At 33.6% G+C, this 108,774-nt stretch overlaps 10 protein-coding genes, 1 long non-coding RNA gene and 1 pseudogene across 11 annotated transcripts; 9 read left to right on the forward strand and 3 right to left on the reverse strand.

Annotated features, from left to right (window-relative positions):
• Positions 1-24,810: 24,810 nt before the first annotated feature.
• On the reverse strand, positions 24,811-25,395 carry LOC115966974. The gene has a single exon (XM_031086096.1). It carries the CDS (start codon positions 25,393-25,395, stop codon positions 24,811-24,813), a length of 585 nt encoding a protein of 194 aa, XP_030941956.1.
• Positions 25,396-25,869: 474 nt separating this feature from the next.
• On the reverse strand, positions 25,870-26,655 carry LOC115966975. Its single transcript, XM_031086097.1, has one exon. It carries the CDS (start codon positions 26,653-26,655, stop codon positions 25,870-25,872), a length of 786 nt encoding a protein of 261 aa, XP_030941957.1.
• Positions 26,656-31,700: 5,045 nt separating this feature from the next.
• Positions 31,701-33,237, forward strand: LOC115966976 (receptor-like protein EIX1). The gene is made up of 2 exons (XM_031086098.1): positions 31,701-33,077; positions 33,190-33,237. Exons 1-2 carry the CDS (start codon positions 31,701-31,703, stop codon positions 33,235-33,237), a joined length of 1,425 nt encoding a protein of 474 aa, XP_030941958.1.
• Positions 33,238-33,730: 493 nt separating this feature from the next.
• LOC115967781 (receptor-like protein EIX2) lies at positions 33,731-34,353 on the forward strand. The gene is made up of 2 exons (XM_031086926.1): positions 33,731-34,104; positions 34,180-34,353. Exons 1-2 carry the CDS (start codon positions 33,828-33,830, stop codon positions 34,335-34,337), a joined length of 435 nt encoding a protein of 144 aa, XP_030942786.1. The 5' UTR covers positions 33,731-33,827; the 3' UTR covers positions 34,338-34,353.
• Positions 34,354-35,359: 1,006 nt separating this feature from the next.
• On the reverse strand, positions 35,360-41,122 carry LOC115966977 (annotated as a pseudogene).
• Positions 41,123-47,985: 6,863 nt separating this feature from the next.
• On the forward strand, positions 47,986-48,966 carry LOC115966978. Its single transcript, XM_031086099.1, has one exon. The coding sequence runs from the start codon at positions 47,986-47,988 to the stop codon at positions 48,964-48,966; it is 981 nt and encodes a 326-aa protein (XP_030941959.1).
• A 2,325-nt stretch (positions 48,967-51,291) lies between these two features.
• Positions 51,292-51,987, forward strand: LOC115966980. Its single transcript, XM_031086100.1, has one exon. The coding sequence runs from the start codon at positions 51,292-51,294 to the stop codon at positions 51,985-51,987; it is 696 nt and encodes a 231-aa protein (XP_030941960.1).
• Positions 51,988-68,599: 16,612 nt separating this feature from the next.
• Positions 68,600-69,136, forward strand: LOC115966981 (TMV resistance protein N-like). The gene has a single exon (XM_031086101.1). The coding sequence runs from the start codon at positions 68,600-68,602 to the stop codon at positions 69,134-69,136; it is 537 nt and encodes a 178-aa protein (XP_030941961.1).
• A 1,003-nt stretch (positions 69,137-70,139) lies between these two features.
• Positions 70,140-70,740, forward strand: LOC115966982 (TMV resistance protein N-like). The gene has a single exon (XM_031086103.1). The coding sequence runs from the start codon at positions 70,150-70,152 to the stop codon at positions 70,738-70,740; it is 591 nt and encodes a 196-aa protein (XP_030941963.1). The 5' UTR covers positions 70,140-70,149.
• Positions 70,741-76,569: 5,829 nt separating this feature from the next.
• On the forward strand, positions 76,570-77,961 carry LOC115969104 (heterogeneous nuclear ribonucleoprotein A1-like). Its single transcript, XM_031088673.1, has 2 exons — positions 76,570-76,745; positions 77,300-77,961. Exons 1-2 carry the CDS (start codon positions 76,572-76,574, stop codon positions 77,426-77,428), a joined length of 303 nt encoding a protein of 100 aa, XP_030944533.1. The 5' UTR covers positions 76,570-76,571; the 3' UTR covers positions 77,429-77,961.
• Positions 77,962-83,985: 6,024 nt separating this feature from the next.
• LOC115966983 (TMV resistance protein N-like) lies at positions 83,986-88,572 on the forward strand. Its single transcript, XM_031086104.1, has 5 exons — positions 83,986-84,607; positions 85,015-86,113; positions 86,215-86,535; positions 86,621-87,700; positions 87,787-88,572. Exons 1-5 carry the CDS (start codon positions 84,120-84,122, stop codon positions 88,570-88,572), a joined length of 3,774 nt encoding a protein of 1,257 aa, XP_030941964.1. The 5' UTR covers positions 83,986-84,119.
• A 6,708-nt stretch (positions 88,573-95,280) lies between these two features.
• On the forward strand, positions 95,281-96,549 carry LOC115968899. The gene is made up of 2 exons (XR_004086820.1): positions 95,281-95,549; positions 96,247-96,549. It is a non-coding gene; the product is annotated as an uncharacterized LOC115968899 (long non-coding RNA).
• Positions 96,550-108,774: the final 12,225 nt, after the last annotated feature.

A 108,774-nucleotide genomic window follows, 5' to 3' on the forward strand; every position in this document is an offset into this window, starting at 1 on the left:
AAATCTCATAATACACCTTATACATATATTATGGCATAAGAAGCTTAAGCATATTGTAGACCTATGTGCTTGTAAAGCAACCATAATAATCATAATTTAGTCTAGTGGCAATTCAAGACCCCATCGCATAATAAAAAGAGCTAAAATTGTAGAGTGATATTAGGGATATCACAAATTTTACAATATCGAGCTTTAAAAAGTGATGTGTTATCAATCATTAAAAAAATAAAAATAAAAATAATCATTCATTTATTATTTGGTTGAAACCCACCAATTACATTTGTTGTCATATTAGGTTGTATGATTTGTGTAGTGAAATTTGTAGTACTTTTAGCAATTTCCAAATTTGTATTAAGTGGTTTTATATATATATATATATATATATAAATGCCGTACAGTGTTTTTCTCACCTTCAAAAAAGGTCTCCAAAATATTAGACTAATAGAAACTTAACCTAATCGAAAACTATAAAGTTTTTGGGGAAAGTTTTTTTTTTTTTTTTTTAGCCACATTTACAAAAAATCTATCTCATTCTTTAACACCAAAATCAAAATTTATAACGATGCATCACCTTGTCTAAGATAAATTCCTTTATGAAAGAATTTTAAATTTTCATATCTTTTTGTTAAATTTTATGCTTGAACCATGATATTTGATCGTTATTTGAAATTAACTTTAGCCGGTTAGTATTAATTCATCAAATTAATCTTGGTTATATTAATTTTAAATAAATTTATTTAATTGATATTTCAATATAAAAAACTCCACTTAATTTATCACCTTAAGCTTCCAAATATATTTAGTTGGCCCAAGGTTCGTCTAGGATTAACTTAGGATTCTCTACCATATAAAACTACATTGGGTTTAATTATAATCATATAGTGAAAATGTGGCAATCAAGAGCTTTCTGCTGCGGTAAAAAATCTTGCTTCCATTTCACTCTTTTGTCGCTTTCAAACAATCAATCACTTAACAACTTTAACAATTTAAAATTATTTGGTCCAAAAAAACTATTTTGAACAGTAATTGAATTAATGAATATAAACCAATTAAAACCCATTGTACAAACTTTAATTTGAATATACTTTGTATAATATATATCCACTCAATTGTGACTTTCAATTGGTGTTCGAGTGAAAGCCCAATGGTACTTGTACTTATACTTAGATATAGTACCTTATCTTGTACCCTATTGGGTTCCCTCTTAAAATTAAACTATGGGACTATTTAATGAAATTAGTAAACGGCATTAAAACACTTCCCGTTAGAAACCCATGTCCTTTCTCTCTCACTTGAGTAGAACCCAACAGCCCCACACATTTCCTCTTTCAATAGTCCTCTTCTCTTTTTGCAGTCAAGCATCCATGCCCTCTCGTCCCTTGAAAAGAAGTCAAAAGCACTTTTGGTAGGTTACTCTAATAGAAGTGGTTTGGTCAAAGGATTCTTTTTAAATTTTGAAATTTCGGTTAGTGTTATTAACAAAAAGATTGCTAATTTTCTCAAACCTCAAGGAAAACTAGTGTTATTTCAATTAAAGTTTGGGATGAAGTTTCATTTCTCAAAACGTTAGGAGAGGTTTGTATAATTTACCCTTTAAATATGGTCAAATGATGAAAAAATAAAAAACATTGTGATTGAGCCATAAAAAAAAAAAAAAAAAAAAAAAAAAAAAAAAAAAAAAAAAAAAAAAAAAAAAAAACCTTCTAGGTTGACTTGTCATTTTTATGTTTTATTATTATTATTTTTTTTTATTAGTAACATAGAATACACAGGGGATAGGGAAGGAGGCGAGAAGGGGACACAAGACATACAACACTAGCACTTACAAAAGAGCTGCTAACCTTTGAAAGTCTCCAAATTATTTGATAAAATATTACCATGCACAAACAAAATGAGATTACAACTTCTCATTTAGGTTTTATTGCACTATAAATAATTTAATGAAATTTGATACTGGCCGAGAGCCTGTATATGGGCTAAAAGCCATATATTAGTATATTCCATATGCTTGGAGCAAATTTCTCCAAATGGATGTACCATCAATGGTTTATTTAAATTTGAAGTTATTTGTTAGTTTTCTAAATTTTAAAATATAATTTGTTGTTATTATTCTATTTGTCTTTGCTCAGTAGAAAAAAAACAAAAGAGATTAATTGTTCAACCCAAAACCATCCAAATGGCCACAAGTTTCAGATTAAACCGTCTTCGGGTTCCTGGCGTGTGGCGTTATTATAAGGAACTAGCCCAAGATGCAATACAAATAGTATCAAGTTGTCCTCATATACATAAGCTAAGCCTATGCATGATAATAAATAAGCTCCCAGAAGTTCACCAATTCTCTCCAAATCTTGCCAAGTTGACCTTGCGTAACACTCGACTTAACGTTGACCCAATGGCAACATTTGAGAATTTTCCCAACTTAAAAATCCTCCGCCTTTTAGATAAGACCTTCTCAGGGGACACTATGGTTTGTTCTAAAGGAGGATTTCCTCTGCTTCAATCTCTTGTCATTTGTTGTTTAGATAAATTAAAGGAGTGGAGGGTGGAGAAAGGAGACATGCCCAGTCTCTGCCGTTTGGAAATTGTAGCATGCATGTGTTTAAATACGATTCCAAATGCACTAAGATTCATCAAAAACCTCCGGGAATATAAGATCATATGGATGCCAAAGTCATTCAAAGATAGGCTTATCAAAGGAGGAACCGATTTTTACAAAGTCCAACACGTGCCTTTCATAGTATTTCAATGGTGTATCTTATAACCAACATTAGCTAACAAGGTATAGCCGTGAATACTTGAACTTGCATTTTTGGCAACTTGAACACTTCTTTTCTTTCAAATCTCTTTCTCTTCAATCAAATCAAAAAAAAAAAAAAAAAAAAAATTTCCTGTAATGATCTTTACCAAATTTAATTGCTTTCTTCTTGTGTTTGTTAATTTAAGAGTACTTTTGTTTTAAATGTTTTGGCCTAAATCATTTTAGTTGCTTGTCTCCCTCTTCATTCTTTGCAGGTGAAAATCATCCATGGTGTAGAAGTTTCTACTTGCTTTGAAAAAAAAATCAACAAAATATTTTCATTGGTTTGCAACTTGTATGGGTTGGTGTTAGTTATATAATTTAAAGAATGTGATTCCAGAAACTCATTAAACATATTATTTGATGCCTATGTGTAGTAGTATTAAAAGTTGCTTATTTGGTGATGGTACTCTGCAGTGTACTCTTTTGTTGCATTGTTTGTTTTAGTGCTGCTTTTTTGTTCCTCTTTGATGGATTACTATGATTCCACTCTTTGTTCATGTATTCTTTTGAAAAAAAAGAAACCGATGTATTATTTAAGGAGAAAAGTAATTCTTCATTTAATGTGGGATTTTCATATTTCTTTAAGTTATGTTTATCTCACATCACTTTAGATGTATATAGTTTATGGTGAAGCTAGTTCAGTCAGTCTGTGTGCTAAGCAGTTGCAGTTGATCTTATTGAATTGGGAATATCGTCACTAACATCAATATATATATATATATATATATATATATATATATATATATATCATATTATATTATATATATAATAAAAGTTGGGCTTAGACGCCGTGGTTGCGCCAAGTGGCTTCACCAAATTGCAGAAATTTTAATAAATTTTTAGATTTTAAGAATAGATATATACATATTTTTTGGATAAATATGACAAATCAAGTAATGAAAGAAAGTAATATTTGATTTACAACTATAACAGTTGTGTTTATCTAGAATGTTATCAACAAATTCTAAAATCAATAGACTCTTCATCTAATCCTTTTTTTTTTTAATTTAAATTATATTATCACGTGTAACAAAAAAACAATATAGTACACGTAAAAACAAAATACGTACATAGTACACATTAAAGTTGAAAAAATAATCTTAATTAAAAAAAAAAAAAAAAACCAACAACATAGTACATGTTTCTATGATGAAAAAAAAAACAGATATAACTACACTTAAAAAGATAATAGCAAAAAAAAAAAAAAATATAATAATACTACATGTAAAAAGAACCTTATTTTTTATAAAAAAAAAACCAACAACATAGTACACATTTATATGATTTTAACTTCTCCTATAATTTCTAAGTTGATAAAAATCATAATTTGATTACAATCCAAATTCTATCATAATTTGATTACAATCCAAATTCTATCTTAATTTGATTACAATCCAAATTACTAATCCAAAATTCTTAATTAAAAAAAAGGTAAAATCTAAGTTGATAAAAATCATAATTTAATTACAATCAAAATTTTATCTTTATTTGATTTCAATCTAAATTCTTTATCTAATCCTTTATAAAAATAAAAATAAAAATTTACTTAAAAAAACCTGCAACATAGCACACGTTTGAGTTGAAAAAAAAAATCTTATCAAAAAAAAAAAAAAAAAAAGTTGAAAAACAAATCTTAATTAAAAAAAAAAAAAAAAGCAACATAGAGCACGTTTTTATGATTTTAAAAAAAAATCGATATAGCTACACTTAAAAAGAAAACAGCCAATAAAAAAACATATAATAATACACGTAAAAAGAAAATAGCTCTACCAATTAAGTTTGAATCCAAGAGAAATTGAGTTGAAATAAAACTCTACTAAACCTACTCCACTCTACTATTTAAGAATGCTAAAATCAATACATAAAAAACCAAAATTAATTAAGTGAAGAACTACTAAATGAAGGATTTGGCTTCTTCAATGAGGATAGTTATCTTCTTTTTACTTTTTACTTTTTACTTTTTGCATTTTTCTATTAATGTATTTCAATTATTGCTTAAATTCTATGCTTTTTTAAAAATATTTTACATAATGCAATTCATCTTAATTATTGATGTATTTTTTTTGATTTAGTGTTCTTAATTAATTGTGCAAATTATCTCCTCACTTATAGCAATATCAAGATGGCTAGATACAAATGACAACATCAAAATAGTTAGACACGGGTAATTTATATGTAAACTTTTACACATTTACATTGCAATACAATTTTTCTTTTTTCTTTATGTACTTTCATTTATCTATTTTTTACATTATTTTGATTGTGATACTCTAGAAGGTCTAGATACTTATATTTTTTTTTGGTAATTTATGGAATATTTGTTTCGGTCAAAATATTATCACTGAATCTATTTGGGATGGAGCTCATCTACAATATGAAATTATGAGATTTATGTGAGAAGAGCTATCTTCATTTTTTTTTTTAGTTTCTATTTTTCTATTAAAGTAGTTCAATTATTACTTAAATTATATGATTTAAAAAAAAAATTAGATAATGCAATTTATCTTAATTATTGATACTGTTTTTTTATTTGGTGTTCTTAATTGATTATACAGATTATCTCCTCCCTTATGGAAACATTAAAGTGGTTATGATTGGTAATTTATAGATAAAATTTTACATTTATATTGTAGTCTAAATACTTAAATTTTTTGTAATTTATGGATTTTTTTTTTTTTTGGTAGTTTATGGAATTTTTTTTGGCCATATATGCAAGAAATTTATCTATAATTAGAATGGAAAGATTTTTAAGTGCCACACACACACACATAATCAAATTACAATTTTAATACTAAGATCTTTTAGAAATTTAAAACTTGCCATAATTTTTTTAAAATATTTTATAATATCTTTTTTTGCAAAAAAAAAAAAAAATACTTACATAATATACATTTTCCATGTACTTAATTTTAAAAATATTTTTACCATTTTATTTGTTATTAAATTTGATTATATTATAAAAAAAAAATTATATATAAGTTTTTTTACTAAGCCGTGCATCGCACGGGCATAATACTAGTATATATATAAAAGCAGAGACCTCATACGGAAGTGTATGAGGTCTTGCCAAGTGGCGCTCAAATTTTGTATTTAGCATTTTTTTACCTCTTGCATTTAGCACTCATAAGAATCTATATCTATATATTACTAAAAGCTAAAGCGTAGTGTTTGATGCTGCTGCTCTCATGTTGCACCACATCAACTGCCACGTCATTCTTTTTTTTCTTTTCTTTTTTAAAATATAATTTGTCCTACAATTTTAAAATGGTTTTTACAATTTTTCAGCCCTATAAATGCAGCCCACTACTTATTTATCTACTTCCACTATCACCTTATAATAAATCTGTATAATTAATCCAACCCACCTCTTATTTATTTAGTTCCACTATCAAGCCCAACCCAAAGCCTTTTTAGTTCAGTTTTAGGATTTTGTGTGAGCCTTTTCAGCTTAAAGGAAAAAAAATAAAAAATAAAAATGTTTTGCACCATATCAGCTAAAGCGTAGCGTTTAATGTTGCTGCTCTTATGTTACACCACATCAGCTGCCACGTCATTCTTTTTTTTCTTTTCTTTTTTAAAATATAATTTGTCCTACAATTGTAAAATGATTTTTACAATTTTTCAGCCCTATAAATGCAGCCCACTACTTATTTATTTACTTCCACTATCACCCTATAATAAATCTGTATAATTAATCTAACCCACCTCTTATTTATTTAGTTCAACTATCAAGCCCAACCCAAAGCTTTTTCAGTTCAGCTTTAAGATTTTGTGTGAGCTTTTTTAGCAGAAAAAAAAAAAAAAAAAAAAAAAAAAAAAAAAAAAAAAAAAAAAAACGTTTTTTTTTTTTTTTTCCTTATAATTGTTTTTAACATTTATTTTTTTAATATTTACACTTTTCCAACCTTTCTCTTTCCCTTACCTTTTCATCTCCCCACTACTTCTTCAATCTTTCTCCCTCCCTTACCTTTTCATCTCCCCACTACCCTATACATTAATATCATTCTTCCTCTTTCCCTTCATCTTCCTTTATTTTTGTCTCTTCTTATTCACATCCTCTTACTATAAATTTGTCATTATCTCTTCTATTCTATGCAAAGTTTTCCCTCACAAAAAAAAAGGTTCCCTCTCTCTCTCTTTCTCTCTCTCTCTCTAAATTTTTTAGTGGATTTTTTTTTTCTTACATCTCTACTTTAAGTTGATAATTTTTTATATTCTTTAAAACTCTATTTTGGGTTAATGCGATTTAGTTTTGTTTTTTAAATTGTTGTTGTTTTTTATTTATTTTTTATTCTCTTTGATTGTTAAATGTTATCCTATTACATTCTAAAGAATTAAATATAGCATATGAAAATATAATATTATTTTATTACATAGCATGATTTGGATAATTTGGTATTTATTCTGTTACATAGCATGATTTTTTATAATGCTCAATTTAGATGATAAATTATGAGACTTTACTCATTTTTGTTTATTTTCTAATCCTTTGTGGTGGACAAAGTACTCTTAGTAGTTGTATTAGAAGTACTCTATAATGCCATTTATTTAAAGAAAAACAAAGGTTAGCCAAACAGAAAGTAATTGGATAGGTGACAAATTTTAACTTTTGCAATTTTATTTTTATTATTATTATTTTATAACAATGCATGTATAGAAATTTAATTCTTAGATTTTGCTAATAATTGTTTATTTGATAATATGTTTTGGACGGCCGAAATTATAATTTCTACAAAGAAAATATCCTTAATAGATTATCAAAAACAAAATTTTATCCTAATATTGGTTCAATTAATCATTGTTAAGTTTTATTAGTTTTTTTAGTTTACGTTTTTTTGGTGTTTTGGACTGTTCCTATATTACATTTATGATTGTCCCTATAATAAATAAAAATATAATTACGAAATACATTACTCATTATTAGATTAGTTTAAATTGTAAAAAAAATAATAATAAAACCACCATAAAAATAATTATCACGCGCAACGCGCGTGTTCGCGGCTAGTTTAAATCAAAATCAAACCACAAAAATCATATAAAAATCACCAAATTAGAGTTTAAATTATAATTAAATTTTTAAAAGAAATCTAGGCACAATTGCACAAAAAATCCATGTAACTAAGTCATACTCAAGAGTATTGGACATTTTTTCCTTTGTATAAATAGGGGGGGGTCCCAATAGGATGGGGGGCTAACAATTTTCTCTCCAAAACATTTATTGTAGGAACATAAAAGTTTTCTATTGTAGACTTTTCATACTTAAAGAACATGACTTACGAACTAATCAAACTAGAGTTTTTAATACCTATAGCAATTTCACAACATCAAGAACAAACCCTAGTGTATACAGTGTCAAATTCCATAGTCTCCTATTACATCAAATGAGTATTTAATTTTTCTCGCAAAGTATTGAATAGTAAAGCTTCTGGGCCATAGTCTCAACTACAACTCTCAATCATGTTGGACTTGGATGATACCTTTACACAATGTATCATTATGAGATGTAGAAAAAATTTGGAGTGTACACAACGTTTAGTGTGGATGGGAAGAAATTTCATCCTATTCCAATTGGTTAGGTCAGTAAGGGACCTATTCCATTTTAATGATCCTGGAATTTTGTATACAAGTAATAATCAAGGAAACTTCCGCCTAAAATAAGTCGAACTTTTGGCAAGAGAGAAAATTGATGTCTAGACAAATCAAGCTAAGGCCGACCAAAATGGATCATATTCTTAATTTCTTATCTCAATTTGTTCCATGTACAAGACTTACAATCAATACTTGGCGTATAAAAGTTTAAACATCTTATCTAAAGTCCATCCTTTGACAGCTTGAGAAAAAATTCATTTAAACCAACACAATATATAAATTATAAAGGAATCAAAGAAAAATTGTCAAAAATAATGAAAATTTAATATGTGTTTAAATTCTTATAAGGATGAACACAATAGCAATATCATTTTAAAAAATAACAATAAAGATAAAAAAAATCTATGCTTATTTTGTACATATGATAAAGTCCTATCACAAAGTTTTTTGAGACTCATGTTGATTAGTGATTAGGAGTTATAAAGGAATAATCATCAATATATAATATATATATATATATATATATATATATATATATATAAAAGCAGAGATCTCATGCGGGAGTAAATGAGGTCTTGCCAAGTGACTCTCTAATTTTTCAATTAGCATTTTTTTACCTCTTTCGTTAAGTTTTTTTTTTTTTTTTTTTTTTTTTTTAATACTGTTACTCAAAAGTTTACATTAACTTATTTTACTGTTATCTCATTAATCTCTCATTTATTGCCTAAGCTTACATCACACTTTTCTTTCTTTTTCATGTCTTTTAGCATACCCACCTTTTTAATTTTTTTTTTAAAAAGCAAAAAAATAATAATTAAGGACTAATAGTAATAACTAACCAAATAAGGCTTTGGAGTGAGATAGAGAGACATAAAAATGTTGTGGAATGTTAAATAAAACACATTGTTTCACTACATATTACCAAAATAAAAGACCTGAGACCAATAAAACATTTAAAAGAGAGAGAAAGAGAAATCTAAGAGGCTGCCGCCTCCATCATATTGGCCTCCCACCACCATCAAGACGCCGAAACCCCTATGAGTATTTTTTTTTCTTTTTAAATTAGGGGGTTAAATATGATTTAGGTTTGGGTCATTTGGTTGGATAATTTTTGTGTTGGGTATATAAGTAGAGAGAATACTTGGTATGCAATGTAAAGCCATATTCTACCATGGTTTTAAATCATCTATAAGACACATGTATACACACTTGCCCACATCATGTTTTAATGTCACACTATTGATGAGTGGAAGACAATGAGAGAGTTGGACATACTTTTATTTCATAGTATTAAATATGTGAACACAACACAAATTAGTTGATTTTCATGGTGCCGTTACTCTTTTGCATTTATTTTTGGTTTCATGATTTAAAAATAAAATAAAAAATTTCCTTGAAAAGACTATAAATATACAGTGAAACTACTAAATTAATTTTTAATATCTTAAAATGTATATGTTTCTTTACTCTAATTTAGTTTACTTTTTTTATAATATATGTACAACACTATCCAAAACCGTCTTATATAAAATATTACAAAATTATCTGTGCATTGCACGGGCAACTTACTAGCAAGGTTATCGATTCCATACCGTACCGGCCGGTACGGCCGGAATATACTGTACTGGCCAGCAATCCGGTACGCTCGACCCCCTTGTTTCATACCGGAAAAAATACCGGCCGTACTGGCCTCGTACCGGCCAATTTCGAGCAATACCGGTCGGTACAGAAAAAAGTTTTTATTTTTTATTTTTTTTATTTTAAGTTTTGTAATTTTTGAATTTTTGTTAGGACAGAATGGTAACTTATTTGTATTAACTTATTAGTATTATTTGTTTTCTTAGTATGCAATGGTAACTTTTAAGCTTTCTATTTTATTTTTTTTTCCCTTTTAATTGATACTAAAGTCTAAAACCATGAATAATTAGTTCTGAATTGAGGAAATGTTTTATGGTAAACTTTATATTTATTATAACATATATATACACAGACACATACATACATACATACATACATACATACATATATATATATATATATATATATATATATAAATATAAAAAATAGCAGTAAACCCGAAATGGTACACCGGTATTGACCAGTATCCAAAATATATCGTACCGGTGGCCAAACCGATATGGCCTCCGGTACGGTATTGACATTCTTGCTTACTAGTAACTAATAACAATTAGAACAAAGGATGATGAAATATGGTCTTATTGAATTTTTCACTTAATATTAATATCTAAATGTGTGCTGCTTTCTCCATCATACTGAGTATCCATTGAAATGGTTCTTTTCTCACCTATGAGTGCAAGCAGAGTATATCCTTGGATGGAATATCAATTAGCATGGATAGTATCGTTGCTTTTCCATATCAATACAATTACTAAAACACGAGTTATGTGATTTTGAGAAATAAACAATCCTGTAGACAAATTTTGTTTGATGAAACTTTTATTCCATTTGGATCTCATGCCATAATTGGAATTCTTTAAATTTCAAAAGCATACTTAATTAAAGTAATCATTAAGATGGAATATGGATGTTCTTAATATTAATTAAAATAGTTATAGTTGAATATAATGTTAGGTGAATATGAACGGTAAAATGCAACTTGTAAGCTAGAAGCCCAAAGTTGAGGGTCATCTGGGCGATAATACTGAGCTTGGTATTAGTTAGTATGGAAACAGTATGTAAAAAGCATATTATAGTGTGCAACTTTCCAAATATCAAATTTATTTGCTTCTACTTTCATCAATCTTGTTCTCTCTTTCTTCACTCAAGAACCACACTGTCCAACACTACTGCATGACATATACTATTTTAAGCACTGTGCATATGTTTACCTTGTTTTATTCCCTTCAGGCTTTTCATTTCTCTGAATACCCATTATTGATGTTTTAGATAATTGTTTAGTTGATAATCATATGGTAGTTTAATTTCACATTTGTGTGTTTATAACTTGGACAGCTCTGCAGTAGTTGTACTACAATCTTGGTGCATCATCACTTCCAACAAAGTATTGTACAACTTGCTATGCCTCCCTTGGCAATGAGAGAATTGAATGTAGATGTCCAACAAGCTAATTATAACTGCCAAATCCCAGGCAAGCAGCTCTAATTATAAAACTGCCCAAGCCAATAAGAAATTCCAAATCCCCAATCCATTTTCTTTACCTCTTTTAAGAAAATATGAGATGGCAAAATGGCTAACATTCAACTTATACTGCATTCATATAAGTAAAAAAGAGATTACTGTGACTATTTTAACATTCATGTACACTATGGACCAAATATCTTCCTCAATGCTCATGAACTATTGAACACGAGACTATATCAACAGAAAACACCTGTGTACTTTAACCCCAAGGGGTTGGTTTAGTGGTTCCTGAGACATCATGATATAAATGAGATCTTGGGTTCGAAACCTCTTACCAGCATCAAGAGGCCACCCCCATGGGATTCCTTCCTGTAATAACCCAGTGTGTGTAGGACGAGAGGACTGCACGTGCCTAAGGTAATAGTCAGATACTCGAAAAGGTCTAGATACCCTTGTTTATCAAAAAAAAAAAAAAAAAAATGTTCATATCCTTATCACAATAATTGAACATGAACATAAGTTATATATTTAAGAAATTATAACCTACAAAGAGGAATTATAATACAACGGTAGATGGTTCATCTAGAATTCCTAGATATTGAAGGTTCATTTATGATTCTCTTCTAAAATAAATAATAAATTTCTATAGTTCAAAATCTATGCTGTTGCTATTGAGTAATGCTAGAGACACATAAAAATGCACAATTTTGTGCCACAACTCGCCAAGTGTTGAGTTGTGAGTGGTGGAAGTGTGTCCCTAGATGGCCTACCATCACACATCCACCAATCACAACTCGTCATGTTAGGAGTTGTGGCACAAAGTTGTGCATTTTTATGTGTGCATAGCATTTCTCGTTGTATTAAATATACTAGCTGATATCCCACGCATTGCGCAGTGCATTTTGATAAATTTTGTAAGAAATTATTTATGACCCATTGATTTCATGAATTCTATTATTGTTAGTTATAATTAATTTGTGAAATTTTCTAGTAAAACTAAATTCAAACTATATACATGGGGGAAAAATTCCTCTAATTCATGCAACCAACAAATGTCACTATATCAAAGTTCACATTGTCACCTACAAACCTAGTGGTTCTTATGTGTATTTCTTGTATGATTTATGCTTCATATATGGATTCTATAGTGTTAATTTCTACCATTCTTATACTACTAAAATCTCTATCTCCACTGTATCAACACCTACAATTTTTATGTCAATGAAAGCAGCTTTTTTCTTTAGTTTAAGAATTGATGTGAGAGATAAAGTTATGGCCCATTAACTTTTTAACCGAAAAAAACTTTGATTTTCTAAGATTGTAATTATAATAGGGTGAAAAGTGAAAGAAGGATATCTTAATCAATTAGATATAAAAATTGCTAGAATTTCATGATACAACAATGAAAACAATAATGCCATAGTGACGCAATAATATCAAAATTTAACCTCCAAATTTTAATTGAACTAAAAGCAGCCAAAACACCAAAAATACTACAAATCCTTACCAAGTATATACATCATAAGGAAAACCAAAAATATAAATTGACACATAATATGAAAAAACCCGCCTAATCACATTACAATGCTACATTAGTAAAAATGTATACATAAAATAAAAATAAATAAATAAAAAAGTATTTAAGAAGAACATAATATTTTGGAAATTAACATATCTCTCAAAAAGGGAACCAAAGATATTGTAAGAGAAATTATGGAAGTTTAATATTTAAGTTCAAAGGAAATGAGGATTTATATTGGACAAATATGGAGACAAATAATCATATTACCAAATTCATTGAATCTGACTCTTGCAATTCAGCATTGAAGTTAGTCTTGTGCAAAAAATTGAAAAATTTTCTTAATTCCTACATTTCCCATGACTTTTTAGATTCATCCATATCTATCCAAAGCATTTAAAGTTATAAATTTATAGTTTCTAAAAAAAAGTTATAAATGTATACAATTTTTTTGAATTTTATTAATACATTAAAATAAATGCATTTATCATTACTTAATAATTTGACATAAATGCTAAATTTAGATGAGTTGAAAGCTCAAATGAAAAGAATGTCATACAATGCATCACTTGGCAAAACCTTATACTTTCCTGCATCTGCTTATATATATATATATATATATATATATATTGATCGTTGGATCATTTACTTCAATTTTATCAACAGTTGAGATAAATGTAGAACATATGCTTTTAATTATTTGTTGCAGCTTGGGATGTCTTGAATTTGCTATGCGTCTGCCAGATAGCTTCCCTAGAAATGGTTTTTTGCTGTGAGAAATTTGCATTTCCATTTACTGAAAAATGATTCTAGTTCAATTGGCATTTCAACTTCATTTGCTGTTGATTGATTGCTGGCTTCAGCTTCAGATTGACCAAAAATCTGTATTTGTTTACCCTTCTCATGTTGCTGTGACAAAGATGAACTGCAAGAGTTTGTGAATACATTTGGGTTGTAAGTAAGAAAATTTCAAGTGGGTTAAAGAAAATGAGGTCCTTATACTATTGTAATTAGTATGGGTATGTTAGGCATTGCATATGAGTGATAGAAGTTCACAAATTTACTACTGACAATTATATCAAATGATAATTCATCATTTCTAGTAGTGGTTATGATTAATGAGTGTTACTAAAGCTAAAGATCTTTCATGCCCACCAGAACAGTGAGGGAGCTTAATTTCATTCCAAAAATTTGTCATACAGGACACACTATTCAACACTAGCCCTGTAGTAGTTGTACTAAGGATACAATTTCTCCCCTACCCCCATTGCCATCCCTAGTTGTACTTAACCTCAATGTGCTTTTTCATCCAAAGTTGTAACTTATGCCATTCATGTTAATGGGAGGAATGCTAATTTTCACTTCCATGGCAGTAGTACTGAATATAATTCCCTTTTACGCTTCCAATAATTTCTCATAGTTCTGCGTAGTCTTGGTATTGATTTCTATATTCTCAGATTAACATCATTATCTGGCTTTCTTAAATATCACATTTCTTCTGCAGTATAACCTTACATTCTTAAATTCTTGGTATTGCAAGACTAGTCATGTATACTGTTAATGTCTTGTGAACTTATTGGGATCTGCCATATTCATTGCTTCCCTCTTATTGAGTGAACAAAACCCCATTAGAACTCCTTGCTCCTTCTCTTGATAGCCTTTTACCTTTTTATATTACTCTGACAATTTTTAAGTGTTGCTCATGCCTCTTTTCAGAATGCTGTAAACTTAGTCTTGAAATCCAATTAAGTAGTTAGTTCTTCATGTATATTACTTAACACTGAACAGTGGGACTCCATAGAAAATGAATTATATATGGAGGCATCAAGGAAGCACCTAGGAACAATTATCACCACCAGACCTAAATATCCAAGTCATTCCTTATCTCGTGAAGATGTTGCTTTTTTCTCCCTGTATGCCAAATAGCAAAATATTTTTGTATACAAGGCTCTGATTCACCCAAACTATTGGAAGCCAATTGTATTCAAGGCTCTGACAGTCACCCACACATTCAGAAGCCATGTATCGGAACATGAGAGCTCTTACAAAATATTTAAGTCCTAGGAACTAGTTAACTTACCCGCAAAAGATCTCTGGTCAAAAGTGGGACATCAGAAATTTATGGTGAAATTATCTAAACCTCACAACCTAATATTGTGCGTATAGTTAACACAGAGTCAGCTTACACATTCGTTGAAAAAAGTTATACAGTTAAAACTAGATTGAAATCCATTTTAAATGCAATGACTCTTGTCACCGTCCAGCCGTTTTAAAAAATTGCACAATGCGCAGTTTGTGGCATGTGTTGAGCTATGTGGAGCCTGGTTATGTGTTCGTTCCAATTTGTGACCCAACCTGACTTGGAAGCATTATGATTTTAAATGAGAGATCTTGTGAGGCTTAGCTCATGAAGCAGAGGTCTGGGCTGAAATTTTTTATCTATTTTCGGAGCCATTTTTGGCCTGTTTGATTGGGATATATATATATATATATATATTCAAAATTATGCTTTGAACTATTAACAATTAAACTGCCGCCTCTGTATTTTTTTGCTGACATAGTGAAAACAGCTACAACTATGTGTATGTAAGCACATTGCCAAACCATGGAAATCTTTGTGATGTGTGATTTTTTCTTTGCATAATTTTTCTCTATTTTTTGCATCTCCTAGATTCTAAGAATCAGGTTAAATTCCTAACAACAGGAAGGTGTAGTGCAGAAGCAACACCTAAGATGAATGCCAAGAGGACTTTGTGAACTTGATGCAATTTTCAACAGTTAAGATGAGAGGCTAAAGTGGGTTTCATTTAACTTAACTATTAAAGTCTATTGTTCTTGAATAAGATATCTAGGGTTCAAACCCTACCTACACCAAAAATCAATTGGTGTCTTAAACTAATTTTAAGTCCATTTTAGTTGTATTCTTGGGTACTAGCACAAGATAAACCAATACTAGCCAAGACAGAAGTTGCTCAATCTTTGGCATATTCTTGTCCTCAATTTTAAAATACTCATAAGCCAGATAAGTATAGAAAAAACCAGCCTGCAAATACAAATTAGAATTTTTAACTTTCCCGTATAACAAACAAGCAATTGACTAGTGAGACAGAATCACCAGATTCATTTTTTTTTTAACACAAGTTTTCTTGAAAGAAAACTAGAAAAGACTACATTTTAAATCCCAATGACAATTGATGCATTTATTTTGTTAGCTTTTGATAGATATGACAAAATTTCAACATATAATGTCCGCTTCATGATGATTGCTCTTTATCATTAGGGCAAGACTCCATAACCTAGTTATGAGCCAACATCAAAGTTAGATCAGTTCCTCGTACAAGCAAAATTCAACATTTGGTCAATACATGAAGTTATTAAATAATAGAAAGAAGAAGTAGCACATAGTGTAAGTGTCACTAAATAAAATACCAGGTCATGCATTATATCACATAGACATGGCAAATGGTTTGGGTCAAGTAAATTAGATTTAGGTTAAAAAGGGTCATGAGTCAGAAACAAGCTGAGTCAATTGAATTCAAGTTTAGGTTTGGGTTGACCCGTATTTTTCACATGAAAAAAAAAATGAATTAGAAAAAATTAGAAAAAATGAATTTACCACTTGGTAACATATTTAGATTATAATTATACTAGTATTAATGTAGTGATCATAAACTTTTCATTTCCCAAAGAAGCCAATTTTGGCCTCATATACCCCAAATTTATGTCTGCTATCACGTATATAGTCGCAATTTATGACAGCATAACACATTGCAAGCCTCCTATGTTTTCTAACCACAATCTTACCCTTCCATTACTGAACAAAATATGATCAACATTCTTTGTAAGGACTGAAATTGGATTGGTCCCAAACAAGATTGGGCTCAAACCTAAGCGGCCCAAACAATAAATTTGTAGAGCGTGGATGGAAAAACTAGATCTATCCCAAAAGAAAAATGATTAGATTTAGTGGTTTCAGACTGTAAAACACAATTCAAATTGGAAAATCTATCCTCGAAATAGTCCAAGTAGTTCGTATCATATGGTTTTGTTGAATAAAAATTGTACAAGAGTTACAATCCTGATCCTCTATTTTTTCCTCCCTTTCTTTAGTACATCTTTCCATGTTATATATTCCAGCCTTGGTGTTGTCCCTACCACACACGTGTAGGTTAGATTCAGAAAACTCATTCCTGTCCCATCTAGCACTTCCCAGAACTATCAACTAGTAGCTGTAAGGCTGCTTGATCACTGTTCAGGCATCACTTCCACATTAATGCGGTCAGAGAGTTGGTTGGGAGTCATTTAATGCGGAGGCAGCAGCTTTTTGAAGATATTTGTTGTCCTTCTCCTTTCTTATCCTTTGTTCGACATCTAACCCTTAGTGATGATGTAACTCCGAAATAAGTCCGTGATAATATGGCACTCAAATCGACCTCGGACACATGTTGCCGAGAGGGCTTTTGTCCTCGGACGCCTGTTGGACCTATCTCATATTGTCTCTACTCCTCTCTTCTTATAATCTTATCTGGACCCCCTCGGATGGTCTAATGTCCTCGGATCAGGCCATAGGCCCAGTTAACACTGTCTTAACAGTACTCCCTAATTAACTGGCCCCCACAATAGCCCCTCAAAATCTTGCTTTTCAACTCCTTAGGAGGAAAGGATGATTTTGACATCCTTAGCCCATCTTGTTTTTGGTCCTATTCTGTATTCCTGACCTCAAATATGTCTTTTCGCCTGCTCAAGGCACGCTCCTAATGCTTCGGCGTCTAGAGCGTGCCAGCATTAAATTTTGGCGATGCCCCTGTCCCCCATGTTCAACGGTAAGATGTAAATCTAACGGTGGAAGGTTTTTCTTGTTTTACGAGCGGGAACTTTCCCGCTTGTAACTTCTGCGCCATTATAAATAGATTTTCAAATCAATTCTCTCTCTTACTTTCAACAATCACACAATCCCAGAGTTCATACATTGAACCTCTCTTTCTCTCTTTCATCTCCCCGTGCGTCTACAAATACTAGAACTTTGTCCGAGGACCCTCTTTCAAACCTGTAAGTCTTCTTAAAACCTTTTTAGCTTTCATCTTAAACTTGTTAATTTTCTTCGTAACCTCTTAGAAAAATGGGTAAGTTCCAATGTTTGGTTGAGTCCAAGGAGGGTATGAGAAGTTTTAGGGCTAAGTATAGGATCCCACCAACAGTGGGCATGAGGTACGTTGCCCAGGGGGAGTGGGTTGGGGCTAGGAAAACAGGGAAGGTGGTCATTCCCATGATTGCCTTCATAGAGGGTGGGATGACCATTCCCATGGGTACTATTACTAGGAATTACCTTAGGTTTTTTAGGTTATCTCCCACACAATGTGCCCCAAACATGTTTAGGATCTTGGGAAGTATAGAAGCTTTAAACAAGAGAATGAACCTAAACCTGACCCACCATGATGTGAATTGGGTGTACAATCTGCACAATTTGAAGGGGTGAGGATATTACCTCAAATCGAGGTATCTCACAGTAAGGCTAATCCAATGCCTTCCCACTTCAAATAAGAATTTAAAGGAGGATTTCCTTATCTTCTCCGAGGAATGACACGATGGCCTACCCTGTCCAACAGAGGAGGGAGAACCAGGTGGGGGTATAGCTGTAAATTCATGAATTTTGATTTATGTTTCCTTTCTGTGTCTCAATGTCCTTGTTTCTAACAAAGCCCCATTCTAATTCAATGATTTTGCAGACAAGCGTACTACCAAGCCCAAACTCAGCTTAGTTAACAAGGCAAGCTTGGATAGGATCTTGCAAGCCGAGGTGTACGTGAATGAAGCTAATGGTCAACTCCGAGCAGCTCATCTGATCCTTGGATACACACCCCTTCCGTTCACCTTCCAAGCCCCCAAATACGTGATCAAAGCTCGTGACCCCCAACTCCACCGCATTGGCGTTGCTTACCAAGGGTTTGTCGTTCCAGAAGGTGTTCCACTCCCTAGAGATACTTCCCGCACCCAACCACTTTTCATTGCCACTCCTGAAGAAGAAGAAGAAGAAGAAGAAGAAAGAAATCCAAAGGAAGTTGTAGATTTATCAAATTCCTCTGAAGAATTTGAGGTTTTTAACCAGAATCTACCTCCCGAGGACGTTTTTGACGAAATGGGTATCCAAAGGAAGCCTCAAAGGAGTTTAATGGAGCTAATAGAAAATCAGCCTGGAAAAGGTGTACCAGGGAAATCCACCCAGCCTCAGATTCCCCTTCCTCTTCCTAAATCTCCTCCTCCTGCTCCTCACCCACCTCAGTCCATCAGACCTGATACTGCTGATCCAAAAAGGAGAAGGGAGCAAAAAGGGAAGGATGTGGTTGAGACAGGAAGGTCCTGCTCGACCCGGGAAGAGGAGGCTCAACGAGCTGCAAAGCAGCAAAAGGTCAGCCACCCATCACAGCGAGGCTAGGAGAGGTCGGACACTCAGCCTCTTGAGCCACAAGCTTGGCTCCCAGCACCCATGCACAGTGGGGAGCCCCTGAGGGATGATGCATCACTCAGGGACTTCAACGGTGGCATTGGGTGCCACGTTACCTCGGCCGTGAAGGAGGCTTTGCTGCTCCCCAAAGACATGGCCGACCTGAGGAGCATGAGGAAGAATGAGGTTTTCCTCAACTACAAAAGATACCTGGGAATGGTATTATATTAACCTTTTTTTTTATATAATTATTATTTGTAAACATATATATTTTTTATTGGCTACAGTATTAACCCCTTTCTTTTTTTTTTTTTTTTTTTCTTAAGATTGTCTAAGCCACTTTCAGGTTGGAAGAGATCACCAATAACTGCTATCAGCAGTTGGAAGATGAAAGGAAAAAACGGACGGCAGCTATACAAACACTGACCATATCTGAACATAATATTGCCGAGCTGAAGAAAAAATTGACCAGTGAGGAGTAGGCTCGCCGTAGCACTGACTCGGCCTTGGAGGGCGCAGAGTGGCAAGCGGAGGACTAGAGGAGGCGTCTGTGCGAGGCAACTGATGAATTGACTGCTGCCAGGGAGCAAATGGCAGCCCTTAAAAAACAACTAGAGGAAACCCAAAGGCTAAAGGATCAAGCTGAGAAGGCAAGGATTGAGGCCGAGAAGGCAAGGGACGAGGCCAAGCAGAAGGGTTATGACCTTGGAGTAGCTGAGATAGAGGAAACCCTTAGGGCAAAGGTCCCAACAGTGTGCCACATTTACTACGCCCAAACTTGGGATGAAGCTCTTAACCAAGCTGGGGTTGAGGCTTCATCTGAGTTGAGGAAAGCAGAGAATGTGTTTTACCCTTCTAAAATTCGAGCCTCGGATCCACCTTCCACTCAAGATGATGTGGCTTCTACAACTGTTGATCCAAATCCAGAAGCATTGCCTCAAGATCCTCCTACTTCCAGCCAACAAGGGCCAACAAAAGAAACCGGTGCTTCCCAATTAGTATCCTCGGATAAGGCTGCAGTTGTTTCGAAGGTAGGGGCAGCTTCCTAGGGCTTTCAACAAGACTTGGCTTCTACAGTTATGCCCGCTGAGGGAGCTTCTAAAGACAAGGAGGGAACAACTACCTCGGAAGCAGATAACCCGGCCAACAAAACTTCCAAGCTTCAAATTAAGCTAAAAAAATGAGCTTCCTTTTGTAATGTAATTAAAACTTTTGTAAGGGATTCTGAATCTGTTTTTTTTTTTTTTTTTTAAGACATATTTTAATGAAGTGGGCACTTTTACTTTTTCGAATTCGTTTGAGTTATTGTTTATTTCATTTTTGTTTTATTCGTTTTGTTACTTTGGTTTGAGTAGTTTTCATCTTGACTGCCCTTTGTTTATACAAGAGAAAAACATAACTTACACACACTTTTAATTGGCAGTTAAAATGGATAATAACCATTGAGTCTATAACATCACATAGATATATTTTGGATACATATATATCCATTCTAACAAGTTCAAACTTAAGAAAATGTCCAAAAGTTGGATAAAGTTAAGTCTAGAGCACCACAGTATGCTTTAAATGATGCTCACAAGCTTATTGGGATTTATACCTGTACTAGGTAATTAGAAACTCCGTAATCCGAGAATGGGACTTGAAGGTTTACTCCCTTTAAATGCCCAAGTTTGTGTTGCACTAGCATTTTAATAATAAGAGGTTGTATTAGTTTCTATGGAACCTATTTAATGCTCCAATAGACATCATAGGGTATTAATTTCCACTAAGTTTGTGATCTGAGGAACCTGACATAACTTAGTTTTTGTTTAATACTTCAATAGATGTCATAGGGTATTAATTTCCACTAAGTTTGTGGTCCGAGGAACCTGACATAACTTAGTTTCTGTTTAATACTTCAATAGATGTCATAGGGTATTAATTTCCACTAAGTTTGTGGTCCGAGGAACCTGACATAACTTAGTTTCTATTTAATACTTCAATAGATGTGGAACACATGATGTGTGATTGGCATAAATTAAAGGAAGACTAAACAAGATTACTTTTATTAATAATAATACCTCTTCAGATTGTTTACATTCCAAGGATGGAGTACAGCTTTTTCATCTAAGTCTTCCAAATAATAGGCTCCTATTCCGGCCACTGAAGTAATTCGATACGGTCCTTCCCAATTAGGTCCCAATTTTCCCTAGGCTAGATTCTTGGTGGTTCCCAGAACTTTCCTCAGCACCAAATCTCCTACAGCTAACGGCCTCAGCTTTACATTGGTGTCGTAACCTTGCTTGAGTTTATGTTGGTAGTAAGCCAGTTGGACCATTGCATACTCCCTTCGCTCTTCAATCAAGTCCAGACTTTTTTCCAACAACCCATCATTACTATCTGAGGTAAATGCACTAGTTCTTAATGTTGGGAAACCAATTTCCAGAGGGATTACAGCCTCAGCTCCATATGTCATTGAAAAAGGGGTCTATCCTGTTGACCGTCGAGGCATTGTTCGATACGTCCAAAGGACATGTGGCAATTCCTCCACCCATTTTCCCTTTGCATCATCCAGCCTCTTCTTAAGTCCATTCACGATAACCTTGTTGACAGTTTCAGCTTGCCCATTCCCTTGAGGATAGGCCAAAGTGGAATATCTATTCTTTATCCCTAAGTCAGAACAGTATTGCCTGAAGGCTTTACTATCAAATTAAAGGCCATTATCCGAGATAAGGGTGTGGGGAGTTTCGAATTGAGTAACGATATTCTTCCAGATAAACCTTTTAACATCAATGTCTCTGATGTTAGCCAAAGGTTTAGCTTCGACCCACTTAGTGAAATAATCCATGCAGACCAGCAGATACTTTTTGTTTCCTAATGCTTTAGGAAAAGGACCTACAATATCTAAATCCCACTGAGCAAAAGGCCAAGGGCTAGAAAAAGGATTAAGAATTCCTCCAGGCTGGTGGATGTTTGGAGCAAAACTCTGACATTGGTCACATTTTCTAACATACTCTTGCGCTTCCTTCTGCATATTTGGCCACCAATATCCTTGAGTAATGGCTCGATGAGATAGGGACCTTCCCCCCGTGTGACTTCCGCAAATTCCTTCATGCAGTTCCTCTAGGAGTGACTCTGACATCTCGGGATGTACACAAAGCAGATACGGCCCAAAAAAAGAACGTTTATACAACTTTTTATCCTCGGACAACCAAAACCGAGGAGCTTTCCTTCGTATTTTCTCAGATTCTGTTTTCTCCTCAGGCAATATATCGCTTTCGAGGAATAGGAGTATGGGGTCCATCCAGCTCGACCCTAAGTTGACTTGATGAATCAGGAGCAAGTCCTTCCTTGTTGGGGTAGGGATGATAAATCTTCAACAATTATCACCCAAGGCAAATTCCTTGCCGAGGAGGTGGCAAGCATTGCCAAGGAATCTGCATGGGTGTTCTCACCTCTGGGAACATGTGACAAGTCAAAAGATTCAAACTTTGTTTGTACACGCCTGACTTGACCCAAATACTCTTGCATTCTTGTATCTCGAGCTTCCAGCTCCCCTTTTACTTGGCCGATGATCAGTCTTGAATATGAAAACATTTCCACTGCCTTTCCACCCATTTTCTAGACCATAGTCATTCCCATCAGCAAAGCTTCATATTTCGCTTCGTTGTTCGTAGCTGAGAATCCCAGCCTCTAGGACTTCTCAATGATGATCTTTTCAAGGGATACCAGAACTAGCCCCACCCCTGCTCCCCACCGGTTCACTGGTCCATCAATATATACTTTCCAGGATGGGGAGTCTTGTGTGGAGATTAGGCCAACTGACTTTTTGTGCATGCCATGTTGCTTCATCTCAGCTTCTTCTAGAAGCTCAGGAAACTCAGCTACTAGGTCGGAGAGGACCTGGCCTTTCACAGAAGTGCGAGGCATATACTTGATGTCGAAAGCCCCTAGGATCGTGCCCTACTTAGCGATCCTCCCAGTATAATCTGCGCTCCTAAGTATGGACCTGAGCGGTAACTGAGTTAGAACTATGTAGTGTGTGCCTGGAAATAATGTGGGAGTTTCCGTGTAGCATGCACTACTGCCAAGATGGCCTTTTCCAGTGATAAGTACCGCACCTCAGCTTCATGAAGTGACTTACTTACGTAATAAACCGGTCTTTGGATGCCACTGTCTTCTCGTATCAAGACAACTTACTACATGAGAGGCCACTGCCAGATAGGCAAACAGGACCTCGTCCACCTCAAGACTGGACATGATAGGTGACCGAGATAGGTATTCTTTCAGCTGATGAAATGCTATAGCACATTCCTCAGTCCATTCAAATCCTTTCCATTTATGCAATAAAAGGAAAAAGGGTCTGCACCTATCAGCTGACCTAGAGATAAATCGGTTCAAGGCAGCAGTCATTCCTATCAGTTTCTGCACTTCTTTCGGATTCCAAGGTGCTTGTAAGCCGTTAATGGCCTTAATCTGATCTGGGTTCACCTCAATTCCCCTGTGAGTCACCATGTACCCCAAAAGCTTTCCGGAACCTACACCAAAGGAACACTTTGAAGCATTCAGTCGTAGCTTGTGCTTTCTCAGAATTCCAAAAATGCTAGTAAGATCCCCCACATGCTTGAACACCACTTTACTCTTCACAACCATATCATCGATATAGATCTCAATGTTCCTGTCCAATTGTGGTTTGAACATTTTAGTCATCATCCGTTGATAAGTAGACCCTGCATTTTTCAAACCAAAGGGCATCACTTTATAATAATAGTTTCCAATGGGAGTGACAAAAGCTGTCTTCTCTTGATCCTCCAATGCTAATGGTATTTGGTGATATCCTTGGAAAGCATCTAAAAAGCTCATCCGAGGATGCCCTACTGTTGCATCCACCAACTGGTCTATTCGAGGCATAGGAAAAGGGTCCTTAGGACAGGCCTTATTGAGGTCTGTGACGTCCACACACACTCGCCATTTCCCAGTCTTCTTTTTCACCACCACTATGATGGCCAACCATTGGGGATAAAAAACTTCCTTGATAGCCCCTACATGCTTGAGCTTGGTCACTTCATTTCTGACAGTCTCGGCGTGCTCTTTCGACGGACGCCAAGGTGGTTGTCTCTTCGGGGTGACAGAAGGATTAACATTTAGATGATGACAGATGAAACTTGGGTCTATACCCGGAGCTTCGTATGCGCTCCATGCGAACACATCAATATTTTCTCTAAGGAATCCAACCAATTGCTCTATTTCTCATAAAGGCAGTTTAGCTCCAATCTGAAAGAACTTCTTCGGATCATCTCCAATAGTTACCCTTTCCAAATCTTCGCATCTTGCCTCGTCGGCTGGTCCGCTGAAGGGTAACGTCGAGGTTTCTGACTGCTATAAACCATTATCAGCAGTGGTCGAGGTCTCTGCCTCAGACCAATGTTGAATAGCCGCTACCAGACATTGTCGGGCTGCAGCTTGACTTCCTACTATCTCCAGAACCCGATCTCCGGATGGATACTTCATCTTCTGGTGTAGAGTAGAAGAGACAGCCCCCAGGGTATGAAGCCAAGGTCTGCCCATGATGGCCGTGTATGGAGAGTAAACGTCTATAACGATGAAGTCCACCTCCACCACATCTGTACCAGTCTGCACAGGTAATCTGATCTGACCTTTTGGGACGACCATTCTTCCTTCAAAACTCACCAGAGGAGAACTGTAGGCCGCCAAGTTCTCAGACTTCAAACCTAGCCCCTTATACAAGTCAGGGTATATTATATCAGCAGCACTGCCTTGGTCAATCATCACCCTTTTCATGTCGTACCTGCCAATTCTCAATGTGACCACAAGAGCATCATCATAGGGCTGTATGGTTCCAACCTTATCCTCATCTGAAAAACCCAAAACCAACGAGATGTCCATCTTGGCTCTCTTAGGCATTGAGCTATACTCCTCGGTTGGAGATTGGGATACCGACATTACCCTGGAAGGACAAGATCTAGTCCTCCCTGGGGTAGCAAATATAATGTTTATTGTGCCAAGGGGGAGTCTCGAAGAAGCATCTTCCCGCATCTCCGAGCCTGCTTAGCTTATCCGACCACTGGAATGATGGAAGAGTTGCTTCAACTTCCCTTCTCGGACTAGCTGGTCCAAATGGTCCCATAAATTCTTGCAATTCTTAGTTGTGTGTCCATGATCCTAATGATAGTGGCAATAAAGATTCTGGTTGCATCTCATAGGCTCTTCTGCCATCTTGTTTGGCCACTTGAAAAATGGCTCATTCTTGATCTTCTCCAGTACTTGTTGCACTGGCTCTCGAAACACAGCATTAACCGCCTGGGTGTTGGTAGAACCTGATTGCCCAACAAAGTCTTTCCGAGATCGGTTATTATTGTACCAGTCCGACCTGAAATCCCTTCTCTCCTGAGGGATCACCTTAGCCTTTCCTTTTCCCTACAGTTGATCTTCTTCTACTCTTATGTGCTTGTCAATCCGATCCATCAATTGGCATACACTAGTAATAGGTTTACCAGTTAGAGATTTCCTCAAATCATGCTCGGCTAGAAGACCATCCTTGAAAGTGCTTATGGCCACATCATCGTGCTCTCCCTCTATCTCATTAAACATCTCCCAGTATCTATCCGAATAAGTCTTCAGAGTCTCACCCTTCCACATGAACATAGACAATAAGGACCCCAAAGGCCGAGGAACCCTGCTGCAAGTAATAAAGTGAGCGCCAAAAGCCCGGGTGAGTTTTTTGAAGGAATCAATAAAGTTAGCCCTTAAACCGTTGAACCACCTCATCGCCACTAGGCCCAAGCTAGATGGAAAGACCTTACATATCAAGGCCTCATCCTTGGAGTGAATAGTCATCCTTTGATTGAAATGGCTAACGTGTTCTACCGGGTCTGTCCGACCATTATAAATGGTGAATGTGGGTTGATGAAATCGCCGAGGAAGGCTCGCATCCTCTATGTTCCGTGTGAAGGGTGATTTAGAAACTTGACTCAGTGCCTTGTACATGGCATCGTTCCCCAAGCCTTTATGAGGCGGGCTTTTGTACCTACGTCGACGGTGTTGCTCCTCTTCATAGGAAAAGGTCTCGCTAGGCAGAGTTCTGGATCTTCGTCTATAACTAGCACCATTTGTCTCTTCAGAGGACGGTTCGAAGCTGGGCGGGGAACGTCTTCGCCGAGTGTGACGCAACTCTCTTTTCAACTCGTCGATTTCACGTTGCATGTCTCTGTCATTCTTTGCATGGGAAACATGACTATTCCCTTGAGACTGACTTTTGCTGGTATGAGTTGTGTGCACACTTCCCTCACTGCCCCCTCTCTATTCAATGCTCCTGCGCAGGTTGCCATGCTGGGAACCCCTTGACTCTACTTGATGTAGATCAGCATCTATCTGGTGCGGTCCTGCTGCTGCCTGGTGTGAACCTACCTCCTCTATCGTGAACATTGTAACCGAATTTCCTTTAGACTAGATCAAGTAATCCCCACAGACGGCACCAATTGTAAGGACTGAAATTGGATTGGTCCCAAACAGGATTGGGCTAAAACCCAAGCGGCCCAAACAATAAATTTGTAGAGCGTGGATGGAAGAACTAGATCTATTCCAGAAGAAAAACGATTAGATTTAGTGGTTTCAGACTGTAAAACACAATTCAGATTAGAAAATCTATCCTCGGAATAGTCCAAGTAGTTCATATCATATGGTTTTGTTGAATAAAAATTGTACAAGAGTTACAGTCCTGATCCTTTATTTTTTCCTCCCTTTCTTTGGTACATCTTTCCATATTATATATTCCAGCCTTGGTGTCGTCCCTACCACACATGTGTAGGTTAGATTTCGAGAACTCATTCCTGTCCCATCTAGCACTTCCTAGAACCATCAACTAGTAGCTGTAAGGCTGCTTGATCACTGTTCAGGCATCACTTCCACATTAATGCAGCCAGAGAGTTGGTTGGGAGTCATTTAATGCGAAGGCAGCAGCTTTTTGAAGATATTTGTTGTCCTTCTCCTTTCTTATCCTTTGTTCGACGTCTAACCCTTAGTGATGATGTAACTCCAAAGTAAGTCCGTGATGATATGGCACTCAGATTGACCTCAGACACATGTTGCCGAGAGGGCTTTTGTCCTCGGACGCCTGTTGGACCTATCTCATATTGTCTCTACTCCTTTCTTCATTCCGTTCTCCTTATAATCTTATCTAGACCTCCTCGGATCGGGCCATAGGCCCAGTTAACACTGTCTTAACAGTACTCCCTAATTAATTGGCCCCCACCCTCTTAAATCCTAAAACCCACCTATTTATTTTAGAAGTATCATTTTCATTCCTATGAATAAATGCTCCCATCATAGGGGGAAAAGGACAAGTAGGACAAAATTCTAAAGAAAAAGAAAAGATTTTACTATAAACAATTTAACATCGTTGAAAGCTAAATGATGTTATAGGAGAATGAAAATAGATAGATGTTGGAATACAAAGGATAGAGGATAGTCCTTAAGGTAGAGGGCAATAAAAACAGATAAATATTCTAATCCTCTTGCAGCTACTATATTGTTAAAAGGATAGAGGATAGTCCTAATTGTGTTGATGAGATTTTTTTTTTAAGGAATCATTGTAATGACTTTTTCAAGTTGAATTTAATAGGAAGTCTTTTTTTCAAAAAAAAAAAAAAAAGGAATAGCTTTGGTCAAGCTCCACATTAATATTTCTACAATCATTATAGACTAGTAGTGAATTAGATGACAAAAGAATTCAAATGCTCTCTCTTCAGAGTGAATCAGATGATAATAGGTTCATATAAGGAACTTGGCTAAGTCCAAAATCAATAATCCTCCAACCATGCGCCTTCATTTTTAAGGAAACTAGTCGCAAACTCATGCAATGTGTGGGAATAAATAATTATTTTGTAATTGTAATTGTAATATAATGTATAATTTGTTCTCCCTAAAAATTAAACAGTTGCTATTCGGTCCAATTAGGTCTACTTCAGTCCACTTTGGTCCCATTCAGTCCAATTTGGTCCATTCGGTCAATTCGGTCCATTTTGGACAAATTGAGACTTAAATTGATTCTTTTGTAGGTTGCCTTTTCAAGTTTAGCTCAAGAATTCATTGTTTTTTCTTAATTTTTGTGTCAGAAAGTATGAGATTTTATTATATCTGGGCTAAACTCTTTAGTTTTGAATTTAAAAATACAAAAAAATAAACATTAAAAATTAGAAATATGAGCCCTAAAAATGCAATAAAAATGATAAATATTCAAAAGTATTATATGGTTCACATCGGTCCTATTTGGTCTATGTTGGTCCATTCTGCACACTTTGGTTCTATTCGATTCACATTGGCCCTATTTGGTCCATATTGTCCTATTTGGTCCAATTTTTCCACTTGGTCCTATTCCGTCTTATTTGTTCCTACTCAGATCACATTGGTTCACTCTGTCCTATTCAATTCACTTTGGTCTTATTCGGTCCTCCTTATTCCCATTTGATCCTATTTTGTCCATTCGGTCCACTTTGTTCCATTTGGTCCATTTGTGTTCACTTCAATCCATTTTTGTACACTTGCATACAGGGAAAAGAAATGTTTAAGTTGAGAGTACCGATTCTAAATCCAAATTTATTTTATATATATATATATATATATTAAATTCGTAATATCTAAAATTTTAGTCATAGCATTTATTGTTGCTACACTTTTGTTGAGCCACATTAACATAGTATTTCAGTCCCCTTTGATCCGGCTAAATTTAAGTGAAAGTCTTTCTAAACATTAAGCCTATGAATATACAAATCTAATATTTATGGCTCATTTATTTTAACATCATTATTTTTAAATGAATTGAGGTTGATTATACATTCAAGCAAAAAAATAAAAATAAATAAATAAACGAGTGTGTGTGTGTGTGTGTGTGTGTGTGTGTAACTGCATTGAATTGACCACATTGGACCGAATAGATCGAAGTGGACTAAATGTACCGGATTGGACCGAATAGACTGAAGAGGATTGAATTTACCAAAGTAGACTGAATGGACCAAATTAGACTGAATGGACCGAATAGACCTAACTGGACCGAATTGGCCAAGTGGACCGTATGGACCAAATTGGACCAAATAGACCTAACTGGACCGAATAGACCTAAGTGGACCATAGGGACCAAAGTAGACCGAATAGACCTAATTGGACTGTAGGGACCAAATTGGACTGAATAGACCTAATTGGACTGAATTGGCCAAATTGGACCGAATAGACCTAGGTGGACCGTATGGACCAAATTGGACCAAATAGATCAAAGTGGACAGAATGGACCGGATTGGACCGAATGGACCAAACAGGACCGCATTGACCAAAGTAGACCGAACTGGACCGAATTGGCCAGTTGGACCTTACGGACCAAATTGGATGGAATAGACGTAACTGAACCAAATCGGCCAAATTGGACCAAATAGACCTAGGTGGACTGAATGGACCATATTGAACCAAATAGACCTAAATAGACTGAATGAACCAAATTGGACCAAATAAACCTAAGTGGACTATATGGACCTAATAGACCTAACTGGACCGAATTGGCCAAATTGGACCGAATAGACCTAAGTGGACTGTATGGACCTAATAGACCTAACTGGACCGAATTGGCCAAATTGGACCGAATAGACCTAGGTTGACCGTATGGACCAAATTGGACTGAATAGATCAAAGTGGACCGAACAGACCGGAATGGACCAAAGAGGACCGGACTGACCAAAGTAGACTAAATGGGTTTGAATGGACCGAACCAGCTCCGAATTGGATTGAATTGACTGAAGTAGACCAAATTGAATTGAAGTGGACTAAAGTAGACTGAATTGAACTAAAATTGACCAAAGTGGACTGAAGTAGACCGAATCGGACCAAATTGATGAAGTGGACCAAATGCCAATCTGTTATTAGTATATAGCCAAGATTGTGTTTTGATATAAATTCAAATTCTTACTTTCAAAATAATCAACTATTAACCCAACTAAAATCAAACCAAAACTAAAAGAGAGAAAAATATGCTACTTGGAATGGGAAACTAAAAACTAAAACACCAAAACGTATGAACCCAAAATAGAGTTTTAAAAATCACAATAATTCATCAATATAAAGAAGATTTGTAAGAAAGAATTTTAAAAAAAAAAAATGAAGAGAGAGAGAGAGAGAATAGCCACGTTTTAAGAGAGAATAATAAGAAATTTATGGAAAATAATATGAGAAGAAAAAAAGTAAAATTAAAAATTATTGCAATAAACACCAAATTATCGAAGTCATGTTATGTTATGTAATAAAATAGCATTCTATTCTTATATACTATCTTTATATATAGAGCAATAGGATAATATCTATGAAATCAAAGAGAAGAAAAATGATAACAACTTAAAAACATAAGGTCCGAATTTTATTATTATGCTTGATAGCCCTTTGTTGCAGTGCATGCAAAAAAGCAAAATGTACAATTTTGAATAAGTTAGGTTATGAACTTGGGAGGTTATTAGACGCTCAAGTCGACCTAGTTGCATGGATGACCTTCACTCGTGTTATTGTAATAAATTTAAGAAAAAATTTCTAAAGAATCTTAACCTGATCACGAGCAAAAGCTCCCATTGGAAGTATTCCACTTTACCTTAGAATATGCCAAGGACAAAACAAAAGAGTGGCGTTAGTGTTTTCATGAACATCGATAGGTTACTGCTGCTCCTCCTGATAATGAGCCACAATAATATTAATTAGTTCCAATCCTTTTGTTGGAGGTGGAAATGCATATGAAATTTTCACGACCCATTATAAACGATATGCAATGTAGATAGCTGTCTATGGGGGAAAAAGAAAAAAGCAATGTTAGAAAGTTTGGACACGATCATTTGACTCGAGTCAAGTCCTTAAATTTAAAAAGTAAAACGCGTTAAATTTGTCATAATTATAAATGGAACGAGTTTCTTGGAAAACATGGACAGATGGACTTTAAAAGATTGGCTTTTTGGTAAGTCCATGGGTACCAAAGGGAAGTTTCTACACACCTGCGTGATAGAAATTTTGCCATAATTGTTGATAAAAATAATACAAAAATTCTACTGCAAAAAGAGTTGGTCATATATTCTCTATTCACAGGCTTGAGACTTAATTTTGCAAACCTTACTTTACTTTTGTACCGATAGTTTGCAATCTCAAACACAACCATGATCATGTTGATCAGAGGAAGTAAGTTTATTCAAATACTTGTATTTTATCTCATTGGGCTTCACTGCATGGAAATGGCGTTGACTGGTGTGGTACCGTGCATGGATAGCGAGCAAGAGGCTCTTCTCAAGATCAAAGAAGGCTTTAAGGATGTTTCAGAACCCTTCTCTTCGTGGACTGCAGAAGAAGATTGTTGCAATTGGAGAGGAGTTGGATGTGACAACACAACTGGTCATGTGACCATGCTTGATCTCCACAGTCGAGACCCATCCAGCAAATTGCTAGGTGAGGTAAGTCCTTCTCTGCTTGACTTACCATATTTGAGATCTCTAAACTTGAGCCTCAACCATTTCCAGCAGACTCTAATTCCAGAGTTTATATGTTCTCTTAAATATATCGAACATCTCAACCTATCTAATGCCAATTTTCGAGGAACCATTCCCAGTAGTCTTGGAAACCTCTCACACTTAAAGTCTCTGGATTTGAGTGGAAATGGCCTTTTTTATTTAAAAGCCGAAAACCTCAGTTGGGTTTATGGTCTTTCTTCTTTGGAAGTTCTTGCTCTAGGTGGTGTTGAGATTAGCAATGCAGAGGATTGGCTTGATGCAGTAAATATGCTACCTTCTCTGGTAGAATTGCGTTTAATCTTTTGTAAACTTCACAAGCTTCCTCAAAATTTGCATCATGTGAATTTTACTTCTCTTAAAATCCTTGATCTCTCGTTGAATAATTTCAGTTCTACAATACCAGATTGGTTGTTTGACATTGGTCATAGTCTTGTTTACCTTAATCTTTCAAGATGCCAGTTATATGGTGTGATCCCAGATGCTTTCGGTAACTTGACTTCTCTCATATCTCTTGATCTCTCGATTAATTATCTCGAAGGTCCAATACCATTAACTTTTGGCCTATTTCAAGAACAAGTAGAGCTCAACAGATCTTCATCACTGAGAGAATTGTATCTTTCCAGCAATAAATTGAATGGATCCTTCGAACGAAGTCTTGCACAGTTTTCGCAACTGGTTGTCCTGGATGTGGCTATGAATGGCATGGAGGGTAACATCACAGAATCTCAATTACTAAAATTCAGTAGCTTGCGAGTGTTAGATCTTTCTTCAAACCGGTTTGCATTGAATGTGAGTTCAAGCTGGATTCCACCCTTTCAACTTGAAAACATAGGTTTGAGGTCTTGCCTACTAGGCCCGAAATTTCCCCTGTGGCTTCGATCACAAAAGAATTTTTCTACCATTGATGTATCTAATGCTGGAATTGTAGATGTCGTGCCAGATTGGTTTTGGAACCTTTCTTCCAGGATCATGTTAATGAATCTGTCTTTCAACGAGCTCAAAGGACATGTGCCTGATTTTTCCTCCCAACTCCAACTTTCAGAACTAGATTTGACTAGCAATCACTTTTGGAGTCCCCTGCCTCGCTTCTCTGCCAACTCAAGGGTATTGTTTCTAGCTAGAAATTCATTTTATGGACATATTTCACACTTATGTGGAATAATGTCTATAAATAACTCCCTGAGTTATTTGGATCTATCTTCAAATAATTTATCAGGTGAGATTCCAGACTGTTGGAAATATGGACATAATATTATGGCTTTAAACTTACGTAGTAACAGTCTTTCTGGACACATTCCCAACTCAATGGGCCAATTAGTACGTCTTAAGACTTTGCGATTGGGGAACAACAGTCTGTCGGGAGAAGTGCCTTTATCGTTGAAGAATTGCATTGATTTGACATTTCTGGATCTTGGGAAAAACAGGCTCTGGGGTAACATACTAGCATGGATTGAAAATTTACAAAACTTGAAAGTTCTTTTATTGAGATTTAATTTATTAAGTGGAAATATTCCATTGCAATTGTGCCAACTGAAATATTTGAAGATTTTGGATCTTTCATCAAATTATTTATCTGGAACTATTCCACCATGTAACTTTCTTGGCATGACTTCCTTAGAAGACACTCTTTCCTATATTAGCTATCCTTATATGGCCTATTCTGATAGTGTCAAACTCACATTCAACTCTAGGGAGTTTATGAACCACGGTTTTCCTTTTTTTAATGTTATTGACCTTTCATCCAATCATCTATCGGGACAGATTCCTAATGAATTTATAAGCCTTCTTGGATTGCAATATTTGAATTTGTCCGGAAATCATCTGGTAGGACCCATCCCACCAAACATCGGTGAAATGGCAAATTTAGAGGCTCTTGATTTATCAAGGAATTCCCTTTCATGCACCATGCCATCTAGCATGACAAATATGACCTTCCTCGAGATTTTCGATGTGTCATTTAACCACTTGTCAGGGGAAATTTTACAAGGTGGGCAGTTTAACACATTCGACAACTTGTCCTATATAGGGAATCCTCAACTTTGTGGGTTTCCGCTTTCAAAGATATGCTCGAGTAATGAATCATTGGGAGATCCACATTGTAACACTGAAGAAGGAGATGAAGAAAAGCAAGGTATTCAAAAAGAAGAGCAGCATGGCTTCAAAATACCTTCATTTTATTTAAGCATGGGACTTGGATTTATTGTAGGGTATTGCGGATTTTGGGGCTCTTTACTGCTGAATAAATCTTGGAGGTATGCTTATTTCCGCTTCTTGGGCAACATGAATGACAAATTTTATGTGATGGTAGCAGTTGGAGCAGCCAAATTGAAAAGGAAGTTTCAACACCAACAAGCTCCCAAGTAAAGGGTCCTCAATAATTATGTTCAATAATCACCTTTGCGAGTACCTGCTTTATGTCTTTCAGTATTAAAAGTGTTGAATAAATTGTACTATGTTGGAATATGCTTCCCGTGCTTGCATTGTCATAACTTCTTCTGTCAAATGAAGGATGTTTTAAAATTTAAATCAAAGTAATTTGCAGCAAACTAGAATGGCAATGGCATTAACTCCATTTCAAGAATCAAGGTAAAAGCAAATCACGAGGATATTTGTCGCACCCTAATTCAGATAACATTCCTTCTCCACATGTGATTTTGTATCAAGCTTAGATAAATTTACATGATCTCTGCTCTTATATATGAGAAACAAAGCCAAAAGAGAGATTAGCTAACAAACTAGCTAAATTCTAGCAGAAATCCAACGGCTAATACACATGTAAAAACAGAAAAACTGACTCACTAACCTAACTAAACCAATAACATATTTACACGTGGAACTATAGTAAACAACTAAACTAATATGTTACAATACGGCTTGTAGTTTGTTGTAAGTAATAAACCAACTAATGTAGCTTATGCAGAAACTACCAGTTATGTAAAATGAACTTCATTCCAAATATTGGGAAAGAGAAAACAAAATTAAAAAACTGGAAACAAACAAAGAAACTATTTTACCAGAATCCCTACTTCCCGTTGTATTAAATACTCAAATTTTCTTCAATGTCAAGGTTGTAGACGAACTTTTTGAATATGATAAAATGTTCTAGAATAAACATTATTAGTAGTTCTCCATTCATTTTGATGACCACTGCCCTAGGAATCCATATAAATAAAGGCTCTTGGAACTTCTCCATGTCAATGGGCTCGTTAGCACGAAGTAGGAAGCACGGACACACACTAACATGCATACTACTTGACCATTTCCTGTTAGTTATACTTAACATAAATAAGATGGAGGGGTCAATTTAGATAACTCTTAAACCTCAAGGATTGATAATACAAAATTGGTAGTACAGTCAGTTTGCAACTAATCCAAATCCCAAATAATCTTTTTGCACTTTGACCTTTAATTCGAGGTGGAAAAAAAAAACAAACAAAACAAAACAAACAAAAACCTTTTACAGATTAATATTTCTTCTCTGCTCGTAGAAGTTTCCCTCTCAAAAGTGGGAAATAGCTTTTACAGTTTTGGAGCAAGAGAGAAAAAATAAGAGTAAAGATGAGTTTGCGACAAACATGATATATACTTTATCATTGACAAGAAGAAAAATGTCTTGCAAGAGCTCTCCTTTTCTCTCTAGAGAGGAAGAGGCTGAACTAGCTAGGAGTAACAAAAAAGTTAAAGATGTCCATCATACCAGCTTCAATGCAGACCCAAGGCCATTCCTTGGGATCCACCTTCATGGGTAATGGGCAGGTTCCCCTCAAGGTTTCCTTCAAGGAGAAGCTTTTGGGTGATATCCCAGGGGCTTATGACCAGGAGGAAGCTGAACCTAAGATAGAACAGGAAACCTCAGTGCTCAAAGAAGGCTTCACAGTGGAACAATCTTACTTATAGAACTACAAACCATTCTACAGATAACAACATAAAGCTCTTGAAGAACAATCTTACTTACAGAACTACAAACATAAAAAAGGAAATTATTAATAAGTGAAATTTTGCACTGACCTAACCTTCTTGCATATACGACTTTTTATATTGGATATCACTTCCGTTATTGTCTATTTGCTAGCCAACATGACTTGGGTGACTCTTTGCTAGCCAACATTAGTTGGGTGAAAATTGACTGCAGAACAAACCTTACTTTTCCCTCACCATCCTTCTCATCAATATGCAATATTTGGTTTGCAACTGCACTACAAACCAGTTCTACAATCACAGGAACATTATAAAGCCCTTAAGCATCTAGGAAGACAATAGCAAGTTGATCCAAGTAAATGATAGAGTTTAAAAATCATCAATATGTGTGCATGCACAGAATATAAGCAAGCTTTAGCTCTGCTACTAGGATTACCAAATCTTGTACTACTCTGGCCATCTTGTACACTTCATATATCCACAATAGAAACATCCCGTGAGCCTCAAAATGGTCTGGTCAAAGGGAGAAATTGTGTGGACCAAAGTAGAGGGAGAGAGAGAGAGGATCCTGATTAATTAATTTTCCATATTTTCACCTCCTTTCTTGTTTGTCATATAACCTCCTTGGAGAAAATTATCATCTACAAATTCAGTCATTAAAATTGGTTCTCAAGGTTCCACTGATATGTTTCTTCTTCTGCCTCTCATAGCCATTCTCAGCCCATACGTCTCAAATATATCTGCCAAATCAACCGACCCTACTTCTCTCAATTTCTTTGCCACCTCCCCAAACATAACAACACCCTCCTCACTTGAATAATAATGCAAAAACTTGTTATAAGGCACCTCAAGCCCTTTCCTCAAACTCCTCTTTACATACTCTGTGGCTTTTAAAGACTTTCCCACCGTAACCAAACCACCAACAAAAATAGTTTCAAAATTCACAAGTGGGTAAGTTCCCTTCCTACCTCTCTTCCCTAAATGCCCTTGCAATAACATTATATAGGTATGCATTGTAGGCTCACACCCTCTCTTTATCATCTCTCTAAACACTTGTGTTGCTTCACTTGCCCTTCTTAACTTCAAAAGTCCTTTTATCAACCCATGGTACACACTGACATCCGGTTTCTCAATCTCTTCCACAATCCTATAAGCCTCTCTAACTCTCCCTCTCACCAAAAGCCCATAAATAAGTGATGCCAACATTAGATTATCGACCTGAATACCTCTCTCATGCATTTCTTCAAACATCATGCATGCTTGCGCATTCTTACTGCTTTTGCACATCCACTCAATCACAAGCCTATAAGTTGAAAGACCCAAATTGTCTATCCTCATCATTCTCATCATCTGAAATAACTTTAATGCCTCATCATACCTATTAATCTTGAAATGGGTTTCCATCATTTTCTCAACCGCATCAATATATCTGGCTGAAACCCTTCATCCACCACCAAATTCCAAACCTTTAAAGCCTCAACTAAATCACCCACATCACAAAAAACCCTTTATCAAACACTTATATGTAACCCCACTTGGTTTTATCCATTCTCTCAACTTGGACACAACAAACTTGGCCTCCTCAACAAGTCCATTCCCACACAAAGTCTCAACCACCTTATTCAAAGTCTCCAAGCTATACTCATACCCACATGCATTCATAGAGTGGAAAAACTCCACACACTTCTTCAACTCCCTTGCTGCCGCCAGGGTATTAAGCGCAATCCTAAACGTCTTATCATTGACAAGATGACGTTGTCCCATCTCATGGAGAAGCTCCCAGAAAAGCTCAATGTTGCGTGATTTGCCAATCACGTCGAGCAACTTGTTGAATGAGACAGAGGTGTGAGTGAAATGTGAAGTTGTGTTGACTTCAGTGTATTGAAAGAAGCGGTAGACAGGTTGCCATGAGTAAGGGAACTTGTTGCAGACTTGGGAGGAAGAACTCGTGGGTGAGGTGGTTGTCTTGGTCAAATTGTGACTGGCAAGCATGGAGCTTGGAGTGGAGTCTTGGGTTTGGGGAGTCTTGTTGCTGGTAGAGGATGGTGCAAACTCGAAGTAGGTGATCCAGGTTGGGAGGTGATATGGTGGTAATGGGTTTGGAAGGTTGTGGTGTGTGAGTAGAGTTGGTGCTTCATGGATAAAGGTGGTGGTGTGGAGATGGTTTATGATTAGGGGTGGCAAATGGGCGGGTTGGGTCATAAATGGGTTGGGTTATAGATGGGTTGGGTGTATAATTACCCATTTATCCGTTTATGACCCGTTTATATATAAATTAATTATCCATTACCAACTCAACCCATTTAATTAGTAACCCACCCATTTAACCCAATATGACCCAAATACCTTTAAAACTACTTAAATACCCTCTTGACCTCCAAAATACCCATAAATACCTAAAATGATGCAAATACCCCTAATCTTCCAAAATTACCAACATACCCTTGGACATCCAAAATTATCCCAAAAATCTCTAAAATTATCCCAAAATACCCATGAAACCTCTAAAATGACCAAAATACCCCCTAAAATCCAAAAAATGACCAAAATACCCCCAAAACTCAGAAAATGACCAAAATACCCACGAAACCAAAAATTACCAAAATACCCCCCAAAACCTAAAAAATGACCAAAATACCTCCAAAACCTAAAAATGACCAAAATACCCCCAAAACCCAAAAAATGACCAAAATAACCTTAAAACCCAAAAAAATGACCAAAATACCATCAAAACCTAAAAATGACCAAAATACCTCCAAAACCCAAAAAATGACCAAAATACCCCCAAAACCTAAAAATTACCAAAATATCCCTGAAACCCAAAAAATTACCAAAATACCCCGAAACCTAAAAATGACCAAAAATACTTCCAAAACCCAAAAAATGGCCAAAATACCCCCAAAACCCAAAAAATTACCAAAATACCCTGAAACCTAAAAAATTACCAAAATACCCCCGAAACCCAAAAATTGACCAAAATACCCCTAAAACCTAAAAATTACCAAAATACCCTCGAAACCCAAAAAATTACCAAAATACCCCTAAAACCTAAAAATGACCAAAATACCCCCCAAAACCTCAAAAAATACCAAAATACCCCCGAAACTCAAAAAATACCACGTACCCTTGAAACCCGAAAAATGACCGAAATACCCTCAAAACCTAAAAATGACCAAAATACCACCGAAACCTAAAAAATTACCGAAATACCCCAAAACCTAAAATTTACCAAAATACTTCTGAACCCTAGAAATTTACCGAAATAACCCTAAAACTAAAAGATGATAGAAATGCTCTCGTAACCTAAAAAATGGCTAAAATACCCTTAGAATCTAAAAGATTATCAAAATAACCCCGAAACCTAAAAAATTACCGAAATTCCCTCGAAACCTATAAAATGAATGAAAGACTCTTAGAACCTTTAATTTGTCAAAAATATCCTTGAAACATCCAAAATACCCTGAAACCTCTATTTCGGTAATTTTAGATGTTTCAGGTGTATTTTGGTCATCTTACATGTTTAGGGGCATTTTGGTCATAATTTGGGTTTCATGGGTTTTTATCGATCATTTTTTTAGGTTTTGGGGTTATTTTGGTCATTCTTTTTAGGTTTTTTGGGGTATTTCGATCATTTTTTAGGTTTCAGGGTATTTTGGTAATTTTTTTAGGTTTCTGGGGTATTTTAGTTATTTTTTAGGTTTTAGAGGTATTTCGGTCATTTTTTAGGTTTATGGAGTATTTTGGTAATTTTTTAGGTTTAAGGAGTATTTTGGTAATTTTTTAGGTTTAGGGCATATTTTGGTAATTGTTAGGTTTTGGGGGTATTTTGGTCATTTTTTAGGTTTTTGGGGAATTTTGGTCATTGTAATAGGTTTTGGGGTTATTTTAGTCATTTTTTAAGTCTTGGGGTATTTTAATCATTTTACAGGTTTCAGAGGTATTTTGGTCATTTTTTAGGTTTCGGGGGTATTTTTGGTAATTTTAAGGTTCCAAAGGAATTTCGGTCATTTTTAAGGTTTAGGGGGTATTTTGGTCATTTTTTAGGTTTATGAAGCATTTTGGTCATTTTTTGGGTTTTTAGGGTATTTTGGTAATTTTTGGGTTTTGGGGATATTTTGGACATTTTAGAGGTTTTGGGGGGTATCTTGCTCATTTTAGAGATTTTGGAGGTATTTTGGTCATTTTGTGGGTTTTGGGGGTATTTTGGTCATTTTTTGGGTTTTGGGGGAATTTTGGTCATTTTTTGGGTTTCGAGGGTATTTTTGTCATTTTTTGGGTTTTGGATGTATTTTGATCATTTTTAGGTTTTAGGGGGTATTTTGGTCATTTTTTGGGTTTCAGAGGTATTTTGGTAATTTTTTGGGTTTTGGGAGTATTTTGGTCATTTTTTTTTGGGTTTTAGGGGTATTTTGGTTATTTTTTGGGTTTTGGAGGTATTTTGGTCATTTTTTAGGTTTCAGGGGTATTTTGGTCAGTTTTTGGGTTTTGGTGGTATTTTAGTAATTTTTAGGTTTTAGGGGTATTTTGGTCATTTTGTGGGTTTCAGAGATATTTTGGTCATTTTTTGGATTTTGGAGGTATTTTGGTCATTTTGTGGGTTTTGGGGGTATTTTTGTCATTTTTTGGGTTTTGGAGGTGTAGGGTCACGATTCGTGGCGGACCGTAACAGTGTCGGGTTCGCACGTAAAACGGCCCTAACAATATCATTTGTAGAGCGTGGGTTTGAAAGGCTAGGCCTTGATCGATGGGCGATGGGTTTTTCATGGCGTTCATACAAGGCTAAACGATCGTCACCCCAAGAGTACTTCTCCTGGAGGTGGGCTGGGAGGCTCTCGTTTTTTGCCATTTTTCCCCAGCCCCCTTTTTGGTGCACCTTCCTTTTTATTATATAGTCCGGCCTGGTTGATCCTGACCCTCCACTTGTAGGTCAGGCGGGAGCTTATCTCTGTATCCGTCCCGTCAGCCGTCCCATCTGACTTTCTATTAGTTGCATGGATCAAGGTTCATACTGTCCAAACGTCTTTTCTTCTTAACCATCTCTGGGTATTGGCAGGTGCATTTACTGAAGAAAGGACGCGTTTTCTTTAGTCCAACTTTCACACCCTGCTTCCCTATGGGCCCCATTTCGTTCATATCCCCTGGAGGGGGCTGTTTGGGGGTTGCCCACACCGCAGTGTGGGCCTTTCTATTACAGCTCCGGAATGCCGAGGACAGGGTAAGTCCTCAGCCATTCCCTTCGCCACGTCGGCCACTGACCATTCGTCCTCGGCAAGATACCCCCTCGGTACGGGTTCTGGGCCCAGGTAGAGTTAGGGCTGGGTTGCAGACCTCTCGGGCCCACAGGAGGTATTTTGGTCATTTTTAGGTTTTAGGGGTATTTTGGTCATTTTTTGGGTTTCAGAGGTATTTTGGTCATTTTTAGGTTTTAGGGGGTATTTTGGTCATTTTTTGGGTTTTGGGAGTATTTTGGTCATTTTTTTTTGGGTTTCAGGGGTATTTTGGTTATTTTTTGGGTTTTGGAGGTATTTTGGTCATTTTTTAGGTTTTGGGGGTATTTTGGTCAGTTTTTGGGTTTTGATGGTATTTTAGTAATTTTTAGGTTTTATGGGTATTTTGGTCATTTTGTGGGTTTTGGGGGTATTTTGGTCATTTTTTGGGTTTTGGGGGAATTTTGGTCATTTTTTGGGTTTCGAGGGTATTTTTGTCATTTTTTGGGTTTTGAAGGTATTTTGGTCATTTTTAGGTTTTAGGGGTATTTTGGTCATTTTTTGGGTTTCAGAGGTATTTTGGTCATTTTTTGGGTTTTGGGAGTATTTTGGTCATTTTTTTGGGTTTCAGGGGTATTTTGGTTATTTTTTGGGTTTTGGAGGTATTTTGGTCATTTTTAGGTTTCAGAGGTATTTTGGTCAGTTTTTGGGTTTTGGTGGTATTTTAGTAATTTTTAGGTTTTAGGGGTATTTTGGTCATTTTTTGGATTTTGGTGGTATTTTGGTAATTTTTAGGTTTTGGGGGGTATTTTGGTCATTTGTTGGGTTTTGGGGGTATTTTGGTCATTTTTTGGGTTTCAAGGATATTTTGGTCATTTTTTTGGTTTTGGGGGTATTTTGGTAACTTTTAGGTTTTGGGGGTATTTTGGTCATTTTTTGGGTTTTGGTAGTATTTTGGTCATTTTTTTAAGTTTCAGGTGTATTTTAGTCATTTTCTAGAAATTTAGATTTTATGTTGTTTATTTAAATTTTAGATGGGTTTAGTAGGTATTAGTGGTATTATCCATTTAGACCCATCTAATTAAATAACCAAATGGGTCTTTACCCATTTAACCCAAATATTCAAATGGGTTAGATTAAGACTTATCCAAATAAGGTGAGTAATGGGTGGGTTCATGGATATGGATAAAAATTGCCACCCCTATTTATGATGGGTTTAATGGGCGCTATTCGTTTCACTATCATTGAGAGTGACTGATCTTGTTCACGATTCGCTTAAGCAAATTGCATTGAATTATATTTTGTCGTGTCAAATTGGAAACTTTATCAAACCAATTATAACATATAAATTGAAATTGACCAATTACACATAACATCAAGCTATAAAGTTCCTATAATGGGAAAAGTCGCCTTAATATATTTCAAGGTGAAAAACTCTTTTACAAACTAGCACTTCAGCTTGTAGAAGCTTCCCTTAAAAAAAAAGGGTCCCAATGGACAACACAGTGCAAATCATATTTTCTAGTGAGTTTTTAGAAATTGAACACTTGGAAGTTGGAATTGAAGAAAGCCAAAGATGGAATAAGATTGAAAACAAGCGTGAGAGATAGAGAAAGATTAGTACCTGGAAGATCAGCACAGACGCAAAGAGACAGAGCAGTAATAAAATGAATCAGGGGGTTGGGTTTTTTTCAGTAGAGTAACGCTTTACGAGAGAATTCACAAACTTCATTAAAAATAAAAAATAAAAATAAAAAAACAAAAAGTTTTATGGAGTAAAATTTATAATAAGTATAATTTTTTTGTTTTATATATAAAATAGAAATTTTATTCTAACATAATTTAAGTTAATATGTGTGTGAAGTACTCTCTTAAAGACTTAAACATACGCACCATTGGAACTATGGCCTTGTGAGAAACTCACTCGCTTGATCCAATCCGAAATGGGTTTTATTTTACCCATTAAAATTGTGGGTCAGTTTGACATGCGGGTTGATATTTTTTTTTTTGACCCATCAAGAATGAACTTGATCCATTTATCTATATAATTATATATGTAGGCATAAAAAAATATTACTTATATTAAAAAGCTTTTGTTATTCTTTTTAATTTGGGAGAAAATAAAGAATTGTTTGAAAGAAGATCCACAAAAAGTTCTATTTTTTGGCCTAATCAAAGGAATTCCAATATAAGTAAATGTATCTTGTTAACTCGCACAATCTGCCCAACTCACTGAATTGAAATTGCCTACATTTTCAATTGATCCGTTAGTTATAGATTTTGGTGGGTTGACTACGGTTTGAACTTTTTTCAGCTCGCTTATTGTGGCTTGTTTAAACATTTTGAATCCATAACTCTTGAAGTGGAAGCAAAGGCTATGGAAGAAGCAATTGCTTTTGCTTGGGACATGGGATCTAGGATGCTATATTTGAGGGTGACTCCCAGGTGGTTGTTAATGCCTTGATGGGCAATTAAGTTCCTCCCATTCAAATTGCTAATAACATTTCAGGCTCTCTGTCTTAGATTCACTAGTTTCGCTCTGTTTAGTTTCTACATGTTCCACGCATGGGGAATAAAGTATCTCATGCTTTAGCCTATCATGCTAGAGACATTCCTGAATTTATCACCTGGACAGGGGAAATTCCTTGTATTGTTGAGCACCTAGTGTATCAAGATGTACTTTTTTTATTCTCGTTTGAATGAAATTGCGATTTTTACATTAAAAAAAAAGAAAGGATATTCGATATTGTATCCCAATGTGCCCAAAAAAATGGATCATTTCAAAATACTAGTGCTTCTATACATTATACAGGATACAAGATCAGCATGTGTCATAGTCCACAGGAGCACTTACTGCGAGCTAAACTCCTAGAGAAAGGTGATAACATAGTCATTAAACCTGAACTAGACATGAACCTAATCTTAGAGTTGGGTTATTAGTTCTCTAGTTCAATCAATGGGTCACTGATTGAACCATAGGGTCAAATAAAAAGTACATAATTATATAGCTATAATAATAATTTTGATAAAACATAAAATAAAATAAATATAAGTTAAAAAATAGGCATATCCCAAAATAGCTAATTAAAATTAAGTTTAGAAGTTAGCCACCTAATCAAAATCATAATTTCACAAATGCAAATCAGTTTTGACTCCTTTTAAGTTAGTATTTCTAGCAAATTCACGAAATTGTCTCACTTTAAATAGCAAGGAAGTAGAAAAAGACACTATCATGGACCCTTGCATGTAATTTTTTTTCCTAACTACAAAATCTGCTTGACGAAAACAACCCATCTAGGTTGCAAAGGTTATAAAAACAATGTTGAAATTTAGTGGGTAAATCTGTTTGATGAAAACAGCCCATCTAGGATGCACAGGTTACAAAACCAATGTTGGGATTTAGTGGGTTTTACCAATTTAATTACATGAGTAGTCTAATTAATCAATCGAACCCGCTTACATATTGGTCACTTGGTTTATAGTCTGATCAATTAGGACGGTTTGGATTTTATAATTTATGCGTAACGACAGTTTTAGGAATTTTTTTAAGGATAATGACTAAAAACCTTAAATTATTCAAAATATCATAAAGAGAACTTGAATATATTAAGTTCACAAAAAAAAAAAATGCAAATAAATAAAGTATTACAATTTCTTTCTAGTAACAAAGAGAAAAAGAAAAAAGGGATTGATAAGAGATAAAATGGGACTCAAGAATGGAGAGAGAGAGAGAGAGAGAGAGAGAGAGACAGAGAGACAGAGAGATGTGATATTTGTTACAACTGCAAGTCGAATTGTTAATGAGAGCAAAATTATTATGATTGTAAAGCCAAAGAGACCATAACTGATAGTACTGCTAAGGAGAACTCATGACTACAGTATTACTCGATACATTTTTTAAGGAAAAATGAAATTAGAAATTATTTTTATGTAATAAGTTAAATGAATTACAAATTTGAATGATTAGAGATTTTTATTTTTTTTGAATAGTTTTTTGTTGGAAATTTGTTCACTTGATGTTCTTTTGTTTAGTCTCATTTTAGTGAAATTATTGTGAAAATGTTGTGAATATAGCATTATTTTTATTTTTGTTAAACTCAAATTCTTTGATAGGGTGATTAAAATATGTTAGCATTATGTGTGATACCCCTTTGTTGGTGCGTGCAAAAAAGTAAAAAGCAAAACTTTGAATGCAATCCTCTTGTTGGCGGTGGAAATGCATATGAAATTTTCATGACTCATGATAATTGTAAGGACCGGATTTAGACTCCTAGCCCAACGGGTTTATGGACTCAAGCCCAAAACAACCCAAAACAATAAATTTGTAGAGAATGGGTTGGAAAACTGGGCTTTCGTGAACTAGATAACAGAAAGACAGGATTTGATGCTAGAAAGAGAAAGATAACAGAAGTTTGTTAAGGAATAATGTTCGGATTGGTCTGAGGACAGTGATTCTTTAATATTTACTCTTAAAGCTTTATTACAGATTTTGTTTACAGATTTTTTCTCCCCCTCTTCATGGAGGGTCTTTCACGTTATATAGCCCTCTTTGGACCATCTTGATCTTACACTTGTTGACCATTTGAACCCTTACTTGAGTACCTGTTCCATCAAACACCTTCCTTGGCTTTCTGTGAGTTGCGGTTGCCAAGGCAATACTGTTCAGGGATCTTCTTCACATAAATGCGACCAGAAAAGTAGCTGCAGTGCATTCAATGTGGTGATAGCATCTTTCCTTTAGATATTTTTTTGGGGTTTTCTTCTCTCTTGCACGTTTCTGGGATACGTCCTTGTCATTGATGCATCCTGGGAGGTCACCTTGATCATTAGGTCCGGTGTTTGACCTATTCCTAGCCAGTCCGAGGAGACACTCCTCCTCGGACAACCTTCTCATTCCATGTTCTGTTCGTAAATTCTAACTCAAAACAATTTGTACTGCTTGCTTATCTTCGGATTACTTACCTCCTCAGATAGGGCCCAAGGCCCAGTATGTGATCCAGGCCCTTAACCCCACAATAACCACATGCAATGTAGATACCTATCTATAGGTAAAATAAATAAATAAATATTAAAAAAAAAAAAAAACACACACACACACACACACACACAATGTTGAAAGTTGGGACTCATCATTTGAGTATTTGACTTCTTGGCACTCTTTTGTTTTTTGAGAATCAACTTCTTGATACTTGGCTCTTCATCAAAGTGATGATTCTTTTTTAGAGCTTCCCACCGCTGCACCACAATTGCTAGTTGTTATTCAACGTATTATACTAACATATACTAGCCTCGTCATACGTGCTTTGCACGTGTGATGGGGTTCTTTTTCTATTTTGAGTTTAATATAATTTTCCAATTTGAATTTATTTACTATTAGTGAGGGTACACAAGAAGAGGTTTTTAAAGAACTAAAATTTAAGATTTGAAATGGAGTAAAATGCTAGATTTTATTAGTGTGTGCTAGTTTTTAGGGAAAAAAAAAATTGTATTTGATATGCTTAAGATATACTCCCTCCGTCTCACTTATTTTGTCATGTTTGAAAAGTCAAACTTTTTAAGGAAATATCATTTATTGTCTTGTCTACCTTTTAAAAATGTATAAGTTTCCAAAACTATCCTTAAAAAAATTTATCAAAAAATTGAATTAGTAAATTAATAGGGGTAAAATAGGAACATCAGTAAATTAATGACTTTTATTTTTAGAAAAAAGACAATATTTTGGGACATCTCAAAATGGAATAGAGGACAAAAAAAAGTGTTACAGAGGGAGTATTTAAATAGAGAGTGCTAATTTTTAGGAAAAAAGTTTCTCTGAATTTTTTTTTTGAATTTTGTTGAATTACAATTTTAACCTTATTTTTTATTTTTTAAAAATAAGAATTATCTAATTAAATTAGGTGTATTTTTGACATTTTTTGAAATCATAATTAACTTTCTGAATTTTCTTAATTTATAGAGATAACTTCTCAATCGGTGAACATGCATTAACGTCAAGTCCACATAACATTAAGAAGAAACTAGAGCTAAGTAGTTGTATGAGCCTTCCAAAATATGCATACATACATTTTGTAATATTTTAATAAGATAATGGGGGGAGTGGACTTATGGGGAAGACAGAGTCTTCAAAAATAACAGGTAAGAAAAGTTTAATTAGTAGCTTTCTCTCCTAAAATTTGTTTGGGAGAAAATATATAATCGCAACTCTTTTTAAGTCATTGATATGCCAGATACCTTTAATCATGAAAACAAGTGACACCATTATTAGAAGTCTTTAATCTTGTTAACGTCTCACTGAGTCTTTGGTCATTGTTCAAAACTTCCAATGTCTTTTGGTCATTGTTTGAAACTTTCAAAGACTTGGAAAGTTATAATCTTAAAATTTTGGACTATATAACAGTTGTTTGGTATAGATTGTATAATTGCAAGACTAAGTGTATGGAAATGATCAAATGTGTAGCAATCATAATATCCCGGTCAATTTTACGCCTTCCATTACTTTTTCATTAGAGGTGTAATTTGTAATTTACCTTTGTTTAATAAGTAGTACCTAGGCCCAAATCCACGTGGGTGAGACGTATAAGAATGGATTGTGGGCCTGGCGGGCCAAGTAGGGTGCCCGGCATTCAAACCTTGGGAAAAAGAGAATCAATGCAAGGTCCATATGAAGAAACTGATGGGCAGAGTACGAAGAGAGGGAAGGTAGAAGATACAGCAGCAAAATCTAATGTTTTATCGGCGGGGGTGGATAGGCACCCTTGCCGAGAGCAATGAAACTCCTAAGTTGGAACTGCTAAGGGCTTGGGAACCCTTGGACAAGTCGAAGCCTTCGCAAAATTGTGAGGGAACAAGCTCCCATGGTGTGTTTTTTGATGGAAACAAGATTAGATATGGAAGGGTTTGACAAGCTGTATGGGGATTTGCCGTATCGGAATCGTATAATTGTAAAACAGCCAGATACTGGGGGTGGACTAGCCATGTTATGGAAGACTGATGTGGATATTGATCTAGTAAACTTCACTGCTAATCATATTCTAGTAAAGGTAAAGGAGGAAGATGGCTTCTTGTGGTATTTGTTAGGCTTTTATGGTTGGCCGGATCAAGCCCAACGTGCAAAATCTTGGGCACTTCTTAACCATTTAAGGACATTGGTGGATGGCCCGTGGCTATGTATTGGGGACTTCAACGCTATCCTTCACTCTTCAGAGAAGCTGAGTAAGAGACCTTGTCAAATGAGCCAAGTAGATTCTTTTCGGGATGCACTGGATGATTGTAAGCTTGAAGATTTGGGTTACCATGGCTACCCTTATACCTGGAACAACAAAAGACCAGGTGAAGCTAATACAAAAGTACGATTAGACCGAGCTGTAGCAACAAAGGAGTGGAGAGATAGATTCCCTTTAAGCAAACTTTGCCATCTTTCCCCACATGCCTCGGATCATCTCCCTATTCTTCTTCAAACAAAGGGTTATTCAAAGCATAGAGCAAATGGGGGTGGAGGTTTTAAATTTGAGGAAGCTTGGCTTATGTGGGAAGAGTGTGATGCCGTGGTGGAGAATGCATGGACTATGCATGGGAATAAGGGGTTCGGGTTATCACAAGTAAAACAGAAAATTGATGCATGTGGGATGGAACTAAAGACGTGGGGTGCTGGAAAAACAAACCCGGACAAGGAAGCTATCAAACAGCTACAAAAAAGACTTGATATTTTGAATTCAGGGGAGACCACAAAAGCTTCTAGAGATGAGTACTTGGCTGTTTCAAAAACTTTGGATGATCTATTACTCAAACAGGAAATATTTTGGGCTCAAAGATCAAGAATATCATGGCTCAAGCATGGGGATAAAAACACAAAATTTTTTCATGCCTAGGCATCACAAAGGAAGCGAAGGAACCACATCCAAAAAATTACAAAATCTGATGGTGGATGGGTCGAGGAGGAGGAGGATATAGCTAGTGTGGCAATTGATTATTTTAACAATTTATTTGCTGCAGGTAACTGTGACCAAATGGAGGAGTGCCTAAGCAAGGTGACTAACAAAGTGACCCCCAGTATGATACAGACTCTGTCTAGTGACTTTAGTGCAGATGAAATAAAGGCGGTAGTGTTCCAGATGGCACCAACAAAGGCACCTGGACCTGATGGTATGAATGCCCTTTTCTACCAAAAGTTTTGGCATATTGTGGGTGATAATATTGTTAGTGCGGTGTTGGATTTCTTTAGCTCAGGCTGTATGGCATCTAGACTTAATCATACTAATATTGTGTTAATTCCTAAAGTGAAACAACCTGAGAAAATGTCTGATTTTCGCCCTATCAGCCTTTGCAATGTCATGTATAAAATTATTTCTAAAGTCTTGGCTAACCGTTTGAAGCAGATTCTTCCCCATGTTATTTCCCCTACCCAAAGTGCTTTTGTTCCAGGGAGGCTTATCACAGACAATGTTCTGTTAGCATATGAAACACTCAATGCCATGCACATTCGGAAAAAAGGGAAGAAGGGTTCATTGGCCTTGAAGCTAGACATCAGCAAGGCTTATGATAGGGTGGAGTGGCCATTCCTGAAAGGCATTATGGTGAAATTGGGATTTCCAGAAAGGTGGATCAGTTGGGTGATGGAATGTGTGACTTCCCCATCCTACTCTATTCTCATTAATGGGAAGCCATATGGTAACTTGCTACCCTCTAGAGGGCTCCGTCAAGGTGATCCTCTATCACCATATTTGTTTCTCTTGTGTGCTGAGGGCTTTACTGCTCTGTTGGAGAAAGCTGTACAGGAGAGACGAATTAATGGAGTTTCTATTTGTAGAAGGGCGCCTAAACTTACCAACCTGATGTTTGCAGATGACTCATTGCTTTTTTGCCAGGCCACTCTTTCTGAAGTTAGTGTGATAATGGAGATTCTCCAAGTTTATGCAGGTGCTTCAGGCCAGTCTATTAATTTGGAAAAATCCTTTGTGTATTTTAGTGGCAACACTCCGTTGGAACAAAAACAAGCAATTGGATCTACACTAGGAGTGAAGGAGGTGGTAAGATTTGAATCGTACTTAGGCTTGCCTACATTGATTGGTCGTGGAAAATACCAAACTTTCTCCTATATTAAGGATAGAGTTTGGAAAAAATTGCAAGGGTGGAAGGGGGCGATGTTGTCTAGGGCGGGAAAGGAAGTACTTATAAAGGCGGTAGCCCAATCTTTACCCACATACACGATGGGGGTCTTTCAATTGCCATTGAGAGTATGTGATGAACTCAATGCCTTGTGTGCAAAATTCTGGTGGGGCCAAAATGGAAGTGAGAGGAAAATCCATTGGAAGAGTTGGAGCTACTTATCTAGGCCTAAGAAAGAGGGTGGTATGGGATTTCGTGACTTGCGGAGCTTTAACCTTGCTATGCTTGCCAAGCAAGGTTGGAGATTATTACAGGACCAAGACTCATTATTGTTCCAATGTCTTAAAGCCCGTTACTTCCCACAGTGCAATTTTCTTGATGCCTTGGAATCACAAAACTGCTCTTATACTTGGAAAAGTATAATGGCAGCTATGCCGATCTTGAAGCAAGGATGCTGTTGGAGGGTGGGTAATGGCTCATCAATTAGAGTTAAATTGGATAAATGGATACCCAACGAACTTGCTAACAAAGTGCTATATCCTAGTCTCGTGGAGGAGGAGGATTGGATGGTAGAAGATCTTATTGACTCGGACCTTAATTGGTGGAACAAAGAGCTAATCATGTCAAGCTTCCATAAAGAAGATGCTGAGGCAATCTGCAGGATTCCATTGAGCCATAGACAGGTTCCGAACTCTTTATACTGGTTGCACACTAAGGATGGAGTGTATTCTTGTAAATCTGGGTATCAGGTGGCAAGACGGTTGTTGAGAGAGGATGGCTGGACAAAGTGTTCGTCTGGTCCAAGTGGTATGCGGGTTTGGTCGAAATTATGGCATCTTAGAGTCCCTAATAAGATCAAGGTGTTTGGGTGGCAAGCTTGTCAGGAAATCCTCCCAACCCGGGTGAATCTAGCCAAAAGAAGAATTATCCCTGATAACTTATGTCACTGCTGTAGAAGCTGTCCTGAAATAGGAGTGCATGCACTATGGGAGTGTGGTGCTGCCCAAAGCGTGTGGGCGGGGTGCTTGGCTAGAATTCAAAAAATTCCTAATGACCAACGTGACACCTTGTAGCTGTTTGAAGAGCTTATGGATAGACTTTCATGGCCGGAGTTTGAGCTATTTCTCGTACAGGCTTGGCTTATATGGAATCAAAGAAATACAGTGGTTCATGGTGGGGCTTTTAAGGAACCGAGTTGGCTTAACAAAAGAGCAACTGAGTTCTTGGACGAGTTTCATAACTCTCAAGTGCAGCTGTCTACTTCAACTCCCACGGTGTCAAGAAACAGTTGGCAACCTCCTCCAGTTTCTGTCTATAAAGTAAACTTTGATGCCGCCATTTTTTCAGAGTTGAACTATTCAGGTTTTGGTGCAATTATCCGGAACGATAAAGGGGAGGTGATGGCAGCTATGTCTATCAAAGGACCACCTGTTACCTGTAGCGAAGAGGCAGAAGTTCTTGCTTGCAGGAAGGCGCTGGAGTTCACAGTGGATGCAAGCTTCTCAAACGTGATGCTTGAAGGGGACAATGAAACTGTTATGCGGACTATTTCCTCTTCGTCTAAGAACCACTCCTGGCTGGGTAATATTTATGATGATATTAAATGGCTTATGCGTGGGTTGCAAGTGCTTTCTATTAACAGTGTAAAGAGGGGGGGTAATGAGGTAGCTAATATACTAGCTAGACATGCTAAGAATACTGTTGATGGGATGTTTTGGTTAGAAGACTCCCCTCCCCCAGCTGTAGCTGCTTTGTACTTTGACTCTATTCATATTAATGCATAATACATCACTGAGGTGACTTTCAAAAAAAAAAAAAAAAAAGTAGTAATGAATAAAAAGGTCAGATAGAGACCTCTTAGTGTAGAATATACATATTTATTAAAATCGGTTCAAGGAAATTTAATCAAACCTAAATTAAAATTTATTTACTATTAGGTTGCTTTATTTGAAAAGATAGTATATTCTAATTGGATATAACTATAAATGGAGACATCAAGGATTTCAATCCTCCCTCTTCTGTATAACCATCGAATTAAAAAAACAAAAAAACTTCAAAACATGTGGTACTATTAGAGAAGACTTTAATCCTGATAGCAAGAAGTCTTTGATTAGTGTTTGTAAAATAAATTTAGACGTTGATTAGTGGTCCCACTATCGACTAGCATGACTTTTGAGCTATATAATTGTTTGATGATATACAACTACTCTTTTCAAGTCATTGATTCTCTAAATTCATTCAAACTTGAAAACATGTGTTATGGGAGAATATACTTCAAAACTCGTGCCTAGATTTTTATAGCTCAATTAGTTGACACTTTCTAGTATCTTCATGATTCAAAGCCTTCTCCTTTGTTATAACTATGGAATTATCCAATAGACTTCAAAACATGTGAATCTGTTAGAAGACTTTAATCCTAATTATATTGAATGAGTCTTTGGTTAGTGTTTAGAAATTCAATTTAGACTTGGAAAGTAATGGCATCATGGTCCAACTATTAACTAGCATGACTTTTGGACTATATAACTATTTGCTAAAGATTCATGCTAGATTTTTTTTTTTTTCCCTTTCTTGGAGAGTTATAACCTATGGCGTCTGCTCCTGATGATAGCTCTTTATCATTAGACTAAGACACCAATTGATTTTTGGTGTAGATAGGGATTGAACCCCAGATCTCTTATTCAACCATCAAAGGTTTTACTAGTTGAACTAACTGGAACCCACGATTCATGCTAGATTGAACTAAGAGAAATTGCGTTAATTATCTTGGTAAGTTTCAAATTAGTGTTTTAATAAAATATCTATGCGGAGCCATACACAATACTTTCTTTGAAGGGAGGAAACTAACACTAATCTTTTTTCCTCTTTTTTTTTATTTTTATTTTTTTAATTTTTTTTTTTTTTTTTGAGAAAAGAAACTAACACTAATCTCATTCTTCTTCCAACGTTTTTTCGTAATGAATTAATTTCTAACCGATTCAACCCAGGGGGAGAACATAACCATGGTTATTAACCACAACACAATTCTAATCCTTAGTATTAGCGTATTTTATGGGTTGGGCTTTTCTTTAGCTTCTTGGCTCTCATTATCTTAGAAAAGACTTTAACCCAGTAAAATGTTTCAAAAAGTCTTTGGCCCATGACATGGAAAATTAAGGTCTTGTGGGTCACTCGAATAACTAGTGTGAATTGTGGTCTATGGAACTGTTGTCACTTGTCAAAGGCATGGAAAATTTAATCTCTTGTGGGTTACAACATTATTATTATTATTATTATTATTACTACTACTACTGGATGGGTTACTCTATTTTTTTAATTTAAAGAACTAGTTTTGAAAGTGAAAATAATCAGATTATCTGGCTCAGAATTTTAAAACTAAAAACTCCTTATAAACACAAGTATCATAATAATCCCATATACTTTAGATCTAGATTCATTCATATCTTCTTCTAAAAAAAAAAATTCACTCATATTGATACTTTATTTATTTATTTATTTATTTATTTTTTTTTTTGAGAAACTCATGTTGATACCTATAGTGGATATATTTGTCTCTGTCTATCTAGGACCATCAGCTTATAAAAATAATTAACCTATGACATTTACGCTATACATTTTTTTTTTGGGGGGGTAAAAAATTAATGCTAGACATTTAGCACATTGTAAAGGACCCACCCACCCAGCAAATAAGAAATAAGGCATCCTCTTGGCATAATTGTTGAATTTCTCAGTTCTCATTTGATATATGGTGCAGCTTGTGGAGGATGTTCAAAACCTCCTGGTTTCCCACAATTGTATTTTACTAAAATTTAGTTTGGCCTAGAAATACAAGCACTTCGGAAGACATCCTTAATTCGTTTAAGGTATGAATTTGATTTTTTTTTTTTTTTTTAAGTTGAATTAATAAAATTTCAATTCCAAGTGCAGTGACACCCATTGAAAAATCTTTTTTTTTTTTTTTTAGTTGGCGCCTTAACCATATTGTTGACAACAAAATTTAATAATATCAAGTATATCCAAATCTTAGTACTTGCATTTTTTTTTTTAAATAACCACATTTTAAATCTCTCATTTAAAAATACTAAACTCATTTAGTTATAATATATGTAAATCGTTTAAATAATCACACACAGTACTGACACACACATACATAATATATGTAAATCGTTTAAATAAACTCATTTGTTAATTGAAAATACTGAGATCGAACCCTGAAAATGCACTCACCATAAGGTTGGAGATTCCATTATAACAAAGGACATTGTTAATGACTATGAATGAATTTATCATTATACTTCAAGCACGAATGACAAGCTAGATGTCGCTTTAAAGTTAGACATTTTTTTCTTTTTTTCTTTTTTGAGGTGCTTAAAGTTAGACATTTCAATCAATTATTGCTAACTTTTTAATAACAAACCATTAATATTTGAGTAATGCTAATGAAATAAAGAATCAAATAAAGAAAGAGATGTTTGTATTTAAAAGAGGTTGGGTGCGTACGGATGTTGAAGATTAGTGGAATTATATTTCATATATAATAACAGGATTTTGTAAATTGATGCCTCAAGGAAATTAGTTTAGAAAATGATGAAGTTTAACTACAAAACTCATTGTAGCCTAAGGCTACAAAACTAATTGTAGTTTTGAAAATTTAACCGTTGAATTTCAAGTGCAGTGACACTCATTAGAAAATCTAACAGTTAAATTTCAAGTATAGTCATGATCAACAACAAGTAATAAAAGTTGAATTCCAAGTGCAGTGACACCCATTGGAATTTTTTTTTAGAAACACACCCATTGGAGAATCAAAACGCCATCTCTAATACTATCTTGCCAGACAGTCAAGTTAACGATTCTATCTAATGCCTTGTAAAATCTTGCTGTTTGTGTTTTAAATTTTAATAGTCTTTCAGTTCATCAAAAAAATGGGGAAGGTCCAATTTGGTGTTGCATTTTCAATTTCATGTATACAAGCCAACATCATACTCAATTTCCATTTGGTAGAAAAAAAAAAGGGGAGGGGGGATTACTTATGACTGACTATTTTTCAATGAAATATACTTTAAAAAAAAAAAGATAAACTAGAATAAATAAAAAATCATTTCATTGTTTGTTTTTTCCTCTTTCCTTTCGTAATGGAAAAAGTGCAAAATGATTTGGCTTTGCATAGCTGTGAACTTTTTATAGTGTTGAGAGTATACAAAAACAGAGAGTCAGATTCAATTTTGATGTTATTTTTCATTGGTTGTGCTAAGGAAATTGGTGAGACTTGTGTATTCCAAAACCAATATTGTTTTAATTTACTTATTGGAATGTGCTTAGTAAAAATCAATTATTTTCTTTAACAATGATTTTTTTTTTTTTTTAAGTCATGCTAGAAATATTACAAATTTTATTATAGTACATTTACAAACTGTATAACCAATCACTAAAAAATAATTTTGATATTCATTATTTGTTGACGTTTAACTTGCAAAGACTTGGGAAGCATATTTTTCTACAAGGTCCGTCTACTATTACTTACCCTGAATTTGGACTATAGAATTGTTTGTTCAGATTGTTGAGTCATTGCAAATTAAACGTGTAGCAAGCAATCATTAAACGTGTAGCAATCATATTTTTTGGGCGTCTAAATTAACCATGCTAGATTGAAAGTGTAAAAATGGTATTTATCAAGAACTGTTTAATGTTATCTATTTCTTTTTGCTCAAATCATTTTGTTAGGACATATGTGGTACTTGTTAGAACATATGTTATTGTAAATTGGCTAATCCTTTGACAAAACGCACTTTTCTTGTACTTGGGTAGATCTAGGATGGTTTAGTACTTCAAGGAACAAGAGTTCAAGCCTATTATTGAAGCCATGCAAATCTGTTCAAAAAACAAGTGAAGAAGTGTTGTTCATTAAAACTCGATAGATAGCTCGACAGATAATATCTATTGAGGTTTAATAAGAATTCTTGACAGCTCTCAATAGAAGTTGTATCTATCGAGAATTACGAAATTCAGATTTCCAAATTTTTTTTTTCATGCATATCCAAGTTATTTGTGCAGGGTTTCTTTTCTCACAATCCTAAACATATATAAGGATTATTTTAAGGGCCCTCAAAGGTGATGCAAGGTTATGCAACTTGATGCAAAGTCATTGTACATGCAAATTGTGACCGGAGACAATTGCCCTAGTTCATCATATTCATTGTAGAAGCTACTGTGTCTTTGCATCGACAGTTTTGTAACCAATGAGCTTCTTGATCTTCATCGTCTGGATGAACTGAAGAACTTTGTGGCTAACATCTTTCTCAAAGTCAGTGTGTTAGTCACATACTTGGATCTGTGTATCGATTGGTTAGTCACGTACTGGGAGCTGTGCATTGAAATGAGAGATTGTCACTACATTACAAGTCCAATTGTGTATTGGGGTAAGGGTTCAATTGTAGGTTGGTATTAGGTACTGGGATTTCTTTTACTTGTAACCATTTGTTTTGATAATAGTGGATTTTGAGTAGTGACCTTAAATTCACCCGATGAGGTTTTGCCTTGGTGGTTTTCTCCATTCGTAAACAAATCACCTATGTCAAATTTATTTTCCACTGCATTTAACTTATTTAGTGATTTGTTTGTGCTATCACACTTATTGCATGTAATAGAATCTAATTCATTCACTTGGCTAATTGATTTGATTAAGTTACCAAAGGGGTCAATACATTTTTGGCCTATCACATTTTTATTTTTAGCCAAAAAAATGATAATTACATGAAGAAAATTTAAATAGAAAAATTACATATGTTAAAAATTATATCCTCTAATATTATTTCATTTTGTTTCTTTAATTTTAATATTTTTTTTATTTCATTTTCATTTTTTATTTCAATTTAGTCATTTCATCAGTTCTATATCCAATTTTAACTTAATTTATTTATATTTTTCACTTTCCAAAACGATATTGTTTTAATGGGCTTGACTATGTGGATTGGATGCCAAGAGCCTTGTAGTTTTATTAGTTAACACCTCCTAGTATTTTTATGACATCTAAAGTTCAAATCCCCCTCATCTGAATGACTATATATCTTTTGTTTATGCTAAGTAGATATAGTAAATTTTAAAATAATATAATTTAAATGAAACTCTATTACCAAAATATTAAGTTGCTTATTAATTGTTAAGATGTTTATTCTCTGTATAACCCTATTACCTAAGCTTTAATAAATTTAATATTCTATTACACCTAAAGTTCATTTATTAAAAATTAAAAAATGAAATTTAATAATTATTTTTTTGATCATATCTATTATAGTTTTGTGTTTTAATGTAGCAAAACTACATGTTACATGTCTTGCTCAAGCCGAGTGACTCAAGATATATTGCACTTAAAATTAAAAAGTTTTTGTAATGTGACTAACTAATTATTAAAATTGTTAATTTACTCATGACTCACTAATTATTAAAACGGTTTCAATAGAATTAATAATTTTTTTTTCTTTTACATGAAATTTTAATTTATGGCACAACAATTAGTATACATTAAATTAATTAATAAAATTTGGACACAAAAATTTGCACTTTTTTTTTTATAACGATTGAAATGGTTTAGTATAATTAATACATAATATAAACTGTGTTAACAAATACCTATTATAAAATTGATACGGTTGTAATAACAATTTAACAAGATATGAAAATAATTATGCACCTCTTATTGGTCTTAAGGATATTTGGAATGGTGAAGTAAGGTCAAAGGTACGGTTGACACCATCTGACGGAACGTATATGGTTTTATTGCTGTCTAGGCTTTGTTTCATTGGACTGTCGGCCCCACCCTTTTTTTTTAAGCCAAAAAATTGAGTGACAGAAACATTTCAAACAAGATGTGGTCACATTGCAATGTAGGATATAAATTCCCTTAAGATATGATTTTACATTATATACCTTACTTATATGGTTTTTAGAATCTTGCAGCAATTTTGCAGGTTCTCTCCTTAGTGGATTTAGGTAATACTGATTATGGTACTTTCATTTTCCTCAAACAGGTTATAGTTTAGAGAATCTTTGATTTATGCTTGGAGATAGATTTGCTTTCTTAAGTCATCATATGTTGTGTTATTTAGGTTACTGTTGTGCATGTTATTTGTGAGGAATGTTCAACCAAAATCTGAATAATTAACTTGAGTAAAAACTTGGCTAATAAATTAGATTAAACACTGTGTTTTCCAGGGGTCTAAAACTTTGCAAGTGGTATCAAATCTAGGTGAAACCCTAATTGTTTAACGGCTATTGGGCTTTATTTAAATTCTACAAAATTATGACTCGATCGGTCAAAACTTCTTCTCAATTGATCGAGCTAGTCAGTTTTTGAATTTTTAACCTACAGCTTGTATGTCCTTAAATTTTGACTATGAAAGCATAAACAATGATAAAATAGATGATAAAGAAGAAAATAGCAAAATAGATATATTCAAAATAAGTTAAAATAGAGTATGGAATATGAAAACAGAAACTAGTAAAATCTTACTTGAATAAAACTTTTGTCTTTGATTAAACTTGAAAACAAACTGTCTTTGATACAAGTTTTGAAAATAAAACACTGTCTGAAGAGTTACAAGATTACAAAGTAAAATCTGTAAAGGGTTACAAGATTATATCTGTCTAGAAAGGAAGGGTTACAAGATTACAAAAGAGGAAGGATTACAAGAGTCTTTCTGAGGGAGAGGGAGAGGGAGAGCTATCTTGGACCTAAGCTTTAAAATTGTGATCTAAAAACTAAGACCTTCAAACTGGACCTGGAAACTTGGACCTATCTTCTGTCTTCGGAGTATATCCTTTTATAGATGAAATAAACCATGGTAAATCTTCAAAAGTAACCTGAGTTAAGTAAAATGGACCCAAGTTAATCTGTTGGTAGAACCTTGTAGAATTCTAAATAGTAAAAGTTTTGAACAGTAGTTTGCCTGTGAATCTGTCAGTTCACATGCTAATGTATAGTAGTTTTCTATCTGTGAGAATTTGCGTGCAAATAAAATTCTGTCAAAATATCTTTCTGGATCTTTCTGCATTCTGTCATTTTGTCTTTTGTCTTATCTGTCACATGTCATAGGGGTCATGAGAATCTTGGAATGCTTTTGGGTGAGTCTTGTAGTTTGGAGAGGAGGATTCCATTACTATATTATCTTCATCGTCTGATATTTGTGATGCAGCTTCAAGCAGCTGCTTTTTAAGCTGTCTTCTTTCTAAAACAAAGGCAAGGATACCAGTGGTTAGTAGTAGTTCCGCTAGTAATCATTAATTGCTTGGAAATAGAATAAATACGTTTATCAGTTCATCATCTGTTTGCTTGTTCACACTTAGGCTAGGCACACACTAATTAGAAACATGGACTATGATGATATAGATTATGATGAAGGCTATAGCATGAAAGATATAGATAATAATTGATCAAATAGTAATATAGATTATGAAACAAATTCTGATTCTAACAGTGAAATTGATGATTATAATTATAATAGTAACACAAATAATTGGAATACTTTAGCAGGAGATAAAATCAACCGACAGACTTATAAACACAATAATAGTTTTTTAGATAGAATTAATAAAAAAATTAGACTCTTTAGAAGCTGCTGAAAGATCCATTAAAGTAGAAAGGAAAAATGATAGTTTTTTGGACCTCTATGAAAGAATGAAAGCTTTAAATTCACCTTTAAAAAATGAAAGAGAATTTGAACCTCATCATAGATCATCTTCAACTAAAACTATGATAGATAGTTGGTATATAAATAATAATTCAAAAGAAGAAGAAGAAATAGATAAGAACTTACAGACATTAAAAGCAACCAACAGAAGAGTTGACGAAGAAACTAGCCCAATTAAGGAAAGAGTAACACGTATAGAAGATAAAAGAAAGGATCTCATAAAAAGTACTATAGAAAGTGTCAGAGATATAATAAATGAAGACAAAGAAAGAGGTATGATAAGGAAAGGCGCAGTAAAAGAAATGTTAGAAAAAATAGAAAAACAAAAGAGCCTAATAGAGACAAGTAATGAAGAAAGAGTGTTAAAGAAAGAAAATAGTAGTCTTAAAGAATCTCTATGTAGGAAACTTGATACAAAGGATGAGATAGGAAAAGTCAACAAAGGTAGGAAAAATAAAAATAATAATTTAAAAGAGGAAATTGAGGAAAGACTAAAATTAATTGAAAGATCTATAGTAGATACCCAAGATGATAGTCTGGCAGAATTAACTAAAAAGATAGAAATTTTAATGCATGCACCTTTAGAGATAGACAAAAAAAGATATATAATAGTTTTAAATGTTACTGAGTCATCAGATAATGAGAAAACTGACAGACATGTTAGTAATACTATTTGTCATAAATGCAAAAAATATGGACATCCAAAAAAAAAAATGTGATAGACATAATAAAAATGTAAAACGTATAAGTAAATTAGAATTTGAGCCAGATATAATAAATGAATTAATGGAAATATTTAATGTTAATAAAAAAGAAATAGATCAAGTAAAGAAAAAGAAAGAATTAAAATCAACCAATCCACTTAAGGTTAACAAAAGAATTAGGAAACAAAAAGACATAATAATAAAATTGATAGATAATTTACCTAATCAAGTAAAAGACAAAAAAGACTATTTAATAAAATTGAAAGATTCTATAGACATACCTATTGGGCCAAAATGGCCAAATACCACCAATTTCAGAACTTTTTAAAAAAAAACACTATTTCGGAACTATATAGGAAATTACCACTTTTTATGGTACTCAAGTTTCTTAAACTCGAGTTCCTAGAAGTTTTGCCACCTTGGCACTACTGAGGTGGAAATTGGGCAATTAAAAAAAATTATGTGGTACTCGAGCATGGTAAGCTCAAGTACCATGCAACACAATACTTGAGTATACCAGGCTCAAGTACCATTTTATAATAAAATGCTGTTTTTTTTTTTTTTTTTTTTTTGGGTTTATCGACAAATAAACATAAACACAAAATGGTGTTTATTTTATTTATAGGGTACTCGAGCTAACCAAGCTCGAGTACCTAGTATTTGTTTTTTCAGGATTATCGACAAATAAACATAAACATAAAAATAAGTAGCTTTTTTACATTTTTATTTATTTAAATAGAAGCATTGTAAAATATAGAGATTTTAATTTCAAAATATGAATTTAATTTCTACATTAAGTAAAATTGTTCACTATTTTTTCACAAAAATTGTTCACTGTTTTCTGCATAAACTATTTCTATCATTTTGCATAAAATTATTTTCTGTTCAACATTATTTAAAAAATTGTTCACTCTCTTTTCTGCGTAAATTATTTTATGTTCACTATTTAAAAAATCGTTCACTGTTTTCTCATAAAACACCTAGTGAAATTGTTTTTTCTAAATCTAAACGCTAAATCTGAATACTTTTTCATGTTTGAATTTCACAATAATCGAATCTATTTTTCTGCATTGTCCTTATGTAATCTATTATTACATAATCGAATCTATTTCACTCCGTTACTATTCTGCAACCTAGCTCCCTATCAAAATTTTAAAACTTATATACATTCACCAATAGTCTTGCCGTAGAATCTCTCTTGCACCCCACATTTTTGTTTATTGTTTTTTTTTTTTTTTTAGTTGCAGCTTACGCATATGCAAGTAACAATAATATGCAAGTATTATAAAAGATTTAATTGCTTGAGTTAAAATCATCTCCTTCATTAATAAATAAGGAGTTATAAAAAAAAATTTAGAAAGGTTTTTATTGATAATCTTAATTACAGATATTATATATAAGGACAAATATACAAAATTATGCATGTTATATTATACTAATCATTCATTTAGTTAGAAAATAATTCTAAAATTATGTAATAATAACTTATTTAGTTATAATCTATATATATATATATATATATATATATAAAACCGAAACCTTTGAAACTCCCACAATTTTCCACATCATCATTTTAATTTAAAAAAATTTTAAATTAAAAGAGAGTCCTAACAGGAGTCTCTTATCTATATATATATATATATATATATATTATATATATATAAGAGACAAAATCTTTGAAAACCCTAAAACAATCTCCTCTGTCAGTCTCCACTAAGAGAGAAAACCCTAAGTTTCAATTTCTTTGGTACGCTTGCTATTGCTTTTTCTCTTTTTTGTGAATAAGTTTTTTTTGCTTTTGTTTTGTGTCTGGTGGAGGTGATCTTGCGGCTGTCTGTTCTTCCAGGCCTCATGAAATTTTACATGACTTTCATTGGCGATGGAGTAGTACTTTACAATATATAGTATAACTACAAGTATTGTGGTAAGTTTGCTAACTTTTTGTGTGGTTCAAAAATGTTATATTCTATATTATTTTAGATTATATAACCTTAAACTTTACCCTATGGAGACGTATGTTAGGTTGTCTCACATCAGAAGTAGCTTATTGCATTTGTTGTACAAGTTTTCAATTCCTTTTGTGTGGATATTTTTTCACAGCTGTGGAGTAAGGTATATGCACTATATGTTATCTTATATTTTCTCTTATGGTGTCATGCTTCTTTGTTTATTAATTAAAGATTATGTTGGAAGCCTATATTATTTGCACCTTCAAAGTGTTTGACAATGTTTGAACCAAATTTTTCATCAATTAGGAAGAATTGGATAAAAAAAACTTAGAAAAGCTTTCCATCCTTACTGAAATTGTCTCGCAATAATGACTTTGTTTTTGTTTTGTTTTTATAATTTGTAGGTTCTGAATCTTTTGATTTTAAATTTTATTGTCTTTTGAAAGTTTGACCATATAAATTTTTGGGTTCAATTTTTTGCAATATTTGAAACAGTTTAGCAAATTTCAACTGTTATAACTATGGATTATTCTCTTGAAGGTAACCTATCTTTCTCTTATATTTTCTCTATTTGGTAGTCATATATATATATATATATATATATTTTCCTTTCAGACGTTTTAACATTAGAATTTTTTAGTTATTTTTTTTCAATATCTAAATTTGTTAGCTAGATTTTTTGCAACCCATTGCATGTTCAAGCAATGGCTTATTCATCAAATTGTAACTCAAAAAAATAGGAGCAATTCACACAATAGTATAATTTCATAATCAATTTAAAATTTTATAAAATTATTTTAGTCTATTATAAATAGGTAAGATCCCGTGCGTTGCACGGGTTTCCGACTAGTTTCTCAAAAATATATATAAAGAAAATTTATGATTAAAGCCATGCAACGCATGGAACTTTCACTAGTATTTTTTATAAATTTAAGCATTATAAAACATTTCATCCACACTTTAAGGGTATCATTTGATTCATTTCTTTCAATTTAAATTTTGAACAAATCCTTCTATATATATATAATCATTCTATTACATTCCTTCCAAAATGGCAAAATGATAGATAGTTTGATAGCCATCCAAACGCATCACAAAACAAATATCTTCTTTTTTTTTCTTTTTCTTTTTTTATGAAAAAAAAAATCTTTTAAATATCATAGGACATTTCACTTTTGTTGTGTTTTGAGTTGATACCACTTCTATTTCTTGCAAAGTGACATTGTCTCCAAGTTCTTGTTCCACGTGTAATAGACAGTTTATTTAATTCAGTGTTAACTGTAGCTATGTATCTTGTTAGACTTTGTTTCATAAAATTGCTAAAGAAACATGACTTTTTCTATACTTCTTGTTTCAAATTTAATTGACTTTCCTCTACTAATGGTTACGTTCTAATGCCAACTCGTACTTTTGATTGGAAGATTACTGCATAAATTAAGCCTATGTGAGTGGACTCTGATTGGACCAGATATTGTGTATTGTTCTCCATTCAGCAATCAGCTAGAAAATATTTAGGTTTCTAAAGCATGGAAGCAATAGGAAATAGAAATCTAAAAGAGACATTTAGCACTTGTGTTGCATTAAATTTTGTAGAAATACAATGTAGCTTAGTATGAAAATAATACACATGAAAAATACTTTAAAAAAATTATGAGAATGGCATAATAATGAAATTAAAAATATGCAATTCCTAGTGTTTGTACAATGCAGTTGTGCAATACTAAAGATTACATACCCAAGCCATGAGTATGAAAGAAGTGGCTGCACAAAATGCAAACTGGCCAGCTTTAAAAGACTACAATAGGAGGTGTATGCATCCCTATAAAAGTAAATTTGTTCCTTGCAAAGCTTGAAGGTAGGCAAATAGACAGACACAATCATTTAGCTACTTGATGCTCTAGAAAGGCAGATTGTATGGCTAAAAGTAGATTTTATCAATGCAGAAAAACAAATTCGTTCATTGTGAAATTTAAACATGAAAAAGCATTCAGATTTGACGTTCAAATTTTGAAAACACGATTTCACTAGGTGTTTTATGAGAAAACAGGGAACAATTTTTTAAATAGTGAACAAAAAATAATTTACGCAGAAAAGAGAGTGAACAATTTTTTAAATAATGCTGAATAGAAAATAATTTTATGCAGAATGCTAGAAATAGTTTATGCAGAAAAAAAGTGAACAATTTTTATGAGAAAACAGTGAATAGTTTTACTTAATGCAAAAAACAGATTTTATGAATGTAGTAAGCAGATTCGAATATATAGTAAACATGATGTGTAGAGTGCAAATTTTATTAATGTAGAAACATATTTTATCAATGCAAAAAAATAGATTCGATAATTGTGAAATTCAAACATGAAAAAGCATTCAGATTTGGCGTTTAGATTTAGAAAAAACAATTTGACTAGGTGTTTTATGAGAAAACAGTGAACAATTTTTTAAATAGTGAATAGAAAATAATTTACGCAGAAAAGAGAGTGAACAATTTTTTAAATAATGCTGAACAGAAAATAATTTTATGCAGAATGCTAGAAATAGTTTATACAGAAAACAGTGAACAATTTTTATGAGAAAACAGTGAACAGTTTTACTTAATGCAAAAAACAGATTTTATGAATGCAATAAGCAGATTCGAATATACAGTAAACATGATGGGCAGAGTGCAAATTTTATTAATGTAGAAATAGATTTTATCAATGCAGAAAAATAGATTCGATTATTGTGAAATTCAAACATGAAAAAGCATTCAGATTTGGGGTTTAGATTTAGACAAAACAATTTGACTAGGTGTTTTATGAGAAAACAGTGAACAACTTTTTAAATAGTGAACAGAAAATAATTTACGCAGAAAAGAGAGTGAACAATTTTTTAAATAATGCTGAATAGAAAATAATTTTATGCAAAATGCTAAAAATAGTTTATGCAGAAAACAGTGAACAATTTTTATGAGAAAACAGTGAACAGTTTTACTTAATGCAAAAAATAAATTTTATGAACGTAGTAAACAGATTCGAATATACATTGAACATGATGTACAAAGAGCAAATTTTATTAATGTAGAAATAGATTTTATCAATGAAGAAAAACAAATTCGTTCATTTTGAAATTTAAACATGAAAAAGCATTTAGATTTGGCTTTTAAAATTAGAAAACAAGATTTCACTAGGTGTTTTATGAGAAAACAGGGAAAAAAAATTTTAAATAGTGAACAGAAAATAATTTACGCAGAAAAGAGAGTGAACAATTTTTTAAATAATGCTGAATAAAAAATAATTTTATGCAGAATGCTAGAAATAGTTTATGCAGAAAAAAAGTGAACAATTTTTATGAAAAAACAGTGAATAGTTTTACTTAATGCAAAAAACAGATTTTATGAATGCAATAAGCAGATTCGAATATACAGTAAACATGATGGGCAGAGTGCAAATTTTATTAATGTAGAAATAGATTTTATCAATGCAGAAAAATAGATTCGATTATTGTGAAATTCAAACATGAAAAAGCATTCAAATTTGGGGTTTAGATTTAGACAAAACAATTTCACTAGGTGTTTTATGAGAAAACAGTGAACAACTTTTTAAATAGTGAACAGAAAATTTACGCAGAAAAGAGAGTGAACAATTTTTTAAATAATGCTGAATAGAAAATAATTTTATGCAAAATGCTAAAAATAGTTTATGCAGAAAACAGTGAACAATTTTTATGAGAAAACAGTGAACATTTTTACTTAATGCAAAAAATAGATTTTATGAACGTAGTAAGCAGATTTGAAGATACATTGAACATGATGTACAAAGAGCAAATTTTATTAATGTAGAAATAGATTTTATCAATGAAGAAAAACAAATTCGTTCATTTTGAAATTTAAACATGAAAAAGCATTTAGATTTGGCTTTTAAAATTAGAAAACAAGATTTCACTAGGTGTTTTATGAGAAAACAGGGAACAATTTTTTTTAAATAGTGAACAGAAAATAATTTACACAGAAAAGAGAATGAACAATTTTTTAAATAATGCTGAACAAAAAATAATTTTATGCAAAATGCTAGAAATAGTTTATGCAAAAAACAGTGAATAATTTTTATGAGAAAACAGTGAACAGATTTACTTAATGCAAAAAACAGATTTTATGAATGCAGTAAGCAGATTCAAATATACAGTAAACATGATAGGCAGAGTGCAAATTTTATTAATGTAAAAACAGATTTTATCAATGCAAAAAAACAAATTCGTTCATTTTGAAATTTAAACATGAAAAAACATTCAAATTTAGCTTTTAAAATTAGAAAACAAGATTTCGCTAGGTTTTTTATGAGAAAACAGGGAACAATTTTTTAAATAGTGAACAGAAAATAATTTACGCAAAAAAGAGAGTGAACAATTTTTTAAATAATGCTGAACAGAAAATAATTTTATGCAGAATGCTAGAAATAGTTTATGCAGAAAATAGTGAACAATTTTTATGAGAAAACAGTGAACAGTTCTACTTAATGCAAAAAACAAATTTTATGAATGCCGTAAGCAGATTCGAATATACAGTAAACATAATGGGTAGAGTGCAAATCTTATTAATGTAGAAACAAATTTTATCAATGCAGAAAAATAGATTCGATTATTGTGAAATTCAAACATGAAAAAGCATTCAAATTTGGCGTTTAGATTTAGAAAAAAAGATTTCACTAGGTGTTTTGTGAGAAAACAGTGAACGATTTTTTAAATAGTGAATAGAAAATAATTTATACAGAAAAGAGAGTGAACAATTTTTTAAATAATGCTGAACAAAAAATAATTTTATGCAAAAAGCTAGAAATAGTTTATGCAGAAAACAGTGAACAATTTTTGTGAGAAAACAGTGAACAATTTTACTTAATATAGAAATTAAATTCATATTTTGAAATTAAAATCTCTATATTTTACAATGCTTCTATTTAAATAAATAAAAATGTAAAAAAGCTACTTATTTTTATGTTTATGTTTATTTGTCGATAATCCAAAAAAAAAAAATTACTAGGTACTCGAGCTTGTTGAGCTCGAGTACTCTATAAATAAGATAAACACCATTTTATGTTTATGTTTATTTGTCGATAATCCCAAAAAAAAAAATAATAAATAAAAAATTTCCAGATACTTGAGTATTGTGTTGCATGGTACTTGAGTTTACCATGCTCAAGTACCACATAATTTTTTTTAATTGCCCAATTTCCACCTCAGCATTGCCACAGTGGCAAAACTTCTAGGAACTCGAGTTTAAGAAACTTGAGTACCATAAAAAGTGGTATTTCCCTATATAGTTCCGAAACAGTGTTTTTTTACTACAAATTTCTGAAAATGGTGGTATTTAGCCATTTTGGCCTGTTGCTCTTGCCTTACCATATGTCCGCATGGCCGTACGGGCTTAAACAACAACTAATAGCCAACTTGATATTTGATAAACAAAAAAGCCAGGCTTTACCTATTCCACTTTTTTTGGGTTAAAAGGACATAAATAAGACAAACTAGGAAGCCAAAATGGCTAAGTTCGCGGCTAATAGCCTACAATAGTTAACCCCATTAACATCAGAGCATAACAACTCCTTAACAAAGTTTGGGGCTGAATCAAAAATGCAAAATTCTTCCTCCATCGTGCTACCATTCCTTGCAAGCGCATCAACACTACCTCCTCCACTTTATACCCCACCAATAAAATCTTGACACATGTTTACTTAATTAATTAAATACTACCATTAATTAATAATAGTAGTATTAATAAGTCAATAATGGTAGTATTTAATTAATTAGGTAAGCATGTGGCAAGTTTTTATTAGTGGAGTATAGAGTAAAACAGGAAAAATAGGACAGAAGATTTGGACTCAACTTTATAGACTAAACGAAAGCAAGTGGGAAACTTCATAGCCGGTCTTCAACCATAAAAATGGCTCATAGCTGGTCACCTGGAAGTTCACTCAGCCTTGCTAAAGAAACTTAAAATCTCTTATATATTGTTGCTCCCATTCTCTAAGTCTGCAACACTCTTTGGTACATATCGCCTAACAAGCTAGTAAGTTACCAATTGCTTCCATGGCCACTCAAGCAACTTCCTCCTCCCCCTCTTCAACATCTTCATCTTCTTCTTCTTCTTCTTCTTCTTCTTCTTGCCCTCAATGGAAATGCCATGTGTTTCTCAATTTTTGTGGTGTTGACACTCGCAAGAATTTCACAGATCATCTTTATATTGCTTTGAAACAAAAGGGTATTATCACTTTTTGGGATGATGAGAAACTTGAGCGAGGAAAGTATATTTCCCAAGAGCTCTTGAAAGCAATAGAAGAGTCCAAGTATGCTATCATCGTTCTCTCAACAAACTATGCTTCTTCAAGGTGGTGCTTAACTGAACTAGCAAAAAATTTTGAATGCATGAAAAAGGCCAAATTGACAATTTTACCTGTCTTTTATCATGTGGATCCTTCTGACGTAAGGAACCAGAGAGGCACTCTTGCTAAAGCCTTTGCAAAACATGAGGAAGATACCAGAGTTAACACAGAAGATGTGCAAGTATGGAAAGCTGCTTTGAAAGACTTAGGTCATATATCTGGATGGCATTTGCATGATAGGTAACATTTGTCTTGAGTAATTTTGTTCATACTATTATCTTTTTGTTTTGCTGAATCATACTATTATCAATATCATAATTTTCTACACTAAAATTTTGCTGACTTTCCCATGGACTAACAGGAAATTTACTATTATTATTATTATTATTATTATTTTACTTTTTCTAGTCAATCAAACCAGAGTAAATTTATGTTTATCTCCTGCATGTATATTATGAACTTAGGACATTATATATAATATCAAATTGGACCCTGGTTGAATCTTTGGGTAGTTTGAAGCATGGTAGTATATTTATATTAGTGATTTACTCAATATATACAAATTAAGACACAAACTTAGCAATTAATCCGCATTCTTTAAAGTTATTTGTTTGGTATTTATAGTTGACCCTTTAATGCCTCAATTCAAATTCTTGCCTCCTTTTAGTTCAAAACTATTACTTATTTATCTCAAAAGGGTGACAAGACTCATTACAGGACAAATGTGTTTAGACATCTACTTAATCAGTAGTTATTTCCAAAGTCTATGATGCGTAGGTTCTAATCCCATATATACTTTGATTTTTTGGTAGATTTCTCATACGTTCATTATTATTACTTGACTTTTTCTTTTCTTTTTTATTTGGCCACATGATAAGAGAGTATTTAACTATTTATAGAATAACCTAGACTAACCCTATTCTAATCCTACTAGGACTAGATTCTAGACATGCAAGTATAAACTTTACACAGACCTTGCAACAAATTTGGCCCCTAATAGCTCTAAAATTGTCCTCATAATACATCTAGTAATGAATCTCTAATTATAATTAGGCACTCTCAATGTGGCTTAATGAAGCCAAGATTATGTTTATGATGAATGTTTTGTCTCTAAATGTAGCTAGCTTTGCGCCATAGAAATGATTGTTTTACTATTTTCTTTGCAGGCATGAATCAATAATTATACAAAAAATCATTAGAAGGATATTTAGTTAGTTGTATCACAAACTCCCATGTGTTTTCGAGGACCTTCTTGGAATGGACTTCTGTGTGGAGGAAATGTTGGATTCATACATAGGTGAAGGGTTGGGTGGTGTTCGCTTTGTTGGGATATGTGGGATGGGTGGAATGGGCAAAACAACCCTTGCACATGAAATTTATAGAAGAATTTCTGGTAACTTTGAAGCTAGAAGCTTTATTGCTAATATTAGAGAAGAAACTAAAAATCAAGGTCTAGTTTCTTTACAAAAACAACTTCTTTCTAAGATCCTCATGGAAAGTGAAATAAATATATGGGATGTTTGTGAGGGAATCAATGTTATAAAGAATACACTATGTAATAAAAATGTTTTTATTATTCTTGATGATGTGGATGGTGATGAGCAATTAGAAGCATTGGCAAGGAAGCATGATTGGTTTGGTCTTGGAAATAGAATCATTGTAACAAGCAAAGATAGCCATTTATTGATAAAATGTGGTGTGGATTACATATATACAGCCAAGGCATTGAATAATGATGTTGCTTTGCAGCTTTTTAGTTGGAAAGCTTTTCATAAACCTCATCCTGAAGAAAATTATGTGAATTTGTCTAAGGACTTTGTGAATTTTGCTAAAGGGGCCTTCCTTTAGCTCTTAAAGTTTTAGGTTCTTCATTGTTTGCTAAAAAATCGAAAGAATGGGAAAGTGCCCTATATAAACTAAAAAAAGAACCTAATAGAAACATTTTGGATATACTTCAAATAAGTTTTGATGGGCTAACAAATTCAGAGAAAGGATTGTTTCTAGATATTGCATGTTTTTTCAAAGGAAAGAACAAAGATTGCATAAGAGATATATTGGAAAGTTTGTGTTGTTATCTAGACTACAATATTGGTGTTCTTAAGGGCAAATCTCTCATAACCATTGATGACCATGGAACTTTGTGGATGCATGATTTGCTACAAGATATGGGTCAAGAAATCGTTCGTCATGAATCTCCTAAAGAGCCTGGTGGACGTAGTAGGTTGTGGATTTATGATGATGTCATTCATGTATTGAAGAATAATACTGTAAGTTGACTAGTACAAGCTTGAACTTAAAGAAGTATTTATGTTATTATAAATTTTTCTAAGAATTTACCAATTATTTTAATTTCATTGTTTTTGTTTATTTGGGAACAAAGGTAGTTGAAGGCATAATGCTAAACATACCTATTCAAAAAGTGGAACACCTGAGTGTTAAAGCATTCTCAAAGATGAAAATTTTGAGATTGCTTAAAATTAGTAGTGAGAAACTTCTAGAAGACTACATAAATTGTACTATGCAATTTCCAAAAGACCTCATTAGAGGTAAGGTGCAACTTCCACAAGGCCTCAATTATCTTTCTAATGAGTTACTTCTTCTCGAATGGCATGGATATCATTTAAAATGCTTACCAACCAATTTCCAACTAAACATACTTGTTGAATTGAGAATGCATTGTAGTGGCATCAAACAACTATGGAATGGAAATATGGTAAGATTTTTAGTTATGCAAATGTGCATTTTATTCGTTTTCATTAAGGCATGACTTTATCTAATAAAATTTTTTTTTTGTTGGTTTATAATAGAATTTAAATGAGTTAAGACTCATTGACCTAAGTGACTCTCAAAACTTGATTGAGATGCCAGACCTTAGTAGAGCCCCAAAACTTAAGCAATTGATTTTTCGACATTGTACAAGACTATATAAGACTCATGCATCTCTTGGAGATCTCAAATAGCTTATTCGATTAGATCTGAATGGTTGCAAATGTCTTGAAAGCCTTCCTCACAAGATCAGCTTGGAAGCACTTGAAATTTTCGATCTTGGTGGTTGTTCAAGACTGAAGAAGTTTCCAAAAATTGTAGGAAATATGTCACGTTTGTTGAAACTTTGTTTGAGTGGGACAGCTATAAAAGATCTACCATTATCAATGGAGCATTTAATTAGCCTTATTGAATTGGATCTAAGGGACTGTAAAAACCTTTCAAGTCTTTCGAATGCATGTTGTTGTTTGATGTCTCTAAAAATTCTCACTTTATCTGGCTACTCAAAACTTGATGAATTACCAAAGAATTTGGGTAATATCAAAGGCCTAGAAAAGCTAGACATGAGTGGAACTGCTATAACAGGGCTACCTTTGTCTGTTGTTCACTTAAAAAATCTCGAAGCACTATCTCTCCATGGATGTGTGGGGCTATCATCTAAATCTTTCAATAAGCTCCTAAGTTTTCCTTTAATGCAACGAAAAAGAAGTCCTAATCCCATGGGCATGTTAGAGTGTTGTTTACAAGGCTTATGGTCTTTGACAAAACTAGATTTAAGTTATTGCAATATTCGAACGATTTCTGATGTTCTTGGGTCCTTGTCATCTTTAAAAGTATTAAATCTAAAAGGAAACAATTTTGTTTGCCTTCCCAAAAGCATCATTCAGCTATCTAATTTGCAATACCTTTACTTGAGTGGTTGCTCTCAACTTCAAATGTTGCCCAAGCTTCCATTAAATATGTATTTTATCAATGCAGCAAGGTGTACCTCACTGGAAATATTATCATTAAGTCTAGGATATGATTTTGGGCCGAGTATAAATCTTCTCAATTGCGTCAAATTGATTTATAATCAAGGCAAAGGTGACCTGTTGTCAACATTTCTAAGACATTTTATCATTAAGGTCTATCTGTCTATCTGTCTCTCTCATATCTCACAATTCCTGGAAGTGAAATTCCAAATTGGTTTAGGCACCAAAATGTGGGGGCTTCAGTGAATCTACAAGTGCCTTCACATTTATTATTAAATAGCAAATTTATGGGAATCGCTATGTGCGCTGTTTATATATTCCGCCAGCATCATCCGCTTGACCAACGTGAGCTTTAGTGTTCCGTTAGAGGCAACGGATATGGATCTTGCGAACCGGGCGTTAGGTTTTCAACCGAATTTGGTAATATTGAATCGTATCATCTTTGGCTCAAATATTTTCCCCATGAAGACTTCAGAAGCAACTGGAAAGAAAAATTGAATCATGTGGATGCTAATGAATTCACCCAAATTGAGGTTACATTTAAAACCATTGGTCCAGGCTTGGAGGTTACGAAATGCAGAGCCCATTTGATATTTGAGCAAGACATTGAAGATCTCAATCAAACTAAGCCTGGGTCTAGCAGCTGCACTATCACTCCTTATTATGACGATGATGATTTAGGCGATTCAGAGAAAGATACCAAAATCAAGGAAAGCCATGATGATGAACCACCACACCCAAGACAGAGCACCCTAATCTAATTGAAAACTGGATTGGGAATTCATGCATACAAGGACAAGGTGACTCTGATTGTGAGTGAGGAAAGAGGAATCCTAGCGAAAGTGGCAACTTTGATGAATCTGCACAGTTGAGAAACTTTTTTTTTTCTCTTTGATTTATTTGTAAGTCACCTTTTTCTCTTTCTTATGGGTCTAGTTTGCAATTGATTGTGTGTTCATCATTTTTGTTCAATTATGCCAAGGGGTAAAATCAGCACTTTTGTTGTTCTATCTATAGTATTTGCTACAATATTTTCCATAGGAGAATACAATTGAACAGATGCATCCTTACTTCAGTGTTGTTGTGTAATCAAATGGAAAGTAGAATATTTGGACCCTTTTGAAAAAAAAAAAAAAAAAAAAGGCACGTGATTTTGTTTTTCTTCACCAAATTAACCCTTTTGAAATCTGAAAATGGAGTCAATGAATTTTTTTTTTTTTTCCCAGTTGTATGAAGCTTTGGAAATTTGCCTTTTGGTTTTCCGATTTTGTATTGAGTTTGCCCTAGAATTGGGCTTGTAATAGTTGCATTAGGCTCTTGTTGTTGTTGTTGTTGTTGTTGTTTTTTTGGATCCTAATATAAGAAACTTAATTATAATTTTTTTTTTCATTTAAACAATTTGATTTTAGAAATGAAGTTTTGTCTAGAACTCCTAGTGTGTTTGTGTGTGGATTATCTTTCCTTATAATATTGTAGTTGATGGATTATCTTCTATCAATTAAATATAATTATTTGTGTTATTGCTTATCAGAATAGTCTTAATTGTTGTGCTCTAAAGTCTAAACAAACTTTTATTTTATTTGTTTATTTAGTTAAATTTGTTTTCTTTTCTAGTGTACAAGCATCTAGATACGATTCTGGACAATTTGGAATTAGAAACTTCTCATCATCTTATTTGTCATTTAGAAACCAATAGTAGATAAAGAGGCTACGCAATGCCAAATGGCAGAGATGTTCATACTACCGCCAAAGCAAAGGGTTTGGTGCTTACTACAACGACCACTACACTGTCTTTGAGTGACTATGGGGTTGATGCTGATGATGATGGAGAGTTGAACTGGGTTTGGGGCTATTTCTGTTCGGCTACGAGGAAACTTGAGGTTAAATAATATGAAAAGGGTAAAAAGCTTTTGAATCATATGGGCTGAAATAGCAATTCCCATCCCCACTTATTTCTTGAGTTCTTAATTTTTTTGGTTTCCCTTCAAAACACACACACACACACATATATTTATTTATTTTTTCTAATCCTATCATTTTCTTAGAAACTTTTCAGAACATATAAGCACAACTCTAGCAAGCCAGTTGTGTTTGGCTTTATTGGCAATTTCTTTCCTTTAAATAAAATGTATTTTTCCAAGAAAATAGGACCTTATTGTGGTTTATGTTGTTTTGTATATATGTTTTCTGAAGGTACCAGTTGGAGCTATGCCAGAAAGCTTTGGAGGAGAATATTGTTGTTTATTTGGGGACAGGTTGTGGGACAACCACATTGTTGTACTGCTTATACATGAGCTGGGTCACTTGATAAGGAAGCCCCAGAAGAGCATATGCATCATCCTTGCCCCTACGGTGGCTCTGGTTCAGTAGGTAAGCTACTATCTATCATGTTGGCTTGTAGTTAAGTTTGAGACAGTATTTGTAGGTTATATGGCTGGTACATTGCACAATAATGAAGTGATGTGCTCTTTGGCTTGGCTGAAGTTGTAGGTATGTAGGTCGTGAGAAGCGGGTAGGGTTGTTGCTTTTTAGTGCTTATGTATGGAATTTCTCATTGTGATTCTAGATTTTAAGAAGGGGCATTTTGAATCTAGGTACTTCAAGTTCACAATGGAAGGGAGTTTAGCATTTTATCATCAGAACCATGATTGTACTATGAAGTATGATCTCGTGATCCCTTGAAATATATAAACAAAATCAAGATAGGGCTAGACTACCAAATAGTACAAAAGCATCAATTCCTAGAACCCAGGATTCAATTCCTAGAAATTGACCAACCTTGATAGTGTAGAAGTTTGGGCTTACTCTTTAAACAGCTAGGTGATATGTAGTGTAAGCAAGCAAATAAAGGATTGTGTGGCCTCTTTATCTGTTAATTCGGGTCTCATTCGTTAATTGATGATTGATAATTGTGAAAGAAAAATGCAAAACTCTAATTATGATTTATGAGGCATGACCCAGTAGAACAAGAAGATCTAATGAGGAATTTCACCTTGAGAGACTGAGACAACCCCACTGATACCATTCTTAAAGATATGGGAAAACAAGTTTTAGAATAACCTCTTCACTACTTGCACAGTTGCCTTCAGTACTGTTGTGCTCTTCCTTCTGTCTTAAATTTAAATAAAATATCTCATTTTTTTCTAACTCTCTTTGTGATTTGGTGAATAATGACTTTTCCATCCTTTCACTCATAATAGCACTTCCTCATTTTATAATAACTGGAAATTTTACCGCAAAATGGGTATTCACTCTTCAAAAATTGATATATTTACTTTGCCAAAATGTATATATTTCCTATTCTCTTGGATAAACATTGTAATAGACAGCTTAAGAGGTTCAAGACCATTGTTGTTTGTTGGTTAGAGTTGAATTAGATTGGCACTGACGGAAAAGAAATTTAAATTAGAATATGTGATTGCCAGCCCTTTACAACATTTTAAGTGGTCATTGGAAGTAACAACTGAGAGAAGCATACTGCTTGTGTATATGATCTGTGTGATATTGGGTCCAATGCTAGTGTTCACAAACACTTTTATGGGACAATGTCCTAATATGGAATTTAGTTGATAGATCTCATGTGCATGAGTTATATTGTTCTCTGCATCTCAACCTGCACTGGAAAATGTATCCTCAAGATTTAAATGAGCCCATATTATTCCTTAATTTTGGTTTGGTTCTCCATTTTATAGGACATCGAATAGTTCTACTTACAGTCATTATGGATATCCTTGTTGTACATTAGAAAATATTTACAATGCTATGCTAGTATATTGGCTCTCAAGCTGTCAATTTTTAAAATTGTTTTTTTGGGGGTGGGGGGTGTGCATATTGCTGTTGACTCTGCTCTCCAGCAGATCATGCTCATGTAACCAGTCAGATGCCTGTGAATTGACTATTATCTTCTGGACGTAAAGAAGACTTGTAGATGACTGTGCAGAAATGGTGGTTGGTTCTGCTTCTGCTGATGACTGTGCTGTTAAGGCTTTGACAAGTTTAGCTGCTAAGTGGAGAAAGAGGATTTTCATAGGATGTATTCCGATTGAATCTACAGTTGATAATGTGCAGTTGCATTTCAGTCAGTTTAGCTATGTTTTGGACGTGTATCTTCCTAAGGTAAAAAGTTGCTGATTTATATGTCGTTTAATTGAGAATGTGTGGATGGCTAGCTAATGAAAATATTACTGCATTGTTTTTCTTGACAACTTTCTAAATGCTTCAACCATGCTATGAAGCATGTGATTAGATGTATTGTTAAACCAGCTTGGGGTTCAAGTTTTTAAAATGGGCTTGCTTGTAGAGCGATACTTTTACCAACTTATCTATATAGCAAAAATTCAATGCTGAAATTAAGATGTTCAGATATGACTACGAGAGGGAAAATGAACACATGATGAGCACTTAGACGTAACACCAATTGGAAACAGATGAGATATTCTGCCAAATTCATCCTGGGACAAGAATTGAAAATTAGTAATTTCTCAGAGGCTTTTCTTGGTACTAATTGTAATTGATTGCTTGGTTTTTCATGTTGCTATTTGCACATCATGTAAACTCATTTTGTACTGTAATTGCATATTCTGTGTTATATATTAGTATTTATCAAATCCTTTTTGGGTGTTGCCCATATGTTATTGGCATAACTAATATCATAATGCATTTTGCTTCAGGATGAAAGAAAAATGTGTCATAGGGGGTTCGGTTTTATGACATTGTCTGATGAAATTTCAGCTGAGTACACTTCTCAGAAAGTACATAGGATACGTGGGCAGACATGTGTATGTTATCATGAAATATGATAGACAGGTGCTTGGGTCCAATAGGCACTCATGTGGGTAGCTGACTATCAAAGGAAAGAGCCTCAGAACTTTCTTGTGCAGAGTGGTTTGGTGGGCTACTGTCTATCACATATGGTCTCAGAGAAACTTAAGAATTCATGGAGAGGTCAAAACAGAGGAAATCAAAGTGAAGAGAATGAGAAAGGATGTTAAGTTTAGAATGATGTTCAAAGGAAGTAACTGCGACTCTATCATTCATGGCTTCTGCTTAAAAGTTTTGCTAGTAGCTGGGTTTGTGATTGGTCTTATTTTTTTAAAGAAGATGTTGGGTAAGATTAGCACCAATCTGATGCTGTAGTTTAGTCTGAAGGCTCATATCTCTATGTAAAACTGGGTTGGGATGATGTAACACTGTTTTCAAATGGAGATGATCTTTTAATGTATAGGTCAGGGCAGATGCTTTTGTTGTAGTGGACTAACTGAAGTCTCAGTGTTTTAAGTGTTTCTGTTTTGTAACAATAAAAAATTATGAATTATCCAAAAAAGATAGAAGAATGCTCAATTCCTTTTTTTTTTTTTTTGTTTTTTTGTTTTTTTTTTTGTGAGGATGCAACAAAAGTGTCTGTAGGGGCAAGGACAAGCACCCAATCCGTTATTGCATTTGTCATCATCTTCCCGCTATAGCACCTTTGTATTCCATCCTAGTATTTTAAGCCATATAGTTAATTATTCTAATTATGTTCTAGACTTGATAGATATTATCATACACAGTATTGCGTAAATAAATAAATAGATGAATACATAATTTAGTTACCTTGGGAAACCAATGGAATAACAATTCCAAAGTAAAAACCACTGTCGGGGGGTTAACTAACAACCATAAGGAAAATAGCTCCACTATTTAAATTTGAAATATATACAATAGGCTTCACTTTAAATCTATTACTATCATATGTGTTATTTAGTAAAGTGATCACGTGTAGCTCTGAATTGATTGACTCTTCTACAAGTGAACTTTGTTGAACGTGAACACTCACTCATGACTTCCAAGTACCCATTTGAAGATTAACTCCAACAATTCTTTTTTAATTGAATGCAATAACTTCATCTTGATCACCAGATCTTCAAAATCATGAATTTGGATCTCCAGTTGATGCTTTAGAGAGTACCCAAATATCTCTTATGATTGTGTACACCACACAGTTCTACAAAGTCTTGAAATATGTGCCCTAGGGTCATTTTTATACCTTCACTTGAAAACCACTAAACCCTAGCCTGATTGAAACATACTTGGATTCTGTTATGCACAAATTTTGATAAGTCAAGACTTTTGCATCAATAGTTTGAGATAAGTGATTCTCGATCAATTGAGTTGGTGTCAAGTGGTTTCGATATCACATAAACTTCTGTTTTTCTTGGTCTTGAATCTTTGGTCTAGAATGGAGCTTAAAACACAATCAAGAAAAACTAAGACTCTTACAAAATGAATACAATTGAATTGATCACGGTTTGCCGAGCTAGTCTAGTGGATTCAACAACGCGGAAAGAGGGGAATTACTTGCATATACCGCTAATCCAAACCTTGATACATGATAGTGATACAATATTTATAGTGGCTTCTCCAATGGTAGCATTTGTCATCCTCTTTTCACCTACTTAAGCATAAAATGCCTTCCACATCACCGTTTATGCTTTTCATAACTATGCGTCAAACAAGCTTAATTCGTTCACCTAAAAGTCACTCATCTTGATCATCCTCTATGTTTTTTTCTTTTAAAAACTCTTCAATTCATGCAGTGGCAGCTCAAGGCCTAATACACATCCTCCGTGTTTTAATTAGAGTAAGGTGACTACTGCACACCCTTGGTGCGATGGTCACTCCACATGTATAAGTGCTTATGGGGTGTGGGAGGCAAGGGCCGAGATTCAAGTCTCCAAGAAGGAACTTCACACATATATACACTTAGATTAGGCTAGAGTAGAATTTTATCTTGTATCAAAAAAAAAAAAAAAAATTAGGGGAAGGGGGATTTGAATCGTGGATGTCACTATTAGAAACACTGTCAAGTACCAAAAAATTAAACTACAAGATTCTTGGTTGTTGAATTAGATTTACGCTATAAATAATAAGTACTATTTTATTGGAATAATGTGAATGATCATTATTAAAGTATCCTATTGTCCCCATATGTATACACACACACACAACGAGATACCTTGTTAGGACAAAAAGACATTCACTCTTTCAAAGCATTTGTGCTTTTTACACCCGTCAAACAAGCTTAATTTGTTCGTCTAAAAGTCACTCCTCTTGTTTCTCCCAAGAAAAAAAAAAGGTCACATTTCTACAACGTGGAAAGAGGGGATTGTTTGGTAAGTTTATAGTGGCTTTCTTGGAGATTGTTTGGTATATGGTTATGTGAGAGATTAGGTTGCTAACGTTAACAATCTAGTAATCTACCATGTAAAATATTAGTTTACAATAATTGAAATTTCAAAATGTTTTTTTTTTTTCCATATAAATTATGGTTTTCAATTGGGTTAAGTTTCTATTAGTCTAATATTTTAGAGATTTTTTGGAGGTATGAAAAAATGGTGCACAATCATTTTTTAACCACTTATAATCATATATTTATAGAATATGCTAAAGATACCTAAAAAAATTTATTGTGTAAAGCATACAAATTGATGTGACAATTGATGTGATTGGTAGACTTCAACCACCTAAAAAATAACTATTTGATTTTTTTTTTTAATTGTGATTGTGACACATCAATTTGTAAACATTAGTGGGTTCCAATTAGCTTAACTGATAAAGTCTCTTAAGGTTAAATAAGAGATCTAGGGTTCAATTTCGGCCTACACCAAATATCGATTAGTGTCTTAGTTTGATGATAAAGAGTTCTCATAAGGAGCGGGCGCCATAGGTAAATACTCTCTCAAAAAAAAAAAAATTGTAAACACTATGTAATAAAAGTTGTATATCTATAGCATTACTCTACAATTTTTGGCTTTTTTATAATGGAGTAGTGCTTTTTTTTATAAAGTAAGTAGAGCATTTTTTTTTTTAAATAAACAGGGTCCTTATGCTAGGTCTTGAGCTACCACAATATGAAGAGTGTTTAAAAAAAACACACACACAGAGGATGTGTACTAATAGAGAGTTGCTTTGACAAAAGTATCTAGTATTATGGGATGAGATTTTTTGATAATTTTATAGTTTGGGGAGAGGGGATTTGAATCAAGAATATCACTATTGAAAACACTATCAAGTGCCAACTAATTGAACTACAAGATTCTTGGCTGTTGAATTAGATTTAAACAATAAATATTATATGATTTTAATAATGTGAATGATCATTAATAATATTAACTTATTAAAGTATCCTTTTTTTTATGTAAATTAAATTATCCTATACCTAGTTAGGACAAAAAGACATCCACTCTTTCAATAAAGAGTCGTTCAATTAGCCAAAAAAAAAAAGAAAAAAAAAAGAAGAGAAAGAGTCATACACGAACCCCACCAATACCATGCATCTTCTCACTCTCACAAACCCACCACATGCAATGCATAGAAATTCTATATGCCTGTCCTCCATTAAAAACAAAATAATATAGTTTAACAAATTACTTTTAAATTCACGCACTTGTTGGGCTAATCCAAACCTTGGTACATGATAGTGATACAATATTTATAGTGGCTTCTCCAATGGTACCATTTGTCATCCTCTTTTCACCTACTTAAGCATAAAATGCCTTCCACATCACCGTCTATGCTTTTCATGACTATGCGTCAAACAAGCTTAATTTGTTCACCTAAAAGTCACTCATCTTGACCACCTTTCTCACAACGTGGAAAGGGGAATTACTTGGTACATGATACAATATAGCAAAGCTTAGTAAGTTTATAGTGGCTTATTCCTTGATCACCAAAACAACCTCCCCAACTTCTCCTCCTCTAATTTGTTTATTGGATTTTTAGCCTCATTTCTAATTGAATATATATATATATATATATATATATAATATGTATATATATTAATCTTTATAAATTTTTTTTTTGGTGTTATAAAAGAGATAGAGATTATTTAGTATATGGCCATGTGGGAGACTAGGTTGCTAACGTTAACAATCAACCATGTAAAATATTGGTTTACAAAAATTAAAGTCTCAAAATATTTCTTTCCAAATAATTTTAGAGGTAAGAAAAATAGTGCACAATCCTTTTTTAACCATTTATAGTCGTGTATTTATGGAACATGCTAAAGATATTTAAAAATTTATTGTGTAAAAGCGTACAACTTTAATGGCTTAATAAATGAAATTTAATTTAATTTTTTTATTGGTGACACATCAGTTTGTAAACTTTATGTAATAAAAGTTGTATATACATAAAATATCATAACTTTAATTTTGAGTCTTTTTATAATGGAGTGGTGCTTTTTTATAACGTGAGTTGAACATTTTTTTTTTTTTTTTTTTTAAATTAACAGGGGCCTTAGGTTAAGTTAGGCCTTGAGCTGCCAGCCTGCCACTGCATGAATTGAAGAGTTTTTAAAAGAAAAAAACATAGAGGATGTGTATTAATAGAGACTTTCTTTGGAAAAAGTTGCTAGTATTATGGGATGAGATCTTTTGAATCAAAAGATCTCTATTAATACACATCCTCTGTGTTTTAATTAGGGGAAGGTGACTACTGCACACCCTTGGTGTGATGGTCACTCCACAAGTATAAGTGCTTGTGGGGTGTGGGGGGCAAGGGCCGAGGTTCAAGTCTCCAGGAAAAAGCTTCACACACATATACACTTAGATTAGGCTAGATTAGAATTTTATCTTGTATCAAAAAAAAAAAAAAAAAAAATAGGGGAAGGGGGATTTGAATCGTGGATGTCACTATTAGAAACACTGTCAAGTACCAAAAAATTAAACTACAAGATTCTTGGTCGTTGAATTAGATTTACACTATAAATAATAAGTACTATTTTATTGGAATAATGTGAATGATCATTATTAAAGTATCCAAATTGTCCCCATATGTATACACACACACAACGAGATACCTAGTTAGGACAAAAAGACATTCACTCTTTCAAAGCATTTGTGCTTTTCACACCCGTCAAACAAGCTTAATTTGTTTGTCTAAAAGTCACTCCTCTTGCTTCTCCCAAGAAAAAAAAAAAAGGTCACATTTCTACAACATGGAAAGAGGGGATTGTTTGGTAAGTTTATAGTGGCTTTCTTGGAGATTGTTTGATATATGGTTATGTGAGAGATTAGGTTGCTAATGTTAACAATCTAGTAATCTACCATGTAAAATATTAGTTTACAATAATTGAAATTTCAAAATGTTTTTTTTTTTCATATAAATTATGGTTTTCAATTGGGTTAAGTTTCTATTAGTCTAATATTTTAGAGATTTTTTGGAGGTATGAAAAAATAGTGCACAATCATTTTTTAACCACTTATAGTCATATATTTATAGAACATGCTAAAGATACCTAAAAAAATTTATTGTGTAAAGCATACAAATTGATGTGACAATTGATGTGATTGGTAGACTTCAACCACCTAAAAAATAACTATTTGATTTTTTTTTTTTTTAATTTTGATTGTGACACATCAATTTGTAAACATTAGTTGGTTCCAATTAGCTCAATTGGTAAAGTCTCTTATGGTTAAATAAGAGATCTAGGGTTCAATTTCGGCCTACACCAAATATCGATTGGTGTCTTAGTCTGATGTTAAAGAGTTATTATAAGGAGCGGGCGCCATAGGTAAATGCTCTCTCAAAAAAAAAAAAAAAATTGTAAACACTATGTAATAAAAGTTGTATATCTATAGCATTGCTCTACAATTTTTGGCTTTTTTATAATGGAGTAGTGCTTTTTTTTTTTTATAAAGTAAGTAGAGCATTTTTTTTTTTTAATAAACAGGGTCCTTATGCTAGGTCTTGAGCTACCACTGCATGAAGAGTGTTTAAAAAAAAAAAACACACAGAGGATGTGTACTAATAGAGAGTTGCTTTGACAAAAGTATCTAGTATTATGGGATGAGATTTTTTGATAATTTTATAGTTTGGGGAGAGGGGATTTGAATCAAGAATATCACTATTGAAAACACTATCAAGTGCCAACTAATCGAACTACAAGATTCTTGGCTGTTGAATTAGATTTAAACAATAAATATTATAATGATTTTAATAATGTGAATGATCATTAATAATATTAACTTATTAAAGTATCCTTTTTTTTATCTAAATTAAATTATCCTATACCTAGTTAGGACAAAAAGACATCCACTCTTTCAATAAAGAGTCGTTCATTAGCCAAAAAAAAAAAAGAGAAAGAGTCGTACACGAACCCCACCAATACCATGCATCTTCTCACTCTCACAAACCCACCACATGCAATGCATAGAAATTCTATATGCCTGTCCCCCATTATAAACCAAATAATATAGTTTAACAATTTACTTTTAAATTTATGTAGTTGTTGGGCCAGGAAGATACCTGGAAGATGAGGATGGCCACTTGCACATAGAAAATGAATTGTTGACACATGATTCATGAATGCTGGAACCTTAATTTGTCTCACTTAGCTACAGTACACTCCATTGCCTAGTGTTATTTCAACAAGCTTTCTTCAGTCATACCTACAATTTTCTGTGTCTGTAAACTAAAAGCGCTCACGGTTCAAGCTCATCCATTTCTCTCATGGCTTTTACTTCATCATTACCATCTTCTTCTTCTACCCCTAGGTGGGCACACGATGTGTTTCTTAGTTTCAAAGGTGAGAGCACTTATTTTACAGAAGATCTATATTCTGGTTTGAAACAAAAGGGTATATCCACTTTTAGGGTTGATGAAAAACTCAAGCAAGGAGCAATCAATACTTCAGAACTCTTGAAAGCAATAGAAGAATCAAGAGTTGCTATCGTTATTTTCTCAAAAGACTATGCCTCTTCGAAGTGGTGCTTGATTGAACTAGCAAAAATTGTTGAGTGCATGGAGAAGATGGGGTTGGTAGTTCTGCCAGTTTTCCACTATGTAGATCCTAATGACGTGCGTCATCAGAGGGGGACTTTTGCAAATGCCTTTGCAAAACATGAAGAGCACCTCCAAGATAACATAGGGAATGTGCAAACATGGAAAGCTGCTTTGACAAAAATTGGTGATCTCACTGGATGGGATTTAAAGGAAAAGTAAGAATTTCTTTTAGAATAATTCTATCCATCGTTAATTTCTTTGTTCCATCCATATTACAAAATTCGGAAATTATAAGCTCAAATTGGACTTTGGTTGAAGAACCACATGGTAGTCACTTACTAAATCACCCAATATGGACAAACATAGACACAAAATTGGTTAATCCACATTCTACAAATGACTTGACGAATCTATAAAGCTTGCCTCCTTTTTATAGTTTTAGTTTCCTTAAGAATTGTTATGATAAGCAAGATAGAATGTCCAAGATGTCTTATTTTACACTTTTAAAAGATTCCTTTTACTAATGAACGTAGCTAAGATTGTACTTATGTTGAATGTTTTGTCTCTAAATGTGACTTTACTCTATCTCAACAAAATTATTGTTCTGCTCTCTTGTTTACAGGCATGACTCAATAGTTATCCATGAAATTCTCATAAAGATATTTAGTGAGTTGAATCGTGAATTTCCAAGTGTTTGCGAGGAACTTGTTGGAATAGACTCCCGCGTGAAGGAAGTGTTGGATTTATATTTAGGTGAAGGGCTGGGTGATGTTCGTTTTGTTGGGATTTGTGGGATGGGTGGAATGGGCAAAACAACTCTTGCAAAAGAAATTTATAAAAGAATTTCTGGTAATTTTGAAGCTAGCAGCTGTATTGAAAATGTTAAAGAAAAAACTAAAAATCAAGGTCTAGTTTTTTTACAAAAGCAGCTTCTATCTACGATCCTCGTGGAAAGCGAAATAGATATATGGAATTTTTATGAGGGAATCAATGTTATGGGGACTATACTACATAATAAAAAGGTTTTGATTGTCCTTGATGATGTGGATGGAGATGAACAACTAAAAGCATTAGCTGGGAGGCATGATTGGTTTGGTCTAGGGAGTAGAATCATTGTAACTAGTAGAGATAGCCATTTGTTGAGAAGATGTGGTGTGAATTATATATATACAATTAAGGGGTTGAATAAAGATGATGCCTTGCAACTTTTTAGTTGGAGAGCTTTTAAGAAACCTCGTCCTGAAGAAAACTTTATTGATTTGTCTAAGAAATTTATGCGTTACGCCAAAGGCCTTCCTTTAGCTCTTAAAGTTTTAGGTTCTTCTTTGTTTGATGAAGAGATTAATGAATGGGAAAATGTCTTACAAAAACTAAAAGCAGAACCTGATGAAAACATTTTGAATATACTTCAAATAAGTTATAATGGGCTGACGGACACGCAACAAAAATTGTTTTTAGATATTGCATGTTTTTTCAAAGGAGAGAGCAATGATTGCATTAGAGATATACTAAAAGGTTTTGGTTACTATCCGGACTACAATATTGGTGTTCTTATGGAAAAATCTCTCATAACTGTTGATGACGATAGAAATTTTTGGATGCATGATTTGCTACAAAAAATGGGTCAAGAAATTGTTCTTCGTGAATCCCCTGAAGAGCCTGGTGGGCGTAGTAGGTTGTGGCTCTATGAGGATGTTCATCATGTATTGAATAATAATACTGTAAGTTGACTAGTCTAAACCTGAACTTAGAAATACATATATTCTTACAGTTTTTCTAGGAAATTGCCAATTATTCTAATTTCATTATTTTTTGTTATTAGGGAACAGAGGTAGTTGAAGGCATAGCCCTAATAATACCTATTCATAAAGAGGAACAATTGAATGCTGAAGCATTCTCAAAGATGAAAAATTTGAGATTTCTTAAAATTGGGAAAGCATTCTCAGACGTGCAACCTCCAGAAGACCTCATTAGATGTAATATGCAACTTCCGCATGGTCTCAATTATCTTTCTAATGAGTTACATGTTATAAATTGGCATGGATATCCTTTAAATTACATCCCAACTAGTTTTCAACCAAACAAACTTGTTGAATTGAGAATGGTTTGCAGTGGCATTAGACAATTATGGAAAGGGATTTTGGTAAGTTTTTCACTTTTGCAAATGTGTATTTTCTTCGTTTTCATTAAGGATTGAGTTTATCTAATTAAATATTATTTTATAACAGATTTTAGATGAGTTAAAACTCATTGACCTAAGTGAGTCTCAAAACTTGATTGAGACCCCAGACCTCAGTGGAGCCCCAAATCTTAAGCATTTGATTCTTCGAGGATGTACAAGATTGTCGTATATCCATGCATCTCTTGGAAATCTCAAACAACTTATTCAATTGGACCTGAATGGTTGCAAATGTCTCAAAAGACTTCCAAACAAGATTGGCTTGGATGCTCTTGAAATTTTTGATCTTGGTGGTTGTTCAAGATTGAAGAAGTTTCCAGAGATTGTGGGAAATATGTCACGTTTGTTGAAACTTTATTTGAATGATACTTCTATAAAAGATCTACCAATATCTATGGAGCATTTAACTAGCCTTGTTAGATTGAATTTAAGAGACTGCAAAAACCTTTCAATTCTTCCTATTGCTTGTTGTAGCTTGACGTCTCTTAAATCTCTCATTTTATCTGGCTGCTCAAAACTGGATGAATTGCCAAAGATCTTGGGAAATGTTGAAGGCTTGGAGGAGCTAGGTTTGGGTGGAACTGCTATAACAAGGTTACCTTCATCCATTGGTCACTTAAAAAATCTTAGAGCAGTATCTTTCAAAGGATGTGAATGGCTATCACCTAAATCTTCAAATAAAGTTCTTAGTTTTCCTTTAATGCCAAGAAGAAGTCCAAATCCCATGAGAATGTTAGTCCATAGTTTAGCAGGCTTGTGCTCTTTGACTAAACTGGATCTTAGTTACTGCAATCTTCAAACAATTCCTGATGTTCTTAGCAACTTGTCGTCTTTATTAAAATTAAGTCTAATAGGAAATAATTTTGCTTACCTTCCTAAAAGTATCACTCAACTATCTAGTCTGGAAGAACTTTATTTGTGTGGTTGCACTGGTCTTCGATCATTGCCAGAACTTCCATTAAATATTAAGCATATTTATGCAATGGAGTGTACCTCACTGGAAACATTATCATTAAGACCAGAAGATGATTTTCGGCCGGATATTCGTCTTACCAATTGTGTCAAATTGATTGACAATCAAGGCTATGGTGATTTGTTGTTAACAATGCTATCGCGTTATATCACTCAGGTATCTCTCTCTCTCTCTCTCTCTCTCTCTCTCTCTCTCTCTCTCTCTCATGTGAAGTACTAATCATCATGATTTGTATATTTCAGAGAAACTGTAATCCAAAGCTGTGGACATATGGTTTCGAGATGCCTGGAGGTGAAATTCCAAAATGGTTTAGCCACCAAAATGTGGGGCCTTCATTGAAACTGCAAGTACCTTCAGATTTATTATGTGACAAATTGATAGGAATCGCCGTGTGTGTTGCTTATGTATTTCGCCAGCATCATCCACTTGACAAACTTGAAATTGAATATATGGGATTTTTTAAATTTACGCATAAGCTTTGGTGTTCTGTTATAGCCAACGAATATCAATATACCACACGGGGCATTTCTTTAACCGAAGAGTTTGGTAATGTTGAATCAAATCACCTTTGGCTAGAATATTATCCCTTCCAATATTTCGGAGAGGATTGGATAGAAGAATTGAATCAAGTTGATGCTAATGGATTCAGCCATATTCTGGTTGGATTTCAATCTACCAGTCCAGGCATGGAGTTTACGAAATGCGGGGCCCGTTTGGTATATGAGCAAGACATTGAAGATCTCAAACAAATGGCTCGGGGCAACAACTGCAACATCACTCCTTATGAGGATGACTTAGATAATTTAGCAGAAGATACCAAAGTTAAGCGAAGCCGTGATGAATCTGATAGGGATGGGGCTGGACCTAGTGGACAAGGCACATCTAATGACACAGACATACCTGATCCAAAGAGGATACAACTCCCTAATCTAATTGAAAGATTCGTTCCGCGTTTGGGAAATTGGTTTGGGAATTTAAGCACACATGAACAAGGTAACTCTGATTGCCAGCAAGAGGAATCCCCGTGAAAGTGGTAGCTTTTTGATGAATCTGCAAGGATAATAATTCTGATTTTTTTGTAAGTCACCTCTTTCTCTCTCTCTCTCTTACAGAACTCGTTTGTAGCTTTTTTTTTTTAATTTCTTTTTTCTCTTTAAATTCATTGACATATGCTTGCATTTTTTTTTTTTTTTTTTATAATCTGTGACAAAGGGCCATCTAAGTTCAGTAATTTGTGATTCTTGTTTTGGTCTAGTTGCTGGATGGTGCATAAGATGAAGTTGTTAGACTTTGTTAGGGGGGAGAAATTGTCAAATTGCTAGCAGGTGAGAAGAAATGTGCAATTAATTGTGTGCTCATCATTTTTGTTCAATAATGTTGGAGGGTAAACTTAGAACTTTTGTTGCTCCATTTGTAGTACTTACTACAATTTTCCATAAAAGAATATAATTTTCCATAAAAGAATACAATAGATGCTTGCCACATAAAATCAAGCAGAAAGAAAAACATTGGGCCCTTTTTCCCATAGAGGCCGCCTTCTCTTAGGGCCTATATAAATATATTAATTAATTAAAAAAAGAGCATTTGATCATTTTTTCCCTTCACTGCATCAACCTTTTGAAATCTGAAAATTGAGTTAACCGTTAGTTCAGTTTTATTTTTGTTAATCTTTGAGGCTATGATGAATTTTGTTAATTTAGTTCAGTTTGGATTTTTAGAAAGCAGTGGAAATTTTGCTCATTGGTTTTTTGATTTTTGTATTGAGTTTGTAATAGTTGAATTGAGCTCTTTTTATTGGAGGGCTTTTTGTTTTGGGGATCCTAATATAAGAAACTTAAAGGTCATTATTTTTTGTTTCATTTAAACAATTTGATTTTAAAATTGAAGTTTTTGTCTAGAATTCCTATTAGGTGTTTGTGGCAACTGAGCTCTAGTTAAGTATATTTTATTTATGTCCTTAAAATATTTGTATTTGATGGATTATCTTTTATTAATTGAATATCTTTAATTATTATTTATTTTTTGCTGGTCAGATTATCTTTATTGATGTACTCAGCACAAAATTTATTCTTGTATGTGACTATTTCTCTATATGGCTATAAGGAAACTTGACAAATCCCTAATATTTGTATTTGGAAAATTGTAATGCTTTACTAATACAGGTTGAAATAGTGGTGCTAGACTTAGTTCTTGAGTTCTCAACTTTCTGGTTTCCCTTTGAAACATATAAATTTTGTTTTCTTATCCTATATTTTTCATACAAACTGGACAAGTGAGAAAATGCTGGGGTTTATGCCTTTATATGGTTTTCTTTTCAGAACACATACGCATAGCTCAAGCAAGCCAGTTTTGTTCGGATTTGCTGGCAATTTCTTTCCTTTATATAAAATGCATTTTTTCCCAAGAAAATAGGAGGAGCTTATTGTGGGTTATGTTGTTTTGTTAAATGTTTTCTGAGGGTACTAGTTTGAGCTATGCCAGAAAATTTTGGAGAATGTTAAGTGTTTATTTGGGGACAGGTTGTGGGGTGTCCATATGGCTTCTTTATCTTACAATTGGGGTCTCCTTTGTTAATTGATAATTGATATTAGGGAAAGAAATAAGCAAAATTGTAATAGTGAAGTGAGACCTCGTAGAACTAGAAGTTGTAATCGGGAATTTTATCCTGAAAGACTAATAACATCTGTTGATCCTTGTTAGGAACCTAGCGATTCCTAGTGGGGATTGATAGGAATTGTAGGAGAATATAGGAGAATTGACTTAATTTGAGGTAATCACCCTCAATAGAAAAATATTAAAAGAGAGAAAATACACTAAGCAATTAATTGGTTTATTCTTCAACATCTACTGTTGAATTACACTTAGTATTTATAGGAGATTAGCTCCAATCTTATTGGCCCACTTGGCGTAAGATAATTAGTTAATTAATTCAACATGTGCTCTAAGAATTAATCCATGTGTTAAATGAGTTACATGTGATCAAAGAATTAATCTAAGTGTTAAATGAGTTACATATCTTAACTAACTCATCATAATCTCAACTAACTAACTAAAGGGATTACAACAATTATTATCCTATTTCTAACAATCCCATGCTTAAAGAAATGGTTTAACAAGTTGTAGAATAACCTTTCCTCTACTTGCATTGCTACCTTTGTGACTCTTGACTTTTGAGCTCTTCCTTTTTAAGTTACTGATATGTCATTCACTTCCTAGTATGGTTTTAAAAACCGGTACGACCAAAGAACTGTTTTTGGTCTTGGTTCCCTATTTTTTTTTTTCAATTTTTGGCCTATTTTATACCGGTTTTAGGGGTTTTTACCAGACCAAATTGGTGCCTGATTCCCGATTTCACCGATCAGTCCAATTTTTAAAACTATACTTCCTAGTCTTCTATCAATAAATTTATATGAAATAATTTTTTTTATAGGAATTATTTTTATTTTTATTTGAGTGGAAAGTACTGATTTTATACACTTGTGGAAAAAATTACATGTATAAATATACCTTTCTTCTACTAACACATTATTTGCCCCACCTTATACCACAACTTGAAAGTTGGCAATTATGAGTTTGGACAATCACTTTCACATACTCACCACTTTTTCTCCACTACTTTAGTTAAACATTTCAGAGTTGTAGTAAAAATTATGACACTAAAATTGTGTCTTTAAACTTTCTCATAAATATAACATTGGAATACTAGTTGTAAAACTTTGGCTAAAACCCAAAACTGACCCTTTAAATTTCATCTTTTGTCATTCCAGTCTTCTAAGTTTTAGTTTTGTTATTTCAGTCCTCTAAGTTTCAAATTTTGTCAATTAAATATTATGTTAGGATTTTGTTAACTTTTTCCGTTTACTCACCAAAATGACGTAGTTTTAGGTTTTTTTTTTTTAATTTGTAATTAAAAAAAAAAAGAAAGAAAAAGGCAGAAAAGGGGAACGACGTCGTTCCTTGCCCCTGAAAACAAACCAAAAAATCACAATACGATTGAGCCCTACCTGAGGAATTGAGGGAGAAAGAAAGGGGGAAGGAGAAAGAGTTAGGGATCGTCGGATCGGCAGTTGAGAGAGAGAGAGATTGCGAGTCGGCGAGGGATCGTGAGATTGAGACTGAGATAGAGAGAGAGAGATATTGACACCGAGAAAGAAGGAGATGGATTGCGATTTCTCAGTTACCAAACAGAGGCCTAAAACTTGTTCTCATACTGATCTGTTGTACGGTGCCTGTTTCCTCTCTGATCTGCTAGTCTTTTTTTTTTTTTTTTTTTAGTTGTAAGTCTTTTTTTTTTTTTTTTTTTAGTTGTAAATTGTTTTTGCTATTTTAAAAATTTAAAAAGCTTTTCTATTTTTATTTTTTGTGAACTATATTAGTTGCTTGTGGTTGTAGATTTATGTTATTATTTGAATTTGTGCTGTGCTACTTTGAACTTTGGATTTTACACAGCGATCCATAGCCCGTTTGGTATATGAGCAAGACATTGAAGATCTCAAACAAATGGCTCGGGGCAACAACTGCAACATCACTCCTTATGAGGATGACTTAGATAATTTAGCAGAAGATACCAAAGTTAAGCGAAGCCGTGATGAATCTGATGGGGATGGGGCTGGACCTAGTGGACAAGGCACATCTAATGACACAGACATACCTGATCCAAAGAGGATACAACTCCCTAATCTAATTGAAAGATTTGTTCCGCGTTTGGGAAATTGGTTTGGGAATTTAAGCACACATGAACAAGGTAACTCTGATTGCGAGCAAGAGGAATCCCCATGAAAGTGGTAGCTTTTTGATGAATCTGCAAGGATAATAATTCTGATTTTTTTGTAAGTCACCATCTTTCTCTCTCTCTCTCTTACAGAATTCGTTTGTAGCTTTTTTTTTTTAATTTCTTTTTTCTCTTTAAATTCATTGACATATGCTTGCATTTTTTTTTTTTTTTTTTAATAATCTGTGACAAAGGGCCATCTGAGTTCAGTAATTTGTGATTCTTGTTTTGTCTAGTTGCTGGATGGTGCATAAGATGAAGTTGTTAGACTTTGTTGGGGGGGAGAAATTGTCAAATTGCTAGCAGGTGAGAAGAAATGTGCAATTAATTGTGTGCTCATCATTTTTGTTCAATAATGTTGGAGGGTAAACTTAGAACTTTTGTTGCTCCATTTGTAGTACTTACTACAATTTTCCATAAAAGAATATAATTTTCCATAAAAGAATACAATAGATGCTTGCAACATAAAATCAAACAAAAAGAAAAACATTGGGCCCTTTTTCCCATAGAGGCCGCCTTCTCTTAGGGCCTATATAAATATATTAATTAATTAAAAAAAAAGAGCATTTGATCATTTTTTCCCTTCACTGCATCAACCTTTTGAAATCTGAAAATTGAGTTAACCGTTAGTTCAGTTTTATTTTTGTTAATCTTTGAGGCTATGATGAATTTTGTTAATTTAGTTCAGTTTGGATTTTTAGAAAGCAGTGGAAATTTTGCTCATTGGTTTTTTGATTTTTGTATTGAGTTTGTAATAGTTGAATTGAGCTCTTTTTATTGGAAGGCTTTTTGTTTTGAGGATCCTAATATAAGAAACTTAAAGTTCATTATTTTTTGTTTCATTTAAACAATTTGATTTTAAAATTGAAGTTTTTGTCTAGAATTCCTGTTAGGTGTTTGTGGCAACTGAGCTCTAGTTAAGTATATTTTATTTATGTCCTTAAAATATTTGTATTTGATGGATTATCTTTTATTAATTGAATATCTTTAATTATTATTTATTTTTTGCTGGTCAGATTATCTTTATTGATGTACTCAGCACAAAATTTATTCTTGTATGTGACTATTTCTCTGTATGGCTATAAGGAAACTTGACAAATCCCTAATATTTGTATTTGCAAAATTGTAATGCTTTACTAATACAAGTTGAAATAGTGGTGCCAAACTTAGTTCTTGAGTACTCAACTTTTTGGTTTCCCTTTGAAACATATAAATTTTGTTTTCTTATCCTATATTTTTCATACAAACTGGACAAGTGAGAAAATGCTGGGGTTTATGCATTTATATGGTTTTCTTTTCAGAACACATACGCATAGCTCAAGCAAGCCAGTTTTGTTCGGATTTGCTGGCAATTTCTTTCCTTTATATAAAATGCATTTTTTCCCAAGAAAATAGGAGGAGCTTATTGTGGGTTATGTTGTTTTGTAAAATGTTTTCTAAGGGTACTAGTTTGAGCTATGCCAGAAAGTTTTGGAGAATGTTAAGTGTTTATTTGGGGACAGGTTGTGGGGTGTCCATATGGCTTCTTTATCTTACAATTGGGGTCTCCTTTGTTAATTGATAATTGATATTAGGGAAAGGAATAAGCAAAATTGTAATAGTGAAGTGAGACCTCGTAGAACTAGAAGTTGTAATCAGGAATTTTATCCTGAAAGACTAATAACATCTGTTGATCCTTGTTAGGAACCTAGCGATTCCTAGTGGGGATTGATAGGAATTGTAGGAGAATATAGGAGAATTGACTTAATTTGAGGTAATCACCCTCAATAGAAAAATATTAAAAGAGAGAAAATGCACTAAGCAATTAATTGGTTTATTCTTCAACATCTACCGTTGAATTACACTTAGTATTTATAGGAGATTAGCTCCAATCTTATTGGCCCACTTGGCGTAAGATAAATTCAACATGTGCTCTAAGAATTAATCCATGTGTTAAATGAGTTACATGTGGTCAAACTCATGTGGTCAAAGAATTAATCTAAGTGTTAAATGAGTTACATATCTTAACTAAATCATTATAATCTCAACTAACTAACTAAAGGGATTACAACAATTATTATCCTATTTCTAACAATTCCATGCTTAAAGAAATGGTTTAACAAGTTGTAGAATAACCTTTCCTCTACTTGCATTGCTACCTTTGTGACTCTTGACTTTTGAGCTCTTCCTTTTTAAGTTACTGATATGTCATTCACTTCCTAGTATGGTTTTAAAAACCGGTACGACCAAAGAACTGTTTTTGGTCTTGGTTCCCTTTTTTTTTTTTTTCAATTTTTTGCCTATTTTATACCGGTTTTAGGGGTTTTTACCAGACCAAATTAGTGCCTGATTTCACCAGTAAGTCCAATTTTTAAAACTATACTTCCTAGTCTTCTATCAATAAATTTATATGAAATAATTTTTTTTTTTTTTTGATAGGCATTATTTTTATTTTTATTTGAGTGGAAAGTACTGATTTTATACACTTGTGGAAAAAATTACATGTATAAATATACCTTTCTTCTACTAACACATTATTTGCCCCAACTTATACCACAACTTGAAAGTTGGCAATTATGAGTTTGGACAATCACTTTCACATACTCACCACTTTTTCTCTACTACTTTAGTTAAACATTTCAGAGTTGTAGTAAAAATTGTGACACTAAAATTGTGTCTTTAAACTTTCTCATAAATATAACATTGGAATACTAGTTGTAAAACTTTGGCTAAAACCAAAAACTGACCCTTTAAATTTCATCTTTTGTCATTCCAGTCCTCTAAGTTTTAGTTTTGTTATTACAGTCCTCTAAGTTTCCAATTTTGTTAATTAAATATTCTGCTAGGATTTTGTTAACTTTTTCCGTTTACTTACCAAATTGACGTAGTTTTAGGTTTTTTTTTTTTTTTTTTGGTTTTTTTTTAATTTGTAATTAAAAAAAAAAAAAAAAGAAAGAAAAAGGCAGAAAAGGGGAACGACGTCGTTCCTTGCCCCTGAAAACAAACCAAAAAATCACAATACGATTGAGCCCTACCTGAGGAATTGAGGGAGAAAGAAAGGGGGAAGGAGAAAGAGTTAGGGATCGTCGGATCGGTAGTTGAGAGAGAGAGAGAGAGATTGCGAGTCGGCGAGGGATCGTGAGATTGAGACTGAGATAGAGAGAGAGAGATATTGACACCGAGAAAGAAGGAGATGGATTGCGATTTCTCAGTTACCAAACAGAGGCCTAATACTTGTTCTCATACTGATCTGTTGTACGTTGCCTGTTTCCTCTCTGATCTGCTAGGCTTTCTTTTTTTTTTTAGTTGTAAATTGTTTTTGCTATTTTAAAATTTAAAAAGCTTTTCTATTTTTATTTTTTGTGAACTATATGAGTTGCTTGTAGTCGTAGATCTGTGTTTCTGTGCTTGTGAGCTATATATATTATTTGAATTTGTGTGCTGTGCTACTTTGAACTTTGGATTTTACACAGCGATCCATACCATAGCATTACAGCCCTTCTTTGTGACATGCCACGAACTGAAACTGCCTATATTCTTCTTTCATTAGCCCCACCATATTAGGACCACCCGTTGGGTTTCCGCATATTTTAGATTATATATATGTAATGTATAATCTTGAATATGTATACTTTTTTTTTTTCCAAAATTTTGAAGGATAATACTTTTAACAGTTATCAAATATTTATTATAACCAAATTGATGTATTTTCTCTGTTTAACTTTCTTGTTGATCAAATTTTCCAAAGTCTGTATAGTATCCTACATGCATGGTCTTGGACTTACCATTGGTTGATTTCATACGTATGTCACTTTACTTAAGAAGATGAAGTGGTTCTGGCTGAGTCAATATGCATTTTTCTAATACAATCTTTGTAAGTAGATGTAAGTCCATTTCTAGACCCACTTTTGTCCAATAACTTGTGTTGATGTTTTCTGCTGGTTTGCAATAGGGAGGACTGAAATCAAAGAAATTATCAGTGTTGCTGGCAAGGATGATTGAATTGATAGGACGCAAGGAAAGCATTGTCATTGATTATGAACTTTATACTTCTCCCTCTGTAATCTAATTAGTATACTTCAAATCTGATGGAATGGACCATGCTAAATGTACTGTGATGTAGTTTGTATTTTTCTTCTGTTTGCTGTCAAATGCATGCTAATTGTATAATCTACCTTGAATAGATATTTCCAAACCTTCACCACATTGATTGCATGAAGGAGAAAGTTGGTAAGAAAAGGCTTTTAGTTCTTTAGAACAGTTTACTGGCATTGGTACTATCTGTTATTTGATTTCTTTTTTAGTAAGGATAATGGGAGATTCATTTTAATCAGCGATGATATTATGTCACAAAACTTTGTAGTGTTGAAAGCTCACGCTGAACGCAATCTAACAGGAATCAAGCCATGAAAGCTGGTCGGTTGACTTGACTGCTTAAGGAAAAAAAAAAAAAAAAAAAAAAAAAATGTTTGAAGCAATGATATACTTTTTATATTAAGAAGGAAAAGACCTCAAGGTTTAATATATTTTGTAAATAGCAAATTGTGATTGTAAAATCACTTTTATATGTACTTACCACTTATAAAGTTACACTATCGTTATTTTGCACCAATTGTACAATAGATCATATTAGTGTGTATGAAAAAAATTGTGCCCATTAACTTATTGTTTAGTAAAAACAAAAACCAATCATCATATTCCAAGCAATACTCAATTAGATGAATATGGATAGATCATTTGCCTCAAGTCTTTTAACTTTTTAATTATAGTTTTACTGCCTTGGAAATTTCTTGCTCAGTGCTTCCAGATGGTCCCATCCAACATATCCATATCCAGCTGGGTTGCTGGCAGAATTTGGGTGTTGATATACATCCACCACTTTATCAATTTCCCCTTTATACCATATACCTCAGCCAAGTTCAAAAAGCTTTTGTCAAAAATTATACACTTTCTTTATTGCTCAAGGTAGATGCAGATTGTTCGAAAGGATTTATCTATGATTGAAATGCCAAAAAGAAGGACTTGGGGGATTTTTTCTAATCCAAATGTCTTCCTACATGCTTTGCATCAGCAAGCCTGATTTGCCTCTAACAGCTCCAGTATTTAATCCTTTTGAAACTTTTTTTTTTCCCATTTCTCTTGCTCCTAGTGTCAAAAGCGACACTTTTTTTTGTTTCATCTCATAAATCATAATATGCTGGGTTTTATTTCTGCTGCATGAAAATCCAAAATTTTTGAGGATATTATTTGGTTTGACATTAAAAACGTGGATTCTCTGACAAAAGCAAAACTGGGAGTATAAATACAAATTAGGGGGTTTCATGTGTTTCTTATTTCGGAATACAGTTCACATCCTCTAGTATCTACTTGAGAATATAGACCATTATAGAAATGGTTCAAAGAGCAGCCCTTTTCCAATTGTATCTGGTAACCCATTTTAGTGCATCACTTGTCATACTTTGGCTACATACATACAAACACATATAATTGTATAATTGATTGTAGTTGCTAATTGAGGTTGTGAGCTCTTCAGATGCAAACTCTTTGTATTTTCTTACTTATTCTGAGGAAGAATGCCAGAGTTCTGTGCTTCTGCAAAGGGTACTATTCCCTTCTCCTCTTGTTGTTATGGACTGAAGGATAAGTGAGGAATGGCATATGCTCAAGTTTCTAGACATGTTCATTGAAATTCTGGGCAACATCAAGAAGTTCTTTTGGGAACACTTGATGGTTGATTGTTCATACCATTTGTCATTTCAGGGATGCTAAGGGTTTGTTTTCACTTTTCCTCTGCTCTTGTTGTGTTTATTCTGCTGAATGAGATCTTCTGAAGTGATTGTGGCAGCATGGACAGAGGGCTGGGTTGGTGGACTGCAATTTCCTAAATCTGTGAATTACATTTCAAGAATCTCATAAACTTCCTGCATTTTTCAGTTACCGCTTCTATTTCCTTTTCCTAAATCTCTCAACTCACTTTTTAATCACATCCCTCTCCTTAATTTCATTATTGTCATTCTCAAGAGATAACACTTCATCAAGTTGGTGCTTGATTGAACTAAGAAAGATCATTTCTGGATGGGATTTACACGCTAAATAAGATTTTATTTTTGAAAAATGAAACTTATCGTTACCTTAATTTCTTCAAAGTCCAAAGTTGGTATTATCTGGAACCTAATAGGTTAATAATACAGAGCAAAAGCAAACTTAGGTGTCAACGAGCTTAACCATTTATTTTTCATCTGTATTTTTTTTTTTTTTGGGTTAGGAAGAATGAGTGTACATTTTAATACAACAGAAAAACAAGCAGCTTAAGCTACAAAAAGTAATTATAAAAATAAGAGATGAAGCTGAATCTTATGGCATCCTTTATGAATTCAAAAATGGCTTCTTCATCTTTGAAATTTTGAGCATGGCATCTCTGATTTTCTTCTATATACGATAGATTTTAGCTAGGTAGGCTACTTTTAGAAGTGTAGATGTAAAGCCGCTTCCTTGCATGGCTTTTATAGTACATTTGAACTCTGCTTCCCAATGATCAATCGGTCTACATTTATAGAAAATGTAGGTACAGAAAAATGTTCTCTGCATTTTGGAAAATTTTTCATTACACAGTATTTCTGTAATATCCCCTCTAAACTTGGCTGTACTTAGTAGTTGATTTTTAAAAAAGTTATGGTCAACTAAGCTATAAAAGAATGCTTTAGCATTTGAAATTTTTTTTTTTTTAAAAAAAAAAAAAAAAAAAAAAACCAATTTAGGACTGGAAGAGAATTTTTGATTGCATACTAAGCACCTTTAAAAATGTCTTTGTAGTATTGAAGTAGTCCAAACGAGAAAATATATTTGTTGATATATTTGGAAACCTTTACGCATCTCTAGTGATTCCAACTTGATTCTTTGATCTAGCATGTGGTGTTCAACTTCAAGGCTATGTTCTCCTGCAGGGCAATTCAATTGTATAATTTTCACGGTTTTAACTAACTTTTTTTTTCTACTCATGCCTTTTGTTCTGATATGTGCAGGATGTGAAGAAAATTTGTCAGAGTGGCTTTGGGTTTGTGACCTTTGCAGATGATTCTCACCTGCCTGGGTTGCCTGACGTAAACATTTGATACATGGTCAAGAGGTATCCTTCACATGTTCTTTGGGCTTCGCCGATATGTTTTGGCTTCAAACTAATATCATGATGCATTTTGCTTCAAGTTGAAAGAAAAACTTGTCATAGAGGGTTTGGTTATATGACATTTGCTGATGAAATTTTAGCCCAATATGCTTCTCAAAAAGTACATAGGATGCTTGGGCAGGTTTGTTGCCATTACTGCTGCTAATGTCAGCTATGCCTCTGCGTCAGTTCTCATCTCCAATTAGGTGGAGCTAGGAGTTTTCCTTGCTTTGTGTGTGTAGGTGGAGCCAGGAGTTTTCTTTATTGTTAGGTTACTCACACACCTTGTGGATATTAAACCCACAACTTACCCCTCCACCTTACTCTAACTCGGTGAGGATGTGCCAATAAAGTCAGAGCTTGTAGATGTGGATCTTCAATATAAAAAGAACAGAAGTTAAATTCTCTGCATTACACAGATTTTCTTAGCTCAGTTATTATGCACAAGTTGTCAACCTTGATAGGCACATTAAAAAATGAGCACCAAAGAAAATGAAAATGAACATTTTGGATTTCCAAATCTAAACTCAACTTTAAAAATGGTTATATTTTGAATTTGTTCTGATAAATTCTTAAAGCATAAATATCTTGATTTATTTTAACAGCGATCATTGATTGGTATTGGTAAAATCTCATAGGATACCTGCAATGTAGTTGGCACTTCTTTATTAAATCTATAAACTTCGCGGTAGGATAATGTTTAAGAGTTGCTTTCTCAACAGACTTCCACTTTCAGGATTCCACACCTTAATGCATGATGGTGATGTTTATATTAATTTTCTTGAATCTTTAGACTTTCTTTTAAAACTAAATTACCATGTTTGATAATAATGAACTCCTTTTATGATCTTAACCCTTTAAAAGTGCAGGTATTGGGTTCTAGTTTTCAACCTGTGGGAGGATGGGGAATTCTTTAACCCATTGTCCCTTAATGACATTTTTTTATTTTTAAAAAAGTAAGAGAGAGATAGCACATTTGAGCCTGTAATTTAAAAGGGTCGGGACTAACATTTTGGGTGTGGGTGAAGTTTTGAAAACAAGGTTGATCAACTCTATGGACACCACGTTCTGTGGATATGGCAATTGTAATGTGATAGCTATAAATACTTCACCACCATCCTTATACCAATTTGCTGTATTGATTGCAACTCTCGAATTGACTTAAAAAAAAAAAATACAAAAACTTGTGATTAAAGACTCATTGTAGTTCTAGTAGTGCCAGCAGAAACTTAGAACTCAACTGGCCTAATTGGCTAGTCCCAGTTGGTTGGAACTTGAAATATAAGAAAGAAGAAGCAGTTTGACATAATTAATCTAGTTAAAGCTTCCATAAATTCCTGTTGCGTTTTTCTTTGTGGTATCTCTGTTGGGTTTGAATTTCACTTTCATTTTAAGAAAACTCTATTAATCTAATTGAACATTTGAAGTATACAGGACGTATACTGGATGGAATGTCATTACATTGAAGACAATTATAAAACAACTTGTTCTCATTTTATTGTTGATGCCCTAGTAATCTTGAATTCTGTTTCTTGCAGATTGTATTAGAGAATGTTGCCCCTATCGCAAATGATATGGTGGCTGTAGATCCCTCCTCCACTGTGGTGCATTCTTGAGAAGCAAACAAAATTCTCTTCATTTCACATTCCAAATCAGCTATGTTTTATATGGTAGCATGCATCTTCTTCTTCTTGTTTTTTTTTCCCCCTGAAAAGTGTGAATTGCTGCCATGTGTCCTGCTTATTTAAAAAGGAATCAGAATGCTTCTAATTTAGCTTGTTGGTACTAGTACCACATGTAGGTTTTGTGTCCTCACCCTAACACGTTATTTTTGCACTTCCTAACTCCTCTTCTCATCATTCTTCTATTAGTATCAATTACGAATACAAAAGAAATAGTGTGAACCTATCAATAAAAACAAAAGCAATAGCGTGAAGAAGGCATGGCTAAATTCAAAGCTCACTGCTCTTGTTGAAAATTCTATTCTCGCTGATGTCCTAAAGAACCCAAACTTATCAGATATGGACACTCTCCTCAGCCTCGAATCGGGCACCCCCATGCACATCTTTAACCTCGACTTGAATGGCACTATCTATGGTATTCTTTCTCTCTCTCTCTTTTACTTTCTCACGTTAGCATTTTGACAAGCTTGTGACTGTAACTAAACGTATATTGAAAGCTACTACTCATTTTGATGAGATGATAGTGTTTTTTTTTCCTCCCTCCTTTCTTTCATTCTTTCTCATTTTGGTTATGAATTGACACCTATCAAGCATACATAGTTATTTGTATAAACCTTGAAAGTTTTGCTTATTTAAGATTTTTTTTTTTTTTTTGTAGAAGAACTTGTGTTAAGGTTAATTGACTACAATGTACACATTGTACATTAAAATGCACATATTTAGAATTTAAAGTCAATAAGGAATATTTGCTAGATAAATCAAACATTGCATGTGTCTGCGAAGATCAATCTGAATAATGGACCATTAATTCTAGATTAATTAGAGTTAGTGAATTGAAGTCACAGCATGCACAAATAAAATTGAAGTAAAAAAAAAAAAGGGTTTCTTAATTGAATGGAGTTAGCATGGAGATGAGGGAACTTGTAGTGGAAGAGAGATGTCAGTACATGCTACATCATTAGTTGAAAGTAGAAACTAGTTGGAAGAAAATTCTAACATTAAAATGATTTATTTTAATGTTTCAAGATTGGAAAAAAAAAAAGGGGGGAAAAGATTTCTTAATATGTTTTCTCTTTATCTCTGATTTTTGTTTCAGTGAAAAAGTTTTCTCTGTTCTCCATCCTTCACACACACAAATAGAGAGAGATTTTCGTATATACCTAAATGAAAGTTAGGCATTATGTTAGAATTATGGTTAAATAATTAAATTTATTATTTTTAATGGCTTAAACTTTTTGGAGAAATGGCAATTTAACACTCTAAAATATGGTAATTTAACGCTCTAAGATGATAATGACAAAAACAGAAGAATCATTGCATGCACAAGTTTTCTCTTACAATTATTTGATCATTGTATTTTGAATTGATTGTACTTCTCTCTTAGTATGCCACCAGTTATACTAGGGTTTTTTTTTTTTTTTTTTTTTAATAAAATTTTTCTTTAATTAACCAAAAAAAAAAAAAGGTGTTTAGTTAGGTGGAGACTGAAACTAAGAATCCTTATTCAAGAATAAAAGGTTGAGAAGAATGGTATGTTAAATAATGTGATGTAACACAACTATGGTTAGTGCATGTGGTTAGCAGATTTCTTTTAACAGCATTGATTGAATAAAATGCTAATAATTTTATGGTTTAATATGTTTTTGCAAACGATTAGAGATCTGTTAAAAAACAATTTTTAAAAAAATTGACATTCAGTGCTTGCAAATGCCATTGAGGGCAAATCAATGTGGTGCTTGTAAAAACTCTTCACCTTCCTTGATTGTGATCACAACAATAATTAATTAATTACCAATAGTTGCTATTTGGGGTTAGCAAAAGTGCATTTACACAAAAAATAATATAAAACAACCATATAAAACAACAATATTTAATGTAACCTGGCCAATTCCAAGCCTATGTCCACGAGCAATGCTTAACAAAATTCACTATCAATAATATGGATTACAATTTTCTCAAAAAAAAAAAAAAAAATGGATTACAACTAAACTCAATCTAACCTCAAACCAAACTCACATACTCTCACAAACAACACTCACATACCTTACAAAAACAAAATCTATCAACAAAAAAAAAAAAAAAAAAAAAGAAAGAAAACTATGTCATAAACCTCACACACGAACACAAATAGATAAGCACTCAAATTACTTTTCGAAGAAACCTACTCTATGTTCTTCTAAAAGAGTCTTTTCTTCTCTCAATGTGGAAGGACCCTTAGTTAGAAGTCATCCAATCCTTTCCAACAATACCTATATATAAGGCTCAAATTCTATTCATTGACGCACAAGGAATATCCAATTACTTTTTTAATAGAGAATATTTTTTCATTCTATACTAAGGAGAATTTTTTTTCTTCTACAATAAGGAAAAAAATTTCCTCTCTTACCAAAGAAACCTAATAGCAAAACCAAAATCTAAATAGAAATTTGACATCATTTCTAACACCCTAAACCTATAGGGAATCTATATTCTCTTGGACAATCACAATTGGAAGAGGAGGAGGGCCAATTGACTTGTAGCCCTCTTGTTCCATATTTTTATATATACATATATATATATATATATATATATATATCTAAAAGCTGAAGCATAGTATTTATTATTACTATGTTTCTGTTAAGACACATCAGCAGTCACATCATCTACTTACTTCCAACTCTCTCTCTCTCTCTCTCTCTCTCTCTCTCTCTCTCTTAACTCTTTCTTTTTATTAATTTTCTTAACTTATTGTTACACATTCTCAAACTTTTTCCCCTCCCTTTTACCCTTTCATCTTCCCACTATTAACTACCATAATATCTCTCTTCCTCTATCCATTCATCTTCCTTTATTTTTTGCTCTTTTTATTATAAATTTCCAATTCTCTCTCACCTTCTGTGCATAGCTTTCTCACACACAAAATGTTACTCCTCTCTCTTTCTCTAATTTTTTTTTTTTTTTCATTTTTTGGTGATCATGATTTCCTATTAGAGAAATCATGGTCCACTCCCAATCCTTTGTGATCATGGTTCATTGTATCAAAAGTTTTTTCTTTCATATTTATCATTAATATTTGTTTGCAGCTCATTTGCATCAAGCCACATCATAGAATTCATGTTTGTGATTTCAGCCAATCTGATGTAGATATGGGAGTACAGAATTAGTATACCACTAATGCTTGGGAAGCCTAAGTATACCACTGTTAATTGTCAATAACAATTGTTGTTTATGTTATCATTGTTATTGTTGAACTGAAGTAATGAAACCTATATACTTGGCCTAAATTGAACATGACCATGCCGAAGTTTGAAATGCATATCCTTTTGAGTTATCAAATATGCCTAGACCATATGAGTTTCCAAGTTTTCATTTTTTTTTTTTTCTTTGGTTGAGATTATGAGTTCCTTTCCATATTATTGATAATTGTGAATTGAAAAGTTTCATAATTATTTTCCCTCTTTTATATATATATATATATATATGTGTGTGTGTGTGTGTGTGTGTGTGGGGGGGGGGGGTTTGATGTGGAATGGCTAGCCTCATATTACACTATGTAGGTTATTGAATTAATTAGTCTCATATTATCAACGTAACCTATTTTCAAAACTTACTTTAAGTTGATGAATTTTTATGTTTTTTAGAACTTCACTTTAGATTGATGTGATTTAGTTTTGTATTTTATGATGGTATTTTTTTTCTTTGATTTAATAGATGTCATCTTATTACATTCTAAAGATAGTATATAAGAATAATTTGATGTTTATTACTATATCTTATATTTTTACTCTTTTTGTTCCTATTTTATTTTTTATAAATTTGTTTCTCTCTCTCTCTCTCTCTCTCTCTCTCTCTCTCTCTCTCTCTCTCTCTCTCTCTTGATTTTTTATTCTTTCTTGCGACTCTACTTTAGGTTGACAAATCATTGTATTTTTTAAAACTTTATTTTGGGCTCATACGTTTTAGTGTTATATTTTTGAGATTTCTATATTATAAGTAATCTCTCTCCCTCTTATAGTTTTGGTTTAAACTTTGTTTGAGTTACTTAGTTATTTTGTAAGTGAGAATTTGAATTTATATAAAAAATAAAAAATAAAAAGTCTTGGCTATGCATTTGAATGCGTCTATCAATTATTTGAGTAACATTAAGTGCAATTTTGTTTTGATTTTTTATTATCATAATAATCTTCTTTAAGAGAATGAGGAATTTGAATGATTTATTCAAAACTTAAAAATTTTAATTGCACAAAAAAAAAATTAGAAAAACATAGTGCACTATAACATAATTTCGAATAATATGGACTATCTCATAAAGGAATAATATCAATCAAACGCAACCCAAAAAAATAGAATGATATATTGGTAGAGTTAGAAAGATAAAACAATTTTAGAAATTGTTTAATTTTTAGGGAGAACAAAATTATCTTCAACAAAATTTAGAAAACAAATTATTTTTTATACCACAATTATAAAATAATTAGCTTGTAACCCATGCATATGCATGGAAATACTTAAAGATATATAATAAAATGCATAATATAATTCTTATATATATATATATATATATATATATATATTTTAAATGATATTGATAGTCATTTTATATTTTGTTAACTTAAAAAAATTTGTAAGGATATTATTAGGTATAAAATGTAAATTGTCAATGTTTATTTTATTTTATTTATTATTATTGTGAAGCACTTTTTTTTTTAAGATTCATTTATTCTAAATTCTTTGGTTTTTGTACTTAATAACTCACTTGGATGAATATTTATGATGTGGTCCCACATTTGATTCTAAAATTGAGAAATAAAACTTTTTAAGAATAAATAATTTAGGACACATGGCGCAAAATTAAAACTCTAATTTGGAATTCTAATTTGAGTTTTTCTCAGTTTCACCTATTATTATTATTATTATTATTATTATTATTATTATTATTATTATTATTATTATTATTATATATATAGATATATAGATTATCTATTCCCACTCATTGCGTGGGGTCTGCGACTAGTGCTTATAATTGTTAAAACTAAGCACATGCGCAATTCCATATGCTTGTTTATTGTTGATTTTCAAATGAAGATCTTTTGTTCCCAATCAACTGCTCCAAACATAGACTTCCATATGTTTTGAGTAAAGTCAACAGTTCAATTTTTGATAAGTGTAGGCATGCACCTTGCCCTCTCCTTCTTCCTGGAATCTTCAAGGCAAACCAAAGACTAGAAATTATCAATTAGGTAGTGTCTATTACACATATTTCAGTTTTTGAACTGTAATTATAACTTGCAGTAACGATTTTAGTTCAATAAATAAATTAAATGTATGGTATGTGCAACAAAGCGTGCGTAAACTAGCAATTACCCTTATCAAATTACATAGCATAAATTAAAGAGGAAGATAATTATGGTCAAAGGAGAACAATGAGTATTGGAATCAATCAAGGAGGAAGAATTATGCTCAACTACTGATTGTTGAAACAAAGTAGGTGCGCGTACAAGTGGCAAAACAACGACCAAAATTATTTAACTAAGAATAAATAAAATAAAAAAAGGAATATAATCATGACAGCTGGCAGCAAAGTCGTGCAATAGAAGAGGATTTGTTTTCTAATTGATGAATTGTTGACCTGGAGGGAATGTGCAGAATAGCTGTTAATAGAGATTCAAAGTAGTAAGTTAGGAACCGTTTCAAAGTTTTAAGAAAAGTAACATCTCGAGTTTTAAAATTTTGAGATTCAATTAAAAATCGAGTTTTATAAACTCGCTTTGCAGTTGTTGTGAACTGCTGAGTTGGCTAAAAACTGCTACATAGATCTTGAGTTTTAGAAACTCGAGTTTCTATAATAGCGTTTTTAAGTTCTATAGTGACGTTTTAAGGCCCTATAGCGGCGTTTCCCTGCAAAACAAATTTTACATGATCACCCCACACTTCAGGGAGCCCTATAGTAGCGTTTTTAATCCCTATAGTGACGTTTTGAATCACTATAGCGGCGTTTTCCTGCAAATTTTTTTTATAAGTATGATCACCCCGTACCAGGTTCAGGGAGTCCTATAGTGGCATTTTTAAGCCCTATAGTGACCTTTTAAAGCCCTATAGCGGCGTTTTCCTGCAATTTATAGAAATTGAGTTTTTAAAACTCGATTTCCACGTGGATTTTTTCCACATCAGACCCATCCGCTTATAAATTGAGACTTAAAAACTCGAGTTTTAGACACTCGAGATGCTACTTTTCAACATTGTTTTGAAACGTGACAACTAACTAATTTTTTTGATATTTATTGTTATTTGAAAAGGGTGTTCGGTTGACCTGTGCATGCCGACTTTTTGAGCTTTTTCATTAACACCTGCAATTTCCAAAATTTAAGATCATCCACGGCAGATGTACCAAATGCCAAATATTTGGCACATTTGGCATACCAAACACAAAAAACCTCTTTTATCAGATGTTCCAAATCTCATAATTTTTGTCACATATGAACAATACCGTTCCATCTTTGAAACAGTACGGACGAGAATGCTAAAAAAAAAAAGTTTTTTATTCATTTCTCTCTCATCCTTTTTGACTTTCTCTCTTCTCTCTCTTTCTTTTTCTTTTTTCTTTCTCCGCCACTCCATCTCTGTCACTCTCTTTTCCTCTTTTCTTCCTCTTTCTCCAGAAGCTTCACTTCTATTTTTTTCTTTTTCTTTTTTTCTCCCTCTTTTTTTTTTCCTTTTTTCTTTTTTCTATCACTTTTACTGCGCCTCTTTGTCTCTTTTTTTTTTGGTCATTCTCTCTCTCTTTCTTCTTTTTTCTCCGCCTAAACTGTTGCCATTGAGATCAGCCGTTGCCGTGGAGTTTGGCCTCACCGATGAGGTCGACTAGTGGAGATCGCATGTAAGTTTGCGCTTCTTCTTTTTTAAGATGGTGTTGGTGGATGTGGGTTTGTGCCGGTGGTGGCTGTCGATGTTGTTGCGGCAGTGGTGGTTGTGGGTTTGTTTGATTTGGGATGGGTTTTGAGGTTTGTGAATGTGACAAGTTGTTGTGGATTTTTTTTTTTTCGTTTTTTTTTTTTTTAGTTGGCGTTGGTGGATGTGGGTTTATGCCGGTGGTGGCTGTCGATGTTGTTGCGGCAGTGGTTGTTGGTGGCCGTTGTTGCGGCAATGGTGGTTGTGCATTGTTGCCACTGTTGTTGTTGTGTTTGATGATGATGATGGTGGGAGGAGTTAATATATTATTTTAATGTGTTGTAAATATTATTTTAATGTATAGAATTGAAGAATAGACCATCTAATAAATAGTATATTGTAAAATGATTTGGTAAAATAATAAAGTAGGCTTTTGGTGTGTTAAAATAGCATTTTTTATGGCACATCAGCTACGGATGCTCTAAGGTATCTTCTTGTTTATTCCTATATTCCTCCAATTCTGCTACATGGTTTTACAAGCTAGTAAATTTCCAGTTGCTTCCATGGCCACTCAAATAGCCTCCACCACCCCCTCCTCCCCCTGTTATTCTTCTTGGAGAGTTTTCATATTTTTAAATTGATGTATGATAGTTTCGTTATCAATTCTATCAACTGCATCATTTTCAATGTATACAACCAAACAATCATTAAACTACTGATATTCCATCCAATTACGAACATCTTGCCTAATAAGTAACAATATAAACAA

This window comes from Quercus lobata, chromosome 11 (genome assembly GCF_001633185.2).
Source record: "Quercus lobata isolate SW786 chromosome 11, ValleyOak3.0 Primary Assembly, whole genome shotgun sequence".
Classification (NCBI taxonomy): Eukaryota; Viridiplantae; Streptophyta; class Magnoliopsida; order Fagales; family Fagaceae; genus Quercus; species Quercus lobata.

Excerpts from the sequence above, each read along its gene's own strand:
- LOC115966974 (XM_031086096.1), bottom strand. The coding sequence starts at position 25,395 with ATGTCGGTATCCCAATCTCCAACCGAGGAGTATAGCTCAATGCCTAAG.
- LOC115966975 (XM_031086097.1), bottom strand. The coding sequence starts at position 26,655 with ATGCAACGTGAAATCGACGAGTTGAAAAGAGAGTTGCGTCACACTCGG.
- LOC115966976 (XM_031086098.1), top strand. The coding sequence starts at position 31,701 with ATGGCGTTGACTGGTGTGGTACCGTGCATGGATAGCGAGCAAGAGGCT. Across the intron at positions 33,078-33,189 it reads GCTTCTCTGCCAACTCAAGG|GTGAGATTCCAGACTGTTGG; the intron begins GTATTGTTTCTA and ends ATAATTTATCAG.
- LOC115967781 (XM_031086926.1), top strand. The coding sequence starts at position 33,828 with ATGGCAAATTTAGAGGCTCTTGATTTATCAAGGAATTCCCTTTCATGC. Across the intron at positions 34,105-34,179 it reads AGGAGATGAAGAAAAGCAAG|GGTATTGCGGATTTTGGGGC; the intron begins GTATTCAAAAAG and ends GATTTATTGTAG.
- LOC115966978 (XM_031086099.1), top strand. The coding sequence starts at position 47,986 with ATGGAAGGGTTTGACAAGCTGTATGGGGATTTGCCGTATCGGAATCGT.
- LOC115966980 (XM_031086100.1), top strand. The coding sequence starts at position 51,292 with ATGGATAGACTTTCATGGCCGGAGTTTGAGCTATTTCTCGTACAGGCT.
- LOC115966981 (XM_031086101.1), top strand. The coding sequence starts at position 68,600 with ATGGCCACTCAAGCAACTTCCTCCTCCCCCTCTTCAACATCTTCATCT.
- LOC115966982 (XM_031086103.1), top strand. The coding sequence starts at position 70,150 with ATGGACTTCTGTGTGGAGGAAATGTTGGATTCATACATAGGTGAAGGG.
- LOC115969104 (XM_031088673.1), top strand. The coding sequence starts at position 76,572 with ATGGTGGTTGGTTCTGCTTCTGCTGATGACTGTGCTGTTAAGGCTTTG. Across the intron at positions 76,746-77,299 it reads TGGACGTGTATCTTCCTAAG|GATGAAAGAAAAATGTGTCA; the intron begins GTAAAAAGTTGC and ends ATTTTGCTTCAG.
- LOC115966983 (XM_031086104.1), top strand. The coding sequence starts at position 84,120 with ATGGCTTTTACTTCATCATTACCATCTTCTTCTTCTACCCCTAGGTGG. Across the intron at positions 86,114-86,214 it reads ATGTATTGAATAATAATACT|GGAACAGAGGTAGTTGAAGG; the intron begins GTAAGTTGACTA and ends TTTTGTTATTAG. Across the intron at positions 86,536-86,620 it reads AATTATGGAAAGGGATTTTG|ATTTTAGATGAGTTAAAACT; the intron begins GTAAGTTTTTCA and ends ATTTTATAACAG.